The sequence below is a fragment of the Erythrolamprus reginae genome, chromosome 2 (assembly GCF_031021105.1).
Source record: "Erythrolamprus reginae isolate rEryReg1 chromosome 2, rEryReg1.hap1, whole genome shotgun sequence".
Classification (NCBI taxonomy): Eukaryota; Metazoa; Chordata; class Lepidosauria; order Squamata; family Dipsadidae; genus Erythrolamprus; species Erythrolamprus reginae.
This window is the reverse complement of record NC_091951.1, coordinates 118,039,825-118,166,894: the sequence shown is the minus strand read 5'-3', so window position 1 is coordinate 118,166,894 and position 127,070 is coordinate 118,039,825. Positions and strand designations below refer to the sequence as shown.

At 42.6% G+C, this 127,070-nt stretch overlaps 1 protein-coding gene and 1 long non-coding RNA gene across 2 annotated transcripts; one reads left to right on the top strand and one right to left on the bottom strand.

Annotated features, from left to right (window-relative positions):
• Positions 1-14,680: 14,680 nt before the first annotated feature.
• Positions 14,681-107,704, bottom strand: SLC22A4 (solute carrier family 22 member 4). Its single transcript, XM_070739299.1, has 10 exons — positions 107,078-107,704; positions 46,061-46,164; positions 43,957-44,111; positions 37,695-37,866; positions 30,482-30,608; positions 27,365-27,462; positions 25,818-26,032; positions 21,582-21,764; positions 20,510-20,645; positions 14,681-18,512 (listed from the first exon to the last, which is right to left on the bottom strand). The coding sequence occupies exons 1-10, from the start codon at positions 107,468-107,470 to the stop codon at positions 18,431-18,433; spliced, it is 1,665 nt and encodes a 554-aa protein (XP_070595400.1). The 5' UTR covers positions 107,471-107,704; the 3' UTR covers positions 14,681-18,430.
• Positions 107,262-115,106, top strand: LOC139160881 (uncharacterized). The gene is made up of 2 exons (XR_011558030.1): positions 107,262-108,138; positions 112,950-115,106. It is a non-coding gene; the product is annotated as an uncharacterized lncRNA (long non-coding RNA).
• The last annotated feature ends 11,964 nt before the right edge of the window (positions 115,107-127,070 follow it).

Genomic DNA, 127,070 nt, shown 5'->3' with positions numbered 1-127,070 from the left:
TCTCTACTTATATTATGTTAAACATACTACAATACTATATTTATATGACAAATAAATAAATATAAATAAATAAATAAATCTAATAGATTCTTATTTTACCAGACTTGAAATAGTGGGACTAGACAATTTATGACCACGTTGCCTCCGATCTGATCTAAATGTAGTTCATAAAATCATATACCAAAATGTCCTTCCTGATAATGACTTCACCTCCAGCTGCAGCAATACAGGAGCAATAGATTCAAGCTAAATGTAAACCGCTCCAAACTGGACTGCATAAAATATAACTTCAGCAATAGAGTGATCAGTGCCTGGAATGCACTACCTGACTCTGTGGGTTCTTCCCCAAACCCCCAAAACTTTAACCTGACTGTCTACAGTTGACCTCTCCCCGTTTCTGAGAGGTCTGTAAGGGGTTTGCATAAGCGCACCACTGTGCCTACCATCCCTGTCCTATTTTCCTCATTCATTCATTCATTCATTCATTCATTCATTCATTCATTATTTCTTTCTTTATTTAATTTGTATGCCTTTTATCCTTTTACTTTATGTTATGTTTATACAAACTACTACTATCCTATACATGTTTGATAAATAAATAAATATAAATAAATTTGGTGAACCAGCTTTGCCTCATCGGTCCCTCTGCCCTGTTTAGCCCTGATTTCTAAGAATGGATAGTTACTCAATTTTCTTACTTGCCCAGTCCCACAAACTATTCCATTTTATTTACTTTATTTAGGCTAATAAAATGCTCACACCAATTTCTGTAGCTATGAAGCTATGTTTGTTTTATTGCTTCTGGCATTTCATAAAATATAAATGGATACATTATGGCTTTGCACTATGGCCACTGTATTATGTTCACCAAATCATAGTTAAAATAAATGATCAGTTATTGTACGGAATTCAACCTTATGGTAGCCTTTCCCAACCTAGTTATATCACCCTCCCAAATATTTTGGAATAGACAATGATATTCTCTCTGTGTCTATTACCATATTCCAATACTGCACGTTGGTGTAAACGTTTATTTTTTAATAGAAAGCAACATGGACTGTTCTAAAAGCATTTGGTACTACCCAATCCAGTCATTCCGTATCTTTTAAAGTAGCTTTTAAACGATTGTTCTAAGGTTTATTTACTGTAGGCTTATTTTTTAAAATATACATTTAAACACAAATGTAGTGAAAAACAGTCATAAGTCACTTTTTCAGTGCCATTGTAACTCTGAATGGTCACTAAATGTACTGTTGTAAATCAAGGGTTACCTTTACAAAAATACAAAAAGCTTCTAGCTAGCCAAGAGCTTTGCTGAATGTCACTCATCTTGATTCCTTGTCATTAAAAGCTTCTTTCCAGCTCTGTGCTGGACGAACATCAACAGCGGAATATTTCCTCCCAACAGCAATGTAAAATGCTTAAACAACCTTTCCCCTCTAAGTGAAGCAAAGAAAAAAAACAGTACCTCCAGATTTACTCTGGAGACAGTAAATCTAGGCGTACTGCCAAGAATGTAATAAGGGTTAATGAAGAGATTGTTTCTGTAAGCAGGGCAATAAAGTTTAGGCTATTGAAACAACACCATAATGTTGTAATTCCTTACAGGATTAATGCTGCAAAGTGGAAATATATATATATTTCAGATCTCAAGAACCTGTTAGAAATGGTAGAATCTCACCTCTGCTAGTATCCTCATAATAAAAAAATTTTTTTTTTTAAATTTCAGAACGTAAAATGAGCCAGATTATTTATTTATATATTATGTTTCTATATAGGTAGTCCTCGACTTGTGACCACAATTGAGCCCAAAATATATGTTACTGAGACATTTGTTAAGTGAGTTTTCCCCTATTTTACAATCTTTACTACCAGAATTGTTATGTGATTCACTGCAGTTGTTAAGTTAGTAAAACAATTATCACAAAAGGGGATCATATGACCTTAGGACACTACAATCATCAGGAATATGAATCAGTTGCCAAATGTCTGAATTGATCATGTGATCGTGGGGATGTTGCAATGATAGGTGTGAAAAAAATCATTTTTCCAGTGCCGTTAGAACTTTTAAGGGTCACTAAATGAACTGTTGTAAATCAAGGACCACCTTTATTCTAAAGTTCCTCAGGACTCCAGGTGGATTATATACATGTAGTGGAAGAACATACAATCCAACCAAATAAGTAAATCTAATTAAAGTTTCTAGTACATAATAGGCAAATAATAAGGTGGCACATTTTTAAAACAAGGTGAATGAATTATAAATACAAGTACAGTGTTCCCTCGATTTTCGCAGGGGATGCGTTCTGAAACCACCCGCGAAAGTCAGATTTCTGCGAAGTAGAGATGCGGAAGTAAATACACCATTTTTGGCTATGGACAGTATCACAAGCCATCTCTTAAGACTTTAAATCCCTAAATTACCATTTCCCATTCCCTTAACAGCCATTTACTCACCATTATTACTGGTACTCACCATTGAATAAGACTATTAGTGATCCCGATATTTATAAACATAATTATTTATTAACAATAATTATTTTTTTTGTAATTTATTTGCAAAAATTCTTAGTTTGGCGATGATATATGATGTCATAGGGCGGGAAAAACCGTGGTATAGAAAAAAACCGTGAAGTATTTTTTTTATTAATATTTTAAAAAAAACCATGGTATAGGCTATTCGCGAAGTTTGAACCCGCGAAAATCGAGGGAACACTGTACTAACTGAATAAATATCACTGATGAACTTTCATAAAACCAATTGTCAAATCTTGGAGTACCACGTATCTAGCAAAAGCTTTTAAAGATGTTTCTGTTAGTTACTTGACCAAAGGTTAAGTATGCACAATTTGGGTGTGTGTAAGATACATGGCAATAATCAGGAATCCAGGTGAGAAGAACATTCCAAATAAGTACAAATGTGTGCTATTTCTTTTAGCTTGGAAGTGTTTTCTGACTTGACCTGAATTCAGAAGTTCAACTAGGTAGACCTGGTTATTCATGATTGGGATGTCAAAAGAACTAATGGTTTTGATGGTATGCCAGAAAAACCTGTGTACAAAGTCATGAATTTATGAGGAATCAAGCTTGAGATAGACCGAGGTTATTTTTAGTGGAACAAAGGTAATGAGAATGATTTGAGCAGCATGGCAGCTTCCTCATCCAAGCCATTTTCTATAGCCTTATATGTATGCACACCTCAAGGGGGAAGAATGTGCATTTTCCCTGTTATCATTCTTAGCAAAAGCAGCAAAAATCTGTGGATCTTGCTGAAGAAGACTTTTCCTATATTGGATGCTCATTTTCTTTCAATCTTGAGTTTTACCAAGCAGAAATTTAATGGGAGAAGAACCTTCTACCTCAAAATATAATCCTGGCATATCAAATGAAAGACGTGATCTGCTCAGGACTGAATTCAAACAATATATATATCTTTAAATAATCTTTTGCAAAGCACAATGGCTTGATTAGATTAACATGGAAAGCCAAAACCAAATTATATTGTGACTGAGTATGAGGCATGAAGCATGAGGCAAGTAATGATGTAGACAAAAAATAATTAACATGTTTTCCCAAAATACAACCTACCCCCAAAATAAGTCCTAGCCTGATTTTTTGGGGGGTGGATCTGATATGCCCTACCACAAAAATAAGCCCTAATTCAGGCTTAGCTGGATAGGCCTAGCCAGCACAGGAGGAACCTCTTCCCTTCCCTGGCCACATCATACCTACTTGGCCCCTTAACTCCAGCCCATGGATCAGCTGATCCAGTGAGGGCCAGTTCTGTCTCTCTGGCTGCCAGGAGATATTTCCAGCGCACTCTTGCTAGCCCCAGCCCTGGCCACAGTGCTAGGCAACCTTGTAGCCAAGGGACCCTTTATTCCTCAGCTCACCTTGTGCCTATGGATCAGGCCGCAAGCACGGTTTACACTCTGCCAGGCCTGGAGCTCGGGGTGTTGCTTAGACTCCTGCTAGCATGAGGCAGAAAACCATGCAGTCCATCGGAATTGACTTCCCCCTCCACTTGTACCTTGCTGTTGGTTGAGAAAAGGACAGGCAAATGTGGAAGATTGTTGGAAACACGTTACGATAAAAGCAAAGTCCAGCCTGTTCCTTTCAGGTGATGTCTCTCTCTTTGTGAGAGAATGAGAAAAACAACAATGGGGAGTAACAAGAATGGCAGGCAATGCTGTTTTAAAGGGTTTCCTCTCCGTTGTTTCTCTTCTCCGCTCCATCCTGCCCGCCCATAGCATCTGGGCCTGCCGGGGACCGTCTACCCAAACCAAACGACCGGGAGGCTTTGGGACAGCAGCCTTCTAGCGCCCACCGTCCTGGCAAAAGTGAAGCTGAAGAAGGTGGGAGCTGCATGGAGCTCCTTCAATGGCCTCCCTGTCACGCTGTGGTTGACAGCCTCCAAAGACATTGAGAAACATCCAGTAGTTAGATAGTTAACTCTGTTTATTAATGTAGCTCCTCCTTTGTGATGTAACTGCTTTGCTCACATCCTCCTCCTTGCAGGAAGAAGGTCTCTAGCTTCAGAGAATCTCCATTACGCATTACATTCATTAGCAATGTAGATGTCCATTTTATGTATCTTCAGACAAACTTTATTTTTCTACTTTTTCTAATAAAAGTTTAGTTCATTCGAACATGCTCTGTCTGTACTTTAATAGCCATCTCCTCCGGAAGGTCCTGGTTCAGTCCTAGCGGGCTGAGCACCTTGCAAAGGTAAGGACCCTCTGAATCCAACATGGTAAGCAGATGGTGGTCTAATATTAAAGAAGCAGACTCCGCTTACATTCTGTAAGCTCACTGGCTGTTCTCCAGATGCCAGCCAAACGAAAGAAAAATCCACTCACGCAATCCTACATCGATTCAATCTCCGGCCAGCAGCTTGCTGAGCTAAAAGAAATTATCCGAGCTACGGATGCGAAAAGGGAATGCATCATGTCTTTGCAACGTGAGACGGAACTTTCCGACGCTGGCGAATCTCAACAAATCGTAAGTCACTCTTATCTAATTGATGACCAGATTGAGATTCGGGAGGAGGAAAATAAATCTGTCACAGGGATTCCCCCAGGCAGTATTTCAAATCAGCCTAGCGACGAGGAGATAGAAGAAGAAACTTTAACTCCCTCTCAAATTCTCCAGTCATCAGTTTTGCCCTGTAAGGTCTCTCTCACTTCTGCTAGAATAAAGGGGACCACCTCTAATTTACAACAAAGTTGATAACTGAAAAAATGGAGTCTGTGTCCCTGGCAGATGCCACGTATGTCCAGTCTCAGAAAGCAGATAGTGTAGGAATGTACTCCTCCTATCCAGCCGAAGACACACATGCGCAAAAGGGTCACGCTTCAGTGGTCACACATTTCTACCCTGCCGCGTTATCTCACATAGAGGCCCTTTCAAGGGAAGAAGGGAGGGCAGAATTGCCCACAGAAAAAAAAATGGAACATTTGCCTTTTGCAGTTAGAAGCCGCGGGGAGGGGCAAATTCACCCACTGCAGCAACTTACGCAGCAGCGGCCACTAGTGGATGGAATGCCCAAAAGGCACAAACTCTTCCTGAAGCCAATGTGTATGATGTGAAGTCTAATGTATCTAGAGCTTCTCTCACCGCACAGATGCAAAGGGACCCTGTTCCTCAAATTTCAGGCATTTCTGTTTCACCACAGAGACCACCAGTCCTTACTCCACAGATGCCAACGCAACTTCCCCAGATGGCTCAGACACCAGGTTTGTCAGCGGGGGTTGGGGCTCAACCCCAGCCACTGCAAGCAGTTCAGATGACTGCATCTACAAGGCAAACCATCACCTCTTCTGCATTGAAAGGTGAGTTCGTGCTGATGCCAAATGGACACAACTACAGGAAGTGGCTTCACAGGATTAATTTGCACCTACTGGCTCACGACATTGATGGGATCACTCACAATCCCCCAGTAAGGTGCTGGACTGAAGAAGAAAGAGAAGCTGACATAAAAGCCAAGCTACTCATTCTTATGAGCATGGACTCACAATTGTCAATGAGGTACACTCATGACATCACTTCTGCTGAGCTGTTAGAGTCACTTGACGGCATGTTTAGGCCAATATCAGATGAAGGCAACTACATACTGATATCCAAGTTTAACAATACTAAACTTCCAACTGGGAATGAACTCGCTCCACACTTATCCAAGATGCTAACCATGCACAAAGATTTAGAGGAGAGAGGATATCGCTATGACGATAATCAAGTCACTGCTGCTATCATATCTTCCCTTGGTCCCGAATGGAGGGAAGTCATTTACAAGTTTAGTATACTTCCATTGGCCCAAAAGACCACACAAAGACTCTGTAACATGCTAACTGAAGAAGCAGAATTGCTGCACACTAGCCTTAGGCCTATGTCAGCAGCATTCAAACCTAACTTGGCAAAGAGCGGTCAACAGAAAACCAGTACTCCAAAGTACCCACGCCAGAAACAACCTAAGAAGGATGACACTCACAAGTCTGCTGATTTGCAAAGTGTCCACTCTGGCACATCTGACCCTCCACCATATCCAACTCAAGCAAAGGGGGCACAGAAGAAAGGATCCTAGGGAAAGAGTTCTGGAGCTGCAAAGACAACTCCCAAAGACTCCAAAGATGAGAAAGCTACTTACGTTAGTACCATCTTCCGCAACACTGTTCCTGAGAAGAGTCCACTCTACGACATACGCGAGTTATGGACCCTAGACAGCGGAGCAGCGGTGCACATCGCGTACCAGAAGGAATCCTTCACTGAGCCACACCAGACAGATGTCAAGGAATTGATTGGATTTGGGGACCTACACTCCAAAGTGGAAGGAAAAGGAAAAGTCTTCGTCAAAGAACTGGACTCCCTTATCTCAAATGTTTTCTACGTTCCAATTGCCAAGAACAACATTCTTAGTGGTTATTGCCTGAGAGAAGAATTGAAGGTTGTAATAAACTATGAACTATGACACTAACATCATCAAGGATGGCAAACGTCTTGCTACTACCATTCCCATTAAAGGTGTTTTTTATTTAAAACCTAAACCTCCAATTAAAGGTGGTGTAAGTATAAGCGTTCCAATGGGCGAAAGCACAGGTCCAGAGAGAAAACCTGGTGCAACTACTAGTTCAGAGGCTTCTAAAGCCAATGAAATCCCTGAGGTTCCTAATACTGTTACAAATGTTAAACATATATTAACAAACAAATCTTTTCATTCCAGGTGTGTCCACAGATAGCATCGTCGCTTGGGGCATGCTTCTTACCCCGTCTTAGCAAAGATGTCTGAATATGTTGATGGTTTCAAAATTGATGGGACTTGCCAAGTTTACTTAGACTGTAAAATTTGTAACACAGCCAAGTCCAAAAATTCACCAATACCTAAGGTCGCTGTTCGATTGTGTTCACGCATTTTTGAATTGGTCCACACCGACGTTGTCGGTCCATTTCGGCCTACTGTTGGTAAACGTAAGTATTTCTTAACTGTAGTTGACAGTTACTCACGATTTGGCTATGTTTTTCTTTTAAAACAAAAATCAGAGGCGTTTGAGGTCTTTAAAGACTTTGCTGCAGAGATACTCACCCAACACGACGTCTGGATCAAGCGAATTCAAAGTGACCGTGGAGGCGAATTCATGTCGCAACAGTTCCAAGGATGGATGGCCAGGAATGGAATCCGCCAGCAGACCTCAGCACCTGCGACTCCCCAACACAACGGTATTTGTGAACGGAGGAACAGGATCTTGCAGACGATGTTTCGTTGTCTCCTTGAGGATGCAGGCTTGGACTTTTCATACTGGGGCAAAGCAGTAAGGTATGCTAATTACATTGTTAACAGAACATGGAGTAGCGTCATACAAGACACTCCTTATTACTTGCTTCATGCCAAGAAGCCTGATGTTCAAAACATCTACATTTTTGGTTGTTATGCCACTGTTAACATTCCACTTGAACAAAGAAGGAAAGGAGGTCCTGTGTCAGAAAGAATGAGATTCATCGGCTTTGATGAAGTCTCCAAGTACCACAAATTTGCTGACTCTCATCACAGAGTCTATATTTCTAATTCAGCCAAATTTGAGGAAGACACAAATTGGTCCAGTATACATAGTAATGATACTTCAGTTTATTTTCCTAAGGAAGGTGTGGCGATACCCAGTGTTCCCTCTAATTTTTTCCCGGTGTGGGCGGAAAGGTATAGTGTCTGAGCAGCAGTCCTTTTGGGACTGGGCGGCATAGAAGTCTAAATAAATAAATAAATAAAGTGTGAGCGCACACTATCAGGCGTACGCGAGTTCTGACATCCATAATTCGCTCCCCCTCCTTTCTCTCTCCTCCTTCCTCTCTCATCTCTTTCCTTTCTCTCCCTCCCTTTCTCTTTCCGTTCTCTCCCTCCCTCTTCCTCTCTATCCTTTATATATGTCTCTTTCTCCCTCCATCATTCCCTCTTTTTCTCCCTCCCTTTCTCTCCCTCCCTCTTTCTCTCTATCCTTTCTATCTGTCACTCTTTCTTTCTCTCCCTCCTTTATTCCCTCTTTGTCTTTCCCTCCCTCCCTTTCTCTCTATCCTTTATAGCTCTCACTCTTTCTTTCTTTCTTTCTCTTCCTCCTTCATTCCCTCTTTCTCTCCCTCCTTTTCTCTCTTTCCTTTCTCTCCCTCCCTCTTTCTCTCTATCCTTTATATCTCTCACTCTTTCTTTCTTTCTCTTCCTCCATTCCCTCTTTCTCGCCCTCCTTTTCTCTCTTTCCTTTCTCTTCCTCCCTCTTTCTCTCTATCATTTATATCTCTCTCTTTCTTTCTCTCCCTCCTCTCCCTCCCTCGCTTTCTCTCCCTCCCTCCCTCTTTCTATCCTTTATATCTCTCACTCTTTCTTTGTTTCTCTTCCTTCTTCATTCCCTCTATCTCTCCCTCCTTTTCTCTCTCTTTCCTTTCTCTCCCTCCCTCTCTATCCTTTATACATCTCTCTTTCTCTCCCTCCTTCATTCCCTCTTTCTCTCTATCCTTTATATCTCTCTCTTTCTTTCTCTCCCTCTTTCATTCCCTCTTTGTCATCGAGTTGGTGGCATGGCCGGTGGATTCACACACACCCCCCGCACGGACGAACATCAGGCTGGCGGCGTGGCTGGCGGATTCGCGCCTCCCCCCACATGGATGGACATCGGGCTGGCGGCAGTGCCGGCAGATTCCCCCCCCGGCACGTACGGACATTGGGCTGGTGGGGTGGCCGGCGGATTGCTCCCCCCTAGCATGTACGGACATCGGGCTGGCGGCTGGCAGCCAGCTTTGCTGACGCTGAAATCCCTGACGATGAACTTGAAGGCGGAGATGATGATGAAGGATGGACCAGCGTTCCAAGACGTTCAAAGAGAACCACTAAAGGAACTCCTCCAAAGAGATTTGCACAGCAAGTATCTGAATCTCCTTTTCTTTTCATGTGTAATAATCTTACACTTCCACCTGATCATTTTCACCAGATCAAACTTTTGCCTGAATCTGAACAAGAAAAATGGTATGAGGCTATGGAACGCGAACTGGACTGCCTAAAGAAACTTAAGGTGTTCCAACAGGTGGAGCCTCCCAACAAGAAGAAAGTCATTGGCACACGCTGGGTGTATAAGCTCAAACAGAAACCTAATGAAGGAAAACTGTATAAAGCTAGACTTGTAGCTCAAGGATTCTCTCAAGTTTATCCGGATGACTACACTGACACATATTCACCCACAGTCAAAAATGAGAGTGTCAAGATTGCCCTAATCACTGCTATTGCTTTGGACTTAGAGGTTTTTCAGTTTGATGTAGAGACTGCCTATTTGAACGCTGATCTGAATGAAGAGATCTACAAGGGTGCTCCCGGGTTCCAGGACCGAGAAGGTGAAGTCTGGTCTCTGAGCAAGTCTTTATACGGCCTCAAACAGAGTGCCCTTATGTGGTACAAGTTATTATCCCAAAAGCTAAATTCAATGGGCTTTATTAAGTCCATCCCTGATGAATGCGTGTTCACAAAAGGGCAAGGTAAGACTTATGAAATTGTTCTTGTTTATGTTGATGATATTGTTTACATAGGTCCAAATGAAAGCACCAGTAAAACTTTTGCTAAGGGTCTTGAGAAACATTTCACCTTAAAAAGCCTAGGGCATATTAATGATTATCTAGGTGTTCAGTTTGAGAAAACTGAGAAGGGGTTCTCTCTTTCACAAGAAAGTAAGGTTGACCAGCTCTTGCAGAATTGTAACATGTCTGATGCGAAAACTTGTCATTCTCCTATGCAGACTGATTTTTACAGGTTAACCCGAGAAGAGTATCCTGATTTTGACAACAAAACACTGTACCGGTCAGTGATTGGATCGCTATTGTACATCAGCAGTTGGACAAGACCTGACATTTCGCTGAGTGTGAATCTACTGTCCAGATACGTTGGCAACGCAACCACGTTTCACTGGTCTTGCATAAAGAGACTGTTGAGATACATGAAGCTCACAAAGGACAAGAAGTTGTACCTCGAGCCGAATCATGTTGAGTACCCTGAAGTGATTTGTTATGCAGATGCTGACTGGGCAAGTGACACAGAAACACGAAAAAGTACTTCTGGTTATATACTGTTTTTAAATGGTTGTCCTTTCTTTTGGAAAGTTAGGCAGCAGAAGTTTATTTCTTGCTCTTCAACTGAGTCTGAATATGCATGTGTTTCTGATTGCTGTAATGAGTTAACCTCTCTTTTTAATCTCATTGATAGTATTTGGGAAAGTCCAAAGAAACCAATTGTTATTATGGAGGATAACATTTCAGTCACATATATTGCTGAAGCTGAATTTGTTGGAGCTCGTTCACGGCACATTCACATCCGGTATCAAAATACCAGAGAGAAGGTGAAAGAAGGATTCGTAAAACTTAAGTATGTACCTACTACTGAGCAGATCGCTGACTTGCTGAATAAGCCGTTGCCAGCTGATCAACATGAATACCTCACCAACAAAATGTGCCTTAAGTGAACTGATGCCTTGATGTCCTGATGTCCCTTATGTCTCTGATGACTGACAAAGAAGGGGTGTCACGCTGTGGTTGACAGCCTCCAAAGACATTGAGAAACATCCAGTAGTTAGATAGTTAACTCTGTTTATTAATGTAGCTCCTCCTTTGTGATGTAACTGCTTTGCTCACATCCTCCTCCTTGCAGGAAGAAGGTCTCTAGCTTCAGAGAATCTCCATTACGCATTACATTCATTAGCAATGTAGATGTCCATTTTATGTCTCTTCAGACAAACTTTATTTTTCTACTTTTTCTAATAAAAGTTTAGTTCATTCGAACATGCTCTGTCTGTACTTTAATAGCCATCTCCTCCGGAAGGTCCTGGTTCAGTCCTAGCAGGCTGAGCACCTTGCAAAGGTAAGGACCCTCTGAATCCAACACTCCCCACCCCTGCCCATACATGAGGTATAAGCAGGGTTGGGCTGCTGCCCGGATAAGGTGGAACACAGTGGGGGTAGCAAAAATGGAGCTCCACCCTAGAGCACCCAATTTGCAGTAAAAGATGTTGAAAGAAAATACAGGGCTTCCTGCATAGCCACGCTCAGTGTGATAGTAAAAAAATTGGTAAAAAAAAAATTCACTGGGTATAGGTACGGGTTGAGTTTGGCATTTCACCTTTCTGCCTTTTGCAAAGTTTTGGGTGCATGCAACAAAAGCAGAAGTCTTTCTTTCTCTATCCAAACTCCACCAAAAATAAGTTTTTGTGAGACTCGTTGCGTTGCCGCCACAGCTTCTTGGAGCAGGGCCCCGCAAGGCTTCTTGTGGCATTGCGTGCATGAAAGTCATCACCGCTACGAGTTTTATAGTAGTGCAGCTGGCATCCTACTATTTGCGGCTGTGCCGATGTCAAATCACGTGGTGGTGCCACCGCTCATGGGCGCAATGACACAAAAGCCAGGCAGCATCTAGGAGGCTTCAGTGAGGCCTGTGTGCATGCGCAGAAGAGGCAGTGTGGGTGCGTTTGTGTTGTGTGCATGCATGGGGGTTGTGCTCCTGCACCAGGGAAGGGCACTGCATTACCAGTGTGAGCATGTGTGTGCACGCTATCACATGTGCGCACATGCTATTGCATGGACTCTTTTGGCACCAGGGCCAAAAAAGGTTTGCCAGCACTGACTTATTGCATGTTTGCTAGGATAGGAAACAGATGGACTTGTGAGTACACATTTACTTCACTTAAGGCAACATTCAGAAGACCAGAAGCTGCAGTTGTATTTCTAAACCAACACCTTACAACTAGCTAACTTGGAGATTCGATTTGAAAATTTGTTTAATAAATTGTTAGAGAGAAATGTTCAAAATATGTTATCTTGGTATATAAGTAGAAATGTAAAATCTGTTTGCAGACACGCATTTCTACTCCTCAGGGATGAAATTTGAAAGTGGTCTCTCTTAACCTAAAATTAACTAGGTCCAAACCTGCTTATCATTTTGAGCACAGCAACGGGCCCTCATAATTGTCTCCAAAACTATAATTCAAAGTTTATCTTTCCAAGCAGAAGATATTTTGAAATATTAACTTTGTGAAGGTTTTTGGAAATTAAGAAAAAAAGAACAATTTATTTCCAATTATTTGTTCATGAATGTATAAGCTGTATTCAATAACTATTGTCTGATCTCCAACCTTCCATTTATGGGGAAGCTTGTCGAGAAGGTGGTGTCTCCCCCCTGCTGTTTAATATCTACATGAAACCGCTGGGTGAGATCATCCGAGAACACGGGGTGAGTTACCATCAGAATGCTGATGATACTCAGCTATACATCTTCTCCCCGTGTCCTCTCAGTGAAGCAGTGGGAGTAATGTGTCGATGTCTGGAGGCTGTTAGGGTCTGGATGGGTGCTAACAGGCTTGAAAAGACAGAGTGGCTATGGGTTCTGCCTCCCACGGACACTTCCATCTGTCCGTCCATTACTCAGGGGAATTTTTGACTCCTCCACAGGTCTGCAACTTGGGCGTCCTCCTTGATCCACAGCTGATTTTGGACCATCGACTTTTGACTGTGGTGAGGGGGGCATTTGCACAGATTCTCCTGATGCACCAATTGCAGTCCTATTTGGACAGGGAGTCTCTACTCACAGTTCCTCATGCCCTTATCACCTCGAGATTTGACTACTGCAATGCTCTCTACATGGGGCTACCTTGGAAGTGTTCGGAAACTTCAAATCATGCAAAATGCAGCTGCGCAAGCAGTCATGGGCCTTCCTAGACATGCCCATGTTTCTCCAACACTCTGTGGACTGTATTGGTTGCCAATTGGTTTCCGGACACAATTCAAAGTATTGGTAATGACCTATAAAGCCCTACGTGGCATCGGGCCAGATTACTTGTAGGACTGCCTTCTGCCATATGAATCTCAGCGACCGGTTAGGTACCACAGTGGGCCTTCTCCAGGTCTCATCAACCATACAATGTTGCTTGGTGGGGCCAAGGGGAAGAGCCTTCTCTGTGGGGGGCCCGGCCCTCTGGAATCAGCTCCCTTGAGATTCGCACTGCCCCCCACCCTCCTCACCTTCTATAAATCTTAAGACTTTTATGTTGCCAGGCTTGGGCAATTAGATCTTAGGCCCCTGGTCGATGAATGTTATGTGTGGCTGAGGTCTGTGTACGATTTATTTTTAAAACATTAGGGATTTAGGTTACATATTTAGCTATTTATTTATCTAATTAATTATTAGTTAATTGCTTTTATTATACGTTGTAAGCCACCCCGAGTATTCAGAGAGGTGGTATAGAAATCCTTTCAAAAGTTATGTCTTTAAAAAAAAGAAATCCAATAAATAAATAAATATTTAAATTTATTATTGGGGATAGTTGCCTACATTTTGAAGCACAAAATTCAAAATAGATGAATTTCAACTATTCTGTAAGTTTTAGTCTTGAAGTGGTATTTTTCCATCTTGATACCTGTTTTTAGCTCAAGAGAAATATTGAGTATGAAATGCTTCCACATTCAGTAATGTATTGTACATCTTTATTTGAAACATAGATCAACCTGCTGATTTAAAGAGACCCAGTCCTCTAATAGTTTTGATTTAGGGATTGCAGTTTTGATAAATTTGTGCAAAGTATAAATTGGTAAATCTTTAAAAATGCACATTTTTTAATCATTATGTAGTGCAACAGACTAACCAAATTAGTCTTCTGGAATGTCACTTGATAATTTGCCACATTTATCACATGATAATAACTATCAGACTAACTAATGTACCTGTATGCATTATTTTGATCTTGAAAAGTAATGATGTGAACCAAAAATATTTAATAGTTTTGATAATTGTTCAAAGTATTTTGTCTGCTTTTGGGATATCATGGCTGATTTATTTTGTTATTACTTGTTTAAGATATTCTATCCCAAATTTGAAATTATAATGTAGTATTGATTGTAACACTCTCATAATAGTCATAAGTAATTCTTTCACATTTATTGATATATCTGTGTTATTTAATACTAAGTCAGCACCAACTCTCTCAGGCTAAATTTCATTTGTTTTCTAACCTCCATCTTACAATATATATTCATGTTTTATATTGATTTGTTAGTCCTTCGTACTAAATAAGGACAATACCATCAGTATCTGAAGGAAATGGTATTTTTTTATATTATCAAACACATAATATACCTTTTTTAACTCTTCAAGCACAGAAAACAACTCAGTATTAAGTTTGGAACATTTTGTTTGTTTTACTCGCATTGAAGAAAATAAAGAGATACTGTTACAGGGTGATACATGACAGATTCCATAAACTTTATACAAATTGGCACAATCCAAATGAATGGCGAAGAGTCCAACGTAGAACATAAATTTGTAAAATAGGAGTGCCACTCTGCCCTATACCTTTGTTTCGGTCTGCTTTGAGGATCCTCTAGTAGAAAGACCATTGCACTTCCTTCTCCCTTCTAATCACAAAACCAGTTCTTTCAGTTGGAGAACCTGATTCCAAGCAATATTCAGTACATTGTCAGATACAGTATAAGTGCAATCCAAAACATATCTAAAAGAGATACTTTGGTTGAGAAACTTGTCTTTTTTTTTAATAAGGAACACCAAACATGATTACAAGGCACTTTACAAAATTAACAATTAAATGAAATTTGTTCAACCTGATTTATAACTTGTAGCCTTTTATTGCAACTTAATAGAACCAGATTCCTTCCTTTTTAATGTCTTTCAAGGCAGTAGCAAAAGAAAAATGGAGTTGTATTGAAGTATTGATTCCCTACTTGCATGACTGGTGAATGTCTTTCCCTGAATGAAACAAAATTGTGCATACTGCCTTCCAGGAGACATAATTAAAACTTTGGCTAGCACCACAATTGTTTTACAGAAAAAAAATAGAGTAAAGGAAGGACTAAAATGTGACAATGACTTGACTTCCTCCATTCCAAATGGTCCTCCTTCCATTTCCTGTCTTCGGAAGATTGCAATCATTATCTGAAAAATCCCTGAGAAGTCTATATTGGCAAATATTTTGATGTAGTAATTATAGGGTCAATACTGCAATATGTCAAAAATCCATGCCCGGAAGTTATAAATGTTTGCCTACCGAGCAACAAAAAGCAAAAAGAAATATAATTGTTGCTTTCTTCAGCAGACTTTCTTCAATTACTAAATTGGACCTCATTAGATGAAAACAGCTATATTATAAGAATTTAAGGATATACCAGGAGGCTAAAACGACTTTACAACTTGTACTAGGTCATGTAATACTGTAATAGTCTTGAAAAGGGATCCCTCCAAAATTTTAAAATCAATTGCAAAGTCACAATCTTCTAGAAAGTGCAGCTTTCTAAACTGGACAGTGTTGAACTAAAAATCAAGAGACTCTTATACAATGAAAAAACTCTAGCAAAACTAGATTCTCCAAAAAAAGTACCACAAATATTGTCTTAAGAAACAGTTACAATTACAACAGGATAAAACTGTATAAGAATCCATTATTTTGTTTAAAATATTTATACATATTTATACATAATATATTGCCAGATTACAATACACTATTAAACAATTTTATCTGACAAATTTTTGTTGAGAAAGTCATGAGCACGAACGTTTCTTCCCCCCTAAGTGGTGTTTCAGAATTCTGCCTGTTTGCCATAGGTAAAAACCTGAGAAAACACTGTGGATCCACAGCAATAGCTTGCAATTCAGAACCTGGCAATTTTACAAGTAACTTGAATATTAGAAGAGTTGTGTTAAACACTATGGAAATATTTTGTACCAGAACCATAAAAAATTGAAAAAGAAATGAACATAGCATACATTAATATAATGTCAGCATCACTGCACCGGATTCATAAGGCAAAGTGTTCTCTTACAAGGAACAAGAATTACTAGTCCTGAATTTGTTATTTCAAAGCCAGGGTTTGATTTAAATACTGCTTTGCCCTTTTGCCATTCTCTTTCAAGGTAAATACAGATGCTCCATACAGAATATGAAGATATTAATCTTTAGTTTTCAAAGGAGTGGTTAGAAAAAGCTTCTTTCATAAAGACTTCCTTTCCCATATTTAAAACTTTTGCTAAGTAAAATTTAAAGCAGCCTTCACAGAACCATCAAAGATAATGTCCAAGATAGTCTTGTCCATCAGATGTATTAGAATATAAACTTCATCTTTCTCATAAATAGTCAGCATTTTCTTGGGATCACATTGGAGAAGGTTCGTCTAAGGTAATAAAACAAAGTGTTCTGGACATGCTGTGTTCAGATTAATTGTATAAAAACAAAGCATATTATGCAATTTTGCTACAGTTATGATTCTGACATTTAAGATAAGTGGGTTGCATACTTTTTAATGAATTAAATTTAATATACAGGGGTACCTCTACCTAAGAACACCTCTACTTAAGAACTTTTCTAGATAAGAACCACGTGTTCAAGATTTTTTTTGCCTCTTCTTAAGAATCATTTTCTACTTAGGAACCTGAGCCCAGAAAAATTTCCCAGGAAATTTGAGAGCGGCACGAACGCCCGGCCAGTTTCCTGCTGTTCCCCCTGGATTTCTCTCTCTGGCGTAGTATATGGGGGGCGTGTGCACCTCCTCGCTGCCTCAGTCTCTCTCTCTCTCTTTTTTTTAAGCCTTAAAGTTTTGGATTTTTTTGATTCCCCTCACCTCACCTTCTTCCTTCGGCAGCGACTCCTCCTCTTCTTCCTTCTCCTCCTCCCACCCAAATTCCGAGCTTTTATTTCTTTCCTAATGCATTATCCCACACATTATTTGCTTTTACGTTGATTCCTAACTTTTCTACTTAAGAATCCGGACATGGAATGAATTAAGTTCTTAAGTAGAGGTACCACTGTATTTGCCAGTTTCCTCCCATGATGCAGGCAAAATCTGAATTACAGAAGTTTACATTTTCATTAAATGGCATTTTAAACTTTTTCAAACAAGAAATAAATGTAGGCATATGATTTTGTTGACAAAAGATAAAGGATTTCAGTATTAAATGAGCAACAAATTGTGATTTATACATAAAGACCCAATTGTCTGAATACTTGATTTAAATCACTATCTCATCATATGACTTTCTCAGCAATGGATTTGCTGATAAGCTCATGCACGGTCATCTTTAATTCTTACATTCATAAAACAATTTATTCTGGCAGGCTCACTTACATCCAACATAACACCTGATTTATATTTCTCACTGGAGAAAATAAAGAACTATATTTGGGGCCAGTGAATTAATTGATCATATAAATAACTAGAATGTAAAGTGCAGAGAAAACCTGTCTACATATTGTGTACATTGTTCTTTCTTTGGCAGGCAAATTTCCTAAAACATAGAAGCCAATGATAGTTGATTTTAAATTTTAGATTTTTAGAGCTATTTTCTGGTTGACAGAGGAAAATATGGTTATAATTTATTTATAATATATAAACTAATTTTAAAACATGTGCGTCAGTTTTAAAAATATATTTTTAAAGTTTAAAGTTACATTTTATTATAGTCAATTATTTTCCTTGAAATATTTTACAAGTGAGCCTCAGAAGATATAGCCCTATCCACAAAAAACCTCTGCCATTTATTTTCTTAAGCGTAACATTATAGTTCTTAATCCAGACTTTGGAATACTTAAAAATTGTGTTTGGAGTTCAAGAAACACTAAAACTAAAATGTTATATCAAGTATAAATACACATATAACAATAAAATAATATCTGCACCTCAAGAAGAGATGAAAATATTCAAGACTTCACAAAAATGCAAATCCCAAACCAAGGAATAGAAATAGTTACTGATAAAAATAACTTGTGCCAACAGAGCAGTTTAACACAATTCCACATATTTGGTACATCAGTGTTTTGAAAACTGCAGGATCATTAGGGGAAGTCTCTCTAATAGTGTTATTGACTTTCATATATCTTTAGAAATACGTTTAACAACAAACTCCTCCATTCAATGGAGATGATCAAAATGATGTCATATTCTTGATGCTCAGTTCATTTTGCTCTGAATTCTCTACCTTGTAGAGATTTTTTCTTTTGCTTAACCTAAAAACAAATAGGAAATTGTGTACGTTAGAAATGACGACAGCAAACAATTAGTTTTGTTACTGATAAGACTAATGCTGTCTTATCAAAATGTCCTTTGGTATAGATGTGAACTTATTAAGGAAGGAGTGGCTGTAATTAATTAGATCAGTCCCAAAGACAGATAGTAGGAAATTATTTCCACTAAAATGAATGAATAATATACTTTGGCCTTGCAAGAATGGGTGCTAAAATGGAAGTTTCATTCTGTAAACTCTGCATTCCCTTCTCCATGAAAAGTCCAGGCAAGGGATGGCCATGAAAAACTGTTTTGACCCTGCTAAAAGCCTCAAGCCTCTATTTCAAGCCTAGCCCCAGTGCTGCTGTCAATGAATGTTGTTTTGCAGGGCAGCCAAAGGTCATAAACGGGGAGGGAGGGAATGGGGAAGTTGTAGCATGATCATAGGGTCAGCCAAGGCTCTGAGCACGTAACCATGGGAGTAGTACAACAGCCATAATCAGGCACAGGTCGACACTATCACAATTTCAAATGGTCGCTGAATGAATGTTTGTTAAGCAAAATCTATCTGTATGATAACTTTTTCTTTGTTATCAATGATATCTTCAGGAATGTTCCCAAACTTAAAAATTCAAAATTTTCAATGTTCAATGCTCTTTATATACTGTTTCTTCAGAGCAAACCTTTTACTTCCATATAATATCATGGGGGTGGGAGGGAAACATTATCTACACATTTTTGAACTTTTTCAATATATACATATCATAACATCTAAATATCTTCTCCAAGATACTTTTCTATTTCTATCAAGTACTGGCTTGTGATGTATTTTTTCGAGTGTTGGTTCCCTTGCTGTTACCAGCTGAATCTATTCTATGGCATCTGTTGTCAATAGTTTGATCTGCCTTATATTTAATCATAGATCAATTTTTTCATTATGCATCTTTATTTTCATTATTAGAAGTTACATTAATTTGATTTTCATTTATCAGAGTCCTGTCATCAGCACAGGTTCACATATATTCCTCCAGTTTTAAAATCACATTAACCTTCTACCAGCCGGCTCTCAATATATATTCCACGTAAGTTTGAATAAATAAGAAGTATATTTACTCCTGTTTCACCATGTTTCATACAGCCTGGTTTCCTTTCTTATGTGTACATTTCTCATGAGGACAATGAGTTTGTTTATTTTAGTAGATTCATTTGGCTGCCTATGCAACAACTTCAGTGATTCTAAACGTTCTAGGATTCCCAGTTTCTTAAGGACATTCCATAGCCTGATGTAGTTATATAATCAAAAGGCTTTTTATAATCAATGAAACACGTATTGACTTCTTTTTGGTATTCTTTGGCATTCTCAATTATCCAATTGCCTGAGTAATAATAATGTTTCTAAAAGCAGCTTAAACATCTGCCAACTCTCTTTCTAAATTGGGCTATAATGGCACAATCCTTAACACTGTTTTGGTAATTTGTGAAATCAAGGATATTTTTTGCAATAGTTTTGTAATAGTATACTCTTATTAAACTTGCTTTTCTTGTTATTGGTAGAATGACCTCTTTCCACCCATTAGACCAATGTGTCAATTTCCAGATTGGGTGACATTGTTTGATTAGAATATTTCCTGATTCTTCTTCTGTTGTTTACAATATTTAAATAGATATTCCATCAGTTCCTATAATCTTCTGATTTCATAATGGTCAGAATGCTGATCTAGTTATCTTTTAGCAGAAGCACTTTTTATAAATAGAAAATTATTTTTAAAGTATCTTGATCATTAAACATAACATTCAAAACTGTAATCTTTTATTTTTGCTTGATGCTTCTGAATCAGTTACTATCTGTCCACTGGCATTCTTTAGCATACCAATTTGAAGTTGGAAACTCTAAATCTTTTGAATGAATTACCAATAGTTTTTTCCATATCTGTTTCTATACACAATGCTTTTATATGAAATTACAGTAAGGGATTCAATTTCAGTAAAATCAAGTTACCCTTTAATTTGTTGCATCTCATCAAATGTCTCTGGCAATGGTTTCCCATAACTTTCTGGTAAGAAGAGGGTGAGGACAGCTATCAATAACGTTAGGCTACCCATGAGGATGTAAGGCAGAAATTTACCATAGGCACCTGGTAAAACATAAAAAGTTGGCATATTATATAATGTTACAATATTAATTAAATACTTACTTTATCTATTCAATTCCTGTTCTTTCCTCCTGGATTTTATCTGGATGTATTCCTTTTAATCTTAACAGCAGCAACCTTTCATGATATTTACTTTAAAATTATATTATTTTGCACTATTCAATGTGCAGTGTTTTGCTATTTTTGTCATGTGATTTTATTGTGTAGGTTTCTTGGTATTTTATTAAGAATTTGGGTTTTTGTTGTTGTGCCTTTACTTTAAATCAGTGTTAATTCTTTGGCAATATTTTAGAAATTGTTTGCTACTGCCTGCTTCCTAAAGGTGAGAGAGTTACTAGCCTAAGGTCATCAGGCTGGCTTTGGGCCTAAAGAAGGACTGGAACTCCTCCTTTCTGAGCCTAATACCTTTAACTACTATCCTCAAATACTTTTCTACTACTGGTAATAACTACTGGTCATGAATTCTAATCCACCACTGGAAAAGAACTAGGAATCAAGTGCTGAGCCACGGTGGCACAGCGGTTAGAGTGCAGTACTGCAAACTATCTTTGACTGCTGACTGACTACAATTTGGCAGTTCAAATCTCACCAGGCTCAAGGTTGACTCAGCCTTCCATCCCTCCAAGGTGGATTGAAAATGAAGACCCAGATTGTTGGGAGCAATAGGGTGACTCTGTAAACTGCTTAGAGGGGACTGTAAAGCAGTATGAAGGAGTATATAAGTCTAAGTGATATTGCTATTGCTTCTAGAAGCAGCATGGAATATCTGTTTTTGAAAGACAATGTGAGTTAAAACTACAAAATAAACACAGGATTAATGAGACTACAGAAAATCTTACTGAGTATTTGTTCATCATCTCAAAGGAAAAACTAAGGAACATTTTATTTTGAGCACATTTAAAATAATAAATTTCTTACCCAGGAAAACAAAGTATGGTGCAATAATGCTGCCCACCCGGGATGACATGGAAGTGGAACCGACTGCCATGTTTCTTACTATCGTTGGGTAGAGTTCTGCAGTGTAGACATAAAGCATGGAGAAGGCTGATGTGACCCCAAATTTCCCCAGCATCACTAAGATGAGAGACAGAATGTGGAGATCTGTGGAAAGAAGTTAAGGAAAAACAAATCTTCAGTGCTTCTTTTATTAGCACCTTTGCACAAGTCCTACTTTTACGTCAATTCATCATCGTCATCACCATTTTAGCCATTGTCAATATATTGCAGGATGAAGGCCTCTTCTGTGGATGGCTTTTTAAAAAAAATCAAGTGGAATCTATTATATGACTACCTTTGTTTACCTAAAGCTGAGAAACATCCTTAGGAATGCTTTTAACATAGAAACATAGAAAACTGACGGCAGAAAAAGACCTCATGGTCCATCTAGTCTGCCCTTATACTATTTCCTGCAGTTTATCTTACAATGGATATATGTTTATCCCAGGCATGTTTAAATTCAGTTACTGTTGATTTACCAACCACGACTGCTGGAAGTTTGTTCCAAGGATCTACTACTCTTTCAGTGAAATAATATTTTCTCACGTTGCTTTTGATCTTTCCCCCAACTAACTTCAGATTGTGTCCCCTTGTTCTTGTGTTCACTTTCCTATTAAAAACACTTCCCTCCTGAACCTTATTTAACCCTTTAACATATTTAAATGTTTCGATCATGTCCCCCCTTTTCCTTCTGTCCTCCAGACTATACAGATTGAGTTCATTAAGTCTTTCCTGATATGTTTTATGCTTAAGACCTTCCACCATTCTTGTAGCCCGTCTTTGGACCCGTTCAATTTTGTCAATATCTTTTTGTAGGTGAGGTCTCCTTTAAGGCCCAATACATATAATTCCATGTATTCTCAGAAACGGATACAAAATCTAATAGACATCTCCAGAACAGAAGTGGCTATGCATGCAAAGATGACTGTGTAAGAGTGAAAGATCACTTGATCAATCACAAATAACCATCTTATGTCTTCCTGGCTGCATATGACAAAAAAGGTACTAGAGCAGTGGTTCCCAACCTTTTTTTGTCCATGCCCACCTAAGCATTTTTAAAATCCTGATTGCCCCCCTCCCCATAATTCTTACTATTCAAAAAGTGAACTCCTACTCATGTGGAGGAAGTCTAAAAGGCCATTTACTTGGTTTCAATTGCCCCTATTAAAAATCAAATTGCCCTCCCACCCATGGGGCATAGGCCCCACATTGGGAACTAGGGTACTAGAGCAAGCTATCAGAGGCTATTACTACTAGAACTGGATTGTACTGGCCTTTAGTGGGCAGCTGCAGAGTTGCAAAGTTTAAGAACCTTTGCATTCAGAGATTCAAATGTAATTACCATATTTTTCGGAGTATAAGACACACCTAGATTTTAGAGGAGGAAAACAAGTAAAAAAGTATTCTGAACCAAATGGTGTACAGTGATCCCTCTATTATCGCGAGGGTTCCATTCCCAGACCCCTTGCGATAATCGATTTTTTGCAATGTAGGGTTCTGGAAGTAAAAACACCATCTGCGCATGCGAGCCATTTTTTCCATGGCCGCGCATGCGCAGATGGTGGAGTTTGCGTGGGCGGCGGGGGAAGACCCAGGGAAGGTTCCTTCGTCCGCCTAGCAGCTGATCTGCTCGGCAGCGTAGCACCAGCGAGGAGCCGAAGATCCGGGTTTCCCCGCTGCCCACGGAAAGGGGAAACCCGGATCTTCGGCTCCTCGCTGGTCCCCAATTCCGCCGACATCAGGCTCTCCACACGCCCTTTCACCGTAACACGAGAGCCTTCCGAAAACTCTTTCCGAGCGCCTCAGAGCAGCACCCCCACCCCTCTTTGATTCCCTCAACCCGCCCGGCCCCTCGCTCCCCTTTTCCACACTCCAACCAAGAGAGGAGTCCGCGCTGCTCCGGCTGCCGTGTCTCCTTCTCCCTCCTCCTCCTCTTCTTCCCCGCTCTTCCATCCTCCGCCGCCGAGGTCGCCAGGAAGGGAGAAGAAGAGTCAATGAACGGCGCCAGCCGCCGCCTCGCCCAACGCAAAGCGCGAGAGCCCAGACCCGGAGGCAACCCGCTCGCTGTCTGCGGCGCTTCGAGTTTCTCCTCCCGGAGGCGCGCTCAGCACTCGCTGCAGCCGAAGATCCGGGTTTCCCCTTTCTGTGGGCAGCGGATGAAGGAACCTTCCCTGGGTCTTCCCCCGCTGCAGCGAGCGCCGAGCGCGCCTCCGGGAGGAGAAACTCGAAGCGCCGCAGACAGCGAGCGGGTTGCCTCCGGGTCTGGGCTCTCGCGCTTTGCGTTGGCCGAGGCGGCGGCTGGCGCCGTTCATTGACTCTTCTTCTCCCTTCCTGGCGACCTCGGCGGCGGAGGATGGAAGAGCGGGGAAGAAGAGGAGGAGGAGGGAGAAGGAGACACGGCAGCCGGAGCAGCGCGGACTCCTCTCTCGGTTGGAGTGTGGAAAAGGGGAGCGAGGGGCCGGGCGGGTTGAGGGAATCAAAGAGGGGTGGGGGTGCTGCTCTGAGGCGCTCAGAAAGAGTTTTCGGAAGGCTCTCGTGTTACGGCGAAAGGGCGTGTGGAGAGCCTGATGTTGGCGGAATTGGGGACCAGCGAGGAGCCGAAGATCCGGGTGGGGAAACCCGGATCTTCGGCTCCTCGCTGGTGCTGCGCTGCCGAGCAGATCAGCTGCTAGGCGGCCGCTCGAGAGCAAGAGGGGGAAGAGATAGAGAAAGAAGGAAAGAAAGAGATGAGAGAGGGAGGAAGAGAGTGTGAGAGAGGAAGAAGCAAGATAGAGAAAGAGAGAGAGAAAGATGAGAAAGGAAGGAAGAGAAATGAGAAAATGATTGAAGCAGAGAATGACAGGAAAGAAAGAGAAAGAGACAGAGAAGTGACTCTTGGTGATGACGTATGACGTCATCGGGTGGAAAAATCGCGATATAGCGTTTCGTGAAGAACGAGATCGCGAAACTCGAGGGATCACTGTAGTATTAAATATTGTTTAATAAAATACCAGTGTAGCAGAATACTTTTTACAACCATGTATACTTTTTAAAACCATGTACACTTTATACAAAATTCAAAGTTGACTGCTTTAAGACTAGTTGACTTCAACTCCCAGAATTGCTCCTCCAGTCATTCTAACTCAGAAATGAGAGTTGAAGTCCACAAGCCTTAAACTTGCCAGGTTTGAAGATTCTTGCACCCTTAACTCAGGGATCTTCAAATTTGGAAGTTGGTCTTTAAACCTGTCAGGCAGTTTGCTTCAGGCAGCAGAGATGGTGCCGGCTCCTCAGATGCAGGTTTCAGCCAGTGGCGGTGGTGACTTTCCCGTGCTGCTGCCAAACCACATGAGAAGCCGCTGGTGGACTATGGGAAAGCCACTGGACCATGTGAGAAGCCACAACGACGGCGGCGGCACAACCACCAGACTATGGGAAAGCTGCTACCACCACTGCTGACTGCTGTGAGAAGCCGTTGCCGCTGGCTGCCACCAGACCACGGCGGCAGCGGCTTTCCCGTAGTCCGGCGGCAGCTTATGTGGTCCAGTGTTGGTGGTCAGCAGTGGCTTTCCCATAGTCCAGTGGCGATGGCGGTCAGCGGCAGCAGCCTTCTCATAGTCTTGCGGTGGCAGCTTCTTGTGCAGTTTGGCAGCGGCATCTAGCGGCAGCAACTCCTTACAGGCTTTGAGCAGGAATGGTTTCAGCTGTTTCTCTGCAGCTTTCTCATGTTTTGGTGGCTGCAATGGCAGCCAGCCACTGCCAAACCGTGTGAGAAGCCGCTGCTTCAGTATTACAGGAAAGCCGCCGCCACCGGAATACGTGAAAGCTGCTACCGCTGCTGCAAATGAGTTTCAGCTTCTGACTTCAACGCTTCTGAAATCTTGCCTCACCTCTTGATTATAGCTGTGTTTATCTTCTGTCTGGGACTCTTGCCAACTGATAAGATTTTGCTAGAATTGAATTCTTTTTCTGAAAAGACTTTTCAAAGACTCTTAAAAGTCTGAAACTGTTGTATATATTAAATCCTTTTATTTGTTATTTCTAGTGTGCATCTGATTACTGGGGCTCGGTGTCAGGGCTAAGACAGAACACATTTGTTCCATCTCCTCATAAAGTATTGTCAATTACTACAGTACAAATGACACGAAATGAATGAATGAACACGCAGACACATCTTACCTGAAGGTACTAACTGTATGAACAAAATAACTCCTCCTCCCAAGAAGAGGGTGCCAGCTATTGTATAACGTCGAGGTAAGACCCGCAGGAGGAGCCAAGCAATCACATAGGCTGGGACCTCAATGACTGCTGATAGAAAACAATTGAAGTAGGCATCTCCATGCAGATTGGGGGTGCTGAGTGATAAGCCAAAATAAGCAATAGACGTAAACATCCTGAGATAAGAGAGAAATTAGCAAATTAGCCATAATCAGCCCAATAGCAGAACAGACTTATTTCATATTTTATTATTTCAGATGGCATTTTTTAAAAATTGGAATGGAACAAAATGTGCTTTGGGAAATTACACATACAACCTCTGGATATTTGTAGTATGTTCTGATGCTGCTTTTCTGTTTTTCAATAATTATGTAAACAAATATCTTAATCAAATGGGGCTAAATTCATAATATCCCTAGAAGAAATACAACCCAGTCCTTCTAATGACAGCAGGGAAAAGCTGACTGTTGGCCTGAAGTATCTTTAGGACTGTTTTATGGTATGTACCTATTAGAGGCAAGTTATCCAATGAAACCATCTAATTTTAAATGCTGATTGCTCGTATGGGAAGACAAGAAGCTCCTCGGGGACTCTCAAATTGTCCAATTCAGTATATGAGACGCTAAAGATTTAATTGAACTGAGAGTTAAAAAATTTTTCTGTTCAGAAAATGTATATGATGGTGGAAAGTGTTACACAATAAATTAATCCTATGCAATAGCTTGTATCTGAATCTCCTGATAACCTATAGAATAGTGACAAGGTTCATTATTATCTGGTGCCAAAGATGCTTGCATTAATAGTAGCTTTTAAAAACTAATGTTCAATGGCTATTTAAATAAGCAGGTTTCAATTCTTGCATTTTACCTTTGCTGATAAAAAGTTCTGTATTTTCAATAATATAAAATTATTAAAAGGAAAACTGCAAAGAATTGACTGGGCTAAGACATCTCTGGTGCTTAAACGTAAATTAGTTCCTTTTTTTCTTGAGTTTTTATTGTTTGGTTAAATTATTATTTTTTTCCTATCATATCTGCAGGGCTGGAAATAATAATAGTGTGATATTGTTTAGTCTATTATTATATCTAATCCTGTTGTTTAGCTTTGTCTGGTGAAAACATTAAGGTAAAGAGGTAGGCAAAAATGTTCTGACGCAGTAGTTACTGAAATGCTTCTAACTGCATAAACTCCATTGCTCACAATTCCAATATCCTTCCATACTTACATGCATCAGCAAATAATCTAATAAAAGGTGCTCTAGGTGTAGAAATTTATAAAAACATTCACGCTTTTCTGATCTACAGCACATTTTAATGGCAATTCGTATGTTAAAGGCAGCTGAATATGCCAAGCAGGGAAGCGACATAAATCGATCAATTAAAAATATAAAATAAAATCTCATTTGACAAATAAGGATTGGAACGTCCCAAACAGCCTAATTTGTGCTGAACAAAAAAACCCAGATCATGGGGCCTCTGCATTTAATGAGCCTGCTGCTGGAACCTTACCATAAAAGAAGAGACATAAAAGTCATAATTGCAATGTTTCGTGATCTGAACAAGTCCAAAAACACACCCTGATGTTGCTTGGCTTTCAAATCTTCTACCTTAAGGAGGAAAAGAAAGGAAAAAGGGAACATTCCAAAACCAAGCAAGTAAACAAACATAAGTGTCCTGGGAAGCATACAAGGCAAAGAAAAGGAAAATCAAGAAGATGGATTGATTGATTGATTGCTTTCATTTTGACATTTACGTTTTTTCATTCTCATTCCCCCACAGATTTTAACCTGTTTTGGAGACCAGATGAAAAATGAATTATTTTTCAAAATTCTTTATCGTATGAAAAAGTCTATGTTTGAGAATTACCTTAAATTAGGAACAATCAACTAACAAGGATTGTTGGGAAAAGAGACCAAATGAATTATGTTTATTGATGAACACATGGCACGTATCCACGCAGCAAGAGATCCATAATAAAAATCAGCTGGATATGAAGTAAAATACTGAACATGTTGATGTGGTTTCCAGTTTTATGGATAGTTTCCTTAGGACGATACAGCTAATATAGCCCTAGATTTACGGCCATTCATAATGATGGTCCTGAAAAATATTTGGTTCTTGCACTTGCGACTGATCCTTGCTCTTATGACAGTTGCATCTCCATGGTCATGTGATCCAAATGTGACTGTTTGGCAACCACCATGTATTTAGGGGTATTAAGCCATCTTCCCAGTTGGCTTCCAGCAAACAAAGTCATTGGGGAAAGCTGAATTCATGTGACTCACTTAATAACAGCCAAAAAAGCCAAAAAATTGGGCACAACTCATTTAATGATCACTTCATTTAGCAATTGAAGTTCCATTCCCAAATATTGTCATAAGACCAGGACTACTATAGCTTTATCCATCAGAGGTATGTTTGTAAACTGCCCAGAGAAAACTTTGGAGCCGCCCCGAGTCCTCGGAGAGGGGCGGCATACAAATTTAATTAATAATAATAATAATAATAATAATAATAATCCGTAAAATAAGCGCATAACAAACTAAAAGTAAAATAGCTGACATATTAGCTTCTTTTCTTCATTAATGACTGCAGCTGCAAGTCATTAGCTCCTTAGAGAAGGCAGCCAATGTCTATGAAACCAGAGCAATCAACAAGTGGAGATGACTAGATACTCAATGTAATGCGGTACAGTTATTTGATTTCATTTTTAGAGCAGAATTAACATTCTCCTTGAGATTTTCCATTCCGGAATTTGGTTATGGAGTGCCAGTGATAAGTGTGTCCCTAAGTTATAATATTTTTTAAAAAGCACAAACTCTTTGTTTTTTGCATGTCTCTGGTAAAATTAGAGGACCTCCGAGTACAAAGTCAAGAGTTTTCTTTAACTATAAAAACTGAGTTTGTGGCCTTTTATAGGGGTTCATTTCTGTTTCCAACTATAATCTTGACTTTAACAGTGATGATTGGATTGGGTTCGAAGAAGAGGCTTATCAAAGTTAAATGGAGTTAAACCTTCTTGCAAACTGAACTACAGAGACATACAACAGCCAACCAATGCACTGCCTATCTTTACTTTCTCATAGCACCACTTTCTGCTTTATCGCCACCTACAACCAAGAATAAATATTGGGGAGAGAAAACAACAACTTTATATATTAGCTGGTAAATAATTATATTGGAAGTGGTTGCTCAACCTTTGTTCCATTTGACTCCAAAAATCATTACCATGCCCAAGTTTCTTTTTAATAAACTGCGACATATCATGTGGCCAGAGCCCTTTTAAAAAATCTAAATGATACAAGGGAATAAATTAGTAGTGTGTATGTTTGTGCGTATGTACATATTGTACATATATATAAATACACTGCCATGCTACTAGTTTATTCCCTTGTATCATTTATTCTCAAGGCTAAGATGAAAATGAACTATGGTATATTAGATGGACTACACATTTTCCATGGTTAAACATTTGGGAAGTAGGGAAAATGCAATTTTTCCAATGTCCATTTCACAATTATGTTGGTGGCCTGATCAAGTTCAGATATGTGCGATTCATTATTGGCTTACAGCTCAAAAGGGGAGGGATGTGACACCCTCCCCCCGGCAAACGAGAAGACTGTAGAAACCTTTAATAAAAATGGTCAGCATGCTTGTCCAAGCCGGAAATACAATCTATAACAATTTATGGCTGAATGATAAACCCTGCCGATGTGATTTGGGTGAGAATAAAATTGTAGCTGACAAGGAGAATAACAAAAGTGGAACAAACTCCAAGCTGCCTCTGAAATATATTAAAATGCCTGCTGTGGGGAATAAAAGCAGAACATAGGCAGAAAACATGACACCACATTGTATTTAGAACCAAGGTTTGTTGATGATTTGGCTGTGTTACTGAGCTAGATAGATTTATATACTTTATTATTTTCAAGCAGACATTGATGCTACATTGTCTGCTCTTATTCTCTTCAAGGACACATTGGTGGTTTATTGCACATATAACTGGGTTTATAGTGAAGTTCCCCAGGAAAAATTGTTAGTGCTTCTAAAGATTTTGTCACACATGAATCACTAACGGTTCTTACTGCTAATAAGTAATAATTAATTCAGATATAAGTACTGATGCATACAAACTATCACTTGCTCTACTTTAGAGTTTGTTTGTTTTTAATGTGACTAATGGTACAATTTTTTTTTTTAAACGTGACTAGTGATACAGGCTATCTATTTGCCTGTCTTCTGTCTATCTGATTAGTTTTCTATCCCACTTTTATTACTTTATAACAAACTCAAAGCTGTGATCTTACATAATATGTCCTTGTCCTATTTTCCAATCTTGTGAGGTGGGCTGCGCTGTGAGACGGTAACTGGTCCAAAATCACCCAGCTCAATCACTATTATAATAGTGGGCTACAGCAAGTACAGCAAAAATATGAATATACATTTTTTTTATTCTTTGTTTTTAAGTAATTATTGACTGGTGACTGCCTGGACAAATGGTTTGTCCTTGCCTGCTTTCTAAGGTGGAGAGAGAGTAACTAGGCTGGGTTTTACACCTAAGGTGGGACTAAAACTTTTGGTTTCTAGCCAGGTACCTTAAACATTTCACCAACTCCTAATACTTACATCCGCTGGATTTAAAATTACTGCTGGAGCTGGAATCTTGTTTATTTTTGCCGCCTTCCGAATAATAGCTTCAGCTTCTTTGAATCTTCCTTGAGAGATCAGCCACCGAGGAGACTCAGGAATAAACCTGTAACAAGTCCAAATTCCCTCATTAGTTTGGGGTTTTTTATTTCATAATTTGATGCCATCATGGTGATTGAAAGGGTTTTCACTTAATTGTGATATGAGAAGCCAAAGGTCTGGTCCATTTGCATATAGGAAGCATGGAAAGGAATGTGTCAGGGAGAGCAAATAACTAACTTTGTTGCTGTTCTTTAATGATTGGGGAGCTAAGTTCGGAAAAACATAGAAAATATGTAGATCCTACATTTTTGTCATTTCAAGGCAAGTCTTTTTGTTTAACAAGACTTCACTTTCAACATAAATAAACATTTGAGTAAATAATCACTAATTCTAATAAAATAATTTATATTAACGTGTATATTAACTGAAGTGGGCAGGTGGACTATGAATTTGTTTATAATAAATATATTTGCTTGAAAGTGACTACAATACCAATAGTGTATCTTTCATATGATGGTAGTTTACACTGTAAATCAACTGGGACTGATATAAATGCTATACAGGAGCTAAAACATGTTAATATAATGTTCTTCCTTACATCCTAATTTCTATCCTTGATTAATAATTCTACAGGATTTAGATACATTGTATATCTATCTAATTGTTTTCTATAATTTGGAGAAAATTGAAATATGTGTATAAAAACCTGTAATACTAATTCTCTGCGGTGAGTATTCAAAACTTCAGGGAAGATTTGGTATACTAAAATAACAGGTGACATCACACTCATTTGAATAAATTCTGTTATGTAAATCCATGCTAAAAATATAATTTACTTTATGCAAATTGATACATTAGGAACTGTGTGTTGATGTCACCTGCAGAATTCTATTAGCAAAGTCTTATCTTTAGGGTAAATCAATCTGTGTGTCTTCTTTGTTTCTTCGTAAGAGTATTTTCTTGAAAAGGAAATTATTAAAATGTCCAGAAAAATAGATCATAGTCTCTAAAGATTTCAGTGCCTACTATATTATTAATAATATTACTTTGTTGAAAAATTAAGAAATATTAACAAAATTTTATAGGGACTTCTGATTTTATTTAAAAATTAGCAAGGAAAAATATTTTCAATTTATGCGCTTGACAAATGCATAATCAGTACCTTCGTAAAGGAGTAATGTACTCACTTTTATGAGTTAAATTTGGAGAATTGACAATCATTACCTCAATTAGAGATACAAGTAGTCCTTGAGTTATGATCACATTTGTTTGCTTCATATTATGACTTTTTTGCCAGAGTTGTTAAGTCAATCACTGCATTTGTTAAGTTAGTAACACAGTTGTTAAGTGATCACAAATGCTGATCAATGTTCTTGGGATATTGCAACTGTCATAAATATGGACCAATTCCCAAAGCATCTGAATTTTAATCATGCGACCATGGGGATGCTACATTGGTTGTAAATGTGGAAAAATAGTCATAAGTCACATTTTTCAGTGCCGGTGTATCTTTGAATGGTCACTAAACAGTTGTAAGTTGCGGACTACCTGTATAAACTTGAGGGACTTTCAAAAGAAAATAATTTCCAAAAGGAACAGAGGAGGAGGATGTGGAGGACTAGGAACAGGAGTGAGCTCGAAGAAATTTGCAGCTTCTGAATAAAGTAGATCTTCAGAGAGAAAGCAAAATGAAGCAAAAGGAACAGCAATTTCAAGAGATCCCTATTTTTGTAGAATTACGCAAATTACGATTCTTTGATTTGTTTAGTGGGTTCCTAAATATCTTTGTTTCATTTATATTTCAGACTGGCCATAAATGTAATGTTTTGCCTCTAAAATCCATTTGTTAGCAATTAGAAGAACAGAAATAGTATTTGTTGTTAAACAGTGCCATCATGTGTTCTGGCTTGCATCTAATTTTACAATTCTCTTCTTAATAATTTGGAAGGCATGTCTGAATTGTACATAATTTTAAAATCTAAAGTTGTCACATGTTTAACTTTCCTTTGAAGAAAAAAAATAAAAGAATGAGTCTGATCCATCTCTGGTAAAACTGGTCCTTTTGGGGACTAGGTTGATGAAACCTCAAGTCACTATACTACACATCTAGGGCTTACACCTTACAGTATATATTTTTTCCCAAGTCCGTTTAGTTGTCAATAGGTCAGTACAGATTGTGGGAGGCCTCGGTCTCATAAATAGTATTAAGGAGATAACACCAAATGAGGTGTTCCCAGGAAACTAAGTGACAACAGCAGGAATTACCAAAGCACTGCTCAAAAGACAAGAGGACAAAGCTAGGATTTGCTAGTAAAACATATTTGAGACCTCCCGACTTCCATCTCACCAGCTCAGCTTTGCCACCACAACATAACATAAACACAGTGTTGCAAAATACCAGATCTTTAAATATTAAATTAATGTAATCAATGTTAAGTGAGATATCAACAAATTATAATGCTATAAATGCATCTATCATCTGAAGCTTTCTAAAAGAAGAAATATCCATCCCTGTTGCACATGGAAAATCTAATTGTCCATTAACACACTTGTGACTTGATTTAAAGGCACAGATTTTGGTTGCTATTTTTTAAATCGCTGTATTTCCTGCAAGGATTTAAGCCCGGGAGCATATCTTTTTAAAATTATTTAATTTATATGCCAATGTTTATGTCTAAATGCCCTTCCCCGCAATTTAATAAAACGGGTTGCTACCAGTTTGAGAGATCCACCTGGATGTCATAAAAATGCTCTGTGCATGTTCAGGAGCATTGCACCCACACACTTCTGTTCCCAAACTAGTAACAAAGGTAAGTGAAACCCATTATTGAAGTACACTACTCCTAAGCCAATCCATTGAATTAAACAGTACAGAACATAGCACCTTATGTATGAGGATCTAGATGTGTTCCATAAGTTGTGTGCACAGAAATGCAATTTAAGAGTACTGAATTTTTTGCTTCAGGAATGGTAAGAAAATTTGGATTGTACTGTTTTTAAAATACATATATTACAATTCATTTATTTAATCTCCCAAATTTATATAACTATCTATCTTATTTAATACTATTAATTTTCAAAAATGCTAGAATTGAAGAAATTTAAAAGCTTTATTTTATGAACCTTTATTTTTCAATAATTTTTCAATATGTTCAATAACAGTAGTCAGAAACAGAATCTTGTGGTATGGCCCTGTTCTCCTAACCTACGTTTAAAATGTGTGAATATTTATTTGAATTTTCAAGGAATGCAATATTTGATTCATTAATTGATCAAAACAGAAGTGACCACAAACATAAAACTCCTATTTCATCTAAAAGTTTTAATATTCATGAACCACAGGTTGTAGCAATACATTTATTGGTAAGTCCTTTGTATGCGGCTTCCTACTCACAGGAAGGAACGATATATATATTTACAAGGGTTTCACTAAAATATAATCTCTACTAAAATATCTATAATATTTTGGCATCTCAGTTGGAAACAAAGGATATTTATTGGTTAGGATCTTTACAGAGTAAGTAACTTGTGGAATTAAAGTATATTAAGGGTTAACAGACAATTACTGGACAATCCAAAAAATTGCTACACAGAAGCAAACAATAGGGGCAGCAAGGATACAGGCAGGGGAATTCTGTATTGTTTTGCTAATCAATCTCAATTGTTGTACAGAATTTTTTGGATATTACAGCTGGTAGCTATAGCTAAGTGAAATATATCCCCATCTTCTAAGTCTCTCCTTCCTCCCACCATTAAAAGTCAGAGTTTTAAATATTTGCTTTTGGTCCATATTGCAACCATGTAAACAAACTTTAGAAGTAAGCTAAATTCTTAAGAGGAAAATTCAATTAAAAGACAGAAGTACAACGACCAAGAACAGTGGGGAGGGGGAAGGCATAGGGGAAGAGAAAGAATTTGGATGTGAAGAGAGGTGTTGAGTGCACGACTGAATAGATCCAAGAACTGAATAGGAGGGGAGAGGCTAAGCAAGACAAAAATAAACCATTTTAAAAGGTGGAGGAAAGATAATGCTCAATTCATATGAATATCTCTATTTCCGTTATTTAAAGCATATTGATGTGGCAACAATCACTTTTTGAAATAATAATAAAAAAGTAACTCCTGTCATTATTAGCAAGTAAATATTCTAAAATAGAACTTTCTTATTTTGATCCAGAGAAATATTTCCCATCTGTCTCAGATTTTTTTTTTTTAACATTTTAGCTAGGATTATCTTTTTAGCACTCTGCATGCAAAACTGATATCACTAATCACAAAAATGTGGGTTTTGGGTCATAGAGCTAACTGTGAAGATAGTTAAGCAATAAAGAAGCTAATAAAGTATAGGAAGATATTTTTTAAAAAAGAGAAATCATCTCTACAGAACAATAGCTATATGAAACAATGCGTGTAGGAATTAACTAAGTTTTTGATTGAAGTACTTTGCAACATTATTTCTGCAGAACATAGCCTAAAACACAAAGACATTTAAACATTTTAAATCTCCAAATACACTTCTAATATATTTTAGAGCAAATCCACGATAAACATTTAAATGAAATGACTGACACATTGGAAAGCAAGATTTGAGATCTAAAACATATAGATATTTGTTTTAATATCAAATAAACTGTGGGAGGCTGTATATTCATAAATTAGAAACCACAGTATTTCCTTTGAGTTAAAATTATATAACACTTATGCAGAAACAAGGATTATATTCTTAAATTCCTTAAGAATGTTGTAAAATGTGTAACTTTCCAATGTTTATAATCTCTAAAAGTATTAGTGAAGATATATAAGTACAGTGTTCCCTCGATTTTCGCGGGTTCGAACTTCGCGAATAGCCTATACCACGGTTTTTCAAAAAATATTAATTAAAAAATACTTCGCGGTTTTTTTCCTATACCATGGTTTTTTCCATCCGATAACGTCATACGTCATCACCAAACTAATAATTTTTGCAAATAAATAACAAAAAAAATAATTATTGTTAATAAATAATTATGTTTATAAATATCAGGATCATTATTCAATGGTGAATACCAGTAATAATGGTGACTAAATGGTTGTTAAGGGAAAGGGAAATGGTAATTTAGGAGTTTAAAGTGTTAAGCGATGGCTTGTGATACTGTCCATAGCCAAAAATGGTGTATTTACTTCCGCATCTCTACTTCGCGGAAATTCGACTTTCGCGGGCGGTCTCAGAACGCATCCCCTGCGGAAATCGAGGGAACACTGTATTAGTGAAACATACCTTTGCGAGCAATCTTTTAACTTGAAAACATATTCTTTAAAATGACATATTAAATATTGACACAATATCACAATCTTTTACTGAATTATTTCAGGCCAATAAATCAAAACGTGTTGAGACTTGAATGTTGACGGAGATATGTGAGCAGTGCCAGATCTTTAAGATACAAGTGCTGTACAAACTCTGAAGTCTAGAATTACCTTTTAAGTCTAATGAATTTTATTATAAGGCATAAAATTTTGCAATGGAGCTCAGTTTATTAAATGCTTAGGCTTTATATAATAAAATTGGTTAGTTTTAATAGATCCTATCATATACTTTCCAAGTTTTAGTTATCACAAGGTAATATAGTTCTTTTCCAGAATGTTTTACAAGTAAGAAAAAAATGTATATGATTTCATAGCTTCAATATTTCTTGGTACTAGCAATTGGAAGTCGGTTCTCTTGATGAAGTAATTTGTTTTAATAGTTCCGTGAAGTTAATTTACTAGAATTTTTATTCTTAAAAGATATAAACATGCCTGTGAACATGCAGTGCATACATCCTAACTAGAAAAAATACTGAGAGATTCAGCCGTACAGTAGTATTGCTTTCTGAAGCTGCTCTTAAAAAATGTTTGGGCTGTTTTTGATTATTAAAAAAACTGTTGGTGCCTCAACAGAAAAGAAGGTACAGTGGTACCTCTACTTAAGAACTTAATTCGTTCTGTGACCAGGTTCTTAAGTAGAAATGTTTGTAAGTAGAAACAATTTTTCCCATAGTAATCAATATAAAAGCAAATAATGCGTGCAAACCCATTAGGAAAGAAATAAAAGCTTGGAATTTGGGTGGGAGGAGGAGGAAGAAGAGGAAGAGGACAGTCGCTGCCAAAGGAAGAAGGTGAGTTGAGTGGAATCAAAAAAATCTAAAACTTTAAGGCTTAAAAAAAAAAGAGGGACTCTGAAGCGGCGAGGAGGAGCATGTGCCTCCCCTACACACGGCACGAGGCTGCCTCCCATACACTGCGCCAGAGAGAGAAACCCAGGTGGGCAAGAGGGGGGAACCTCCCGCTCCTTTGACTGAAAGGTGGCTGCTGCTGCTACTACCTGCTTCCTCTTCCTTCTCATGCTGAAGGGCTCCCCTCTCCTCTTGCTCGTTCGCTTTGTAGCCGGCGCCTTTCCTTCTCTGTGGTGACTCCTTGGTTTGGCTGAAGCCGAGTTGATCCGGCTGGGTGTATGGGAGGCAGAGCGAGGGAGTCACCAGAGCGAAGTGGTTTATTCCCTCTCCAAGAAGCCAGAGAAAGGAAAACGCTGTTTGCTCTGGGCTGCCAAAGCCTCCTTAAACGCCACCGAAAGGGTCCTCTGGCAGTCCACAAAAGCCCGAGATGGCTGGGATTAAAGGGGGAATGGCAGGAAATTGGCTGGGCCTTCGTGCCGCTCTCAAATTTCCTGGGAAATTTTTCCAGGCTCGGGTTCTTAAGTAGAAAGTGGTTCTTAAGAAGAGGCAAAAAAGTCTTGAACACCCGGTTCTTACCTAGAAAAGTTCTTAAGTAGAGGCGTTCTTAAGTAGGGGTACCACTGTAATTATGAAGGGAGATATTTGAACAGGAGAACTAATCTGAAAATGACTTGCAATTTTTTAAAAACAAAACTATTGTTTTTAAAGTTGGAGGTCAGAATAACATAATCCAGAATTCACACAGTCAAATCAAACTGAAAACAAAGATAATTTAAAGGAACATTTGAAAACTATCCACTGTTCTCTGCAATCAAATGCCAAAGGTGGGAAAATATATCTACATCAACTCAAGGCTGTAAAATGCCTGCTGGTTATATAACAGTGTAGGGTGAAGGTTATCAGCTACAGAGAGAATGTTTCTGAAGCTGAACAACTTTCAGAACAGTTAAACTCACCACCACAGTGGAATGCAGAACACCCCAGGGACAGTAAGAGCCAGTAGCAGCATCCGCCATTCTCTGATGAAGTAAGCAAATAGTGGCAGCAACATGTAGCCAATTGCAAAAAATATGCAAACTCCTAACGTAGAGAATATAATACGAACTGATTTGCCAAGAATTTCTGTGCCTGTTTAAAACAAGGAGTGTGGTTAGCATTTAACTCTATTTTAAAATTTACCCAAAATGTTATTTTGCAGCTTGAAAAATAAACACACTTTTAAATGGAGCCATGTCCTACAGTTTTCAAGAGAGGCATGGCACTAATTTAGCCTAAAGTTGAACAAAATTAGCAGGAAATTCTGAGTCATAATGTGTACTGATGCATAATTGAATTGAATTTAAATTACACATCAATACACACACTGTGCATCAGAATTGATATATTTAGTCGATTAATATATTTCAGTTATGTTTTGGAGAGAAATAAAAGAGGTTATTGAAACATAGCCATGTCAAAACTGAAAATAAGTTTTAATATGCATAAGAGAATTAGAACTGCTTTAGCTTGAGCAGGTCAGTGGTTCAGTTAGTCCATGGTTACACTTTCAATAACCACCAGTTTTAATTCTACATTGGCGTAAGGGACTGTATCTCCTGGAGATTGTTAAGATTACAACTTTTCTAATTACTGGCTACTGACCATACTGATTGGGGCTGTCAGAAATAGAAGTTTCACAACTGGAGTTCTTATCTTTTTAGGCAATCACTACACAGTCTGATATTACTGCTAAATGTAATGGTTAAGATGCTAGACTAGAAACCAGGAGACCAAGTTTCCTAGTCTTCTCTATATAAGCCAGCTGAATGACTTGGGCTTGGTCACTTTCTCTCAGCCCAAACATTTTGTTGTTGTAGGAAAGAAAGTAAAGAACTGAGCATTATGTGCCTCGCCTTAAGTAGTACTAAAATTAAAGTGGGGTATATATATCTAATAAACAAACTAACAAAAAGTATCCAATTTAAGCATTAGCTTGCATAAATGAAGGGTCAAACTACCCTGATTGTTAACTGCTTAGTTAACAATCAGGGGTGGATTAACCATTAAGCAAAATAAGCACAGGCTTAAGATATCAATTGATGAGAGGCACCACAGAGTTTTATCCCTCACACAAGCTAACATGCCCATAATTCATTCACCGCTACATTTTGACTTTGATTTCCAGCATTTAAGCCAGTTAAGCAAGGGGCACCATTATTGACCTAGGGCATTACACGCCATACTCCAGCCCTGCTAAGAATTACTGACGGATCAACCTCATTATTAAATTTATGCTAAAAAACCTACAACCAATCAGCCAAAACCTTTTTTTGAAAAAATTAAGAATGTGTTTAGTCTATGAATTAGGGATCTCTATTTTCATTCATTCTTAATTGTTTAATTTTTAAAGCAAAGATCCTGTTTTTTAAAAAATTACTACTTTTATTTCTATGTACTTTAATGTATGTTTAAGTTGATTCTTTAAACTGTTTAGTTAGCCATCCTATGACTAATTAGAAGACAGCTTTATCTATACACCAAGCTGTACAAAATAATAATTTCAGCAACAAGGGATTGTTTTCTGATCTTAAATAATTCACTCATATCTTTTCACTCTATCTATCTACCTACTCTATCCATAGGAAAAGAAATTAACTTCTTCCAAAGGGTAATAAAAATGTTCATATCAGATCATTTCCCATAAATATTATGCCAATGACTATTCTAAGGCATACTAACACCAGAGTTCTTTGAAGGAGAATGCTCATTTGGGCCAGTTGTTTAGGGAATATTACATAAGTATTAAACTAATTAATAATTTGCAGTATCTACAAACGTAATCCTATGGTTGGACTGGAAAGCCATGAACAACCGTGCAGAATACGTGAGATATTACATTCACTGTACATTATTTTAAAAGTATTTTAGAATTTCATTTAATATTCATGAAGTATTTCCAGGAATATAGATATTGCTTGCCATATTTTACTGTATGTTTAACCCATCAGAAAATGATGTGGTCCTGGCCTGAAAAAAAAATCAAAGTAATCATAACTTCACATAATTTATTGCAACTTACTTAAGCCAAATAAACAATAGTATGCTTGGTGTCATGATTATCTTTCCTTCTTCAATGAAACTGAAAGGAAACCTTACCGTTGTTTTCTTTTCTAAATTGTACCATGACACTTTGCTCACATATATGGAAAAACATTCCTATAAAGCAGGGCAGCAGGAAAAACATCAGAATTGTCCTCTATTCAACTATGATAAAGGGATATTGAATGTCTTAAGAATGTTCTCTTTCATTCTCATTATGAAACTTTATTTGGCGTCAAAGTGTACAAACGTCATAATTTCGGGAAATGATTTATTGGAAAAACACACTTTTCAGATATGGTACAGTGTTAAAGAAATTGGTATAATAAAGTTTATGAGCTAGTTCAGTCATAAATCTATGTTTGATTCAAATAAAAGAAACTAAAGATAATTATGTTTTCACTGATTTGTGACTCCTGTGTGTACAATTCAGCAGGCATACGAAAGGTGTTGTGGCAAGTATTATATGGTTAAATATTATAAGGAATGGTAGGTAAAAGTATTATTAGGATGGGCTGTTTGGTTGGGATTTTATTCTATGTATGTATTTTCTCCCATTTGGGGAAAGGATATCACACATCTGTTTGATTCTTGGATTCCGATGCTTAGTATTTAAGGACTACTTAAATATATTAAAAATCCATGCAAGGAATTTGTTATTAAGAGAAGTGTATTGTTTCACAGTTTGATAATTAGAGAATTAAAAATAGTTTAAATATATTTTATGTAACTTCACTGAGAACCCTTTAAAAATGCCTCCAAATAGCTACAACTAAGTAAACATTTTACTTAAACAAATATAAATGTTAATAATATTAATAATATGTATAATGAATTTGCTAAAATTCATTTTAATATTTTTCTACATGTTGCGAACGTATTCTACAAACGTTCACATTTCCTTTTCTTTGCAATCTGTTCCTGTGGAAAAAATAGGGTCATACAGTTCGAGGAGATAAAAGTAGTGTTGGCTCACCTGAACGGTCTTCTCTGTGCGCTGCGGGGAAAGTCCAAGCATAGGTTATCTTCATAGGTTGTCATGGGGACTGAGTTAACTGATTGAATTAAACACACTCTCTCTCCACTGGCTGTGGTGATTCAGTTTTTCGATAAGGGTATATACATCCATATAAGGAGAACAAAGGGAGCCAAAATCCAGCAACCCTGGACCCTGAAGCCAGGGTGAGTTTGGACTTTCCTCGCAGTGCACAGAGAAGATATACCCAAGCTTAAGTCTCCTGGCCAGGACTAGGCTGGTCCAGGGGAGCAGAAGTGGAGCAGGCCCTCTGAAGTACCCTCCTGACGAAGGCTGCCTCAGCCAAGGCAAGCATGTCCAATTTGTAATATTTGACAAACGAAAATGGAGCAGTCCGTGTGGCTGCTCGACAGATGTCCTCAATAGGTGCCTGTGTGGCCCAGGCCGTGGAAGTGGCCGTGCTATGGGTGAAATGTGCAGAAATCCTGCCGGGAACTGACTTGGATTGGCTCATGTAGGCTCAGCCGATGCAGGCCTTCAGCCAGTGATTGACCATTTGGGGCATGACCTTGTGACCCATGGAGGTTGGTTGAAATACCACAAACAATTCCTCGGTTTTCTGAGCTAAAATATTACATCCCTCTTACACTGACTGAGTTAGAAAAACTGGATCATCACAGCCAGTGGAGGAGAGAGAGCGAGAGAGCGTTTTTAATTCAATCTATTAATTCAGTCCCCACGACAGCCGATGAAGTTAACCCATGCTTGGACTCTCCTCAGCAGCACAGGAGAATTTGGCTATTGCACTTGGAAAAGAACAATAATCAATTTGCCCTTTCTATGTTATAAATCCAAAATGTATCACATAAGCATGTTCTATGCCTTTATTCATCCCAAAGGGATTAATACATTTAAGTTTCTAAAATGCAAGATATTTTTTTTTAAAAAAAATTACAAGTTTACATGTATTACTAGCACAACCATTACCAAGTTCATAAGACCAATATTGTTTAGAATTAAAAACTTTTCTCAAACACTTCCAAATAACCCAGTCTGAGGGTAACAACTTTACTGAGGATAAACAACCACAATCTGGTAACCACCTGCAGATTACTTCATAGAAGACTTATTTTGTGTAGTAAGTCATTGAGTTCACTATCCTCTTTTTGTCCTCCTTTCACCTTCCTCCCTGGCTCCCCATCATTACAGTTACATAATTCTGTAGAACTTCATGAACAGGGTTGACACATTTTGGTAAATATTTATAGCTTAAAAATCCATAACAAGAAGAACGGAAAAGTTGATTAAAAAAACATTATGTCATTCACTTTTTCCAGGTGAAAACTAGCTTTTAAGGCAAACAGTATTTTTAAAATATTCCATTATTAATATATAAATTATTAGTATTTAAATATAAATTCTTCAACATATTTATATTTTAATAAGTAGCAGTTTAATTAGTTCATAACCAAATTGGTAGTTTTTTTTAAAAAACTGCTTTTGCTGAGATTCAAAGTTTATCTCTCATCTCTATTAATGTCAAAGGAAGCTAACTGCTTTATTTTCATGATTAGGTTTAAATTTAGAGGATTAAGTATATCTGATAAGAAAACATAATTTCAATACTCTTCTCAGCTGTAATTTTTGTCCTATTCCACAAAGTGGTGGTGATTTCCTTTTCTATATAAAAGAGCAACAAAATACATATCGTTGCTCTTTATGCTTTAATTGTAAACACTGTCATTTTAAATAGGGGTAGAGTAATATTCTTTATTCCTAATAAATAACCTTTCTGAAGCTTCAGCATTCAACATGACAAATCTGATAATTCTTGGTAGTCATCTGGGGCTGAGAGCATTAAAAAAAGCAAGGCTATATAATAAAGAAATAGTTGTAGTAAAACTACTGACCCAATTCAACTCCCAGAAGGCATGTTTTAGATCCAGCTAAAACAGCAAGAAATTAACTCCCTATTGTACATCAATCTTTTAGATAACTCTGAACTCACAAGCCACCCTGAAGCCTCCAGGAAGGAAACAATCTGAAACGGGTGACCTGCATAGAACTTAGATCTGCCTACATAAAAAGTATGATGGGGATAGATTTTACCTCTCCATGGCCCATTACCAGGACCTATCCAGAACCTGGCTGTGCAAGTGGTTGGCCAGTGCATGTGCATACACAGCTCAACTTGTGTGGGTAGTGGTCTAGTGTGTAACTTGGATAAGCTGATTCCACTCTCCCTCTTGCTAGGCTGCCAAGGTTTTCTAAGTAGTGCCGTCGATGATTTAAACATTAATCTCTTGGCAGTCTTCAATATCATACTAGCAAAGAATGAATTTCTTAACTATGAATGCTGGAAGATGGGAGTTACTGTATCTGTCAACCATTCCCAGTTCATGTTATTCAAGACGGGGAGGGGTGGAAGAGAAGGGGGCTACCTGAAAAAAGGCCTGACAAAACGGCTAAGGAAGTTCAGAAGAATCCTGCTGTTTATGTTCAAAATGCCCCTTTTTCATACTTATTATATGTCCCTCAGTCTATTCACCCGTTTCTCAAATATTCCCTCTGCTTTCCTTGCTAAGCACGTTCCGGCTTCTGATGAATTAGCAAAGATTTCAAAATAGCTAAAAGTAGCAATCTGAAATAATTTTTTTGAAATGTCTATGTTTGTCCCGACAAGTCTACAACTTGGCTCTGGAAACTGTGTATGCTCCAACACTGGAAGTTTCTAAGAAGAATTTGGGCAGGCATTTGCCTGAAATGGTAAAGGGTTTCCTGTCCGAGCAGGGGGTTTGGACTAGAACACCTCCAACCTCCCTTCCAATTCTGTTATATTCTGTTAAGCTATGTTAAAGCTCAAAAACAATATACCGGTAACCATTCAGAGGGAATGGGTCATTTAAGTTGCTGACTCAGCTAGCTAAATAGACAGAAAGTATTTTCTTTCACTTGGCAAATTTTATTCTCTTTAAACTTCTGGATTGTTTCAGGTTCTACCAATGCTTAGCCTTTCTTTTAATTTAGCTATTTTTCCCTAAATATAGTTTTGATACTTATATGTGGGAATATTTTAAGCACAGGTTTGATTCTTGTGAAACGTGATTGCTCTGACATATTGAAACAGGCAAGTGAAGTTTAAGAGTGGGGGAAAAAAATCTTACCTAATATGAAGGCCACCACATAATTTGAAATCTGCCCCATGCCAACTATAAGAAAAAGCACTGTGAACATTTCCCAGCTGGTTGAGAAGATCTGGAGGAAGCTGAAACTTGTCTGTACACCCATGGTTGCAAACAGAATAGCTTTTCTGCCAAACCTTTTGGGGAAAAAAAAAAGAACAGCAAGCCAAACGATTATAAATGAAATCAGAATATAATTGTTCTTTGCTTTTAGGGAGAACAAACAGGCCAACTCAATCTTCCCTTTATTTACATTAGACATTAGACCTCAAAGAGATGTAGGCTCATTATCACATGAACAGATTTCTACTTTATCAACAGAACTTTCCATGTTATCTGTGCCTTAATTACCCAAGTTTAATTTTAAGCAGTAGTGGGCTGCACTCGGTATGGGTCACACTATAGTGTGGTAGTGAAAATTGTGATATGTACGCAGCTGCACATCTCCGACATGCGCACGCGTGCCCCCGTGCCAGATTCAGCTTCTGCACATGCGCAAGTAAAATCTTGTGCAAGTGATTTCCAGGTTTGCTAGACACCCTGTACTCTACCTTCCACCCCATGGCCTTCCCACCCTGATATAACTCATGCACACTTAACAAATTGTGCATCTGCCCACACATGAAATTAAATGCATGGTCAAAAGCAAGGGGTGATCTCATTCAAGGAACGAGATTCACTCCCACAAATCCTCTGAGGAATCAGCAGGCTCCATTATAACTCGAGGACTACATGTAATGTATTGAGATGAACACATGGTGGCAGCATATTACTTTCACCATTCTTATGATTGGTTCTGCATGTGGAAGGTTCAGTCCTCAAGCTAATCTAACCTCCTTGAAGCATTGCACTGGAATTCCCACTTCTATGTTAGATGGGAAAGATTAAAGCTGTAGTCCATCACTTCTGATAAGACTAAGTTAGAAAAAACTGTTCTGTGCTAGGCAGTCTTATAAAGGACTGGGCGGAACTTAGAAATAAATAGCATCGTGCATGGTTTGTATTAGAATTTCACGAAACTGATTGTCCTCTCCACGAGAAACCTAAAGGGAAAACTATATTTTACATTGAAACAAATGTATTAATATCTCAGAGGAGCGCAGTTTTTAAAAAAAGAAAATGTGCAATATGGAAAAGGTTAAGCATATACAGTGGTACCTCAAGATACGAACCCCTCGTCTTACGAACAACTCGTGATACGAACCTGGGGTTCAGAAAAATTTTGCCTCTTCTTACGAACTTTTTTCGAGTTACGAACCGGCGTTCGGAGACTGCTGGGAAGCCGCGCGGCTGTTTTAAAAGGTGACAGCCGGCCTGGGGGGCTTCCCAGCAACCTCCCGAACCCCGAACTTTTGCCGAACTTCCGGGTTCGGGAGGTTGCTGGGAAGCCCCCCAGGCCGGCTGTCACCTTTTGAAACAGCCGCGCGGCTTCCCAGCAGTCGCCGAACGCCGTTTTTTTGCGGGGGTTTTTTTGGTTGCACGGATTGACTTTACATTGTTTCCTATGGGAAACAATGTTTCGTCTTACGAACCTTTCATCTTACGAACCTCCCCCTGGATCCAATTAGGTTCGTAACACGAGGTATGACTGTACTGGTATTTCTTATTTAGTCATCTGTCCAAAACCAGTATTCCAAGATTATTCCTCAATCAGAACAAAAAGCATCAGAAATGTTTAATGCTTTTTTTTATCCTCACAGCTTCCCTATAAAAAGTGACAAGCAGATTGTGAAAAACTGTTGACAATGGCTTACAGCAATCTCTTTTGTCTGATCTTAATTGCTAGTACTAATATTGAAATGCATGCATTTATTTTCCACATAGCCGTATACATAACTCATACAGATATAGAAATATTTCACATTTATAGATGTGTAGAATGCTACTAGTTTATGAAGATGCATATATCACTCGGTTATCTACTAATTTATATTCCCACCAATGTTTGATTTCAGAACCTTTTCTTTCCCAAAGTTGGAATTAACCACCAAGTTAAGTATGATTCTGCACTCTCTTAAGAGCATTACAAAAATATGTTTAAAACCCACACACATCCCAATGCTATTTTTAAGTATTTGTACTTTACTTGTCTGAAAGCTGTCCAGATATAAAGGATCCAAGCAGCACTCCCACAAAGAACAAAGATGTCGTTAGAGGAGCTTTCCAGTCATTGTCACACACGAGATTCCACTGTAAGAAAACAAAACAAAACAAACTTAATGTCATTTTGTAATGGTTTCAACTATTTAAGAAGTACAATAACAATAACAAAACAAACTTAATGCCATTTAACTATTTAAGAAGTACAATAACAAGACTATGAATTGGCAGTGGAAAACTAGGAAAAATGATGGTTATCCAACAAATAAACATACTATCCTGAACAGATAAATAATTTGATGTATGCTGCATCGTATAACCTACATGTTTTAAAAAACAAGTTAAAGTGGTACCTCTACTTACGAATGCCTCTATGGTACTTACGAACTTTTCAAGATGCAAACCGGATGTCCAAGATTTTTTTGCCTCTTCTCACGAACCATTTTCTATGTAGGAAACCTTGCCTACTGTTGCTACTGCAAGCAGCGGAGAGGGACAGCGAAAGGGGAAAGCGGTGGCAGGCAGACGAAGCAAGGCGAACAGAGGGGGGGGGGCAACCAGGATGGAGAAAGGTGAAAAGATCGGGAAGAGGAACAGCGAGAGGTGGACTCATAGAGCCCAAGAGAGGGGAAAGGTTTGTGGGGATGATCAGTGGCATGGAGAAAAACGAGAGGCAAGGACTCATGGAGCCCAAGAGGGGCTCTTTTCACCTTGCTTCATTGGGACGTCTACCTCTCCCACTCTGTTCACCTTGCTTTGTCTGGCCCACCACCTCCCGCTGTCCCTCCCCTCACTCCATTCCCTTTGCTTCATCCACCCTCGCCTTTTTTTTTAAGCCTTAAAGTTTTGGATTTTCCTAATGGGTTTGCACGCATTATTTGCTTTTACATTGATTCCTATGGGAAAAATTGCTTCTACTTACAAATGTTTCTACTTAAGAACCTGGCCACGGAACAAATTAAGTTCGTAAGTAGAGGTACCACTGTACTTACTAAAAATTTATTTGCCTGTTTTACATCTGTGAAGATGAAATCAATATTCCAGGAATCTGGGCCAAGTGAATTTTAATAGGAGTAGAGTAAGCAGAGAAATACTGATCCACATATTTTACTCTCATAGAGCTTGGATTACAACCTTGCATGAATCTTGTTTGCAGAATACATATACTGTATAGCTAGAAATATTAACTAGAGGTCAAATCACTTGGAAGTGGAAAATATCCACTCCTTTCTATTTTGGATAAATATCCTGCATGGATATTCTACCTACAGTATTTTCCACAGATGCAATAAAAAGTTACTATAGGAGGAAAAGTATGGGGATGGTTCCGATTTCCCTAACCTTCCAGATTCCAGATTAAAATTAAAAAGAAGCCAGAAATGTAATCAGAATAAATATATATATTATCAGTCTACTGCAGTCTATATCTGATCTCAGGATGGAGGCTATCAACCAAAGGCAAGGAAAGGGGAAGGTCTCACATATTAATTCTCATGTCAAACTGTTTAAAATATTTGTTAATCCATCTGCCTTCCCTTATATTGTCCTGTGGATAGTGTGACAGTTAGTCTACCTACACGTAAAACCAATATGCTCTAGTGGAGGCTCTGAGAAGATAACAATATCCTGTGTGAAGGTGAAGATACAGAAAGCCCAATTCATCTGCTGATATGTCAGCTTCTACCAGAAACATGTGCCATAATGACTGGTTTTTGGCCAACGACAAAATCAGGAAGGTGGTTTTAGCAGTTTAAAGTTTGACCCAAATCTGGAAGAAGAATCCATCTGTGCTAGGGAATCAGGTAGAGATCCGGGTCTTACACATGAATTTTACATTCATGTTCTATAATACTAACAGAGCTATTTATGAAGAAAGATTGTGCAAGGCAGCAAGTGTTAAGTAGTCTCTGTCTCTCTTTATAAAATATCTACGTTAGTTGAAATCAACTCAGTAGACTGGATGAAAACTTCCTGCCTTTGGGAGGATGGGGATTGATTCCCAAACCTAAAAACATGTAGCCATTTTTTTTTAAAAAAAATCAGGACAAAAACAATTAAGGGGCCCGTAAAACGGGGGGAGTAAGTACACATGAGAAACAGACTGGACAGTGATAAACATTTTTAAATCCAACAACAGGAAATTAAAAGCATTATTGTCTGGAACAAGTCTTTAGTGTTTTCTAAAAATATTCACAGAGGGAGCATAGCAGAAATGGAGCTTATGGGGCAAAACATTTATCAGCATGCTATTATGAAAAGCATCAGAGGCTGTGATTATTCCCATATTACGTGTTGGGTGGGTTCACATCAGGAGACCTGCCTTTAAAATAATCCAACGCTTAGTCCTTTAGGAGATTGAAGATCAACATTAGCTCTGGGTTCAATAATTATTATCTGGGTTCAGGGATCTTGTTCGCACACATACATTATTTCTTTCCAAACTGTGTGAATGATACCTTCCCTTTCCCCGCCCTACAGCGACATTACGTAAATCGATACAAGCTAGTATTTGCAGTGTGTAGCTGATTTTATCAACCAAGATGAAGAAACTACCTACATACATAAGGTTAATCTCTTATCTTCCAAGTAGTTAGTTTACATTCTTGGTTGAGTGTTAAAAAAGAAACTACCACAGAATGAGTACATGCCCTGTTAAGATTCCCTTCTAACACTCAGTTAAAGTTTTAAAAGAATATCATGTGAGCTTCTACCAAGGGTAATCAGTGCAGGTGAATAGTTACAAATTATATTTCCTACCTGTAAGATGCTTTATTCTCAAGATTTGGTGGTGGCGAAAGAATTAGACAAAAGGGGTGTTAGTTTACCTGAACGCTTTTTCTTAGTAGGTTGCGCAATAGTCCAGGAATAGGGTTGCTACAGTCTGATCTGCCCAGTTACTTATTTTTTTCTATAAACTAATTCAAATTTCTTATCCTCCAGTTACAACTTCTCCGATACATCACCTGCCATATAAAAGGAGGAGGAAGACAAGGTTGCCACTGGGCTGTCTACTACCACGAGTTGCAGCAACTGAGTAAATTTTTGGTGACGTGGCATAATATCTTTTATCACTGTCACTGGGAGCTGGAACAGAAGTTGAATTAAACCATTGCTTTTGGTCAATGTCCCAGAATAGTTTAGGGCTGGAACATATAGCTGTTCAGCCACAGGTTCAGAGAATAGCGCCTGACCATGACGCTGGAAGGAGGACTCAGGGTCAGGAGGGGATTCATCTTCTGATAGGCAGGCGGTAGTCCAGGAAGGAATAAAATAAATAAAGGTAGGCGTTCCAGGGAAAACCCCCTCATCTTCAGATAGATTAGGGTTTCTCAATATCTCTTCCTCTATGAGGTCCTCCTTGTCCCTGTAGAGGGCTGCAGAGCCCTGAGGAGGGGTTAGGCTAAGCGCCAGGGAGCACTTGGATTGGTAAGACGATGGTGATGACCCATGTGGATACAGAATGTTGCTGTCTGAGGCCCACAGCTATGCCCTTGGAGATAGCCTGAAATAAGAGAGATTGAATCCCTTCAGGTAAGTTGCATAAGTCGCTACCTGAGTATCTTGCAGCGCATGCAGGAGCTTCCTCTGGTTCAGATTCATCAGAATGGTCTGACTGAGGCTTGCTAGGCGCCTGGCAGGCGCCTGGCAGGCAAAAGTCTGTACTCCATGGAAGTAGTGCGAGAAGGGGCTTCTGGAGAGAAGGCCTGTGAAGAAATCACTGGGCGCTCCTGTACGGAGGGATGAGAACGATTAGAACAGAACAATCTCTGCAAGGAGGCCTGTGCTCTGCAGCAGCCTGCTGACCCATAGCAGGTTGAGGTTTGTCTTTTGACAGAAGACCTTTTACCCTCCTTGTGTGACTTGCCTGAGGCCTTTCTGGATAAAGAGGCTTCCGCCTGTTCCGATGCATCCTCCATTATGCAAGACAAGGTTGATAGAAAGGGCTGGAAGGTCAGGATCACTGACGTAATGACCAAAGACGAAGAACAAACTGGGGAAGGCTTGTCCAAACCTGAGCAGCCACACAATGATTGATGGTTGAAGGCTGGAGTCGAACGGTGAGGGTCTAGAGCAGTGGTCCCCAAACTATGGCCCGCGGGCCACATGTGGCCCGCTGAGTCTATTTATCCAGCCCGCGGGTGAGTGACAGGAGCACATCTAATTTTCCATGAATAAAATGCGGTATTTTGTTAGTAACTAATATCAATCATCAAAAAAGTTGCAAAAGTTTTTTTTCTAATTTTGTCATCCAGTTACATTCATTTTCTTTTAATCAAATTCCCTCCTCAAAAAAGTGCAACACCAATTATATTTCTAACTTATTAACCGTTATGCCAAAGTGCTTCCTTCTTTTATACATTTTTCTATAAGCCAAGAAAACCTTGTATAGCCAATCAGATGTTAACAAAAGAAAATTAAAAACAAAATATAAACATATATGAATTTCAGACTTCTTCCCCCCCCCCTCTAAATAGTACATTCCCATTTTGTTTTTTACTTTAAAACAAGGTATGTGCAGTGTGCATAGGGAATTGTTCATAGGGTTTTTTTTATAGTCGGGCCCTCCAACAGTCCGAGGGACAGTGAACTGGCCCCGTGTAAAAGGTTTGGGGACCCCTGGTCTAGAGGCTAGGCCACACCTGGTTATGGACTCGCTCCTGAAAAGCTTAGGCCGAGGCAGGGCTGGCAAGCATCTGTACACAAAGCACAATAATAATGATTCCAGTGAGCCAATAAGCCCTGTTGGGCTGGGTCTCAGAGGAGGAGAGCCAAGAACCAGACGTGGGATTCTGGTAGTGTAATCCTCCTTGCTTTTGGTGGTAAAGGCAAAAGGGCTGATGTACAAGGAATCGTATGAAATGGCCATTTGAGATTCTTAAAATTGTCACCGCAGCCTTGAAAGAAGTGTACAACATGGATGCTCAAGGCTCTCCAATGGCCACCGCAGCCTTGAATAAGGCATGAGCACAGGGCCAGGTAATAAGGCACTTCAGAGGACTTAGAGGATCCTTATAGGTTAAGGCCGCAGAGGTAGCAAGCTGTTGGGAAGGATCCAAATGGATACCCATGGTCCCAGAGGCCAGAATCGTCAGGATGCAGTGGCAGCAAGCCAACTGCTGCCGAAATGTCCCAAGGGCTTGTCGGCTTGAAATGTCCCTTAAAAAAAACTTTTTTGGGGAATGATAAGATTAATTTGGAGTGGCCGAATTTAAAAGAATAAATCTGAATCCAGAAGTGCAGGAATGGTTTTGTTAGAGATGAAATTGCAAAGACAACTGTTTCGGATTTGACTGAGTCAGAAACTGGGGCATGCTCAGAGGCATGATTGCCATTTGCTGCTTCAGTCCTTTGTTTAACCCTCCCAGCACAACTTGTTTATAGCAGATGGCTTCTAGGCAAGAGTTGATGTATTGTGTTAGCATCATAACATCTCCTATTGGCCTCCTTCCTCTTATACAGGCAGTGCATATATTCCACGAAAGTGTGCAGGTTGCATCACAAGTCCACTTTCAACATTCTTAATAAAGTAGCAATACCTTGCAGGTAGCCTTGGCTGACCTCAGTGTAGTTTGTTTTCACTTTTAAGGAGGCATAAACCTTGACTATATGGGAAAGTATTATATTTAAATATCAACAATATGAGACCATCCCTCTTCTATTTTGCACAGTAAAGAAAGACATATACAGTAATACCTCATCTTACGAACTTAATTGGTTCGGGACGAGGTTCATAAGGTGAAAAGTTCGTAAGATGAAACGATGTTTCCCATAGGAATCAATGGAAAAGCCAATAATGTGTGCAAGTCGATTAGGAAAATCCCAAACATTAAGGCTTAAAAATAAAAAAAGTGGCGGGCAGACGAAGCTAAGGAGAACGGAGTAGGAGAGGGAAAGCGAGAGGTGGGAAGAGGTGGCAGTCCCAATGAAGCAAGGCGAAAAGAGCCTCTCTTGAGCTCCATGAGCCTTTGCCTCCCATTTTTGTCCACCCCACTGTGCTCATCTCCCTCACACCTTTCTCCTCTCTTGAGCTCCATGAGTCTTTCCCTCCTGTTTTTGTCCCCCCCCCCCACTGGGCTCATTCTCCCCATGCAGTTTGGAAGGGGGGAGTTTGCTGCTGGTATTCAAAGCAGTGCTGGCAAAAAATGAAGGGAATCTCAGGGAGAGGAGCCTCAGGGAAATCCCAGCAATGCAAGAATGGGGCGCTTTGGCTGGCAACGGAAGTTCGGAGGCAGGGATTCCCAGGGAAATCCCAGCGCTTTGGGGCATCCCAGCAGTGGCGGCTCAGGTTCGTAAGTTGAAAATAGTTCGGAAGAAGAGGCAAAAGAATCTTAAACATCGGGTTCGTATCACGAAAAGTTCATATGAAGAGGGATTCGTAAGACGAGGTATCACTGTACTTTCAAATCAACTCTTAACTTTATATCTTGTTAGATGTGTGTCATCATGTAAAATTAGTGCATCCCAGTATCATAATGTACTGTACATTTAAAATGTTTTCCCTTAGTTGTATAAGGTTGATTTGTCCCATGCAAACAGTATTTTTCACATATATTTCCATCTCAGAAAAACAAACAAACAAACAAACAAACAAACAAACAAACAATGCATTAAGCAGCATTAATCTGAAAATGAAACAGGTCTCCTTGATCATTTTAATTCTTTCCTTTTAAACAATGAAGGTTTCAGATAAACCAGTAACCAAATAATTGAAGTTTGACACATATTGTCAAGAATGAATTGAGAAGTATATTAACTGCTGTGTTTGACAGACCCAAACTTCCACCTTAAAATTATGAAAGTACTACTGGGCTGTCAGAAACCTACACAGAATTGCAAGTTTTCGGTAGACAATTGCCATTTGCTGCTTGTGAATTTTCAGTAGACAAACACAATCCTTTTTCCAAGATTTCTACCTGAATGTAACTCAATAGCAATTTGGTCTGATTGAAAAAGAAATTTAAAAAATCCTAGACATGAGCAAGTGATAATGATACAACTAACAATAAAACTTGTTTATAGACTTACAACTGTTCAAATTTAAATGGTATTATTGGCAGTAGTGGGTTGTAAATCCCATCGCTACCGTTTTGCTCATGCGCGCTCATAATGCTCCCTCACGCTGCCACTGCTGCCAGTTCTCTGAACCGGGAGCAACCCACCGCTGATTATTGGCATCCTAATATTTATGACACCCCTATCACCCAAAACAATTCAAGACCATTTACATGCCCATGAAGCCAGCAGGACACAAACACACACATGCCCCATGGAACTAAAGCACTTAATTATCCCTATTCTAGATCTGATGGTTGCCAAGATGAAGGCTGAAGTAGAAAACATGCAAAGCAAACAAGTATCCACCCTATTTTATAGGCTTATTCGGCCAGGTTGATAACTTAAAATAAAGCCATTTACCTTGTGGAAACAGACGGAACATAGAATATTTATTAATAATGGCCTTAGCAAGAGATTCAAGGGCAAGCCTTGGATAAATAAGTAACTTTCTTACAGATACCAGGAAGTGCTAATTGCGACAAAGGTCAAATTATACAGGGTCTAAGAATCTAGCGCTCTCTACATTTCTGTCTCTTTCCCATGTCTTATTGACTTTACAGTATTAACTGCTTGCTACCCAGTTCATGATGGCACCTGTTATGTCTACCAAATAATACTGTCTGACTCAGAATCTTTATTCCCTCCCATGCCAGCTAAAATGCTTTATCACTCTTTGCATTTCCAAACTCTTGATGCCACCACATGGACGGCAGGTTGAAATGGACATTTGAGTAAAATATATTTATATCACATTTTAATTAAGAAATGCAAGGGGGTTTAAAAACAGAAGTTCTTTCTATTGTGAGCACTGAAGGACTGCAAAGGGAAACGTCTTTGAGGCTTATGGATTTTAAGGATTAAATTTTATTTTGATTTAATTAAATTTGATTAAAAACATAGAACTTATTTTAAGTGTACCAGATCTTTATCCAGAGCCTGTATGTGCAATATATTTCTTTTAGACTTCCAGGCTAATATGTAAGGTTCCTAAAGTTATGGGCATTGTGCAGCAATTTCATCTATATCATCAATTTATACTGATAAATATAATAATTTGAAAAAGTGCTGGGACAAGATAGAAAAGTTACAAATGGAAGTTAGCACTATCTTGTCCATTTATAAAATAGTCTTGAATTTATTTTTGCTCTTAAAATACAAATCCAATTAAATCTAAATCTTTACATTTACCCCTCAAAACCCAGACTCCTTAAATGGGAATACAAAATACAAGAAACTGATGGGTTGCAGTGCCGCAATCCCTTAATACAGATCCTCATGTTGTGGTGACCCCCAACCATAAGTCTAGCCCCAATTCTCCCAACAGAGCTTTAAGCTGATTGGCAGGAAGGTCAGAGGGATACTCCCATGTAAATGCGAGATTGGTTGGATTGTAAATAAATGTTCCAATAGAAACTTTAGTTCCTAATACCATGGGAAATTTGTCTTTTGTCATGGTCTTAGGCGACCCCTGTGAAACAGTCGTTCCACCCTCAAAGGGTCCCAACACCCAGGTTGAGAACCACTGTATTAAAGCTAGGGATGGATGAGCTTTCTCCAAAGTTACCCCTGTGATTGTTTCTTTTTCCATCTTACAAAACATATTGGATTGAGGATTATTCAGGCTGTAAATAAGTTTAACTGTTGCCACATATTATTAATGCTCATTTACACGATTCCAGAGAAAAAAATATTTTGGCAAAAGAGATCAACAAAACTCTTGTATCCTTGGGCAAGAAACAGGTTGTTTTTCTTTAATCTTGAATGAAGGACATGCTTGGTCTTTACTACTGATGCTATGGACTTTATCACAATGTGATAAAATAGGCGTTGATTGCTTACCTGAACGCCTCTTCTCGTACGGTGAGTGGGTACAGCAGTCACATGGGTTGCTCCTGTCCAATCCGTTGGAACTGAGCCTAGTATTAAAAAAGACTGCTGGATCCGCCCCTTCCCCAGAATTCGCGAATCCGTAGACTAGGCTCAGTAGTGAAGCTCTTTAATGTTCAACTCTCATGTGTTATAAGAAATTAGAATAGAAGGTAAAGAAGACCACACAAGGGAGGGAAGTGACTGCTGTACCCACTCACCGTACGAGAAGAGGCGTTCAGGTAAGCAATCAACGCCTATTCTCCGTACTGAAGGAGTGGGTCCAGCAGTCACATGGGACATACCCAAGAGATAGGTCCCTAGGGTGGGAGTACATTGCTATCGTGAGAGATAACGGATTGGAGTACTCTTCTTCCGAAGGCAGCGTCTGCTGATGCGTACAAATCAATCTTGTAGTGTTTTATAAAGGAATTTGGCGAGGCCCAAGTGGCTGCTTTGCAGACTTCTTCCAACGGAGCCTGAGTCGCCCAAGCGGCAGATGTGGCAGCACTTCTGGTGGAATGCGCTGTAATATTCCTTGGAATGGAGAGGGAAGCTGTCTCGTAGGCCTTTGAGATGGCCCCTCTGATCCAACGACCTATTACTGTGGAAGACACTCTGGATCCCAAGGATCTGGGATGGTAGGCTATGAAGAGTGCTTCAGATCTCCGGATGGATCTTGTGCGTTGGATATAAATCTTTAGCGCTCTAGTGAGATCTAGAGTGTGCCATCTAATCGCCAGGGGATGCTCTCGTTGGAGACAGAAAGAAGGTAAAACGATATCCTGAGATCTGTGGAACATGGAACTGACCTTGGGTAGAAAGGTGGGGTCCAGCCGCAGAACCACCTTATCCTGATGAAACTGACAGAGGTCCTGTCTGATAGAAAGGGCTGCCAACTCAGATATGCGTCGGGCGGAAGTAATCGCCACCAGGAATGCTACCTTGAAGGATAGGTACCTGAGGGACGCAGAGTTCAGGGGTTCGTAAGGTGCTTGAGTAAGAGAGTGGAGAACCCGTGGCAAGTCCCAGGTTGGATATCTGTGGATTTTAGAAGGCCTGAGATTGGCCACTCCTCTTAGAAATTCTTGGATTTCTGGAAGGGAGCGTAGGGGCTGCCTGCGAGGCCCCGCCAAGACGGAAGAGATAGCGGCCAGATGGCGGCGGATGGTGCTGGTAGAGAGACCTTGGTGAAAACCTTTCATAAGGAAGGCGATTATCCTGTGTATGGGAAGACACAGGGGGGATAAGCCCTCCTGCGAGCACCACTGATGAAATTTGGACCAAGTATGGTCGTAGATCCAATTGGTAGACCCCCTTCTAGATTTCAGAATGATTTCCACTGTGTCTGGGTCATACCCTCGCAGGTCTAAGTCCCTCCGGATAACAGCCAGGCGGTGAGGTGGAACCACTCTGGATCCGGATGGAAGGAGGCCCCCTGCCGCAACATATCCTCCGAAGCGGGGAGTCGCCAGGGGTCCTGGACGGACAGTTGTTGAAGGTCCGCGAACCAGGGCCTGCGAGGCCAGTGAGGGGCAATCAGGATTACACGTGCTTTCTCCAGGAGGATTTTGTTGATCACGTCTGGCAGAATTGGAATTGGAGGGAAGGCATACAGTAGGCCTGGAGGCCAAGGACTCCTGAGGGCATTGACTGCCTCCGCTCCCGGAGACGGGAACCTGGAGATGAAGCGGGGAAGCTGGGTATTGTCTCTGGTCGCGAATAGATCCAACACTGGATGGCCGAACCTGAGGCAGATTTGGTGGAACAGTGACTGATGGAGATTCCACTCGCCTGGATCTATGGTGGCTCGTGAGAGCCAGTCCGCTTGGACGTTGAGGCTCCCCGAGATGTGATCGGCTAGAAGCGATTGGAGATTTTTCTCTGCCCAAAGACCCAACTTCAGGGCCTCCCTCATGAGGGCCTTGGATCTTGTGCCTCCCTGTCTGCAAATATGGCTTTTGGTGGCTATATTGTCGGTGAGAATCAGCACATGTTGGTTGGATATGTGAGGTTGGAATTGCTTTAGAGCTAGAGACACGGCTCTTAATTCTAGCCAATTGATGGGCTTGGAAGCCTCCTCCGGTGACCATGTGCCCTGAGCTAAAAGACCTTGGGCGTGGGCTCCCCAGCCCGAGAGGCTGGCATCTGTGGTGACTACAAACTGGTCGGGACACCGGAAGGGGGATCCCTTGTCTAGGGCTGGAGAAGTCCACCACTTGAGGGATCTGCGAACCGTCGGTGGGATGGTGATGCGTCGGTTCGAGTTGCTGTGGCCTGATCTCTGAAATGGTAATAGTAGCCATTGAAGTTCCCTGGCGTGAAGGCGGGCCCAGGGAACAATACCAATACATGACACCATCTTACCCAAAAGGGAGGATAGGGTGACAATGGAGGCCGATTGTTGGGGCAGGATGCGAGCAATGAGATCCAAAATGCTGCGTTTTCTCTCATTGGAGAGAAAAACCTGGGATATTTCGGAATTAATGATAGTCCCCAGATGCAGGATGGAAGTGGATGGATCAAGATGACTCTTGTTAAGGTTTATGGAAAAACCATGGTTCTGTAGAACCGACATGGTAGAGGAGAGGTCTGCAGCTACACCAGCTCTGGAATTACCATGAATTAAAATGTCATCTAAATAACATAAAATATGAATGGGAGAGGCCCGGATATGAGCCGCCAAGGATCCCAAGAGTTTAGTGAAAACCCTGGGAGCTGAGGAGAGCCCAAAAGGCATAGCTCTATACTGAAAATGCCTGCCTTGAAAGGCAAAGCGCAGAAATCTCCTATGGACCTTGGCAATGGGGATATGGAGGTAGGCCTCAGTGAGATCTAGAGATACCATAAAGTCTCCTCGATGAAGAGCTGATAAAATGGAAAATAGGGAGTGCATTTTGAATTTTCTATATTTAATGAAGCGGTTTAATTTCTTTAGGTCCAAGATGGCTCTCCAGCCTCCAGAAGTCTTAGGGACCATGAAGAGGATGGAATAGAAGCCTAAACCTCTCTGGAGAGAGGGGACCGGTTGAATAGCTCTAATAGTCAACAAATGAGAAATAGCCTCCTCCATTCGAATACGAGATGGAGAGGAACTGGGAGAGGGACAAGAAATAAAACGGTTAGGGGGAGAAGAAATAAACTCTAACCTTAGGCCCCTTTCCACTGTGTCAATGACCCAGGGGTCCTTACAAGAGCGGTGCCAGGCGGAAGAGAACCAGGCTAGGCGACCGCCTATAGGCAGGTGAGAAAACTTACCATCTGGTTCTTTTGGAAGTTCTGGTAGTAGAGGATCCTCTCTGATAGCGGGACCCTCTGCCCCTGGTGGTTCTAGCTTGGGATCGAAAGCGAGGGGAATACTGACCTGGGCTCTTGTGAAATGCGAAGCTTTGATCCTGCTGACGCCCGGTGCGCCGAAAGGACTGCGGTTTCGGGGCCTTCTTGGTGGTAGGTCCCAAGACCTTTTTCTTGTCTGCGTTTTCCGTAAGGAGAGGGTCCAGAAGATCTCCGAAGAGGAGGTTACGTTTCAGTGGACCCATAGCTAACTGCCATTTCTGTCTTACCCCCGCCTGCCAAGGGCGGAGCCATAGAAGCCTTCTGGCCGTTGTGGAGGCTGCTACTGATCTGGCTGCAAATCTGGAAGATTGGAGAGTAGCATCTGCTATATATTGGGCAGCTGCGAAAATTTTGTTGAAATCCTGTTGGCCTCGTAAGTCATCTGGAGGCAGGTGTAGTTGGAGCTGACGAAGCCATAAGAGCATAGCTCTGGAAAAGAAGGATGCCGCTGCAGCACTCTTAATGGCCCATGAGTCTGCAAGGAGACTTCTTTTGAGCATTTGTTCAAGTCGTTTGTCCTCTGGCCGGAGGACCTCCTCTGCCTCGCCAGGCATGGCAGCCGTTGAGTGGAGCGTCTTCACTGGTTCATCTGGCCTGGGACATGTTAGGAGTTCCTCATAGGAGGGGGAGAGCTTGTAGAGCTTCTTGTCCTTGGGAGTGGGAGTGAAGCCTATGGTTGGGTGGTCCCACTGTTTAAGCAAGGCATCCTTAAACAACTTGGGCATAGGAATTACCTCATTGTCTTCCTGTTCCTCCATGAAGTAAGGAAGATTTTCCTCTGGGGGGTCTGTGGAAGGAGTAGCTTGCTTCTCTTGCCCGGCTAGCCCCGTGGATACTCTAGCTTTTAGCAGGAGAGATTTGAAAAGCTGCGAAGGGAAAATAGCAGCTGGGGCTGGAATCTTAATCTGAGATTCCTCATCCTCCGACAGACGCTGAAAGGGGTCATCATCCTCTTCTGCATCCACGTCCTCATCCTCTTCCTGAGAGGAGTCAGAGACCTCCATGACTGGGGCTCTGTAGGAAGGAGAAGAACTCACGGGACGGGAGGAGCGAGGGGGAGGATGAGACAGAGGAGGTACATTTAAAGATGAGAGTCTAGCATCAATAGTGTTAGTCAGAATAGTCAAGATAGACTGAAACTCCGGTGGCAAGGAAGAAATATCAGCCGGAAAAGCCTGAGGATCCCTGAGGCCCTGAACAGGTTCTGGCTGGGGGAAATCCTCGGTAATATCTGGCTCCTCTGGACCTAAACCCCATAGGTTAGGTTGGGGTGGATTTAGGTTTGGCTCATCCAGGGATAGCACAGGTACCCCAGAGGGAGGCAGGTTAGAGGCCTCCGGGGGGGTAGGGTTGATATGCACTTGGGCCTGCACCTTAAAACGTTTGGCTGATTTATCATGTATTTTTTGTAGGGCTAGGTCCCTTCTCTTCTCAGCCCTAGTGGGCTTGGCTAAAGACTGAGAGCCTGAGGAAGAGGAGGAAGAGGCCTGGGGAAGCTCAGAAGGATTACCAGTAGGCCTAACCTCTTTGGAACCTTTGGTAGTGCCTCTCTTGGGAAGGGAAGCCATAGTCTGAGCAATTACAGAAGACAAGGCTTGAGCCAAAAAATAGGGGAGAGAAGAATTATTTTGTGGAATTCCCAAGAGGATAGGTGACCCTGCTCCTAGGCCCAGGAGCAGCTGCGCCTTAAGAGGCAATCCTGGGCGATACCAAGAGTTCTTGTCCTTAAGTGCAGCGTGGCAGGCCTCACTAACTTAACTTTAAGAAAAACCAAGGCACACTGGTTGGAGGCCACTTCCGTGGAGAATAGGCCCGAGGGAACTCAAAGCGACGACTCCAGGGTCAGGCGGCGGGCTGTAGGCACTAATGGCCGACCCCTTAGGGCAGAACCGAAAGTGCAACTTACTGGGCGTCAGAGCCTTGGCGCCAAAATAACTGCTCCGTTATTTGCAATAGGAGCGACTAAGCCCGGGAGACAAAACAAGTCCCACACCGCGGGAGGTAAATAGCCCTTAATTAGTTGAAAAAAAAAAATAAAGCTTGCTCACGGCAGGACCTCCAAGGCCGGAATTAACAAACCGGCCGCGGCTGCAGCACGAAGGGAAAAACCGCAAATGGCTGAGCCGCTAACTTCTCCCCCAACTCAAAGCCCTGTAGGGCTGAGAAAAAAACTGCCGGCAAGCTGAGTAATGGAAAAATCTTACTTGCTATTGAAGAGAGATCGAAGGGAAGGTGTTTTATCGAGAGGAACGAGCATTCACACACATCCGAGGATGCGAACTGAGCGAATTCTGGGGAAGGGGCGGATCCAGCAGTCTTTTTTAATACTAGGCTCAGTTCCAACGGATTGGACAGGAGCAACCCATGTGACTGCTGGACCCACTCCTTCAGTACGGAGAAGTAGTAGCCTATTTGTTTTTATTTTAAAGCAAGACTGGTGAATTTTTGGTGCTAAATGGCTTCACTTAAAAAACACCCCAAATAATGTGATGATGATGATACAGTAACTCTTCCCCACAAGGACGTTTGAAGGTGTTTAGATAATCCATATGTGAAACATAGATGCCACAATGTTAGCTTTATTTTTCAACACATTGCAGCTGAATTTTTGTGACCTATTGCCAAAATTTGGAAGCCAAAGGAAATGGCTGTTGAAAGACTGCAGAGAAACGAGAGATTACACAATATCTGTGTTTTCCCAGCCATGTTTGAATAAATGCCTCTGAACCCAAAAACCCTACTGAAGATGTGTGGACAAGGCCAGCACAGATTTTATTTTGTAGATGGCAGAGGCTTTCATTTTTGCTTAGTTACACCTGTTTTCAAACCACTCCGGTGTAGATAAAAATATAAAAGGGGATGGAAATATGGCATGTTATATAAACCTTTTTAATTAATCCTAAAAAAACAGGGAAGCTGTCAGGTGCAAGAGACCAAAACGGCACTGTGATCTGATTACAGTAATCGATCACATTATTCTCAAAACAGTGAAGCTCTCCCAAACTAATGTCTCAATTACAAATTTATTTATTTACTTACTTACTAACTTATTTACTTTTTTATTTGACTTCTATGCCACCCTTCTTGAAGTGACTCATGTGCTCTTTCTGTAATGCTATACTGCTTGCGTTTACTGAACTTTCCATCGGGGACAGCCTATAAATAACCTATCATAAATAAAAATAACAATCCATTTAATGACCTTTAAGATTTTGTCTAAGGAGTCTTCGGAGAGGGACGGCATACAAATCCAAATAATAAATAAATAAATAAATTGTTTAAATCCTGTGGGACACCAATAAGCGAACATGGATGAGATGCTATCAGTCTGACAATGATATATAAATTCTAAATACAAATTCCATTTCAGACTAAAGCCAACATTTTCAAATGGTATGCATGGGCTTTCCTTATAGAACCGTGATGGCGAGCGTATGGCACACATGATGGAAGTGGCATTTTATTTATTTTTATTTATTAGATTTGTATGCCGCCCCTCTCCGAAGACTCGGGGTGGCTAACAACAATAAAAAAGACAATGTAACAAATCTAATATTAAAAAATAATCTAAAAACCCCAATTTAAGAGACCAATCATACAAACAAGCATACCATGTATAAATTCTATAAGCAATCTCTCTGAGCACGCCAGTCGTCGCCCGTTGCTCTTTCGGGTTCCGGCACCGGCCAGCTGGTCTTTGAGCACGCATGTGGGCCAGAGACTGAAAGACCAGGTGACCAGTGTGCGTGCGCACACTGGAAACCAGAATGTCAGCGCTGGGGAGCTGCTCTTCCGGTTTCTGGTGTTCTCCCCACACTCCCATTTCACTGCTATAGACCAGTGTTACCAAACCTTTTTGGCACCAAGTGCTGAAACAGGAGCGAGCGTGCATAGGGGGAGTGCTAGAAACTGGAAGAGCAGTATCCACCCATACCAAGCTTCAGAAAGGCCTGTGCACATGTGCATGGGGGAGCGCAGAGATGGGTGTGCACATGCATGGGGGGAGGGAAGGGGTGTGGGTATGTGCATGCATGCTAGCACCCCCCACCCCAGCCATCACTGGTATAGGAGAATGACCTTAACAGACAGAGAGAAGAAACAAAGTCAAGATAATGGTCAGATAAAAGGCAACCTACACCACAGCAGGAATATGGGCAGGCCAAACAGTTCAGAAGGAACCCTCTCTATTTCTTCTAGTTCTTTGAATTATAGAGCTGTAATGAAATGTATAGATGATCTTGGGGGATAAAGGGAAGAGATGCTATATAGGAAATATACACGAGAAGGAAGAACCTCCAGCAGTTTAACAACCAGAAAAAGAAACTTAGGAAGGACGCACCCTTCCTAATTGATCAAGTGATTAAAAGGGGCAGCAGGAAGTTTGTGCCCTCAGACTTGCAAGATTTTGTTAAAGTCGCCTTGTGATAAAATATAATTAGTAAATCTAGTCGTGTTTCCTGTCTGGTTTATTTAGGAGGACTGAAAAAGAGGGATGGGTGGGGGGAGAAATGTAATTTAGACTTGCAAGATTCTGTTAACGTAACCTTACAATAAAGTAGATTTTTTTTTAAATTGCATCCTTCAGTCTCGAAAGGCTCCGGTACTGTGCTCTGGAAAAAGTTCCTAAAATACTGCATGCAAAGCTGGAGTATCCTCTCCAGAGCATGAGAGCTGGGTAGGATAGTATGGAGGATAGACTGTTATCAAAGCAGCAGATCCCCCCCGCCCCTATCCATGTCTCTGAAATAATTCAACGGAATAGCAAAGCCAATACGATTGGTTCCAGTTACGTTGCAAGAGTTATCACAACATGACTGTACACTGTCACAAACTGCTTCCAGGACTCCGGATTTGGATTTTGCCTCAAGGTTTATTCCCAAAGCCTTTTCCCATAGCAGGGGTCGACAAAGTTGTTCAGAATCTAGGAGCCAGCCAAAAAATTTAGGAGCCAGAATTTTTTTTAAGCAAACTTGGTTTTTTGCCGAGTCTCCACCTGACATCGCTTTCACCCCCTCCCCCCCGGCGCAGGCCTGGCTCCGCCGAGCCGGCTCTGCTGTACTCCCGTCGGGATCCGAGGGGAGACCGTTAGTCAGAAACCGAAACAGAGAAGAAGGAAAGGGAGACCGGGCCGGGGACGCGGGTGAGGGGGGGAGGGGGGAGGAGGGGTTACTGGTCGGAAGTCACCGCGCACGCGGCCGGAGGAGGAATGAACAAAACCTCACGCCGGGAGGGGAGGGGCTTCCGCTTCTCTCCGAAGGCGGGTGAGCGGCCAAGATCGGAGCGTCTGTGTGCGGTGGGGGGGAGTGAAGGGGTTCGAGTAGGAGGCGGAATGGAGGCAAGGGGGGGAGGGAGAGACGCACGCAAGCGCAGGGGACGCTGGGAAAGCAGCTCGCTCCGAGGTTGATGGGCGGAGCTACGGAAGCCAAGATGTACCATTTCTGGGCATAAACACAAGGCGGGAAAAATATACTGTATACCAGTGATTTTCAACCTTTTTTGAGCCGCGGCACATTTTTTACATTTACAAAATCCTGGGGCACACCACCAACCAAAATGACACAAATCTAATAAATAAATAAATAATAAATACATACATACATACATACATACATACATACATACATACATACATAAATAACCCCCTCATATATACAATCCCATGTAACATCCCCTTATAAATACAGTCAATCATCAATCATCCCTCCTGAAATTTATACCACTGTCTCATTTCTGGGTACTTCTCCTGTCTTTCCCCCTTTTCTCTCTCGTGTTTCTCATTTCTCTCTCTTCCTCCCTTTTTCCCTCATTCCTTCTCCCTCTCACTTCTCCTCTTTTTCCATCCCTGACTCTCTCCCCCCCTTATGTGTGTGTATGTATACACACTCCAACCATTTCCAAAACCAGTTGAGGGCTGGGGTTTTTTTCTCTTTTATCCTTTTCAAAAACAGGTGTGGGCTGGGGGGGTTTTCTTATTATTTGGGTGCTTTTTACCATATGCTTCAAGAATCACCTCTCTCTCTCTTTTGTTTCACTCTCCTCTCATTCTCTGCCTCAATCATTTTCTCATTTCTCCTTTTTTCTCCCCTTTTTGTTCTCATTTCTCTCACTCTCCTTTCCTCTCCCTATCTGTCTTGCTTTCTCTCTCTCTTGCTATCTTTTTCTCTCTCTTGTTCTCTTATTTTCTCTCTCTCTCTTGTTCTTTCTCTCTCTCATGCTTTCTCTCTCTTGTTCTTTCTCTCTCTGTTGCTCTCTCTCTCTTATTTTCTCTCTCTCTCTCTCTTTCCTTTCTCTCATTCCCTCTTTCTCTCTATCCTTTCTATCTCTCACTCTTTCCTTCTCTCCCTCCCTTTCTCTCTCTTTCCATTCCCTCTTTCTCTCTATCCTTTCTATCTCTCACTCTTTCCTTCTCCCCCTCTCTTTCTCTCTCTTTCCTTTCTCTCATTCCCTTTCTCTCTATCCTTTCTATCTCTCACTTTTTCTTTCTCTCCCTCCCTTTCTCTCTCTTTCCTTTCTCTCATTCCATCTTTGTCTCCTGGGGCTGACTGCGCCTGCCCTGCACCCCCCACCGCGGAGGGAAAGCATTTGGCATCGGCACCGCCAACCCCCCCCCCTCCACAAGCAGCAAAAGCCTCTGCGACTGAGCCGGAAGGCAAACGGCGCACCCCACCGCTTAGGCTTTTGCTGCTCCTGGGGGGGGGGAGGATTTTCTCCTCCCCGCCCCCCCGGCAGCCAAACGTCGCTGGTGCAGGAAAGCAGCGTGTTAAAAGGCGCGCTGCTTTCACGGAAAACAAACCCGGCTTTCCTGGCAACGGAGGATGACAAGCAGGATGAAGCGGGGTGGAGCAACGCGAGGCTCAAGCAGGCAGCTTCCGCGCGTTTCTTTCAGCGGAAGAGGAGGAGAGGGAGCGGATCGGGCGGGCGGGGGCTGCGCCTTCTACTGCCGGCGCCTCCCCGCCCCCCCCGGCAGGCAGGGGAATGGGGACTGCGCGCCCATGGAAAAGGGCACGCAGGGGGGGGGTATTTTGGGGTGCGCGGGTAGCGGCGGCGGCGGGCAATAGCCGGGGGGCGGCTTCTGCAAGTGGGAGCTCCAGGGCTGAAGCCTCAGCCCTGGAGCTCCCACTTGCAGGAGCCACCTCGCGGCACACCTGGCCATGTCTCGCGGCACACTGGTGTGCCGCGGCACACCGGTTGAAAAACACTGCTGTATACATACAGTACAGCAGGCAACATTTTCTAGGCGCCAGACAACATTTTCTAGGCGCCACTGGCGACCAGGCGCCTGGGTTTGTCGATCCTTGCCATAATGGATACAGCCACAATGCAGTGGAGGCCTGGAGTCAGAGTTTCCCTTCTCCTAGAAGATGGTTTTGCCACTTTATCTACCGTTAGGGCATAGAACCCTCTTCTGCCTTCTAAACCGTTGACCATCCTAAGTAGAATTAGTTCATCAAATTCTTCCTGTCAGGTCTACTTTGCAAGGCTGACATCTGGACCACACAGCTTCTTGACTTCTTATAGGCTTTCTGGCTTAGTCATGAGCTTCTGCACAAGGTTCGGAGTGAGATAAGGTGGAATTGGAGAGACAAATGACCAAGAGTGCAATGCAACTACATGATTTAACTACTTGCATCTGATACCAGGATCAATTATAAAGGACTACGGCCACGATGCTATCAGACAATCCTTGTTCAATGTCTGTTGGTTTAGTGACCATTTGAAGTCACAATGGTGCTGATGGTATTTATGACCAATTCTCAAAGTTAAGGCAATTTCGATCACATGCTGAAAATTTGGGTGGTTGGCAACCCACCTGCATTTACAGCTGAGTATGCATACTTTTGGCTGCCCTGTCTTTTGGCTGCCCTGTATTTCACCACCACTTTCTGCCCTATGCTCTGCTAGGCACTTGCCGTCCCTTTGCTGTCTTGTACCTCCTATTACTGAAGGGATGCACTGGCCTGGCCCTTCAGGAACGCAGTTGGGCCAGGAGTTTCTGCTGCCAAGCTAGGAGGGTGTGCAAGACGCCCAGAGCTCTGCTGCTCCTGCTGCCCCAACTGACCTTCTTAGGAAGATGCTTTGGAAGGGCACCACCAAGAAGGCCAGGCACAGCCTTGGGAAGAAGGCCTTGCATGGCATGCCTCATCAGCAGTGGAAACAGACAGTGAAGGTCAGTTGGGCGGCAGAAGATTCAAAGCACAGGGCTTCATGACCTCATTGTTACAACAAAAATTCTGGTTCCAGAATTCTTAAACAAGGACTATCTGTACAATGAGCATAAGTGCAATCCACAAAAGATAATATGCACAAAAACAACAAAATTAAAAAGCCATTCCCCCACCAAATAATTAAAACCTAGAATCATTCAATGAAACCATAAGAGATCTATGAGACGAACTTTCTCCTCATATAGTATATACTTGAAATGCATCCGTGACAGCAAGACAAATTATAAGCATCACTTTTAAGTTAAATGTAACTCACCCCCACTGACTCCTGCAGCAATATCTTGTCTAGGAAACTCTTTTTAGTTTATGTTGCCTGTAGATTAATTGCAGTTTTTACTAACTACAGTTTTACTATAGACTTGTTAGCCCAGTGCTTCTCAAATAGTGGGACGGGGGCCCTTGGAGGAGCGCAGAGCAATGCCAGAGATGTTTGTGTATGACCCTGGGGGAACATGGTTTTTTTGCCGTAGGGAGTAGGATACATGTGCAATCTGACACTTGTACAAGGGGTGGGTTCCTATTGGTACAGAATAGTGTGGGCCCATCGGTAGGAGCCCGCTGGTGATGTCACCGGTCCAGTGCCGATCCCTGGGCACCACCATTTCTTTCCCTGAATTTTTTTTGAATATTTTCCATGCGTAGAAGCCGAATTCTGGGCTCGGTGGGAAGATACTGTGTTTTCCACTGGCCTGGTCATGACATACCGTAAGCTGCCCTCTGCCTTGGATCCCGTTCCCTGCATCCAGCCCATGATAGGGGACGGCACCACTGCCAAGCCATCTGCGCTACCAGAGTACTTTATTCCTCCTCTCACCACCGAGAGAAAGAGAGAGGAAGGAAGGAAGGAAATAAAAAAGTTTTTAAAAACTGAAAGTGTTAAACAAAACCAGGTTGCTTTCAAGAATGTATTTGGTAACACTGTCTACATGCACCCATTCATTTTCTTCCTCCTCCTGCTTGCTGTTTAGCCTGAAGTGCCCCACTTCTAACTCTTCAAACTTTAGAGTGGGGAGGGGTTCAGGAGAAAGGTAAAAGTCCTACTACTAATAGGACTCTTCTGAAAGGAAAGAAGATACTTTTCTTGATTTGTTTGTCTAAAAACTATCCAGAGGAAATGCCAACCTACCATACTCCTCCCCACCCTGTTCTCTAGATCTCTGGATGTTGCCAAGTTTTGCTAGTGGCATTTAAAAAAAATTAAAAAAATAAAAGGGTGGGGGATTTCCAGCAAATATTGGAAAATCTAATGCCTTTCTTTGCTTCTCAGTAAGGAGAAAGTGGGCAAGTTGACCTCTGGATGGTGGTGGAAACCCCAGTCCGGTGCGGCCCTTGAAGGTAGGTTTATGACTGGATGTTTCCTTTTGCTGAAGGGTCTGCATGGAGTCTGCTGCCTCCTTTATTCTGGGCCAGGATTAGTAATCCCAATGCCAATCCCACTCACTGGGGTTTGGTTGTGGGTTTTGTTTTATTTTTAAATGTAGATGTTTGCTTGTGTGTTAAAATGTATATGTTTTAATTTGGGAAAGATAATAAGTGCAACCTTTTTTCTAAACCCCCTTTCTTTGTGATGTGTAAAACTTTAACCACAAAGCTAAGCCCAGCTCTCTCTTTCTCTCTCACTCCTCTTCCATCCTGTTATTTGTTCTTTGGCGTCCAGGAATGTAGAAAGAAAGGAAGGAGGGAAGGGAAGAAATGGAAGGAAAGGAAGGGGACAGGGGAAGGGAAAGGAAAGGAAAGAAAGAAAGAAAATGTATTACCACAATTAAACCCAAAATTTTGGTTGCTAAGCAGTGTGTTAAGAGAGTTTCACTACATTTTACTCAATCCATGACATTTCTTAGCTCTAACAGTGATATGCAAGCTAGGAGGCATGTGTAATGTTCTAATGTACAAACGTTATGATTAAATGTGTGACAGAAAGAGCTGTGTGTTTATGTGTGTGTACATACACATACAGTTTATATAGTAGATAATGTATAATGCTAACAAAAAATAAAGAAATGCAACAAACTTTTTTTTGTTTTCCACTTCAAAATGTAGGGGCATCTTATAGTCCAAGAACTACCCAAATATACCCATGGATAGTAGTTTTCACATACAGATGCAGGTAGCTATATGTACCCACAACAGACAGGAGAATTCCATACATTGAACATCTGTAAAATCAGAGACAAACATTTTTTAGAAGGTAGAGTGGCAGTTAACATTTTTGAGAATTGTAGCCAAGAGGGCAATTAAGCAGGTTGGGGAGCCAAATATAATGCATAGGCAGTCATGGCTTTGAGGTTTTTTTAAAAAAATGATTTTGGGGAGAATTTAAGGGGACATTTTTTGCACTTTAATTACGGTGACACTATTTTAGAACTTATGCTACAGTTTTTGGTGTATGCTACTAAAAACAGCTGAAAATTCTGCCAGGAATTCCTGGCAGAATTTTCAGAAGTTGACTCAAAGGAATGCAAACAATAGGAATTGAGAAAATCTGGAGTCCTTGGACCTCAGACTTACCACTCTGAGTTAGGCTAAAAAGTTCAATAAAATTACCTTGTCACCTCCTGCTCTATCCAGAATCAGCCAGCTAGCCTTGGAAGTGATGGCTTACCCCATCCAATTTAATTTAGACTTCTCTAAATTACCAATTTATAAATGTATTCTTAACATGTGCTTCCAATCCAGCTCATTGCATATATTCAAATGATTATCTCAGTGTCAGACTTTATGTGTTAGTCATTAATGAACCAGAGGATTTCTGTCCTTATCATAGGGCAAAGTCTTTAGAAATCTGAAATAAAGATACTGTACCTTTATTAATGTGGGAGCAGGGCTAGAATTGGTCAGATTTTAGTTTATACAATTACAGAATCTCCTGTGATCAGTAGCTCAGTCAGAGCAAAAGGAAATAACTCCTGTGGCATCCTAAAGGCTAATTTAAGTTCTCACATTCAGCGCCCCTGCCTTGGTACTTTGCCATCCTATTTAGGCACATTTTGAAACCACACACGTGTGAGAAAAGTGCATGCATGGCTGTGCGCATGCGTGGAAGGCATGTGCATGCCCAAAACAAACGTGCATGCATGCTCACATTTGCGAAACAATAGGAAAAGTAAGTGACCACCACTCTTGCTCACATTATGAAAAGGATGCAGTTATTTATAGCTTCGATAACATGAACATAATGATGGAATACTGTCCTTAAAAAATAAAATTGTTTAGGATACAATAATGGAATCCACATGAGCTAATATCCTACATATTTATTTATTTATTTATTTATTATTTAGATTTGTATGCCGCCCCTCTCCGAAGCCAGTGCAGAAACATGAGAAGTTGAACACTGTCGGGTTTCTTTATTTTGGGTAACAGATAAGATTCCAATCTAGGCTCTTGAAGTACAGTGATCCCTCAATTTTCGTGGTCTCGATTTTCGCGAAACGCTATACCACGGTTTTAAAAAAAATAATAATTTAAAAATACTCCACGGTTTTTTTTCTATTCCACGGTTTTTCCCACCAAGAATCACTTCTGTCTCTTTCTCTTTCTTTCCTGTCATTCTCTCTCTTTCTCTATCTCTCCCCCTCTTGCTCTCTCTCTTTTTCTCACTTTCCCTCTCTTGTTTTCTTTCTCTCACTCTTTCGGGCGAGCGGCGGGTGGGCAGGCGAGCGGCGAGCGAACGGGGGGCAGGCGGGCGAGCAGCGAACGGGCGAGCGGCGAACGGGCGGGCGGCGAGTGAACGGGCGGGCGGCGAACGAGCGGCGAGTGAACGGGCGAGCGGCGAGGGCGCGCATTCGCAGATGGTGTTTTTACTTCCGCACCACTATACCGCGGAAAATAGGCGTTGATTGCTTACCTGAACGCCTCTTCTCGTACGGTGAGCGGGTACAGCAGTCACACGGGGTTGCTCATGTCCAATCCGGTGGAACTGAGCCTAGTGTTAAAAAAGCTTGCTGGATCCGCCCCTTCCCCAGAATTCGCGAATCCATAGACTAGGCTCAGCTGTGAAGCTCTGTAGTGTTCAACTCTCATTGTTAGAGGAAGAAAGGTTATAGGAAGGTAAAGAAGACACATACAAGGGACGGGAAGTGACTGCTGTACCCGCTCACCGTACGAGAAGAGGCGTTCAGGTAAGCAATCAACGCCTATTCTCCGTACTGAAGGAGCGGGTCCAGCAGTCACATGGGACATACCCAATAGATGGTCCCTAGGGTGGGATTAGATTGCTATCGTGAGAGATAACGGATTGGAGTACCCTTCTGCCGAAGGCAGCGTCCGCTGAAGCGTAAGAGTCAATCTTGTAGTGCCTGATGAAGGAATTTGGCGAGGCCCAAGTGGCTGCTTTGCAGACCTCCTCCAACGGGGCTTGAGTCGCCCAAGCGGCCGAGGTGGCTGCGCTCCTGGTGGAATGCGCTGTAATGTTCTTTGGAACTGAAAGGGAGGCCGACTCGTAGGCCTTAGATATAGTCCCTCTGATCCAACGGCCGATCACTGTTGAAGACACTTTGGAACCCATGACTCTGGGGTGATAGGCTATAAAAAGTGCTTCTGACCTCCGAAAGGGTCCTGTGCGTTGGATATAGATCCTCAGCGCTCTGATGAGATCCAGGGTATGCCATCTAATTGCCAAGGGATGGTCCCGTTGGAGACAGAAGGAAGGCAAGACAATATCCTGTGTTCTGTGGAACATGGAACTGACCTTGGGTAAGAAGGTGGGGTCCAGTCGCAAGACTACCTTGTCCTGATGGAATTGACAGAGGTCCTGCCTGATTGAGAGGGCAGCCAGCTCCGAAATGCGTCGGGCAGAGGTAATAGCCACCAGGAATGCTACTTTAAAAGATAGGTACCTGAGGGACGCCGATTTTAGGGGTTCGTATGGTGCCTGCGTGAGGGAATGGAGAACCCGTGGCAAATCCCAGGATGGATACCTGTGGACCTTGGAAGGTCTGAGGTTGGCTATACCCTTGAGGAATTCCTGCACTTCTGGAAAGGAACGGAGGGGCTGTCTGCGGGGCCCCGCTAGGACAGAGGAAATGGCCGCCAGATGACGCCGGAGGGTGCTGGTGGAAAGTCCTTGATGGAAACCTTGCATAAGGAAGGAAATGATCCTGTGTATGGGGATGCACAGGGGAGAAAGGCCTTCCTGTAGACACCACTGGTGAAACTTGGACCACGTATGGTCGTAGATTCGATTGGTCGAACCCCTTCTGGCCTTTAAAATGACCTCCACTGTATCGGGGTCGTGGCCACGCAGTTCTAAGTCTCTCCTGATAACAGCCAGGCGGTGAGGTGGAACCACTCTGGGTCTGGATGGAATGAGGCCCCCTGCCGCAGCATATCCCCCGAAACGGGGAGTCGCCAAGGGTCCTGGACGGACAACTGTTGGAGATCCGCGAACCAGGGCCGGCGGGGCCAATGAGGGGCGATTAGGATTACTCGGGCCCTCTCGGTGAGGACCTTGTGAATCACGTCCGGGAGAATTGGAATTGGAGGGAATGCGTAAAGTAGTCCTGGAGGCCATGGGCTCCGGAGGGCATTGATTGCTTCCGCTCCCGGGGATGGAAATCTGGAAAAAAAGCGAGGGAGTTGGGCATTCGCATTGGTCGCGAAGAGATCCAGAACTGGTAGGCCGAATCTGAGGCTGATTTGATGGAACAGGTCTTGATGGAGATTCCACTCTCCTGGGTCTATCGTTGCTCGAGATAGCCAATCCGCCTGGACGTTGAGGCTCCCCGAGATGTGATCGGCTAGGAGCGACCGAAGATGTTTTTCCGCCCAAAGGCCTAACTTGAGGGCCTCCCTCATGAGGGCCTTGGATCTCGTGCCCCCCTGTCTGCAGATATGGCTTTTTGTGGCAATGTTGTCGGTGAGAATGAGAACGTGCCGGTTGGGAATGCGAGGAGAGAACTGCTTCAGAGCCAGGGAAACGGCTCTTAACTCTAGCCAATTGATTGGCTTGGAAGCTTCCTCCGGGGACCACGTGCCCTGGGCTATCATCCCCTGGGCGTGGGCGCCCCATCCCGATAGACTGGCATCTGTGGTGATGACAAATTGATCCGGGCACCTGAACGGGGATCCTTTGTCCATGGCCGGAGACTTCCACCACTTGAAGGATCTGCGAACAATTGGTGGGATGACAATGCGACGACTTGAGTTGCTGTGCCCCGATCTCTGAAAGGGTAATAGGAGCCACTGTAGTTCCCTAGCATGAAGGCGAGCCCAGGGAATGATGCCTATGCATGACACCATCTTCCCCAAAAGGGAAGACAGGGATACTATGGAAACTGAAGGTTGAGATAAAATGCATGAAATTAACTCCCCTATACTGATTTTTCTCTCAGGAGAGAGAAAGACCTGGGAGGATTCTGAATTAATAACGGATCCCAGGTGTAAAATGGATGTGGAAGGTTGGAGATGACTTTTGTCAAAGTTGATGGAAAATCCATGGTCCTGTAGAACTGACATGGTGACAGAAAGGTCTGTTTTCACTTTCTCTAGGGAGTTCCCATGAATCAAAATATCATCAAGGTAACATAAAATGTGGATGGGAGACGCCCGGATATAGGCCGCCAGAGACCCCAAGAGCTTTGTAAAGACCCGAGGGGCCGAGGAAAGGCCAAATGGCATCGCCCTATACTGGAAATGCCTGCCCTGAAAGGAGAAACGTAGAAATTTTCTGTGGCATTTGGCTATAGGAATATGGAGGTAGGCCTCAGTGAGGTCTAAAGAGACCATGAAATCTCCCGGGTGGATGGCGGCCAAAATGGATGATAAGGAGTGCATCTTAAACTTCCTATATTTGATGAATAGGTTCAGCTTCTTTAAATCCAAAATAGCTCTCCAACCTCCGGAGGATTTTGGAACCATAAATAGGATGGAATAAAAACCTAGACCCTTCTGACCGGGGGGAACCGGTTGAATGGCTCTGATGGACAATAAGTGAGAAATGGCCTCCTCCAAACGGTTACAATCTGAGGAGGACCTGGGAGAAGGGCAGGAAATAAAACGTTTCGGGGGGGGGGAAGTAAATTCTAAAAGAAGGCCTGTTTGAACAGTGTCAATGACCCAGGGGTCCTTGGAGGTGAGACGCCAATTAGAGGCGAAATGGGCTAGGCGGCCACCTATGGGAATCGAGGAAAAACTACCATCTAGGTTTTTTTGAAGCCCTGTTAGAGGACGCTCCCCTTTGGAAGCGAAAACCTCTGCCCCTGGAGTTCCTACCTTGGGAACGAAAGCGGGGGGAATACTGACCTGGAGATCTCTGATAGGAAGCCGCTTGATCTTGCTGGCGCCCTGGGCGACGAAAGGACTGCGTTTTGGTAGCCTTTTTGGTGGTTGGACCCAATACTTTCTTCTTGTCCGTGGTTTCCGTGAGGAGTGGATCCAGAAGATCCCCGAAAAGAAGGTCGCGCTTCAAGGGTCCCAGAGATAACTGCCACTTCTGACGTACTCCTGCTTGCCAAGGGCGAAGCCATAGGAGTCTTCTTGCCGTTGTAGAAGCTGCAATAGACTTAGCAGAAAATCTAGTAGATTGTAAAGTGGCATCAGCCACGTACTGAGCAGCTGCAAAGACCTTGTTGAAGTCTTGTTGACCTCTCAAGTCATCGGGAGGAATATGCTGTTGAAGTTGGCGAAGCCACAGAAGCATGGCTCTGGAGAAAAAGGAAGCCGCTGCAGAACTTTTAATGGCCCAGGAATCTGCGGTGAATCCTCTTTTGAGCATCTGTTCAATCCGCTTGTCCTCTGGGCGGAGGACTTCCTCTGCTTCGCCTGGCACAGCAGCCGCCGAGTGAAGGATCTTGACAGGTTCATCCGGTTTAGGAAAGGAAAGGAGCTCCTCATAGGAAGAGGAGAGTTTGTACAACTTTTTGTCCTTGGTTGTGGGATTGAGCCCAGAGGCTGGGAAATCCCACTGCTTAAGTAAGGCATCTTTAAACAATTTAGGCATAGGAATTACCTCATTATCCTCCTGTTCCTCTGTGAAGTAAGGTAAATTCTCCTCCGGGGGATCAGTGGATGTGGAGGCCTGTTTCTCCTGGGCCGCCAATCCCGTAGAAATTCTAGCTTTAAGGAGGAGAGATTTGAACAATTGAGAGGGAAAAATAGTAATTGGAGAAGGAACCTTTATTTGGGATTCCTCATCATCTGAGAGGCCTTGAAAGGGATCCTCCTCCTCCTCCATATCCTCATATTCATCCTGAGAGGAATCTGATTCATCCTGAATAGGAGCTCTAACCGTTGGGGAAGAACCCAAGGGGCGGGAGGGACGAGGAGGAGGAGGAGGTAAGGGAAGCGCATTGATGGTAGAGAGTTTAGCATCAATGGCCTTGGATAACACAGAAAAAATAGATTGGAATTCAGGAGGTAAACTAGAAATATCAGCAGGAATGGCAGAAGAATCCCTGAAGGCCTGGGAGGATCCTGGCTGGGAGGAATCTTCAATAATATCTGGTTCCTCTGGACCTACTCCCCATAGGTTAGGTTGGGGTCTGTCTAGGTTTGGCTCATCCAGAGATAACACAGTGACCCCAGAAGAAGGCAGATTAGAAGCCTCTGGGGGGTCATGACTACTGAGTACTTGGGCCTGTACTTTCAAACGCTTTGCTGATTTGTCATGGATTTTTTGTAGGGCTAGGTCCCTTCTCTTCTCGGCCCTGGTGACTTTGGTCGAGGGGCGGGCCCCTGAAGAAGAGGAGGTTGAGGCCTGGGGGATACTGGTAATCTCATCGCCTGTAGGCCTGGCCTCTCTGGGACCTTGAGTGGTGCCTCTCTTGGGAAAAGTAGCCATAGTCTGACAATTAACAGAAGACAAGGCTGAGCCAATAACTGAATAATTAGGGAGAAGAATTTCAAAGACTTCCCAAGAGGAATGGATCCTGCTCCGAGGCCTCGGAGCTGCTGAGACTTGAGGGCAATCTGGGCAAACCCAGAGTTCGTGTCCCCAAATACAGCGTGGCCAGCCTCCCTAAACTTTAATTAAAGTAACCAAGGCACTCTGGTTGGAGGCTTAGCCGGTGGAGAATTAAGCCTGAGCGTCCCAAAGCCCACTCCGGGATCCAAGCGGTGGACTGAGGCCTACGCGGCTGGCAGAAGGCCAACACGAGAGGCCTAAATTTAAAAAGGGCGCGAAGGCCTTCGCGCCGAAAAATCGCTCCGTAATAGAATTCTTAAAGGGGAAGCGACCGACTAAGTCCAGGAGACTAAAACAAGCGTCTCACTCCGCAGGAGGTATTTCTTAAGCCCTTTTACAATAATACTATAATAAATCAATGAAGCAATACTTGCACCAAGACCTCCAGGCCAAAGGATTAAAGGAATCCACAAGCGGCAGCGGGGATCGTAAACGGCAAAACAGCCGGGGGAAAACGAAACCGCAACTTCTCCCAAAGGAAAAAAGCCGAGCCACAAACGGCTGGCGCTATTAGTGCAAGTAAACAAATAAAGTTAAACAATTCTTACTACTTTTGAAGGAAAGATCGAAGGGAAGGTGTTAGAATGTTGAACGAGCTATCACAATACAACCGCAGGATATGCGAACTGAGCGAATTCTGGGGAAGGGGCGGATCCAGCAAGCTTTTTTAACACTAGGCTCAGTTCCACCGGATTGGACATGAGCAACCCCGTGTGACTGCTGGACCCGCTCCTTCAGTACGGAGAATCGATTATCGCGGGAGGTCTTGGAATGTAACCCCCGCGATAATCGAGGGATCACTGTAATCCATGTGGTTTTAGTCTTGCACGTATATAGCTATGGCATTTCTTAGAAAAAATAAGGATTCAAATTTGCAAATGGTAGATCTGATTTTTTCTTCTGACCTGGCAGGTTGTTTGCATCTTATTTCTTAAATAGCACGTATATCCTATAATCCACCTTTCATCATTCATTCAAATTATTTAAGCTATGGAATTTATCTAGCCTGAGTGTGCAGTAAAGGACTGGATGTGAGCAAGAGATATTTTTAACAACTCCCAATTCCCTAGAGTATCTTGACATGCTGCTGGTGTGTCTTATATGCCCTTATGCATGGATTGTGAGGACTGGGAAATTGTAAACAACAACAACAAGAGACAAGTAAAGTTTGTCTCTGCTGCCTGTGAGATTATTAGCCGCGAAGACAGCACTGGCATGAGATAGAAGACTACAAGAACTGTGCCATGGGTACTTACATTGTATGGGAGATAGCCAGAGTGTTATCACTCTTTTGAATAAGCAGACGTTTCTCCACTGGCACCATGTTCAATATAGTGCAATCTATTTCTAACAGTATTTCTACTTTTGACTCAACCTATTTACCACATGTCGCTTCTCAAATAAATGTTACTAATTAGCCCACTGCTTTGTCCAAGAATCTCACATTTGCATGATGCTAAATAGGTTTCTACATTCATATATTCAGGTTAAATTATTGCACACACAAAAAAAGGTAAAATTTAGATGTAACTCTGAAAATTCCAGTTAGTCAGTGAATAGTCAAAACCTTTTTTTATTTTATAATTTAATATATTTCCTGCCTTTACTTTTTACAACTTAGGGTGTCATCCAAAGTGCTCCCTCCTCCTAACTTTCCCCACAACAACCACTTTATGAGGTAGGCTGGGCTGTGAGCGAATGATTGGTCTGTAACCATTCAACCAACTTTTGTGCCCAAGGGAGGAATATAATGCTAACATTCAGTGTCTAAGAAAGCAGCAGTTGTGATGATATAGGCAACATGAAACTCTTAATAGCAGTTAGTTGTCAGGGCAGAAGAAAAGAAAATTGCCAAACAAAAAAAAAGCCAAACATCTTTACATAATTAATAAACATTATATTATTATCCCTCTATGTTTATTTCTTTCTATACATACATTCAAACACAACAAAAGGGAAATGTTTCTATTTATTTAACACTAGTTACATAGGCTATCTATGCATATAGGCAACGTTTATATACAGTGATCCCCCGGTTATTGCGTCCCCGACCATTGCGAATGGGCTACATCGCGATTTTTCAACCCGGAAGTAAAAACACCATCTGCGCATGTGCGCCCTTTTTTCCTATGGCCACACATGCGTAGATGGTGTTCCCCGCCGGGCAGATCAGCTGCTGGGCGGCTTCCCTGGGTCTTTCCCCTCTTGCTGGCGGGAGGGCGAGAAGCCCCCCCCAGCACCCGCTCGCCCTCCGTTCGCCCGCCCACCCGCCATTTGCTCGCTGCTCGCCCGGCCACCCGGGTTCGTTTGGCTTCGGGACTCAGTTGGGAAGCGGCACGGGTGTTTTAAAAGGTCTCCGCCGGCATGGGGGGCTTCTTAGCACCCCCCCAAACCCGGGTTGGGGGTTCGGGGGGGGGTAGGAATCCCTTGAATCCCTTTGAATCCCGCCGCTTCTGCTGGATACGGGCGATGGGGGGGCGAGCTGCCACACCCCTGGCTTCCGCACCGCTCGTCCCACCCACCGCCCGTATCCAGCAGAAGCTGCTGGATTCAAAGTGCTGGGGTGGGGGGCTGTCGGGACACCCCCCCCACCCCAGCACTTTGAATCCCGCCGCTTCTGTTGGATACGGGCGATGGGGGGGCGAGCTGCAACAGCCCCTTGCTTCCTCACCGCTCGTCCCACCCACCGCCCGTATCCAGCAGAAGCTGCTGGATTCAAAGTGATTCAGGGAACAGAATGGAGCCTTCCGCGGCGGGGCTGGTAGGAGGGGAGCCGAGGGGATAACCGAGCATAGCCCCGTGGCATTCGCCTTCCTCCCGCCTGCAGCCGAGTGATCGTGGGCTCCTTCGCAACCTCAGAGAGCTTCCTGGTTTTCGTGAGCTTTCATGCCCAGGAAGCTCTCCGAGGTTGCGAAGGAGCCCAGGATCACTCGGCTGCGGGTGGCAGGAAAGCGAATGTCACGGGGCTGGGCTCGGCTCCCCCCCCCTTATCAGCCCCGCCGCGGAACGCTCCATTCTGTTCCCTGCCGGCCCGATTGAGCGGCCGGCGGTCTCCATTCAGGGAACAGAATGGAGCCTTCTGCGGCGGGGCTGGTAGGAGGGGAGCCGAGGACGGAACCGAGCCCAGCCCCGTGGCATTCGCCTTCCTCCCGCCTGCAGCCGAGTGATCGTGGGCTCCTTCGCAACCTCAGAGAGCTTCCTGGTTTTCGTGAGCTTTCATGCCCAGGAAGCTCTCCGAGGTTGCGAAGGAGCCCAGGATCACTCGGCTTCGGGTGGCAGGAAAGCGAATGTCACGGGGCTGGGCTCGGCTCCCCCCCCTTAGCAGCCCCGCCGCGGAACGCTCCATTCTGTTCCCTGCCGGCCCGATTGAGCGGCCGGCGGTCTCCATTCAGGGAACAGAATGGAGCCTTCCGCGGCGGGGCTGGTAGGAGGGGAGCCGAGGACGGAACCGAGCCCAGCCCCGTGGCATTCGCCTTCCTCCCGCCTGCAGCCGAGTGATCGTGGGCTCCTTCGCAACCTCAGAGAGCTTCCTGGTTTTCGTGAGCTTTCATGCCCAGGAAGCTCTCCGAGGTTGCGAAGGAGCCCAGGATCACTCGGCTGCGGGCGGCAGGAAAGCGAATGTCACGGGGCTGGGCGCTAGCTCTCGCCGCTTTCGAGCTGAGTCCTGAAGCGAATTCGCTTCAGGACTCATCTCGAAAGCCCGCTAGCGAGGAGCCGAAGATTGGGGGCGGCGCGGCTGTTTTAAAACGTCGCCACCGGCATGGGGGGCTTGCCAGCACCCCCCGGACCCCCAACCCGGGTTTGGGGGGCTGCTAGGAAGCCCCCCATGCCGGCGGCGACGTTTTAAAACAGCCGCGCCGCCCCCAATCTTTGGCTCCTCGCTAGTGCTGCGGAAGTTAAAAACACCATCTGCACATGCGCAGATGGTGTTTTTACTTCCGCAGCGCTACTTCGCGAAAACCCGCTCGTTGCGGGGGTCCTGGAACGGAACCCTCGCAACGAGCGGGGGATCACTGTATAGGCAAAGTTTAAGGTGCAACATCCTTAAATTATTAAGAATTCACAAAAGGGGTTATAGGAAGTTTTTCAGTTTTCGAACAGCTCTCTATCTGGTAAAAATTTAGTCAATCTAGGGCACGGAAGGACATATTCCAAGAAGCAGCTAGCCTTCATATTTTACAAGCATTTATTGACAAAGAAAACTAAGAAGCAAAAACAGGGACTTTTCCCACAATAAGTCTCTCCAGATGAATTTCCAAAACAATCTTCCAGGAAATGAGTATAATTTCTAATAGGAGAAAAGAAATCTCCTGAGGTTTGTATTAATATTTCCATCTGGATCAAATTTAACAACCTAGATATATATTCAAAGCTTAACAAATGAAAAACAAATAAAAATGCATATTTTTTCCTAGACGTTCCCCCCCAAATTAAAAGTTTTTAAGGTTCCAATTCTGCCTATATAATTTAAACTAATGTAATCACTATTTATATAAATAAAATAATATTAATATATTATAAAATATAATAATAAAATAAAAATAATATAATTTATATAGTGATAGAGATCTCTGAGGGAAATAAACTCAGGGTTTATTTAATATTTGCCTTAAACTTAAGATTTAAGGCAAATATTCAGCTACGTTTGGGAAGAGTACTTCTAATTATGAGTTTGAATTGTCAAATGAAACTGACAGAAATACTAAAAGATATTTGACAATCTCAGCAGCCATAACTATTCAGCCAGTTACTGGCATAAGTGACAAAAGCCAAAAGGTATTTTAAAATCTGAAGCTAAAAGGAAGAATGACAACCTCTATTCTACCCTCATCTCATTCAAAGCTGAGAAAAAGCCTTTCTTCTCCTTGACAGACAGTTCCAACTTCAGCAATGAACCAGAGACGACAGTAGCAAGATATTTAAAATATGGAGGGAAGTGAGGGATATGGAATCACTATGGGGTAGGAGCTGGTTCCAGAATCTAGGCCAGCCCAGAATTAGAGCATTCCATATTCTGCTGTCAACATCAGTTCCCAATGGAATATGATTTTTAATGACTTTTCTTTATTGTGTACCCTTATTCCCTTTTTTTCTTCTAATTTTTAATATTCAATAAAGTATTTTTAAAAGATTTTTTGTATGCTTTTAAATTATTTATTATTTATTTATTAGATTTGTATGCCGCCCCTCTCCGTAGACTCGGGGCGGCTCACAGCAATAATAAACAATATACAGTGATCCCTCTATTATCGCGAGGGTTCCGTTCCAAGACCCCTCGCGATAATCGATTTTTCGCGATGTAGGGTTGCGGAAGTAAAAACACCATCTGCGCATGCGCGCCCTTTTTTTCCCTATGGCCGTGCATGCGTAGATGGTGGAGTTTGCGTTCCCCGCCGCCCACGCAAAGGGGAAACCCCGATTCGGCTCCTCGCTGCTGCTGCGCTACCGAGCAGATCAGCTGCTGGGCGGCCGAAGGAACCTTCCCTGGGTCTTCCCCCTCTTGCTGGCGGGCGAGCGGCGGGCATCAGCGAGGAGCCGGGGTTTCCCCTTTGCGTGGGCGGCCGGGAAGACCCAGGTTGGGGGAAGTTCGCCTTTGCCGTTTGGCTTCAGGACTCAGCTGGGAAGCGGCGCGGCTGTTTTAAAGGGTCGCAGCCGGCCTGGGGGGCTTCCCAACACCCCCCCGAACCCGGGTTGGGGATTCGGGGGGGGTGCTAGGAAGCCCCCCAGGCCGGCTGCGACCTTTTAAAACAGCCGCGCCGCTTCCCAGTTGACTCCCGAAGCCAAACGCGGAAGTGGGGTTTTTTTAAATTAATATTTTTTTTAAAATCGCGATATAGCGTTTCGCGAAGATCGAGATCGCGAAACTCGAGGGATCACTGTATAACAAATCTAATAATTTAAAAGAAACACTAAAAGCCTCATTATTAAAAACAAACATACACACAAGCATACCATACATAAACTGTATAGGCCCGGGGGAGATGTTTCAATTCCCTCATGCCTGACGGCAAAGGTGGGTTTTAAGGAGTTTACGAAAGGCGAGGAGGGTGGAGGCAATTCTAATCTCTGGGGGGAGCTGGTTCCAGAGGGTCGGGGCCGCCACAGAGAAGGCTCTTCCCCTGGGTCCCGCCAAACGGCATTGTTTAGTTGACAGGACCCAGAGAAGGCCAACTCTGTGGGACCTAATCGGTTGCTGGGATTCGTGTGGCAGAAGGCAGTCCCGGAGATATTCTGGCCCGATGCCATGAAGGGCTTTATAGGTCATAACCAACACTTTGAATTGTGACTGGAAATTGATCGGCAACCAATGCAGACTGCGGAGTGTTGGTGTAACATGGGCATACCTAGGGAAGCACGATTGCTCTTGCAGCTGCATTCTGCACGATCTGAAGTCTCCGAACACTTTTCAAAGGTAGCCCCATGTAGAGAGCATTACAGTAGTTGAACCTCGAGGTGATGAGGGCATGAGTGACTGTGAGCAGTGAGTTCCGGTCCAGATAGGTCCGCAACTGGTGCACCAGGCAAACCTGGGCAAACGTCCCCCTTGCCACAGCTGAAAGATGGTTCTCTAATGTGAGCTGTGGATCGAGGAGGATGCCCAGGTTGCGGACCCTCTCTGAGGGGGTCAATAATTCCCCCCCCAGGGTTATGGACAGATGGAATTGTCCTTGGGAGGCAAAACCCACAGCCACTCCGTCTTATCCAGGTTGAGTTTGAGTCTGTTGACACCCATCCAGACCCCAACAGCCTCCAGGCACCGGCACATCACTTCCACTGCTTCGTTGACTGGACATGGGGTGGAGATGTACAGCTGGGTATCATCAGCATACTGATGATACCTCACCCCATGCCCCTGGATGATCTCACCCAGCGGTTTCATTTAGATATTAAATAGCAGGGGGGAGAGGACCGACCCCTGAGGCAGCCCACAAGGGAGTAACCTTGGGGTCGACCTCTGACCTCCCACTAACAACGACTGTGACCAACCGGAGAGGTAAGAGGAGAACCACTGAGGAACAGTGCCTCCCATTCCCAACCCCTCCAGCCGGCACAGAAGGATACCATGGTTATGTTACTTATAGCATCTAAAAAAACAAAGCCAGGTTGAATTTTATTTGGACTTGAATGGGAGACCACTAGGGCATCCTAGCTTGTAGGCCAGACTGGAAAGATGGAATAACACCCTGAAGAAACCAGTGGCAAACTACTTCTGTATTGTTGCCAAGAAAACATAATAATGTCAATGAAATCATCAGTAATTTAAATTAGCTTCAGAAAGACTTCAACTCTCTCTGCTTTAGAAATGAAGTGCATTTTTGTGTCTTCTTTTATTTTGTAAAATTAAGAGTAAGAATGGCTACTGACTGTGTTTTCAGGTTGTTTTTACGTGTTTTAAAGGTGCTCATAGTAATGATTTACCCTGCCTGGGCCTCTTACTCTTATCTCACTCTTAAGAACCTCCAGTAATGGGCCTGCTATTTCTTGGCTGCCAGAGGGTTTCCTGAAATTTGGGAAGCTGAGTTACCGTCTCTGACCACTCAAATATTGCCATCTGCAACAATCCTACCGAAAACTTGCTAAAGTTCACTGAACTCAATAAAAATGTTTTTACAAGCTTGACCTGCAAATCTGTTACCAGGATGGAGCATGTAACTTTGCAGAAATGCTACCTTCAAAATACAGCATGTTTGGCCTACATATTGAAGACGAATAGGAATTAAAAGGACTGGGTACAGACGAAATTCAGAATTAAGTACACCATTACATAGCAGATATACTCAATGTTCTGAGAGCCAAACAGCTAGGACAGGTAAATGTTTAAACCAGTGCTCCCCCCCCCCCCCCCCAATCCAGTCCAATCTTTTGGCCACCAGAAAACCCATTTAGCGGATTAGAGGTTTTTCCATGGACTGGAGGGGTGTGGTTTCACATAATGCCTGCATCCTATGGACAGGGCTTTGCTTGTTTGCGTGCGCCGGTTTCTGGCATGGCAAGGACCAGTGCTGGATCTTTATCTCAATGATGTTGTCTAATAAGGGTATAATTAAGATACCCTGCTAGAATAATAAAAAGGGGAAAACCTGGAAAATAACTGAAATACATTTGACCACATTCTTGTTTTCCTATTGGAAATTTCTTTTGTTTACAAAATTTTGCAAAAGATACATCTTGAAAATTGGTTGATAATCTAATACTGTTAAGATTATTATTCCAAGATTAGTGCTTCTGTATATCCCTAAACATTAGAATGATCTATTTTTAAATACTCTGAAACTTTTAACTATCAATGGAATGACAAACAATCCTTTTTCTGTCCTGAAAATTGATACAGAAATGGTATATGGGATTGATTGTGACTGTTTTGTGTATCTTTGGCTCAAAGCAGTATCAAGGTTATTTACCAGTGAATTCTACATATATATAGTGAGAAACATGTAGATATAAATTTGACAGTTTTTTACAATACTATTTTTAATGTGTGCAAATCGTTTCAGTAAAATATCCTCCTGGATTCATTTATTAATGGCATAGAGCCACTGCTGGGAACCAGGAGGAGGGGGATTTCAAGGGGCGAGGAATAAGGCAGACCAGCTCAAAAGTGAAGGATGTAAGACAGAAATATTCTCCCTGACCAGATTCCTCTTTTGCTAATATTCTCTTTCAATTGGGAATTTGAGGAATGCCACCCCAATCCCAGTATAGCATGAATTCTTTAAGACCAATAATCTTGTCCAATCTGTCCTTTATGAATGTATCCAGTCTATCTCAGTTTGTGGCTATCATCATATGTTAATAAGTGAACTGAGCATTGTGATTTCACTGATTGGAAGGAACTAGCCGGTTTCATTGGATGACTCATTAATTTGATGTTTTGAGGCAGAATACCTCCCTGTTTCCACATTTATTTTCCATGCAAGACTCCCACAGCATTCTAAACATTTTTGGTAAATAAGATACTGTATATTCAAATAAATTATACTTGCTTCATGAAATGGTACTTACCATCTGCTCAGTTTTATAATTCCTTGTGCTCACCTTACGCTTATGCCAAAGTGAGCCCTCTTTTTGTTCTCTTATTATAGCAAGTTTCATTTACCGAAGAAAAATTTGTTAAATTTAAATCTCAGCCAAAAACCATCTGGTCTTTAGATTATGGCCTTACATTCCAAACATAGGCATCCATCCCTAACTATAAAAAGTCCCTACAATTTTTTCTGTGTCATTGCCAACTATAGGTGGTGGGGCTCATCTCCATTTTGAGGCCTTTGAACCAGCACTGCCCAAGACGTTCCCATGATCATGTGGCCCACATGATGATTCCTAACTATAATGGCAACAAAATGACAAAATGTGTATTGGGGCATCCAGCGCTGTGATGGTGAAACTGTGGCACGCGAGACTTATCGGAGGGCACATGAGACTTTGCCGTGTCAACTCCAGTGTGCATGCACACACTGGCCAGCTGATTTACGGCTTTGGGAAAAGCGATTTCGCCCTCCAAGTTTCCCTGAAGCCCTGGAGGCAAAAAAAATTGCCCAACATTGTAATAAAATGTGACTGTGCAATAATAGGTTCCATCTGCTACTTCCCACCCACATGTATGCTCAATTTAATAATAGTATGGTCACTGATTCCTATTGGTTTTACAACACTTACATCTTACACTAGGCCACAGTTACCACTCAAGATTACTGGTAATCCTTAGTTTATGATCTATCAGTCTCATGGGATAAACCAGATACGAATCACAACCAGATGAGCTAATTCCACATTACTGTAATACTACAGTGTTTTCCCGAAAATATGACATATCCCGAAAGTAAGGGCAAGCCTTATTTTTGGGCTGGGCCTAAATACACATCTTCCTCCGAAAATAAGCCCTAGTGAAGGGATGGGCATGGCCAGCACAAAAGACAGCCCTTCACTTCCCTGGTCATCTCAGGGTTTCTTGGTCCCTTAATTGGAACAGCTGAGCTGCTCCGGTCACCATTCATGAAATAATGTTTTTTGATATAGAAAAAATACCATTCCAAAATTTCCTCATAGTTTAATTGCGGTATATATACATCTACAAGCCAGTGTAAATAAAGCACTAAAAACTCTAGTTGATCAGATTATGGAGGGTGAAGCCAAATACCCTGATCCACTGGCCATTAGTTTGGGAGATTTAAACAAGAGAAACTTAAGGAAAGAGTTACCAAAATACTTTCAGCATGTCAATTTTCCCACTAGAGGCAAGAATACTTCAGACCACTCTGATCATTGCATGATTCACCATGTACCTGCTTATAGACAAAGACTTAAAACCACAAAACCAACAATTAAATCAGTGAAGACTTGGACTGAGAAAGCAAAGTTAAAGCTACAGCCTTGCTTTGACAGCACTGATTGGAATATTTTTGAAAATATCTCAACAGACTTGGATGATGAACTCACAGATATTGTAACATCATATGTCAGCTTCTGTGAAGACCTATGTGTACCGACCAGAAACTTGTGAATACAGTATATAGTCACAGTAAACCTTGGTTCACAGCTAAACTTAAACAGCTACATCGTTCCAAATTAGAAGACAAAAAGGCGATAGAGTGCTGTACAATCAGACCAGAAATGTATTAAGGGAGATCAGAGCAGCAAAAAGAAGCTACTCTGAAAAGTTAAAGAATCAGTTCTCAACAAATGAACCAGTAAACATGTGGAGAACTCTTTAAAGTATCACTGGTTATGGCAAGTCACCTTCCCAGGCTGAAGGAAATCCACAACTGGCAGATGACCTGAACACGTTTTACTGCAGGTTTGAAAGGAAACTACAGTCACCTATATCCATAATCCCCATCTCAGACACACCAAGAGCCAAGCCTCCTACAACTGACCTCGTAGCCCCTGGGCCAGATATGGCTGAGACCAAATAATCTAGTCCAGGAAGAATGGAATGGAAGGAAAGGGAGGGACTACAGCTATGGAATACGGGGACAGACTTTCCCAACATCAACAAGCCACCGTCAAATAAAAATCAATTATTTTGTGATAATTACACTACCTTTAATAATTTTGTTACAATTAAACAACCTTTAAAGATTTTGTTATTAAATAAGCATTTATGATTTTGTTACAATAAGCATTTATAATTTTGTTATGTTAAATAGATGCATTTCATATTAATAAAATGGAAGTTCTCTGATTATTATTTTACAAATGTATTTATTTTTTTTAAAAAAAATCATATTAGTGGTTTGAGGGACTTAAAATTATGAATTAAGAGGGTCTGCTGATTTAAAAGTATGACCTTGGTTGCTCCTGAGATCCAAAAGGTTGGGGAGTCCTTCTATAGAATACTGCACACCAGAACAACTAAACACAAGAACTGTTTTTTACCTGGAGGCCATCATTCTGCTAAACAAATAATTCTCTCAACACTGTAAACTATTTACTAAGTCTGCACTATTATCTCATAGTTCCCACCACCCACAAATGACTGACTTGTATGACTGTAACTTTGTTGCTTATATCCTTACAATTTACAATGACTGGTTCCTAATATGATTGGATTGCTTATATGTACCCGGATTATCATTGTGTTGCACCTTATGTTTTTTGACAAATGTATCTTTTCTTTTAGGTACGCTGAGAGAATGTGCACCAAGACGAACTCCTTCTGTGTCCAATCACATTTGGCCAATAAAATTCTATTTTTGCAACTTTGTGCCTTCCTGCAACAGTGGGATACTACTCCCAAAATTCCAAGTCAACCAAATAATTTCTGGATTGCTTGAAAGACTATTGTGTAATAGGAAACCACTGTACTCAGTTCTTGCAAATTGTTTTCTTTTATATTGTGCAAACAATTCTTGCTTTGTACAATAATTATAAATAGCATTGTGCAAAGTATTGAAATGATGAGCTTCACAATGTGAAGGAGTATGAATGAGGCATCTGTGCAAATCATTAAAACATCTGTGTGAGGTGAAAGATTTATTTATTTATTTTATTATTTAGATTTGTATGCCGCCCCTCTCCGCAGACTCGGGGCGGCTCACAACAAAGTGAAACAATTTACAACAAATCTAAATTACAGTTTAAAAATATTTTTAAAACCCCATTTTCTAAACAAACATACATACAGACATACCATTTATAAATTGTATATGCCCGGGGGAGATGTCTCAGTTCCCCCATGCCTGACGACAAAGGTGGGTCTTAAGGAGCTTACGAAAGGCAAGGAGAGTAGGGGCAGTTCTAATCTCTGGGGGGGAGTTGGTTCTAGAGGGTCGGGGCCGCCACAGAGAAGGCTCTTCCCCTGGGGCCCGCCAACCGACATTGTTTATTTCCAACGAAGAAAACACATTGTTTTGCATACACTATTAATGACATATCATAAATCAAGGGAATCAAACTCAATCACGTCACGGGCCGGATCGTGACATCACAATGACTTTTGCCTTTGTGGAGTGGGTGGGTGTGGCCTCCACAGGCCGTATCTGGCTTGTGGGCTGCCAGTTTGACACGACTGCCATAGATTATTTCAGTAAGGACTATGACAATGAAAGAATTATGAAATCATTCGTTTAAAATTAAAAAGAATGTTTTGTTGTTGCAGCAAATTAATGTTTCGTTTCAAGACAATGTAGAACTGGATTCATGAACCTGAAAAGGTATTTGCTTTCATGCTTCTGGTCTTTGAATCTATGAAATTATTTGCAACCATATGGGATTCTACTAAACAGATGGATTTCTCTTTTTGAAAAAGACATGAGTGCTTTAATAAATCACCAAAAGGTGCTTCCAACCCCCATGTTTTAAGCAGAATCTTTAACACTGTGCATGCTAGAATATAGGGTGACATCTAAAATCCAGAGTCTTCTATTCAATCATATCAGCCAGAAAACAGAGTTTCATGGATTTCAGACATTTCTTTTAGTTCAACAGAACTTTAATAGATTTTGCAAGTGGAAACAAACTTTTATCTATTTGCATCAGTGTGAAAAACAGACCATTATAATTTGTCTAAAAATCATGACTTTAAAATTACTTGTTTAAGATTATTGTGAACTTAGCTAATACAATAATGCTGATCCTGTTTTCAAGACTCTAGGTGAAATATTGTTAAATGCTGAAACAATGTAGTTGAAAATAAATACCAATATATGGATTTAATATAAATATAAAAAGGCAAATAAGTATTTACCTTATAGTCATCAGATGACCTGTACATCTGATCTATACATGTTATCAGGATTTTAAAAAGCAAGAATTGCTGAAGGTTGGAAAGAAAAAAGAGGATATTGTATGCTATTATGCATGGAACTCACTACCTGACTCTGTAGTATCATCACCTAACCCCAAAAACTTTACCCTTAGACTATCTACTCTTGACCTCACCCGATTCCTAAGGGTCAGAGTAAGGGGCATGCAGAAGTGCACCAGAGCGCCTACTCTCCCCTTTCCTAATGTTTCTCTCTTACTAGTACCATGTATATAAACACTGTTATATCTTTGTATACTACCAATACATACTTGACAAAATAAATACATAAATAAAAATAAATAAATGTCCTATACATAGGTTTTATGTCTATATTTCCTTCTTAATACTAAGACCTTTAATAGCACAGAAATTTGCATTTTATTGTAACTTGCAACAACAAAAAGCAGCACCTGATCATAGCTATGGGCAAACTCTCTATCCTGAAAGCCCTTTTTTTAAAAAATATTTTTTTTTAAAAAAAGTTTTTATTTACAAATATACAATAGATACATAAAAGACATTAATGACAATTGACAATTGAGACCTAGCACATTACATAGGCAATAGTCATGTGTTTAAACGATAGGCCAAAATATAAATACACAACAATCAGTAAACATATAAACTTACAAAGAAAGGAAAGAAAGAAGGTAAGGAAGAAACAAAGGAGAAGAAGAGGAGAAAGAAAGGAAGAAAAGGGTGTGCGAGTGTGCGGTGGAGCTGTGTTAAGAATATGCACTAGTTTTAAATTCAGCAGCTCATTACCTTACATCGAAATTGGTAGTATGAATAGGTAAAATTAAACGTTGAATAAATCACGGTATAGAGATTTTGAAAATAAAAGGTATATTCCATATTTAAATATCTAATATCTCTTATGACTATTGGAAAAAAAGGAAAAGTTTTATACCAGATTTATATCTGTTCAAAAAAGAGAACAATTCGCTATCAGGGCTTTCCTGAAGCCCTCCGTAGTAGATAACAGAGCTCCAGATCGATCTAGGAAAGCCATTTCAATCTAGCTGGCCTTGCTAGCCACAGAAGTAGTGGGCTGACAAGGTAGGTGTCACAGTGTCCGAGGTCTGGCTGCAACTATCCAAAGGTACGTAGTAGGGCAGCTCTACCCCCACATCCCCACCCTAGCTTTATTTTTACCGTGCACCTGCCCCCACCCTGTGAACCCGAAAGTGGGCAAGATCTTAATTAGGCTTTTTGCAGGGTAGAGGTTATATTGGACAAACATGTAAAAATCAACTTAGGTCTTTTTTGGGGGGAAACATGGCAGTATGCTGATGATACCCATTACTGCTCCTACTGCCTAACTCCAGAAAATCAGTTCTCTGTTGTCTAAACTCATTATCTTGAAAGTAAACCCATCCAAGATACAGCTGCTGTTGGAAAAGACAACATTAGAGTCACGGATTAAGCTTTGGATGGAATTGCAGATTCCTTAATCAGAACTGTTTCATATATAGCTAGTATGCCAATTACAATCATTTCTGTTCTAGCTGATCATTTATTTATTCACCAAATTTATATGGCTGCCCATCTCATGAAAAGCGACTCTATAAAGCAGTTATAAAATAACCTGTAAAATGATTATTAAAAAATTAAAAAGTAACATGATATCTCATTTGATATATACCCTGGTGTGTCCTTTCCTCCTTTCCTTTCCTACTTTTCCCTTCTTTGTTTTCCATTTTCCCTTCCATTCCCTTCTCCAAGCTTGCTCGATACTCTCCTCCCCAAAACCCACAAATTAACTGGACATAAATCTGCTAGCTAGCAAGGTAGTACATTTTAGTGAGTATATTGTCTTTCCTTTCTTTCACTTATCATATATATTTTCTTTCTTTCATATATCCTCTCCTCTAAGTTCACTTTACCCTTATATATATTACTACATGTCTATTTTTCTTCCTATGTATTTGTGTATTGGATGAATGAATCAATGAATAAATAAATAAATAAATAAATATGGCTTGCACTTAAGAGTTAGGCCCAGGAGTCCTCAATTTACAACACAATTGGAACTGGAATTAAGCAGATGGAGTCCCAGGTAAGGAGAACAGCATGCCTTAGGGGTGAGAGAAGTCCTAGGAAGATGAAAATCCTCCTTGCCCAAATTCAAGTAGGATTTCCAGTCCCTGAATGAAGAGGCACTTTTTTCTGGCCTGCACCAGGCTTCCCAGGTCCGCCTGAGGCTCCCTGCACTCCTTATCATCCTGCCTGTCTGCTTGGATTTTGGCTCAGTCTCGTCCCTGGGGATTGGCTGATAGAGCTGCCTGCTGAAAGAGTCCAGTTCCCCTCTGTGTACCAAAGGGACTTCCTTAAGCGGGCTGCAAGAACAGAGCTGAATATCTTCAAGATTTCAGTTCCATTTCTCACCCTATCGGAAGAATTCACTTCCCCTTGACAGACAGTGGTTTCAGCCAGCCCCCGGAGATGAGAGATAATCCTGCGAGCAGGCAGTAACATCTCACAACCTTTGCTGCTGGCTTCCCCATTGACTTTCTAGGGAAGCTGGCAGAAAAGATGGCAAGTGATGAGTGTGAACAGGTTGCCAAGCACCCAGATGACCGTGGGGGATAGTAATGTCATGTTTTGAAAGGTCATCATAATTCTGGACCATTATTAAACGAACAGCTTTAAGTCAAGGACTACCTGCATTCCTGAGCAAAAACTGAACTTTGGTTGTATTTATGGTGTACTGGACCAATGTGCTAAAACTGGCCAATGCTGCCTTTACTGTTAGAAGGAATGTTATAAGGGAACAGCTACACCTAAGGCAGGTAACTAGTTTACTTTCTCTCCATTTTACTGAAAAGCAATTGTTTGAGAATCCTAGAAATAATAGCAATGTTTCAGAGTTATTGTTGAGGCACCTCTTTAAAAAAATTGTAAAGCTATAAAACCATAATAAGGAAATTATGGCACGCGTGTCACAGGTGGCATTTGCACTCATATCTGAGGCCCTGCGAGGCATTGCCCTATATCAGCTCCAGTGCACATGCACATGCACTGGCCAGCTGATTTTTGGCCCTGAGGAAGACTGTTTTTGCTCTCCGGAGGGCAGAAAACGGCCCAACGGGCAAGCCATAAGTCAATTTTCCCAGACTTCCGGTTTGCCCGTTGGGCCGTTTTTTGCTGTCCCTAGGCTTTAGGAGTACAGAGGCTTCTATAGAGAGGAGGGTGTTCTGCATATACGTGGAGGTTGTGCACATACACAGGGGGAGGGCATGGGTGTTGGCACACACAGAGACACGTCAAAAAAGGCCATCACTGCTACAGAACAGTGTGGACATAATCTTGAAGAAGGAATGCAAGAGCAATTTATTTTATTTATTTATTAGATTTGTATGCCGCCCCTCTCCGTAGACTTATGAAAGCATGAAAGTGGAGGTGGTGAGAAAGAAACTCAAGGTTAGCCTGCCTTGATTATCTTTGATAGGTTGAGAAATTCTGTTAGGTTTCAAGAATATTTTATAATCTGCTGACTTGATGTACCTTGAAAGGTTGACATATATTTATATGTTTATGTTGACATATCCAGGGTATATGTTGACATATACAGTGAATTCACTGTAATTCAAGGTGCTAATTATCAGCTTTAAAGCCAGGCATGGAATCAGGTTATTTGCAAGATACTCCCCCTTGGAGTATCAGATTGAATAGGGTAGGCAAGCTCCAGGTTTCCTCCCTAAAATGTCACCATCTCATTGGATCTATGAAGCAGGACTTTGCTGGAACTCCCTTTACTCATGGAACATCTACCCAAAGTGTCCACATTCACATTGCCACGATTCCATATACTCCTCTGATCTTGTTGATAAGATACCTTTAAATGATTCAATGTCAATGTCCAAATAGATTAATTCACAATGTTAGGGTTGGAGAAAAAAAATCCAAACTTATTTGACGTTAACTAACCATGGTTGGCTCTTGAATCTTGATAGGTGTATGTATATAATCATGAAATGGAAAAAAAAAAAAAACCTACTGGGCAGACTTGTCTTTCTTCTTAGGAAGACAAATCAGGAGAGTGCAGCATATCATCATAACTACAGAGCATGATCTCACACTGGGATAAGACTATATGCAGCCACCTATAGCCAAAGGGCAAGTCTGGGACCCACAATTACTTAATATTTAAAACATTAAATATTAAGCAAAAGCATTTAATACTTTCCAAATTCTTGATAATACCCAGAATAAGATCATACAAAGTTGGAAAGCTAAATGAGAATGAATTTAACATTTTCTGGATTGCTTCCACAGCTAAAAGTTGAGGAAAGGGAGAAAGAAAAAAAGATCATCGGTCCTGCGTTAGACTATACTTGTCCATGGAGGGTCTATCAAAGATTGACCAAGTTTTACTTTCTCCACCCAATGGTAAAGAGATGGATTATAAAATAGGCGTTGATTGCTTACCTGAACGCCTCTTCTCGTACGGTGAGTGGGTACAGCAGTCACATGGGTTGCTCCTGTCCAATCCGGTGGAACTGAGCCTAGTATTAAAAAAGACTGCTGGATCCGCCCCTTCCCCAGAATTCGCGAATCCGTAGACTAGGCTCAGTAGTGAAGCTCTTTAATGTTCAACTCTCATGTGTTATAAGAAAATAGAATAGAAGGTACAGAAGACCACACATAGGGAGGGAAGTGACTGCTGTACCCACTCACCGTACGAGAAGAGGCGTTCAGGTAAGCAATCAACGCCTATTCTCCGTACTGAAGGAGTGGGTCCAGCAGTCACATGGGACATACCCAAGAGATAGGTCCCTAGGGTGGGAGTACATTGCTATCGTGAAAGATAACGGATTGGAGTACTCTACTGCCGAAGGCAGCGTCCGCTGAAGCGTACGAATCGATTTTGTAGTGCTGCATGAAGGAATTTGATGAGGCCTAAGTGGCTGCTTTGCAGACTTCTTCCAACGGAGCCTGAGTCGCCCAGGCGGCAGATGTGGCAGCGCTTCTGGTGGAATGCGCTGTAATATTCCTTGGAATAGAGAGGGAAGCTGTCTCGTAGGCCTTAGAGATGGTCCCTCTGATCCAACGACCTATTACTGTAGAAGACACTCTGGATCCCAAGGATCTGGAATGGTCGACCATGAAGAGTGCTTCAGACCTCCGGATGGATCTTGTGCGTTGGATGTAAACCTTTGGCGCTCTAGGGAGATTCAGAGTGTGCCATCTAGTAGCCAGGAGATGCTCTCGTTGGAGACAGAAGGAAGGTAATATGATATCCTGAGATCTGTGAGACATGGAACTAACCTTTGGTATAAAGGTGGGATCCAGACACAGAACCACCTTGTCCAGGTGAAACTGGCAAAGATCCTGTCTGGGAGAAGGGCTGCCAACTCAGATATGCGTCGGGCGGATGTAATCGCCACCAGGAATGCTATCTTAAAGGATAGGTACCTGAGGGACGCAGAGCTCAGGGGTTCGTAAGGTGTCTGAGAAAGAGAGTAGAGAACCCGTGGCAAGACCCAGGTAGGATATCTGTGGATTTTAGAAGGCCTGAGGTGGCCACTCCCCTTAGAAATTCTTGGATTTCTGGGAGGGAGCAGAGGGGCTGCCTGCGAGGCCCCGCCAAGACGGAAGAAATGACAGCCAGGAGTCGGCGGATGGAGCTGGTAGAGAGGCCCTGGTGGAAAACCTTTCCCGAGGAAGGTGATTATCCTGTGGATGGGAAGACACAGGGGAGAAAAACCCTCCTGCGAACACCCTGATGGAGTTTGGACCAAGAATGGTCGTAGATCCTTGGTAGACCCTCTTCTAGACTTCAGGATGATTTCCACTGAGTCCGGGTCAAACCCTCGCAGGTCTAAGTCCCTCCGGATAATAGCCAGGCGATGAGTTGGGACCACTCAGGTCCGGATGGAAGGAGGCCCCCTGTTCACAACCCATCCTCCGAACTGGGAGTCGCCAGGGGTCCTGGACGGACCGTTGTTGGAGGTCCGCGAATCATGGTCTGCGAGACCCGTGAGAGGCAATCAGAATTACTCGGGCCGTCTCCAGGAGGATTTTGTTGATCACGTCTGGCAGAATTGGAATTGGAGGGAAGGCCTACAATAGATCTGGAGGCCAAGGGTTCCTGAGAGCATTGATTGCCCCTGCTCCCGGAGACGGGAACCTGGGGATGAAGCGAGGGATCTGGGCATTGGCTTTGGCCGCCTATAGATCCAACCCTGGATGGCCGAACCTGAGGCAGATTTGGTGGAATAGTGACTGATGGAGATTCCACTCGCCTGGATCTAAGGTCGCTCGCGAGAGCCAGTCCGCTTGGACGTTGAGGCTCCCCGAGATGAGGTCGACTAGAAGCGACTGGAGATTCTTCTCTGCCCAAAGGCCTAACTTCAGGGCCTCCCTCATGAGGGCCTTGGATCTAGAGTCTCCGTGTCTGCCAATATAGCTTTTGGTGACTAGATTGTCGGTGAAAATCAGCACATGCTGGTTGGAGTGTGAGACTGGGATTGTTTTGGAGCTAGAGACACGGCTCTTAATTCTAGCCAATTGGTGGGCCTGGAAGCCTCCTCCGGTGACCAAGTGCCCTGAGCTAAAAGACCCTGGGCGTGGGCTCCCCAGCCCGAGAAGTTGGCCTCTGTGGTGACTACAAACTGGTCGGGCACCGGAAGGAAGACCCCTTGTCTAGGGCTGGATAAGTCCACCACTTGAGGGATCTGCGAACCGTCGGTGGAATGGTGAGGCGACGATTCGAGATACTGTGGCCCGAACTCTGGAATGGTAATAGAAGCCCCTGAAGGACCCTGGCGAGAAGACAGGACCAGGGGACAATACCAAGACATGACACCATTAACCCAAAAGGGAAGATAGGGTGGCAATGGAGGTAGATTGCTGGGGCAGGATGCGAGCAATGAGATCCAAAGGCTGCGTTTTCTCTCAGAGGAGAAGAAAACCTGGGATATCTCAGAATTAATGATAGGCCCCAGATGCAGGATGGAAGAGGATGGATCAAGATGACTCTTGTTAAGGTTCATGGAAAAAAACCATGGTTCTGTAGAACCTACATGGTAGAGGAGAGGTCTGCAGCTACACCAGCTCTGGAATTACTATGAATTAAAAATGTCATTTAAATAACATAAAAAATGAAAGGGAAGGGCTCGGATATGAGCCGCCAAGGATCCCAAAGGTTTAGTGAAAACTCTGGGAGCTGAGGAGAGCCCAAAAGGCATAGCCCTATACTGAAAATGCCTGCTTTGAAGGCTAAGCGCATAAATCTCCTATGGACCTTGGCAATGGGAATATGGAGGTAGACCTCAGTGAGATCTAGAGACACCATAAAGACTCCTCGAAGAAGAGCTGGTAAAATGGAAGATAGGGAGAGTATTTTGAATTTACTAAATTTAATGAAGCGGTTTAATTTCTTTAGGTCCAAGATGGCTCTCCAGCCTCCAGAAGTCTTGGGGACCATAAGGAGGGTGGAATAGGCCTAAACCTCTCTGGAGAGAGGGGACCGATTGAATAGCTCTAATGGTCAACAATGAGAAATAGCCTCCTCCATTCGAATACGAGATGGAGAGGAACTGGGAGAGGAACAAGAAATAAAACGGTTAGGAGGAGAAGAAATAAACTCTAACCTTAGGCCCCTTTCCACTGAGTCAATGACCCAGGGGTCCTTACAAGAGCGGTGCCAGGCGGAAGAGAACCAGGCTAGGCGACCGCCCGAAGGCGGGTGAGAAACTTACCATCTGGTTCTTTTGGAAATTCTGGTAGAAGAGGATCCTCTGTGATAGCGGGACCCTCTACCCCTGGAGGTTCTAGTTTGGGATCGAAAGCGAGGGGAATACTGACCTGGGCTCTTGCGAAAAGCGAAGCCTTGAGCCTGCTGACGCCCGGTGCGCCGAAAAGACTGCGGTTTCGGGGCCTTCTTGGTGGTAGGTCCCAAGACCTATTTCTTGTCTGCGTTTTCCGTAAGGAGAGGTTCCAGAAGATCTCCGAAGAGGAGGTTACGTTTCAGTGGACTGATAGCTAACTGCCATTTCTGTCTTGCCCCCGCCTGCCAAGGGCGGAGCCATAGAAGCCTTCTGGCCGTTGTGGAGGCTGCTACTGACCTGGCTGCAAATCTGGAAGATTGGAGAGTAGCCTCTGCTATATATTGGGTAGCTGCGAAGATTTTGTTGAAATCCTGTTGGCCCCGTAAGTCATCTGGGGGCAGGTGTAGTTGGGGCTGACGAAGCCCTAAGAGCATAGCTCTGGAAAAGGAGGATGCCGCAGCAGCACTCTTAATGGCCCATGAGTCTGCAAGAAGACTTCTTTTGAGCATTTGATCAAGTCGTTTGTCCTCTGGCCGGAGGACCTCCTCTGCCTCGCCAGGCATGGCAGCCGTTGAGTGGAGCGTCTTCACTGATTCATCTGGCCTGGGACAAGTTAGGAGTTCCTCATAGGAGGGAGAGAGCTTGTGGAGCTTCTTGTCCTTGGAAGTGGGAGTGAAGCCTACGGTTGGGGGGTCCCACTGATGAAGCAAGGCATCCTTAAACAACTTGGGCCTAGGAATTACCTCATTGTCTTCCTGTTCCTCCATGAAGTAAGGAGGATTATCCTCTGGAGGGTCTGTGGAAGGAGTAGCTTGCTTCTCTTGCCCGGCTAGCCCCGTAGATACTCTAGCTTTTAGCAGGAGGGATTTGAAAGCTGCGAAGGGAAAATAGCAGCTGGGGCTGGAATCTTAATCTGAGATTCCTCATCCTCCGACAGACGTTGAAAGGGTCATCATCCTCTTCTGCATCCACGTCCTCATCCTCTTCCTGAGAGGAGTCAGAGGCCTCCATGACTGGGGCTCTGTAGGAAGGAGAAAAACTCACGGGACGGGAGAAGCGAGAGGAAGGATGAGACAGAGGGGGTACATTTAAAGATGAGAGTCTAGCATCAATAGTGTTAGTCAGAATAGTCAAGATAGACTGAAACTCCTGAGGCAAGGAAGAAATATCAGCCGGAAAAGCCTGAGGATCCCTGAGGCCCTGAACAGGTTCTGCTGGGGGAAATCCTCGGTAATAACTGGCTCCTCTGGACCTAAAACCCCATAGGTTAGATAGGGGTGGATTTAGGTTTGGCTCATCCAGGGATAGCCCAGGTACCCAGGAGGGAGGCAGGTTAGAGGCCTCCGGGAGGTAGGGTTGATATGCATTTGGGCCTGCACCTTAAAACGTTAGGCTGATTTATCATTATTTTTTGTAGGGCTAGGTCCCTTCTCTTCTCAGCCCTAGTGGGCTTGGCTAAAGGTTGAGAGCCTGAGAAAGAGGAGGAAGAGGCCTGGGGAAGCTCAGAAGGATTACCAGTAGGCCTCACCTCTTAGGAACCTTTGGTAGTGCCTCTCTTGGGAAGGGAAGCCATAGTCTGAGCAATTACAGAAGACAAGGCTTGAGCCAATAAAAATAGGGGGGAGAAGAATTATTTTGTGGAATTCCCAAGAGGATAGGTGACCCTGCTCCTAGGCTCAGGAGCTGCTGCGCCTTAAGAGGCAATCCTGGACGGTACCAAGAGTTCATGTCCTTAAGTGCAGCGTGGCAGGCCTCGCTAACTTAACTTTAAGAAAAACCAAGGCACACTGGTTGGAGGCCACTTCCGTGGAGAATAGGCCCGAGGGAACTCACAGCGACGACTCCAGGGTCAGGCGGCGGGCTGTAGGCACTAATGGCCGACCCCTTAGGGCAGAACCGAAAGTGCAACTTACTGGGCGTCAGAGCCTTGGCGCCAAAATAACTGCTCCGTTATTTGAAATAGGAGCGACTAAGCCCGGGAGACAAATCAAGTCCCACACCGCGGGAGGTAAATAGCCCTTAATTATTTTTAGTCGAAAGAATAAAGCTTGCTCTCGGCAGGACCTCCAAGGCCGGAATTAACAAAACGGCCGCGGCTGCAGCACGGAGGGAAAAACCGCGAATGGCTGAGCCGCTAACTTCTCCCCCAACTCAAAGCCCTGTAGGGCTGAGAAAGAAACTGCCGGCAAGCTAAGTAATGGAAAAATCTTACTTGCTATTGAAGAGAGATCGAAGGGAAGGTGTTTTATAGAGAGGAACGAGCATTCACACAACATCCGAGGATGCGAACTGAGCGAATTCTGGGGAAGGGGCGGATCCAGCAGTCTTTTTTAATACTAGGCTCAGTTCCACCGGATTGGACAGGAGCAACCCATGTGACTGCTGGACCCACTCCTTCAGTACGGAGAAATTGTTTTCTTCTTCTTCTTCCTCCTCCTCCTCCTCCTCCGTCGTCAGACATTGGCGATCATGTTAGTGATCCTATTTTTATCAACAGCCACACAAAAAAGTACTACTGAATTTTATCCAAACCAGTCTTTTAAACCCATGATGTACTTCTGCCTGGGCTTGTTTGCCTTCAATCTTTCCCAGGAAGATTAAGTGAAGTATGCTGTATTTTTCTGGATGTCGCATCACATGTCTGAAATATTCTAACTTTTGGGTTTTTTTTATAGTGATTAAATTATGATTTTCCTTAGCTTTCCCAGGCAGCTTATCATTTCCTCATTTCTGATTTTGTCAACCCAGCTTATAACAGCTGTCTGTAAATCCACATTTTGCTTCATTGACTACGCTTTTGTTGTGTAAAGCACAACAAATTATGGCAAATTCTTAAAGAGATGGGAGTACCAAACCCATCTTATTTGTCTTTTGAGAAACCTATTGTGGGGCAAGAAACAATAGTGAGAACTGGACATGGAACCATTGATTGGTTCAAAATTGAGAAACACGTTTGGCAAGGCTGTATACCATCACCCTGCCTATTTAACTTATATGCAGAGCACATCATGAGAAAGGCAGAGCTAGATGATCACAGGTTGGAATTAAGATTGTTGGGAGAAATATCAACAACTTCAGATATGCAGATGATAGCACTGTAATGGCAGAAAATGAAGATGAATTAAAGAGTCTCTTGATACAGGTGAAGGAGGATGGAAAAATTGGCTTTTAAACTCAACATGAAGAAAACTAAGATCATGGCATCCGATCCTCTTAATTCCTGGAAAAAAAATGGGGAAGAAATTGAGGTAGTGATAGATTTTATTTTCCTGGGCTCCAAGATAGAGTACTTGGACTACATCTACCAAGCATTTACTACTCTTAGTACTTGGACTAAGAGTACTAGATGTTTGGAACAAACTTCCAGCAGATGTGGTTGGTAAATCCACAGAAACTGAATTTAAACATGCCTGGGATAAACATACAGTGGTCCCTCGACTTGCGCGTTCTCGATTAGCGCGAAACGCTGCAACGCGGTTTTTCAAAAAATATTATTTAAAAAAATAAAATATTAAAAAATAAATTTTTTTTAATTCTGTTCCCTGAATGGAGACCGCCGGCCTCTCAATCGGGCCGGCAGGGAACAGAATGGAGCCTTCCGCGGCGGGGCTGGTAAGGGGGGGAGCCGAGGGGGGAGCCGAGCCCAGCCCCGTGGCATTCGCTTTCCTCCCGCCGGCAGCCGACTGATCGTGGGCTCCTTCGCAACCACGGAGAGCTTCCTGGTTTTCGTGAGCTTTCATGCCCCGGAAGCTCTCCGAGGTTGCGAAGGAGCCCACAATCAGTCTCGGCTGCGGGTGGGAGGAAGGCAGGGAGTCCTGCCCTTTCATCCCCGCCGACCACAGGGGCGAGGGGTGGGGATGAAGGGGCAGGACTTCCCGGGCGGAAGGCGTGCTCGGCTCTGCCGCTCCAGCCCCTTTCGGCCGAGCCTCCCTAGCCAAGCGACTGCCTTCCGTCGCAGCGGGGAACATCGGCGCAGGAGGCAGGAGAGGACCGGGCGACTGGAGAAGCAGCGCTGCCGCCGCCACGCCTGGCTCGACTTCCCTGGCTGCTTGGCCGGGGAGGCTCGGCCGAAAGGGGCTGGAGCGGCAGAGCCGAGCATGCCTTCCGCCCGGGAAGTCCTGCCCCTTCATCCCCACCCCTCGCCCCTGTGGCCGGCTCATCCAGGGGGGCGTGTGTGGACTGGCAAGCGGCAAGCGGGAAGACCAAGGGAAGGTTCCTTCAGCCGCCCAACACCTGATCCGCTCCGCAGCGCGGCAGCAGCGAGGAGCCGAAGATGGGGTTTCCCCTTTGCCTTTACCCCATCTTCGGCTCCTCGCTGCTTCCGCGCTGCGGAGCAGATCAGCTGTTGGGCGGCTGAAGGAATCTTCCCTTGGTCTTCCCCGCCGCCCACACGCAAACTCCACCATCTGCGCATGTGCGGCCATGAAAAAAATGGCGCACATGCGCAGATGGTGGTTTTACTTCCGCATCCAATATAACGCGGAAATCGGTTAGCGCGGGAGGTCTTGGAACGTAACCCCCGCGCTAACCGAGAGATCACTGTATATCCATCCTAAGATAAAATACAGGAAATTGTATAAGGGCAGACGAGATGGACCGTGAGGTCTTTTTATGCTGTCAACCTTCTATGTTTCTAAGGTCACCGAAGATGTGGACTACAGCCAAGAAATTAAAAGATGCTTGCTCCTGGGGAGGAAAACTATGGCAAATCTAGTCAGCATATTAAAAAGCAAATGAAAATGCCTATAGTCAAGGCTATGGTTTTCCCAATTCCAATGTATGAATGTGAAAGTTGGTCCATAAGGAAGGCTGAGCACCGAAGAATTGAAGCCTTTGAACTATGGTGCTCGAGAAGGCTCCCGTGAGTCCCTTGGACTGCAAGGCAATCAAATTGGTCAGTCCTAGAGATCAACCTTGACTGATCGTTAGAAGGCCAGATCCTGAAGATGAAACTCAAATTCTTTGACCACCTAATGCAAAGGAAGGACTCACTGGAGAAGAGCCTAATGCTGGGAAAGATCGAGGGCAAAAGAAAAGGGGATGACAAAGAATGAAGTGGATGGATGGAATCACTAAAATAATTGGCGGGAGATTAAATGGACTCTGGGGGATGGTAGAGGACAGGAAGGTCCGGAGGGACCTTATTTATTGATCCAATCAGGAGTCTTTAAAGTCCCATTATATGCTCTCTAGAAATGTCTACTGGGCAAAAGCTTAAAAAACACAATTACGAAAGTGGCTGTGCCATGCCACCTCTTATCAACATACCCAGATGCAATGCTCTGCTCTGCAGGATGATAATTTATATATTCAGTGTATGCTCTAAAACAGGGGTCCTCAAACTTGGCAACTTTAAGACTTGTGGACTTCAACTCCCAAAATTCTCCAGCCAGTTATGCTGGCTGGAGAATTCTGGGAGTTGAAGTCCACAAGTCTTAAAGTTGTCAAGTTTGAAGTCCTCTGCTCAAAGAGCTGAGGAACAGAACTATGAAACTCTAATTCTCAAACTAGAACTACCTGGCTTAGTCTAGAACGGCTGTCATCAACCCATGGTTCCGGGGCCACATGTGGCTCTTTGAGCCCTCTGCTATGGCTCCCTGTCCCATTACTGGCTGGCCATGTCCCTCACCCTCCCCTGGCCTAACAAGGTATGGGCAACAGCGGGGGATGGAGAAGTGGCCGGAGCTGATTCTCCGGTGCCTCTCTCTTGTGGAGCTTTTTCCAGCCCTTGTTGGTTCTGGATGTGACTCGGTCACTTGGGAAGACACACAACCTGCTCTCTGCCCTGAGATACTGGCCTGACCTGTAAAAAGAATAGCGATGAGTCCCAAGGAGACATTGCTGGCTTGCCCCAGCTGCAGCTTTCCCAGAGAGAAGAGACGCAGAGACAAAGAATGCAACAGACCCACACACACCTTGGTGGCTTGACCCAGCCACAGCTTTCAGAGAAGGGGGGAGGGAGGGAGGAGGAGGAAGAGAGACAGACACAGACACACAGAGATATTGAGAGAGGGGGAGAGAAGGTGGACAGACACACAGTAATACACAAAGAGAGGGAGAGAAAGAGACAGAGAGCAACAGAGAGAGGGAAAGCTAGGCATAGGGATGGGGAGACAGAAAGATACAGAGAGGTGGGGACAGAGAAGGGGAGAGAGAGGGAAAGGTAGGGAGAGGGGGAGAGAGATACAGAGAGGGGGAGAGAGACATAGAGAATGATTTTGTGGCTGGGTAGGTATGGCTAGGGGATCATGAGACTGGTGAGTGAGTGACATTGAGTTGGCCATGCCCACCCAGGATTTGTGGCTCCCAGTGTTTTTTCTTCCTGTGGGAAACTGATCCAAATGGCTCTTTGAGTGTTTAAGGTTGCAAACCCCTGCTCTAGGAGTAGAAGGAACATTTGGGCCTGCACGCATACATAATCAGATTCCATTTACAACACTAGACATCCTGAAATTACACTAATGAATTTCAGTCTATTTTGGATAGATTTGGCAAGACCACTGTAAACAGGTATGCAACTCGTGCACTGGAGAGAGATGTAATGATACAAGGGCCAAATGTTGGGAACAGAAGTGCTGCAGAGAAGCACATCCAGTTATTACTTCACATGTCTGTACATGCGCTACAGAAGAAAAGGTAGAATGAAGAACTGCAAAGACAAAGCTGCCTTGCAATGTAATTTGATGCTCTTGTGGCAAAAAAAAAAGTTGGTAAAACACGCCTTGAAGGTCCAGTGGTGGTCCTGGGACAGAGTGAGCATATGGATGATAATAGGAATGGTTTACCTCCAGTCATTCCTGCTCTTATTTAAAAGGGGAAAAAAATAAGTTGATTTTCTGTTTTTTAGGGAAGTAATCAAGAGTGGTTTCTGCCCCTGGGATCTGCAATGAATCCAACAAAATATTGGTGGACAGGTAAGTAAATAGCATGGATATATTTGAAACTAATAAATTTATTTTATATGATAAACTGCTCCAATCAGCAGGTTCTGTTAAACGTGCAGAGTTGGCTGTGTTCCATCAGAACAAAACTCAGTGCAGTGGTACCTCATGATATGAACCCCTCATCTTATGAACAACCCGAGATACGAACCCGGGGTTCAGGAAATGTTTGCCTCTTCTTACGAACTTTTTTCTTCTTACGAACCTGCCGCCGCGAAGAAGCCCCGCCACCCGGCTGTTGCTTTTTGAAACAGCCGGGGGGCTTCCCAGCGTCCTCCTGAACCCGAACACCAAACCCGAACTTCCGGGTTCGGCGTTCGGGAGGCCGCCGAGAAGCCCCCCGGCTGTTTCAAAAGGTGACAGCCAGGCGGCAGCATTTTTTTGCGGGGTTTTTTTTGTTGTTGCACGGATTAATTGACTTTACATTGTTTCCTATGGGAAACAATGTTTCGTCTTACGAACTTTTCATCTTACAAACCTCCCCCGGGAACCAATTAGGTTGGTAAGACGAGGTATTACTGTACTATTTTATTGTTCCAGAAAATCATGGGAAACAATGGAAACTGAAGACCTTGTACAATGTCTCAAGAGTAGCTGGGATGGTAGTAAGGCTGCTTGCCAAGCAAATTTCATAAAATCTAACCAAGGCATGATTTTCAGTCATTCCCCACCACCACCAAAAACATTATACAGTATTCCAATTAATACATCTCCTTTAAAGGCTTTCTTAGCATTTCAATGTCTGAAAATCCATTTTCTGTGTGTGAAATTTAAATGAGAATCCTTCTCTCTATCAGCCGCATGTGTTCTTAAGTTAACAGGAAAAGTTTCGCCTAAGGTTCTGAGAGAATGGGGATAAAACAATCATTTGAATTTTTCCTCCCCCATACTTTTCAACACATCCTACAAAGCTCTCAAGTTGAGCTCAAACCTTGGCAACTATACCTATCCCATTATCTTGACAAAATGACAGAAAAGATTAGTCACTGTCTTTTTCTGGCATATAATCTGATTTTTCAGATCTAAAATTCCCAGATTATTATTTCCCCATAGACCCATGATGGCAAACCTATGTGTGCCTTTTCTGCAGGCATGCCAGCCGACACCCCAGCCCAGCTTCACTGCCTATGTGTGTGCACCTCTCACCAATCAGTTGGTCTTCAGGTCTCTGCCACATATATGCAGGGTGCATGCGTGGGTGGCATTGCATTTTGGGGGTGCATGTGTGTGTGCTCCCCGCACCTCACTTTGGTCCTGGACAGGCTCCTGCACCAACCTGGAAGCCAAAATGGGACACAGGAGTGCTGCGTGTGGGGTTCCTATGCCCTATTTTGGGCCTGGAAAACTCATGCACCAACCTGGAAGCCAAAAATGGTCAAGGGGGTTGGGTGCATGCGCAGGGGACACACCCACATGTGCAGCCCCCCATGTGCAGGATGCATGTACGGTGGACACTAGTGTTGCATTTTGAGGGTGCACATACGCACTTTTGGCATTCGTCACCAAGAAGGTTCACCATCACTGAGCTAGACCATTTAACTTTTAGCTTCTATTTAATTTTTCAACTTCTGCCCACAGCTGAAGTTCTGCCTCTATTGCTGCCTATTACTACATCTTACATCAATGTAACTTCTTTGACTATTTAAGTTGTAGTTCTAAAAGAACAGAATAGAATTTTATTGGCCAAGTGTGAATTTGTCTTCCTTGTGTGTCCAATCACACTTGGCCAATAAAATTCTATTCTATTCTTATAGGACTACAACTGTAAGATGTAGTAATAGGCAGCAACAGAGGCAGAACTTTGGCTGTGGGCAGAAGTTGAAAAATTAAATAGAAGCTAAAAGTATAGTAAGAAGTAAGAAGTATAGTAAGTAAGAAGTATATAAAGAAATTCAAAATACGCAAATGTACTTGGTTAGCATAAGGATAATAGCTGTCACCCTTTCCATGTCAAATACTTTGCTCTACTTTAAATGAAACCTAGAACAATGTCATGTCCAACTCATGGCCCTACCCATGAATGTTCATGGAAGGTGTGCCAATGACTTTAAAGATGCATGTTAAAAAGAAGTGAAGATGCAATTATACAACCGCACTGCTATGTTGACTGACACTGGTGATTTCCCTGCAGACCAAGCTGTTCCCACCATTAGAAATAACAGAGGAAAGGCCCTTTGACCAGTATACATGACTGAATGAGAAAATGCTAATTTACAATAATTTTGAGATTTGCAATGCCCAAGTAAATAAGAAATGCGGGTATTGTTGCATAATGTTGCAGGTTAGAGAGGTTACAGGAACTGGGCATGGCTAATTTAGCAAAGAGAAGGACCAGGGGTGACATGATAGCAGTGTTCCAATACCTGAGGGGCTGCCATGGGGAGGGGGGGTGTCAGGCTACTTCCCAAAGCACCAGAAGGCCAGACAAGGAATAACGGATGGAGAAGCTGACCAAAGAGAGATTCAACCTGGAAATAAGGAGGAACTTTCTGCAGGTGAGAGTGATCAACCAGTGGAACAGCTTGCCTGCAGATTGTGAGCACTCCAACACTTGAGATTTTCAAGTGCAGATTCCACTGCCATTTGTCCAAAATAATGTAGGGACTTCCAGGGGAGGAGGGGGGTTGGACTAGATGACCTACAAGGTCCCTTCCAATTAGATAGATAGATAAGTAGGCAGGCAGGTAGGCAAGGCAGGCAGGCAGGCAGATAGATAGATAGATATTTAGATAGAGATAAAAATAACCATTAATGTGCCAACATTATGACGGATGAAATCCTACACATTCGCTCAGACCAGCTTTATCATACATAATCACAGCAATATCACAAATCACTAATGTACAAATATTTAACAGGCATTAATTACAAAGCACCCCTATTTCCAAATCCACCATTCCCGAAGGAGGAGCGAGGGGGGGGGGTAAACAAACCTGTCAGTTACAAGGTATTAAAACGAGGAGAAATGCCATCTAACTACAAGGACTTTTTCCATATCACTGGAAAAACGTTCTGTTAAGTAAGGATATCGGCAAAGATAGATAGACTAGATAGATAGATAGATAGAGATAGACAGACTAGATAGATAGGTAGACAGACAGACAGACAGATAAGAGATTTATTATTGATTGATTGATTGGATTTAAAGGGCGCCCCTCTCCAGGACTCAAGAGTTAAATGGATTAACAGAAACCAGATAACAGATTAACAGAAACCTTTCCCTTTTCTGGGAAGTTAGTAATAATTAATCGGCGGCGCCGAATTGAAAACCACAGCACTGTGCAGCTACGCAATCGCAGGAGCGCCACGTGCTCTCTCAAACACACTCCGGCAACAAACCCCGCTTTCCCGTTCGCAAAAGAAGAAGCGCAAGCGGTCTTTGGGGGGGAGGAGGACATCCTCTTGCTGGGGAAAGCCTCATCCAACATGGCCCCAGTAAAGCCCCTCCCTTCCTTCGCCTTTGCGCCCCGACCCTTACCTACTCCATTTTTTCTTCCGCCTCGGCGGTTTCCGATTCTTCTACCGGGCCGTGCAAACGCATCTGCATTCTCCGCCGCTGCTTTTTTCCGATCCACGCGGCCGCCCACCCGCCTACCTTTCCGATCCCACCCCCCGCCATCCCCGTCCCCGATGCATGCGGCGTATAGTCGCTTTACCTCCGTGATGATGGTGGAACGATAAACCTCGCGGCTATACTCCCAGCCGTCCAGGCATTGCTCCCGTGCCACCTGGCTGAGGTTGACATCGCGGCCGGGCACCAGGTTCCGGGCGGTGAAATTGATGAGGGCGCCCAGGCTGTAGCGGCTGCACCGGCTCGGCACCTGCCGCCCGTCGTGCTCCTCCAAGGGGATGCTGGCGTTCAACCATTCCGCGCTCAGGTTGGCGCTGGCGGGCACCCGGCACCGGTGCTCGGGCGTGCCGGCTAAGAAAACGGCGGACATGCCGTTGAAGCCATTGGGGATGATGCTGGCGCTGAGCAAGAAGAAGATGAGGCGTTGGTAGGGGCCCCACTCGCCCAGGAAGGCGATGGTCTCGTCGTAATCCCGCATAGCGGCGGCTGCGGGCACAAAGGGCGGCCGGCGGAGGAAGAGCTACACCCCTCGCGCCGGGTGCGAAACAGAGGAGCCCGCGCTGCGCCCTGCTGACTGGTTCTGGCATCCCTCCGGAGGTGGGGTCTCCGCCGGTCGGACTCCGCCTTTTTCGCCTCCTTCACCCCCCTCCACACAGCCACCCACCCCGAGCTGGTTTCTGATCGGCTCCGCCCGATGCAACCTTCAGCCGATCGGAGAGGTTTCATCCTGCCGGAAGGCGAGTCGCTGGCGAGCCCGCCCGGAGGCGTAGTTATGGCGACGCCTAGGCTTTGGGCGGGAAAAAACATGGAAACGTTTCGTAAACAAGCCGGCTTGTGTGCTGGCGGCGGGCCCTGAGAGAGAGAGAGAGAGGTTAACCCGCCCCTCTCGCTGTTTCTTCCGCTTAAAAAGGACTCCGCGGGTGCCCGCGAAGGCTCTGCAGGAGAAATGAGACAGAAGCTGAAGTGTGGCTTGGCTTGGTTACCTCAGACAATGGTCTAGTAGGGCTTGCCTCACAATGGAGCTACGTAGCTAACCTTTGGACTGGGTTCACGCGAGTACCTCAGGTTAAAATGTGGCTGGCTAGTTTGCTGAAAATCAGGCCTACAGTAATAGACAGATGTGACAAAGATCATTGAATTGCGAAGGTACTCTTATTATTTAATTTAATTTAAACAATTAAAATAAACAAAATTGACAAACATGCTTAACATTGGTAAAGTTCTTAAACTTACATTTCAGCATTTTTTTCTATATACATTCTGAATCAATTAAGTATATTTACTATAATTTGTTCTTATTTAATTATTTAATTACCTTAAGCCTAGGGTAAATTTATGCATGATAAAGAAAAAAGAAAGAAAAGAAAGAGAAAAAAGGAAAGATAAAAGAAAGGGGAAAAAATAAATACTAGTCAACTATTTCCATTGGCTCAGGTATTTAAGTGGACTGTTTCTAAGTGTGTTTATGTGATTAGTGAATTCTTAGTTTGCAAATACAGTGATCCCCCGCGTTTCGCGATCCCGATCATTGCGAAAGGCTATATCGCGATTTTTCAACCCGGAAGTCAAAACACCATCTGCGCATGCGCGCCCTTTTTTCTATGGCCACACATGCGTAGATGGCGCCGGGCAGATCAGCTGCTGGGCGGCTTCCCTGGGTCTTCCCCCTCTTGCTGGCGGGAGGGCGAGCGGCGGGCATCAGCGAGGAGTTTCCCCACCGCCCACGCAAACTCCTCGCTGCTGCCGCGCCCGCCGCTTGTCTTGTCCGCCCGCCGCTTGTCCGCCGCCTGCCTGCCCGCTCGCCCGCTCGCCTGCCCTTCGCCCGCCCACGCCGTTCGCTCGCGCCGCTTCCCAGCTGAGTCCTGAAGCCAGAAGGCAAAGGCGAACTTCCGCGTTTGGCTTCGGGACTCAGCTGGGAAGCGGCGCTGGGGTTTCCCCACCGCCCACGCAAACTCCTCTCTGCCGCTCGCCTGCCCTTCGCCCGCCCACGCCGTTCGCTCGCGCCGCTTCCCAGCTGAGTCCTGAAGCCAGAAGGCAAAGGCGAACTTCCGCGTTTGGCTTCAGGACTCAGCTGGGAAGCGGCGCGAGCGAACGGCGTGGGCGGGCGAAAGGCGGGCGAGCGGCAGCGAGGAGTTTGCGTGGGCGGTGGGGAAACCCCAGCGCCGCTTCCCAGCTGAGTCCCGAAGCCAAATGCGGAAGTTCGCCTTTGCCTTCTGGCTTCAGGACTCAGCTGGGAAGCGGCGCGAGCGAACAGCGTGGGCGGGCGAGTGGCGGGCGCGCGGGCGGGCAGGCGGCGGACAAGCGGCGGGCGGACAAGACAAGCGGCGGGCGCGGCAGCAGCGAGGAGTTTGCGTGGGCGGCGGGAAACCCCAATCTTCGGCTCCTCGCTGCTGCGGCAGAAGTAAAAACACCATCTGCGCATGCGCAGATGGTGTTTTTACTTACGCACCGCTACTTCGTGAAAAACCGATCATTGCGAGGGGTCCTGGAACGGAACCCTCGCGATAATCGGGGGACCACTGTACATGATTATTGCACAGTAAGATACATTTAACTGCCTCTTGAAAAATAAGGGGCATGCATCAGAGTGCCTTCTGTCCCCTATCCTAATCTTTCTGTTTTACTAGTATCATATATATAAATATTATAATATCTTTGTACAACACCAATAAGTACTTGACAAAACAAACAAACAAACAAAAAACTGGACTATCTTGTTTTTCTTGGAATACCTTTGGCTTCACATCCAAGGAGCTTCTTCAGCTCTGATGTAAAAAGCACCTTTGGGACAACCATGATTGACAATCTCCTTAGACATCTTTTTTTCCCTTGTGTATTATGTGATGGCTTCCAACCATTATTGGGTTGCTACCAATATGGATGAGATGCTGCACTGGAAGGGATGCGCACACATGTGAGATTTCAGCGGTTTTTTTGCTTCTACGCATGTGCTGGAGGGAAAAAAAATCATTGAAATCTCATATGTGTGTCCCCTCATAAGATGTTGCTTCCTGGCATGTGCAGAAACAAAAACACACTGGGATGCACATGCACACAAACCCATAAGCTGCGTGTGCCACGCACTGGTAGTGGTAATAGGAATACGCCCCTGCTTCCAACCCTGGAGCTTAGTTGATTATTCAAACTCATGCAACCCCCAAAATAGTTAATGCCGCAAACCCTGGTTTAAATTAAACAGTGATAAGAGTGCCATGGGAAAATGCTCTGTTCATCTCTCATTTTGGAGAAATGCCTTTAGAATTGCTTTGTAAAGTGCCTGGGTATTATGTTCTAAGCCTACTGCCCACAATTGTTTCCACTTAGTGCTGCCAAACAATTATTGTATTTGGAAATATTAACTTAAGTATTGTTCATGTAATACAGGAAATGGTTCTCACACAATTCACTAGCTTTTGCTTACCCTCAAGAGCAATGTTTCATATTTTTCAATGCAGTGCCTTAAACATCCAAAGCATTAAGGCATGCTGCTTCCTTTACCAACTTATTTTAAAGTTTTATTTAAAATATTATTTCCTCCATTGCCAATTATTTCATCCTGTTGATATTGACAACTCTGAGTTTTTTCTAAAGGTAGTATTTATAAATAGACAATGAAAGAAGTAAATATTTCCGTTTCTAATTATATTATTTGAATTATAATTAGAACAATCTAGTTATAAGATGATTTATGTGATACATCTAGGTTAATAGTACTGGATGATTTCTATTTATTCTGCCTGGGCTACTTAGGCTACTTGGGATTTCATAGCAAGCATGGTTTGCCCCAAATCATCATACACCTACCTTGTTTTCCCCAAAATATTACCCTGTCTTATGTTTTTTGGAACTCTGAAATAAATGCTTGGCCTTGTTGCCATGCATTCAAAAGCCCAATTTGGCTTTTTATCAGGAGCTGTCTTATTTGGGGGGAAACAGGGTAGTACACAAAATGTGTAGCCTCTTTTGTAGCCACAAAAGGCTACACATTAGACATGCCCTGAGTCCCAGGTGAAGGGTGGCATAGAAATCAAATAAATAAATAAATAAAATATTTTATACCACAGAATGGTTGAAATATGGTCTGGTAGAGATATAAGAATTTCACCTTTTTCGTTAACAAATCACTTTCTAGTGACTGGATTGAGTAGTACCACAAACCTCTATAGCAGTGATGGCGAACCTTTTTTTCCTTGGGTGCCGAAAGAACGTGGGCGTGCACTATCGCACATGCACGAGTGCTCATACCCATAACTCAATGCCTGGGGAGAGCCAAAACAGCTTCCCATGTCCCCCGGAGGGCCTCTGAAGGCCAGAAACAGCCTCTTTCCCAACTTCTGGTGGGCCCAGTAGACTCATGCTTCATCCTCCCCAGGCTCAAAAGGCTTCCCTGGAGGCAGAAGAGGGTAAAAATGCCCTCCTCCATTCCCCCAGAGGCTCTCTGGAAGCCAAAAGCGTCCTCCCAGAGCCTCTGTGAGAGCCAAAAATCAGCTGGCCAGCACACAAATGTATGTTGGAGCTGAGCTAGGGAAACGAAAATGTCCAAAGATACTTCACCAGAAGTATCCCTTCACTCCTCCACTCGAAACAGAATACCCTACGAAAGTAGATAACAATCCTGGGTTTAGAAAGTTTAGAACTACAATGCCTAAAACACGATCTAAGTATTGCCCAAAAGATCATATGCTGCAACGTCCTGCCTGTCAATGACTACTTGAGCTTCAACTGCAACAATACAAGAGCACGCAACAGATTCCAACTTAATATTAACCACTCCAAACTTGACTGTAAAAAATATGACTTTAGCAATCGAGTTGTCAAAGTGTGGAACTCATTACTGGACTCAGTAGTATCAACCCCTAACCCCCAACATTTTTCCCTTAGACTCTCCACGATTGATCTCTCCAGGTTCCTAAGAGGTCAGTAAGGGGCGTACATAAGTGCACTAGTGTGCCTTCTGTCCCCTGTCCAATTGTCTCTCCTTTATCTCATATATCTTTTCTTGCTTTCATATATTTTCTCCCCTATTTTTATATCTTTTCTTCTTTCCTTTTCTTTATATATATTACTACTTGTCTATTCTCTTCAATGTGTATTGTGTGTTGGACAAAATAAATAAACAAACATACAAACAAATAAATAAATAGCTCATGTGCCATTAGATAAGGCTCTGTTTGCCACCTGTGGCACCCGCCATAGGTTTGCCATTACTGCTCTATAGTGAAATGGGACCAGTTAGATTTATGTCATTATGAAAAGGACAGGTAGTGGATACAATTGAAGAGGATATTAATGTGACCTTTCGTAATAGAGCCATACTGTATTGGACAACCCTTGCCAGGTCTCTAATCTGCTCCTTTAGGGAAATATTATGAGGAAGTGGTATCATTCTGTACAGTACAAGGCATATACCACAAAAGGAGAAGGTCAAAGGACATTTGATGAGTCAGACACAGAAGAAGATGGAGAGACAACATCAAAGACACATAGAAACATAGAAGTCTGACGGCAGAAAAAGACCTCCTGGTCCATCTAGTCTGCCCTTATACTATTTTCTGTATTTTATCTTAGGATGGATATATGTTTATCCCAGGCATGTTTAAATTCAGTTACTGTGGATTTACCAACCACGTCTGCTGGAAGTTTGTTCCAAGGATCTACTACTCTTTCAGTAAAATAATATTTTCTCATGTTGTTTTTGATCTTTCCCCCAACTAACTTCAGATTGTGTCCCCTTGTTCTTGTGTTCACTTTCCTATTAAAAACACTTCCCTCCTGGACCTTATTTAACTCTTTAATATATTTAAATGTTTCGATCATGTCCCCCTTTTCCTTCTGTCCCCCAGACTATACAGATTGAGTTCATTAAGTCTTTCCTGATACGTTTTATGCTTAAGACCTTCCACCATTCTTGTAGCCCGTCTTTGGACCCGTTCAATTTTGTCAATATCTTTTTGTAGGTGAGGACACAATACAACATGAATTGACAATGGTTGAGGCTCAGAGGCGGAGTGCTGTACACACAGCATGAATATTCCTGTGCACATCCCCAGCGTGATTTTGCTTCCACATATGTGCAGGAAGCAAAAACGAGCTTTTTTGTGCATGCACAGAAAGCAAAAAAGACCAAATTTTCACGAAAAAATATGGCAGTGCCCCAAGGACTGGCACCGGAGCAGTTGTGCACAAATTGCGCAATATGGTAGTTGCTACCGGTGCATAGTCGCCTACCGCACCTGTAGCAATCCACTACTGTTGAGGCTGCCAGAAGAGCAAGAGCCAGAACTTTGTATGTCCTTCACCACCTGAAGCAGTAAAAGAGGAAGTAAAGAAGAAAAAGAGCCGACAGCTACAGAAGAAGCAGAGTATCTTAATCTTCCAAATCAGGGTTCAAGCACGGACACGAAATTGCATTAGTCACTGTTACTGATGACATGGTGAAGCTTAAATGTAAGGAACAAAATCTTCATCCAGCAGTTTAGGGATCAGTGTGCCCAGGAGATTAATTGAAGTCTCAAAAGTCTGACAGCTATAATATTTAGATTGGAAGAAACAGAGATTCTACGAAGATGGAGATGCTGTAGACTCCGAAATCCACTGACTTGGGGACAATACCAATATTAACTCTGGATGGAGTTGTGCTCCTTTAGAAAGACCTGGTACCCAAGCAACATTCTTGGACTATATATCCTGCTAGAAATAGGAAGTGGCAGCTTTCGCCAGAAGGGTTGGTATGCCAGCTGTATGATCATTCCTAGAGCAGAAGAGCCACTGTTATGGTGCCATGGCTAGACTACTGTCCTGCACTTGGGACTGGCTTTGCTTGAAGGCCCTGTAGGAGTTGTAACCAGTGTTAGAGACTTGCATTTAGCTGGAGCAAACCTAAAAAGTTGCTTAGTTATGGTTTGTTTGTACTTACAGTTCAAAGCCCTGATGACTATTGTTGCATGGAGCTAGGTTGTCTTTGAGACTATGTAATCCAAATAGAATCTCCTTGCCTGAGATCAGCCTATGCAGAGTGTCAGCTGAGAGTCCTTATCCATATGAGATGTTCAATGCGAAAAGACTTAAGAGTGGAGCATTCTCTTTAGAAGCTCCCCATCTGTAGAAGGCCCACCGGTAAGATACAAGGATAATATCGTTACTTCAGGAAGCTTTAAAAAATACGGCTCTTTGAATATGTATTTAGGGACCAAAATCCCCAATAATTATTTTTGATAAAGATTTTCAAAAATCCATGGACGTTTTAAATTGCATAACATCATTTAAAATAGCTTCCTATGAGATTTTATTCTTCGGGTTTTTGTTGTCTTGGCCAAGGTTTTCCCAAAATTTGTTAACAAATGTTGTCAATCCCGACTCTGCAGCAGTGTCTAGGCCAGGCATGTTTTCTTGGTTTCTAGAAAACAAATATCCAACAAAACAAATATGTCTTAAGCATAGGAGCCAAATACGAACCAAGTTTGTCTCCCTCAGGCAGTGAATTTTTGGACAACTTCCATACGTAATTTATGGTTTTCCTAACACAGATTCAAAGAGCAGCACTCTCATATTGTCCCATTATTTTAATAAATAAGTGGTGGAATTGTGGCAAGATGTTCACGCAACACAAGATCATCTCACAAAGAAAATTCTGCAATCTTTCAAATGTATCAGAGTTTCAGGCAAGCAGCAGAATGTTTCTGACAAAAGCAGATAATGCAGCCAGAAAACAAGAAAAAAGTCATAAATGTCTTTTGCTTATTTGGTATAGTATTCATAAAGCCATGTCCTACAATAGACTCTATTAGCCGATGGTGAACAATCATGCCTAACAATATCATTGCTTTCCTTATCACATCTGAAAATCTCTTGCCAGCTGATCAAATTTTTGTTTACTCTGACTTAAATTCATTTCAGGAACAGACAGTTCCTAATATTAATGTGTTGTTTCAGGAAACAGGATTATTGTTTTTAGCTGTCTGTTAGTTCATGTGGCATATTCTAGTTTCTGAAAGATTATCAAAGAATAGTAAAAATGAAGCTGCTTATTTGAGAGGAAGTATAGCCCTCAGCCTGGAAATATAGCTTTGTATGAACGTCTCCCTTTATTAAAACCCAAGAATAATCTTAACCCACTCATACCTTAGTCATCACTTGCCTGGATTACTATAGTGCTCTTTACATGGGGATGCCCTTGAAGACCACTTAGAAGCTACTGTTCAGCCAAAAAAAATAGCCACAAGAGTTTTTATGATTGTACCTTGGCACACCTTGTACCTCTCCTCTGTGAGAAGCTCTGATTAGTGGTGGATTTCCAAGCACAAACCAGAATGCTGGCTGTCCTCTATAATGGTATTTTTCAACAGCGGCAACTTTAAGATATGTGAACTTCAACTCTCCAAATGCTGTCTGGTGAATTCTGACAGTCAACATCCACACATCTTAAAGCTGTTGCGGTTGTGAAATACTGCTCTGTAAAGACCCACGTGAGTACAGGCAGGCCTCAACTTACAACAGTTCATTTAGGGACTGTTCAAAGTTGCAACAGCACTGAAAAAAGTGACATGACCATTTTTCACATCCGCAACCATTTAAACATCCCCATGGCCATGTGACCAAAATTCAGACACTTGGCATATTTATGACAACTACTTTATGTCCTGAAGTTATGCAATCCTATTTTGCAACCTTCTGACAAGCAAAGTCAGTGGAGAGAAGCGAGTTTCATTTAACCAAGTTACTCTCTTAGCCCTTTGCAGTGATTCACTTAACAACTGTGGCAAGAAAAGTTGTAAAATGGATCAAAACTCACTTGACAAAAGTCTCACTTAGCAATTTAGGGCTCAATTGTGGACATAAATGGAAGACTACCTGTATTTAAGTGTTTCAGGCTTCACTGGGAAAAATAGGACAAGGCATTGGATCTAATTGCTTTCCCCCATTCCCCATCCCATAGCATCAATCAGGGCACATTCCAAGTTGAATAGGATGTAGATCCGAGAATTATTATCTTCCGTGTTGTTCTTCCCAGATCTGGAGGTTTAACTATGACCAATTTCAGAAAAACTTCTAAAATCCTGGCTTTTCAGAGAGGCCAGAATGATTTGGGATTCCAACTGGTGGATGGATGGATGCATAGATGCATGCATGCATGGTTGAAATTTATATTTTCCCTGCTGCCATCTAGTGCATTTGTATCCATATATTTTGTTCTATATTCATATTTTTAAGATTTTAATTTTATATGCTGTCTTTAGTCTGCTGATTTGGGGGCCTTATGAATCTAATAAATGATGTTTATTAATAATCCCTTCTCAAAAAATTAGGGTTGCAAATCAGCTCTCTAATTCATTATTGCTTACTATTGTGTTAATTAAACATCTGAGGGCCCTATCATCCAGCTATCCATTATGTATTTTAAAATGTAGTTTTCACCCATCGAGGCATATAGTGAGCTAAACTAAACTTTGTTTATTGGTCCTCATTTCAATAGTCTATATTTGTTTTCTTCTGGTGTCCTTTGCTCCATTAAAAAACAAGAAGCTACTTGTTAAAAAAAACTTCCACAAACTGTCATACTATGCATAAGATTCAAAACAAGTATAATGCAGAAATGCTAAGTATTTTTAAGCAGGGGGTAGAATTTATGTAACAATCCCAGGGGTATTTTAACTTAAGTTGCTTGAAGATCTGTAATGATAACACAAAAGGGATTAAACTGAACATAGCCCTCTAAATGAGGCCAGTGCTCTGCTGAAATTTCAAAATAAACTTTAAGGACAGCCTCTTATTTAACCAAAGAGATTTGAATTTGAATTTAAATGATTTGGCTCTGCATGACTCATCTTTTTTCATGAAAATTATTATTATGCATCCTGTTGGACTTTTCACAATAGCTAGAACTGGCTTTTGGTCTTAGAAAGGCCATCTACATGTTACAGAAAAGATAAATCCTGCAGTCCAATTTTTTGTGCAGACACGAATAGTAAATATCTTCAGCTGAAATCACTCGCAGGGTTATCTACATTAATTCACATATGCTGTACATGTTCAAATTAATCAGAGTACGATTCCTAAATTATACACCTAAGAATCCTTGGTAGGCTAATAATTACGTACTATACACCCTGCTGGGGAAACAGATCATGCAACCCGTAGAGCTCCCAAATCTTTCTGTTTTTGTTCACAGCTGCCAAATGATCCTGAAATGATACAGCTAGAATCCAGCAGCTGTCTGCCAATAAATGCAGGTGTGGTTTTTGTCTCAATTGTATGTCTTTAATCAAAACAGGCAGGTGATTCATTGGAAAAACCTGACATACAATCTTAAAAAGAGAACAGAACATCTCTGAAAACTGTTCCAAAAATCACTTGCTTCATGTGATCATGTTATTGCCTGCCCATTATGGCCTTCAACCAAATCAAAGAATAATTTAAGAAAAAGTAAATTACATCCAATTTTGGAGTTTTTTTTGTTACAGTGTTCCAAAAGCTAGTGGCAGCAATCTCATCCATACACAGGTAATCCTCGACTTACAACCACAATTGAAGCCAACATTTCTATTGCTACACAAAGTAGTTGTTAAGTGAATTTTGTTCCATTTTATGACTTTTCTTGCAACAATTGCTGTATGAATCACTGCAGCTGTTAAGTTAGTAACATGGTGGTTAAGTGAGCTGGTTTTCCATTCGACTTTGCTTGCCAGAAGGTTGCAAAGGTAATCACAGGACCCAGGGACAATGAAACCATCATAAATACATGACAGTTGCCAAGTGCTTGAATTTTGGTCATATGACCTTGGGGATGCTACAATGGTTATAAGTGAAAAATAGTTATAAATCACTTTTTTCCAGCACTGTTGTAACTTGGGACAGCCAAACAGTCACTAAATGAATGGCGGTAAATTGAGGTCGCAGTCTATAGATGTATGAATTTTCGTTGTCTTTATATCAGATTAGATTGGTGTTCCCCAACCAGTGGGCCATGAGGGGTTTGCAACTGGGCCACACATGCACATCACTTGCACAAACAGCACTCTTTTTAAGTGAGTGGCAGCAGGTATGCTTGTACAAATCTCTTCCTCTCCCCCCACCGGTCTGCAAAGGGGTCTAGGACTTTTCACCCTCTCTTGTTGCCTGTGCCTGTTTCCTCTCCAGCCTTCTGTCTGTGACTTGGGCGCTGCCTTTTCTCCTTTGCTGGAAGGGCCCTAGCTGTTTGACCCAGCCCTTCTGTCACAGCCCCTCCTGCCACAGTCGCTTAGTCACAGGCCTTTCTTCGAACGGGCACATCCCGGGCTTTTGGGTGCACGGGACACTTTGCCACCAGCCAATCAGAGGAGCAGGAACTCTCCTTCTAGTTTGCACAGGGGGTTTCCAAGCCTTCCTCTTTTCCATTTGCACTCTATGTGCTTTCTATGTGTCCTCTAGTTTTCACGGAGGGTTTCCAAGGCTTCCTCTTCCCATATTGCGTGCCGTTGCAAACAATTATCAAATATATTAATAAAGGCTGATTTTAAGTGACCTTGTTTCTGGTATGTGTTAACATAGTGTAAGGGATGAATCTCTCACTTTCCTCTCTTGCTCTTCATGGAATGAGGGAGAAAGGGGTGGGATTTTTCAGAGTGGAAGACTCTAAGTGTAGAGGACACATAGAAAGCACCTAGAGAGGAAACAGGGAAAAGGAAGGCTTGGAAACTCTCAGTGCAATAGAGGACACATAGAAAGCACATAGAAAGGAAATGGGGAAGAGGAAGGCTTGGAAACCTCCATGTAAACTAGTGGACACATAGACAGCAAATGGGGAAGAAGAAGGTTTGGAAACCCTCTGTGCAAACCAAAGGACACATAGAAAGCACAGAGAGGAAATGGGGAAAAGGAAGGCTTGAAAACCCTCGTACAAACTAGAGCAGTGTTTCCCAACCTTGGCAACTTGAAGATATTGGGACTTCAACTCCCAGAATTCCCCAGCCAGTGAATGCTGGCTGAGGAATTCTGGGAGTTGAAATCCAGATATCTACAAGTTGCCAAGGTTGGGAAACACTGAACTAGAGGACACAAAGAGAGTAAATGGGGAAGAGGAAGGCTTGGAAACCCTCGTACAAACTAAGAGTTCTTGCTCCTCTGATTATCTGGTGGCAAAATATCCTATGCACCCAAAAGATCGAGGTGAATGGGGTTTTGTGCCTGTTCGGAGAAAGGGCTGTGACTAAGCGGGTGTGGTGGGAGGGGCTGTGATGGAAGTGCTGGGTCAAACAGCTAGGGCCCTTCCAGCAAAGGAGAAAAGGCAGCGCCCAATAGTTGGAGGCGAAAGTCTGGGGATGAAACAGCCACAGGCAACAAGAGGGGGCAAAAAGTCCCATTCCGTCTGCAAAGCCAGAAATGTTGGGGAACTCCAAATTATCATTATTATTATTATTATTATTATTATTATTATTATTAAGCAGTAGTCCTAGAAAATCCTCTATTCTCAAGGATATTGCTGCGGGAAAGGGGAGGGTGACAATTTATGCCCAAAGACCTGAAAAAAACTGCAGCACTATTTCTGTGGCCTCTCAATCTCATTATGTACATTGCTACTGAATACAGTTGGTTTCTTGCATTGACTTCAAGCCGAGGAGGCGCAGTGGATAGAGTGCAGTACTGCAGGCCGCTAAAGCTGACTGCTAGATCTGCAGGTCAGCAGTTCAAATCTCATCACCAGCTCAAGGTTGACTCAGCCTTCTATCCTTCCGAGGTGGGTAAAATGAGAACCCGGATTGTGGGGGCAATATAGAATAGAACAGAATAGAATTTTATTGGCCAAGTGGGATTGGAGACACAAGGAATTTGTCTTGATGCATATGCTCTCAACGTACATAAAAGAAAAAGATACATTTGTTAAGAATCATGTAGTATAACACTTAATGATTGTCATAGGGGTCAAATAAGCAATGAAGAAACAATATCAATCAAAATCAAAATCTTAGGATACAAGCAACAAGGTACAGTCATACAGTCCTAAGTGGGAAGAAATGGGTGATAGGAATGATGAGAAAAAACTAGTAGAAATAGAAGTGCAGATTTAGTAAAAAGTCTGACAGTGTTGAGGGAATTATTTGTTTAGTAGAGTGATGGTGTTCGGGAAAAAATGTTCTTGTGTCTAGTTGTCTTGGTGTGCAGTGCTCTGTAGTGACATTTTGAGGGTAGGAGTTGAAACAGTTTATGTCCAGGATGCAAGGAGTCAGTAAATATTTTCACTGCCCTCTTTTTGACTCATGCAGTATGCAGGTCCTCAATGGAAGACAGGTTTGCAGCAATTGTTTTTTCTGCAGTTCTGATTATCCTCTGAAGTCTGTGTCGGTCCTGTTGAGTTGCAGCACCAAACCAGACAGTTATAGAGGTGCAGATGACAGATTCAATGGTTCCTCTGTAGAACTGTATCAGCAGCTTCTTGGGCAGTTTGAGCTTCCTGAGCTGGTGCAGAAAGAACATTCTTTGTTGTGCTTTTTTGATGATGTTTTTGACGTTTGGTGACCATTTTAGGTCTTGAGATATGATAGAACCTAGAAATTTGAAGATCTCTACTGTTGATACTGTGTTGTCTAGTATTTTGAGAGGTGGAAGTGTTTCTCCTAAAGTCTACCACCATTTCTATGGTTTTGAGTGTGTTCAGTTCTAGATTGTTCTGGTCACACCACAAGGATATGCTGGCTCTGTTAAAAAAAGTGCTATTGCTAACATGTTGTAAGCTGCCCTGAGCCTAAGGAGAAGGGCGGCATAAAAATCGAATAAATAAATAAATAGACTTCAAGCCAGAACTGGTAATCTTAATATGAAAGAAAACCATATTGTGTATGTGTGCGTGTTATACTAGTCGTGAACCAACACATGACAGAACTAGGTTCTGCACAGCTCCATGTGCAGATATTAATAAAAAGCAGCTGATTCTTCTTGATTATAGTCTCCTGATCATGGCCGGGTCTTAATCCAATTTTATGCCTGACTTTTCCATTAACCAAAAATTCTTGCATTCTGAGGGAAACGTTTTGCTTTTAAATTTTCTTTTAATCAAACATGTTGTTTTATGAAACCTGTCAGTAGAGCAGGATGGAAAGAATGGAAGGTTTACTTTAAAACAGTCTGGAAGGACCTGGTATGAGGGAGAAAGACCTAGAGCAGTGTTTCTCAACCTTTCTAATGCCGCAACCCCTTAATACACTTCCTCATGTTGTGGTGACCCCCAATCATAGGTCTAGCGCCAATTCTCCCAACAGAGCTCTAAGCTGATCGGCAGGAAGTTAAGAGGGACACCCCCACTGTAAACGCCTGATAGGTCGTATTGTAAAAAGAATAGAAGCTTCAGTTGCTACGGTAACATCATGGGAATTTTGTCTTTTCCCCTGCTCTTAGGAGACCCGTGTGAAATGGTCATTCAACCCCCAAAGGGGTCCCGACCCCCAGGTTGAGAACCACTGACTTAGAGGGATCCACTGGGAATAGAGGGGAAATGGCTGCAGTGTCCCTGCGGTCGGTCATAAGGGTGAATGATGGCAGTGGTGATGCAGCACCTGCAACTCAGGAGCAGATTGTAAGTAGCTTTTCGGAGCTCCACTGTGGCTTTAAGGGGCCATTAAGCAACCGGTGGTGAGTCATGCAGTATGTGTACAGGCAGACAAGTATTTATTTATTATTCGTTTTATTTATTTATTTTGTCAAGTAGGTATTGGTAGTATACAAAGATATAACAATGTTTATATACATGATATTGGTACTAATAATAGAGAAACATTAGGACAAGGATGGTAGGCACGCAGTGCATTTATGCACACCCCTTACTGACCTCTTAGGAATCAGGTGGGGTCAACAGTGGACAGTCTAAGGATAAAGTTTTGGGGGTATGGTGATGATACTACAGAGTCAGGTAGTGAGATCCATGCATTAATTACTCGGTTGCTAAAGTCGTATTTCCTACAGTCGAGCTTGGAGCGGTTTACTTTGAGTTTGTATCGGTTGTGTGCCTGTGTATTGTTGTGGTTGAAGCTAAAGTAGTCGTTGATAGGAAGGATGTTGTAGCAGATTATTTTATGGGCTATGCTTAGGTCATGTTTAAGGTGATGTAGTTCTAAGCTTTCTAAGCCTAGGATTTCGAGTCTGGTTGGATAGGGTATTCTATTGCATGTGGGAGAATGGAGGGCTCTTCTTGTGAAGTATTTCTGGATGTTTTCTAATGTATTTATGTTCAAAATGCAGTGTGGGTTCCAGACAGAGGAGCTTTATTCGAGGATTGGTCTGGCGAAAGTTTTGTATGCTCTGGTTAGTAGTATGATATTACCAGAGCAGAAGCTATGTAGGATTAGTTTAACAAATCTTGAAGCCTTTTTGGCAATGTTATTGCAGTGGGCTTTGGCACTTAAGCCATTTGATATGAGTATTCCTAGGTCTTTTACGGAATGAGGGTTGTCTGTAAGGTCTTGTTTATTTAGCTTATATTTGGTGTTCTGATTTTTTCTTTTTTGCCAATGTGTAGGACAAAGCATTTTTGGTTGAGATTTGGAGTTGCCCGATGTTTGACCATTCTGATATAAAGTCAAGGTCCTTTTGGACAGATAACACAGTGTTGTTGAAAAGTTTTATATCATTGCCGAAGAGAACGCAGTTGCTTGTAATGTGGTTGCAAAGATAATTTTTATAGAGTATGAAGAGTGTTGGTCCTAGTATGCTTCCTTGGGGTATGCTGCTGTTAACAGGAACAGGATTAGATATGGTGGCAACTTGTCTGTTTGATAGGAACGTAGTCACCCAGTCAAATAGGGATCCTGAGATGCTGTAGGATTTCAGTTTTAGAAGTAGTTTGTCATGAACAACTGAGTGGAAGGGTGGGTTCTAACTTATCTCACCGCTGTTTTGCTTCCTCCTATGCCGCATCACAACCCACCCACCCCCCGCCAAAGTTGAAAACAAGATGGTGACGAATGTGCAGTGCCAGGGATTCGGCTTCTGTGCTTGTGCAGAACAAAACAAATCAGCAACCTCCCCCAAACCAGTTCCGTGACGTCACTAATGTCACCAGCGGTTTGCTACCCAAATAAAAAAAAGATGGTGGCGTCCACGGACCGACACTAATAGAACCAGTTCCGTGACGTCACTAATGTCACCAGCGGTTTGCTATCCAAATAAAAAAAAGATGGTGGCGTCCATGGGCCGGCACTAATAGAACCAGTTCCGTGACATCATTAATGTCACCAGTGGTTTGCTACCAGTTCTATAGAACTCGTGTGAACCGGGAGGAACCCACCTCTGATATACAGGAATATCATTGCTTCCCAAAGGAAGAAAAGCAAACGGCTGCTGTTTCCATGGAACAGAAAGTTGGAAGAGCAGTTGACAGACTTAATAGCCTACAGTCTGGATTGAATGCTTTGAAAGTTTTCCAAATCATGCCATAGATTTTCTTAAGGCAGTATAGAATCAAACCAGCATTAGCATAGGACAAGAACAGTTTGAATAGTAAGTACAAGTATGCCCTAAGGAATATTATCTGTCTTTACATGGTGATGGGAAATACCTACACCCACTTGCAGGAGTTATCCTTCAACAAACATGTAACATTTGCATAGGATTTTCACTAGTGATATTTGAATCTTTGAGCTTTAAAACTGGCTTTCATAGAAAACATGACCCAAACATCGTGCTATATCTAATTAAATTTCCCCGGTATCGGATGATCAGTTACACAAGAGCCAGAGCAATGCAAAAGCAAGTGTAATTTTGGGATTTTATAACAGTAGTTCTCTTGGTTTAGTCACAATGTTCATACTGATTAGGAAAATATATTGATTTTGCAATACCTCTTGGGCAAGCTAGAATATCTGCTACATAAAACACAAAGATGTGCTTGCATTATACATTCAAACTTCTAAGTATTTATGTTGCTCGGAGGCATAGTGTGAAGTAACATTTGCCTTTAAATAGGCCCACAAGGTCCAGCAATCGTCAGCAGAGCAGTTTGTTCTCAGGGCAGCCGTTAGTTGCATAGGTGTACTTGCACAACGTGCATAACATTACTCCATCTCAGAAACCTGCCCTCCAACAATATTAGGGAAGTGTGGCCAGAAACTAGATGTCCTGGAGGAAGAGGAAGGAGGATTCTTCCTCATTCCGCTAGATCAAGATAATGAGTGTGTGTGTGTGTGTGTGTCTGTGTGTGACTCGGATGGGTTCTAACTTACTTTGCTGCCAGTTTGCTTCCTCCTGCGTCTCATGGCTGTGCCTCATGGGCTCTGCATGCACACACATGCACAGTAACAAAAAATTAAAAAAAAAAAAAAATTAAAAAGCAAAAAACAAGCTGGTGACGCATGTGCAGTACTAGCAACTCAGCTTCTGCACATGCACAGAAGGGAAAAAATCCCAGAAAAAGCTAAATAAATAACTAAACAAATAAACAAACAAAAAACAAACAAAGTTGTGCCCATAGACAATGTTCCCTCTAGTGTGTGTGTCCGCACGGCTGCGCAGGCAAAACCCAAACACCGTGCGAGGTTTTCAAACCCCGCGTGGTGGAGCTGGCGCCTTTTCTCCCTGCCCAACAATTGATATGCCCCTCCCAAGCTCTCCCAACCCCCATGGGCTCTCTGCGTCAGGGAAAACCTCTCCGCCCCGCCATGTGCCGAGGGGGGGGGAGGAAGGTGAGTACTCCACCATGAGCTTTAAAGAGAAAGGTGGAGGGCAAGGCAAGAGCTCCGGTTTGGGCAGTGCCCAAGAGTGTGTGTGTGTGTGTGTGTATCCTGTGGGGGAAAAGAAGCAGTCGTTCCCGTTGCTCAGGTGACGGCACAGCCCAAACTGGAGCTCTTCCCTCGCCCACCCTCCGCCCTCCCAAAGCTCGCGCTCAGCCTCCCCCCTAGAGGCACATGGCCCCTCCTTGAAGAAAACGGCTCTTTGTCTGCCACCGCAGCCGCACCCCGCACTGGAAGAGAGCCTGCCTCTTCCCGTGCCTCCCTCTGGGGTCCTGCAGCCCTGCTTCTGTATTACAATGAGAGAAAGAAAAAGGGAGAGGAAAGAGAGAGAAAAAGAGAGAGAAATGAGAGAAATGAGAGCAAAAAGGGAGGAGAAACAAATGAGAGAGAGAAAGGAGGGAGAGGGACAAATACACAGAAATGAGAGAGATCTGGGGGGAAAGAATGAGAGAGAGGGAAAAGTGGGAAAAGAGAGAGAGAAAGAAAGAAAAGGGAAAGGGAGGGAAAGAGAAGTGGAGAGGAGGGGAGGAAGGAAGGAGGGAGGGAGGGAGGAAGAATGAAATGAATGAAGGGACAAAGGAAGGAAGGACTTTTGGGGTGTGTGTTATTTTTTCTCTCTCAACATACATTCAAACAATAGAGTGTTTCATCTAATTTTCCATGAATAAAATGTGGTATTTTGTTAGTAACTAATATCAATCATCAAAAGAATTGCAAAAGTTTTTTTTCTAATTTTGTCATCCAGTTATATTTTCTTTTAATTAAATTCCCTCCTTAATGTTCCTTCAAAATGTACAACACCAATTATATTTCTAATTTATTAACCATTATGCCAAAGTGCTTCCTTCTTTCTTTAAACAAAACAATACTCCAAGCTTAATCAACCCTTATCTAACTCCAATTTCTTTAATCTAAGCAGAACTTTGAACCAAACCCTTTTATTTATTTATTTTTTGTATCTCTTTTTAATCCCCTTTTCCATTTTATTCTTTCTATTCTTCCTTCTAGGAAGGAAGGACTTTGTTAGAAAAATAAAGGGGTTATTGGATCAAACTTTGGACATTTGACAATGCAGTTATGATGGTGGCAATGTCCCAGGGTTATATGAACATCTTTTGGGATCTTCTGACAAGCAACTGCAGGGATTCACTTAACGACTGTGGCAAGAAAGGTGGTGAAGTGAGGCAGAACTCACTTAATAACCGTCTTACTCAGGAGATAGAAACGTTGGCCTCCTTTGGGGTCAGAACAGAAGTCGAAGATTATTTGTCTGACCAGTGCACTCTTTTAGAAGCAGATCAGGAGTCCATCTTGAAGCTCCACAGAAAACATCTAGTGGAGAAGGCAGGTTGTCCTCGACTTACAATGGTTCATTTACTGACCATTCAAAGTTGCAATGGCCCTGAAAAAAGTGACTTATGCCCCTTTTTCACACTTATGACCTTTGCAGCAGCCCCATGATCGCGTGATCAAAACTTGGCCGCCGTTTCATATTTATGATCGTTGCTGTGTCTTGAGGTCACGTGACCCCTTTTTGCGAGTACAGTGGTACCTCTACCCAAGAATGCCTCTACTTACGAACGTTTCTAGATAAGAACTGGGTGTTCAAGATTTTTTTCCCTCTTCTCAAGAACCATTTTTTACTTACAAACCTGAGCCTCCAAAATTGTAACCAGAAAAAGCAGGGAAAAGTCTCTGTGAAGCCTCTCTAGGAATTTCCTGGGAAGAAACAGGGCCGGAAAAGGCGGGGAGTAGCCTCTGTGGGGCCTCTCTAGGAATCTCCTGAAAGGAAAGAGGTCCTCCACCCTCCCTGTGGTTTCCCCAATCACACACATTATTTGCTTTTACATTGATTCCTATGGGAAAAATTGCTTCTTCTTACAAACTTTTCTACTTAAGAACCTGGTCACGGAACGAATTAAATTCGTAAGTAGAGGTACCACTGTATTTTCCAACCATCCACCATGAGTGATGCAGAACAATTCTACCTTTAGGTTTTGGAGGGGGGAAATTACAGTTAATCCTCAATTTATGACCACTATTGAGTTCAAACTTTCTGTTGCGAACTGCAATAAATGTTACCACATGGACCATTGGCTTCAACTTGCAAAAAGGATACAGATGTTTGTATACTAAAAATATGCCAATTAAGTTATGTAAATGCTATTAGCACATTCTTCTGTGATAGAAACTATCTGTTTGTGCGTTTATAAAAAACCCTGTTGATTTCTCTTTGAGACCATTAGAGCAGTGTTTCCCAACCGGTGTGCCGCGGCACACTAGTGTGCCGCGAGACATGGTCAGGTGTGCCGCGAAACTCTTAGGGAAGCTCCAGCTGGGCGGGTCACTGCCGGTGCCTCCGACCTGGAGCTCCCACTTGCAGCT

Bases quoted from the DNA above. Each gene is read 5' to 3' on its own strand.
- SLC22A4 (XM_070739299.1), bottom strand. From the start codon at position 107,470: ATGCGGGATTACGACGAGACCATCGCCTTCCTGGGCGAGTGGGGCCCC. The intron at 46,165-107,077 runs GTAAAGCGACTA...GTTTTCTTACAG, and splicing joins GTTCCACCATCATCACGGAG to TGGAATCTCGTGTGTGACAA. The intron at 37,867-43,956 runs GTAAGATTTTTT...TGTTTTAAACAG, and splicing joins TGTGGTGGCCTTCATATTAG to GCACAGAAATTCTTGGCAAA.